At 43.5% G+C, this 104,191-nt stretch overlaps 8 protein-coding genes across 12 annotated transcripts in view; 5 read left to right on the forward strand and 3 right to left on the reverse strand.

Moving 5' to 3' along the window:
* Nucleotides 1-11,972: 11,972 nt before the first annotated feature.
* LOC124125095 (cytochrome P450 2J4-like) lies at nt 11,973-26,372 on the reverse strand. Its single transcript, XM_046488422.2, has 8 exons — nt 25,780-26,372; nt 21,303-21,528; nt 20,370-20,496; nt 20,089-20,245; nt 19,174-19,310; nt 15,795-15,891; nt 15,172-15,375; nt 11,973-13,503 (listed from the first exon to the last, which is right to left on the reverse strand). The coding sequence occupies exons 1-8, from the start codon at nt 26,120-26,122 to the stop codon at nt 13,328-13,330; spliced, it is 1,467 nt and encodes a 488-aa protein (XP_046344378.1). The 5' UTR covers nt 26,123-26,372; the 3' UTR covers nt 11,973-13,327.
* Nucleotides 26,272-28,140, forward strand: LOC125374374 (octapeptide-repeat protein T2-like). Its single transcript, XM_048385224.1, has 3 exons — nt 26,272-26,366; nt 27,258-27,672; nt 27,709-28,140. Exons 1-3 carry the CDS (start codon nt 26,272-26,274, stop codon nt 28,138-28,140), a joined length of 942 nt encoding a protein of 313 aa, XP_048241181.1.
* Nucleotides 28,141-28,278: 138 nt separating this feature from the next.
* LOC125374375 (protein Ycf2-like) lies at nt 28,279-35,347 on the reverse strand (the record flags this gene model as incomplete). Its single annotated transcript, XM_048385225.1, has 2 exons — nt 28,279-28,372; nt 35,256-35,347. Coding segments are annotated over 2 exons (186 nt in total), but the record flags the coding sequence as incomplete, so codon positions are not given.
* LOC124125097 (N-acetyllactosaminide beta-1,6-N-acetylglucosaminyl-transferase-like) lies at nt 31,088-35,415 on the forward strand. Its single transcript, XM_046488423.2, has 2 exons — nt 31,088-31,214; nt 33,797-35,415. The coding sequence occupies exon 2, from the start codon at nt 33,805-33,807 to the stop codon at nt 35,113-35,115; it is 1,311 nt and encodes a 436-aa protein (XP_046344379.2). The 5' UTR covers nt 31,088-31,214; nt 33,797-33,804; the 3' UTR covers nt 35,116-35,415.
* A 6,771-nt stretch (nt 35,416-42,186) lies between these two features.
* LOC124125094 (protein PML-like) lies at nt 42,187-64,734 on the forward strand. 3 transcript variants are annotated; one of them, XM_046488420.2, is made up of 5 exons: nt 42,187-42,323; nt 50,782-51,953; nt 53,553-53,624; nt 61,912-61,980; nt 63,586-64,734. In XM_046488420.2, exons 2-5 carry the CDS (start codon nt 50,789-50,791, stop codon nt 64,224-64,226), a joined length of 1,947 nt encoding a protein of 648 aa, XP_046344376.2. In that variant the 5' UTR covers nt 42,187-42,323; nt 50,782-50,788; the 3' UTR covers nt 64,227-64,734. The 3 variants fall into 3 exon arrangements, with proteins under 3 accessions (XP_046344376.2, XP_046344375.2, XP_046344377.2); XM_046488419.2 differs by having other exon boundaries at nt 42,217-42,554; XM_046488421.2 differs by lacking the exon at nt 42,187-42,323 and adding an exon at nt 45,734-45,810.
* Nucleotides 64,735-78,203: 13,469 nt separating this feature from the next.
* LOC124125083 (collagen alpha-3(IX) chain-like) lies at nt 78,204-84,371 on the forward strand. Of its 3 annotated transcripts, XM_046488408.2 has the most exons (7): nt 78,207-78,416; nt 79,120-79,207; nt 79,854-79,895; nt 81,002-81,430; nt 81,593-82,093; nt 82,450-82,558; nt 83,823-84,371. In XM_046488408.2, exons 2-7 carry the CDS (start codon nt 79,120-79,122, stop codon nt 84,052-84,054), a joined length of 1,401 nt encoding a protein of 466 aa, XP_046344364.2. In that variant the 5' UTR covers nt 78,207-78,416; the 3' UTR covers nt 84,055-84,371. The 3 variants fall into 3 exon arrangements, with proteins under 3 accessions (XP_046344363.2, XP_046344364.2, XP_046344362.2); XM_046488407.2 differs by lacking the exon at nt 83,823-84,371 and adding an exon at nt 83,613-83,814 and having other exon boundaries at nt 78,204-78,416; nt 81,002-82,093; XM_046488406.2 differs by having other exon boundaries at nt 78,208-78,416; nt 81,002-82,093.
* A 2,053-nt stretch (nt 84,372-86,424) lies between these two features.
* LOC124125089 (beta-1,3-galactosyl-O-glycosyl-glycoprotein beta-1,6-N-acetylglucosaminyltransferase-like) lies at nt 86,425-87,681 on the reverse strand. Its single transcript, XM_046488413.2, has one exon. The coding sequence runs from the start codon at nt 87,679-87,681 to the stop codon at nt 86,425-86,427; it is 1,257 nt and encodes a 418-aa protein (XP_046344369.2).
* A 9,255-nt stretch (nt 87,682-96,936) lies between these two features.
* The window catches only part of LOC124125092 (elastase-1-like), a 25,858-nt gene continuing 18,603 nt past the window's right edge, over nt 96,937-104,191 (forward strand). Inside the window, exons 1-2 of the mRNA XM_046488417.2 lie at nt 96,937-97,102; nt 98,063-98,240. Of these exons, the coding sequence (XP_046344373.2) occupies nt 96,937-97,102; nt 98,063-98,240 (344 nt within the window). The remainder of the gene's footprint in view (nt 97,103-98,062; nt 98,241-104,191) is intronic.

The following is a 104,191-nucleotide window of genomic DNA, read 5'->3' on the forward strand; positions in this document are numbered from 1 at the left end:
GCCATTGAATATTGTACTTCCACTCTATTGTGTACTGCCATTGAATATTGTACTACCACTCTATTGTGTACTGCCGTTGAATATTGTACTTCCACTCTATTGTGTACTGCCATTGAATATTGTACTTCCACTCTATTGTGTACTGCCATTGAATATTGTACTTCCACTCTATTGTGTACTGCCATTGAATAGTGTACTTCCACTCTATTGTGTACTGCCATTGAATATTGTACTTCCACTCTATTGTGTGCTGCCATTGAATATAGTACTTCCACTCTATTGTGTACTGCCATTGAATATTGTACTTCCACTTTATTGTGTACTGCCATTGAATATTGTACTTCCACTGTATTGTGTACTGCCATTGAATATTGTACTTCCACTCTATTGTGTACTGCCGTTGAATATTGTACCACCACTCTATTGTGTGCTGCCATTGAATATTGTACTACCACTCTATTGTGTGCTGCCATTGAATATTGTACTACCACTCTATTGGGTACTGCCATTGAATATTGTACTACCACTCTATTGGGTACTGCCATTGAATATTGTACTACCACTCTATTGGGTACTGCCATTGAATATTGTACTACCACTCTATTGTGTACTGCCATTGAATATTGTACTTCCACTCTATTGTGTACTGCTATTGAATATTGTACTACCACTCTATTGTGTACTGCCGTTGAATATTGTACTTCCACTCTATTGTGTACTGCCATTGAATATTGTACTTCCACTCTATTGTGTACTGCCATTGAATATTGTACTACCACTCTATTGTGTACTGCCATTGAATATTGTACTTGCACTCTATTGTGTGCTGCCATTGAATATTGTACTTCCACTCTACTGTGTGCTGCCATTGAATATTGTACTTCCACTCTATTGTGTACTGCCATTGAATATTGTACTACCACTCTATTGTGTACTGCCGTTGAATATTGTACTTCCACTCTATTGTGTACTGCCATTGAATATTGTACTTCCACTCTATTGTGTACTGCCATTGAATATTGTACTTCCACTCTATTGTGTACTGCCATTGAATAGTGTACTTCCACTCTATTGTGTACTGCCATTGAATATTGTACTTCCACTCTATTGTGTGCTGCCAATGAATATTGTACTTCCACTCTATTGTGTACTGCCATTGAATATTGTACTTCCACTCTATTGTGTACTGCCATTGAATATTGTACTTCCACTGTATTGTGTACTGCCATTGAATATTGTACTTCCACTCTATTGTGTACTGCCGTTGAATATTGTACTACCACTCTATTGTGTACTGCCATTGAATATTGTACTACAACTCTATTGTGTACTGCCATTGAATATTGTACTACCACTCTATTGTGTACTGCCATTGAATATTGTACTACCACTCTATTGGGTACTGCCATTGAATATTGTACTTCCACTCTATTGTGTGCTGTCATTGAATATTGTACTTCCACTCTACTGTGTGCTGCCATTGAATATTGTACTTCCACTCTATTGTGTACTGCCATTGAATATTGTACTACCACTCTATTGTGTACTGCCGTTGAATATTGTACTTCCACTCTATTGTGTACTGCCATTGAATATTGTACTTCCACTCTATTGTGTACTGCCATTGAATATTGTACTTCCACTCTATTGTGTACTGCCATTGAATAGTGTACTTCCACTCTATTGTGTACTGCCATTGAATATTGTACTTCCACTCTATTGTGTGCTGCCAATGAATATTGTACTTCCACTCTATTGTGTACTGCCATTGAATATTGTACTTCCACTCTATTGTGTACTGCCATTGAATATTGTATTCCACTGTATTGTGTACTGCCATTGAATATTGTACTTCCACTCTATTGTGTACTGCCGTTGAATATTGTACTACCACTCTATTGTGTACTGCCATTGAATATTGTACTACCACTCTATTGTGTACTGCCATTGAATATTGTACTACCACTCTATTGTGTGCTGTCATTGAATATTGTACTTCCACTCTACTGTGTGCTGCCATTGAATATTGTACTTCCACTCTATTGTGTACTGCCATTGAATATTGTACTACCACTCTATTGTGTACTGCCATTGAATATTGTACTTCCACTCTATTGTGTACTGCCATTGAATATTGTACTTCCACTCTATTGTGTACTGCCATTGAATATTGTACTTCCACTCTATTGTGTACTGCCATTGAATGGTGTACTTCCACTCTATTGTGTACTGCCATTGAATATTGTACTTCCACTCTATTGTGTGCTGCCATTGAATATTGTACTTCCACTCTATTGTGTACTGCCATTGAATATTGTACTTCCACTCTATTGTGTACTGCCATTGAATATTGTACTTCCACTCTATTGTGTACTGCCATTGAATATTGTACTACCACTCTATTGTGTACTGCCATTGAATATTGTACTTCCACTCTATTGTGTACTGCCATTGAATATTGTACTTCCACTCTATTGTGTACTGCCATTGAATATTGTACTACCACTCTATTGTGTACTGCCATTGAATATTGTACTTCCACTCTATTGTGTACTGCCGTTGAATATTGTACTACCACTCTATTGTGTACTGCCATTGAATATTGTACTATCACTCTATTGTGTACTGCCATTGAATATTGTACTTCCACTCTATTGTGTACTGCCGTTGAATATTGTACTTCCACTCTATTGTGTACTGCCGTTGAATATTGTACTACCACTCTATTGTGTACTGCCATTGAATATTGTACTACCACTCTATTGTGTACTGCCATTGAATATTGTACTTCCACTGTATTGTGTACTGCCATTGAATATTGTACTTCCACTCTATTGTGTACTGCCGTTGAATATTGTACTACCACTCTATTGTGTACTGCCATTGAATATTGTACTACCACTCTATTGTGTACTGCCGTTGAATATTGTACTACCACTCTATTGTGTACTGCCATTGAATATTGTACTACCACTCTATTGTGTGCTGCCGTTGAATATTGTACTACCACTCTATTGTGTACTGCCATTGAATATTGTACTACCACTCTATTGTGTGCTGCCGTTGAATATTGTACTACCACTCTATTGGGTACTGCCATTGAATATTGTACTACCACTCTATTGTGTACTGCCATTGAATATTGTACTTCCACTGTATTGTGTACTGCCATCGAATATTGTACTTCCACTCTATTGTGTACTGCCGTTGAATATTGTACTACCACTCTATTGTGTACTGCCATTGAATATTGTACTACCACTCTATTGTGTACTGCCGTTGAATATTGTACTATCACTCTATTGTGTACTGCCATTGAATATTGTACTACCACTCTATTGGGTACTGCCATTGAATATTGTACTTCCACTCTATTGTGTACTGCCATTGAATATTGTACTTCCACTCTAATGGGTGCTGCCATTGTAATTGCTGTGAGGTGATTTGTGTTGATTTGGAAACCTAGTTAATTTTTGCAATACAATTGTTAATTGTTTGTTTGTTTCACGTTAAATTCTTCCATATAGAGATTTCTGGGTTAACATATTGTTTTAATTTGGGTATACCGGACCGGAAGTTTACACACCACACTAGAATCTAAATATAGTACTTAATAGTGCATTTGTCGACAAATTACAGTCACATGTGTAAAATCCACGGACCGGAAGCACCTTGACCAATGTCCAGCCCTCCCCGGCCAAATGCACACCGCCCAGGAGGGGCCCACACAGCGGAGACATCGTCAAGTTGAATGTACAGTAAACTACGGTTATAACGAACACGCTTATAACAAACTAACGGATATAACGAACTAACTTTTTAGTCCCGACTATATGCTGTAGTTATGCTGTATATATGCTTATAACGAATTACGGTTATAACGAACTATAATTAGTAGTCCCTTTGAGTTCGTTATAACCGTAGTTTACTGTATGTGAAATGTATGAAGTGTATTTGTATGTATCAAATAAGTAATAAAGACATGCTCACAACACACTGAACATTCTTTATACATTAACTTACAGAGGTGAGGTGAATTGGGGTTTATGCGCGTACGTGTGTGTGTGTGTGTGTGCTTGTACTAGTCCGGACTCATGCCGATTTTATAGTGCTAGCCCATTGAGATACCATGCCGCAGTTTAACTTGAATATCCCACTCAGACACAGTATACTGACTCAGATTTGAATGATGTTGACACAGCATATTCACCGGAGAGTAAACACGTGATTACAAGATATTGTTATAGTGCAAATCATTTCAATAATTTTATTTAAAATTGTGCAAGCCATTTCAATACTTTTATGTAACATTTCATTTATCTAAATACCTAACTGGTTCAATATGTTTCCAAGTGTACCGAAATTCTATGCCCTTTGTTTGTGTAATATATTCAGCAAACATTCGGCGTATCCCCCCTTATCATTAGCCCCTCCAGGTAGGACCCTTAATCTCCAGCGCTATCTGTAAATTTCAATTAACACCTCCTAACGTCGCCGGATCTTACGTCTATACATACACGTGGGACAATGACCTTGCCACACGTTACGTAATACCTCGCTCTACAAAACCCGACTGACATGGTCAGTCAGGGAGACAGCCGAGAGAGACAGCCAGAAGGTAAGTGACAGAACGGTTCTCCCACCCGGGAACATTGGCCACTCGGTCCCGGTGTGCGTTCTGTCACGTTAGTATCAACATGTACCTTTTCGACTTATTCCAAACCATCAACAATTAATAAACATGGCTGCTGTCGTCTTAAACTTCACCCCTGAGTTTTGTCTTCCGTCATCACCCTGAGCTACCATCCGAGGGCCGAAACGTACGCCCTTGGACAGAGCCCTTGTCAATGGCACCAAACACTATCACATCAAATGGTTAGGTAACCCCCAAACCACTTGGGAACCATCCTGCAATCTCAGTCAGGACCTAATCCAACACTTCCATAGATCTTGAACCATGTCCGGTAAAAGGCGCAAAAATGGGCGAAAATACTTTAAATAATACACCAAGATTTGATCAGCTCCCACCTATCTTTGAGAAGTTTGCAACTGTTGCCTTAGATGTTGAATGACCACCCCTTCTTACAGTTTCGTCGTTTCTGTGTCTCATAGTGCTAGGCTGTTCAGGTGTTGCTGGCCAGAACATCATGCTCAACCAGGTCATCTCATCTAATGGTCCCATGTTCTCTTTCGTTTCTCTAAGGTTCATCATGGAGTCTGATTATCCTGTGGCTACTCTCATTTAGCGCCCCTTCTGTCCTCGCTTCCGGTCCAGTTCAACGTCTTAACTATGGGGTTGTGTTTCAACCGTCATCTCAAATCAATTATGCCACAGATTACTGGATATACACATACGAAGTGAAGCTTCCAGATGTACCAGGCATCCCAACCATGAGTGGATGTCTTCACAGTAACAGAACCTGTGTCCTACTTCACCAAATTCAAATGCATCTAAATGTAATTAAAACTAGATGCGTTGCCCAGCTAAATGAAACTAGACAACAACTTATTAAGCCAATTCCAGCATCAAAAATACCTTCATCATCTAGATCTAAACGCGCTATTCTTAGTTTTGTCGGGTCTCTCTCTAAAACATTGTTTGGTACTGCTACTACCAGTGATGTAAACCTTCTCGCCAAACATATTAATGCTCTCACAAGACATGATATCAACCTTGCAAACACCATCCAACAACACTCTGCCCATCTCTCCTCGTTTATGAAGCTTGTCGACTCTAGATTTAAGAATGCACTTACAGGTGTCAAAGCTAATCGTGATGCAATTACATTTACAACTATTGCTATGGAAACAATGTCAAAACAATCCAGTCTTCATTTACTGCTCTTACAGGCCTTTTGATTGATCAAATCCAACATGCTTCCATTATAGAACACCAGTTGGAAGAATTAAAGTTAGGAATCTTAGACTTAGCCAAAATAAGTGATCACCATTGCTGGTAGCACCTGAAATTTTAGAACAAACAATTCATCACCTGTCCGCAGTTTTATCTGATACATATCCAAATTTTCAACTATTGCACACCACCCCTACAATTTATTATTCCCATGCTAAATTTATCTTTGCCCGTACTAAGTCCGATATCTATATCTCAGTATAATTTCCACTCTCTTCATTGGCTAAACCTCTTCAAATGTATACAGTTAAAGTTATCTCTTTACCTTTGCCAATCAATAGCACTTCACCACATTCTACCCAATTGTTAGACACTCCCACTTACTTTGCATTGTCTGCTGATTCCCAACACCATATCATAAGCTATGTCCTGTTAGGCTTTCTCTTAATTCAATTACTAAATCTTCTTGTCTTTTGGCACTCTTTCAAAACAGCAAGTTAAGGCACTTTGTAACTTCCGCCATGTAACCAGACCTCAGCCGCCTACACTCATCTCTGTTGGTTCTTCAAATGTTCTTGTCTACAGAGTTTCATTCCTGACCCTTACTTGTCTTGGCACTCACCGTATGATTCCTGGTTGTCAATTTTGTCTTATTGTAACTCCCTGCTATTGCTCTCTCTCAACTGAAGATATATTTTACCCAGCCTCCTTCAGTTCTTGTCGTAATTCCACCTCTCACATCACCCATCTCCATCCTGTCAATCTAGTCTTATTACAACATTTCTTGATGACTCTGCCCTCTCCAGTATAGCTGGGGATACCAAGTTTAGGAAATCAATTAATTTCACAATTCCAAAATTTAATATATTTTCCCATGCCATTTCCAATGTTTTGGCTAACGACAATCAAGCCCACCTCAGTTTAAAACGTTTTGCAGAGAGTGCTAAAAAGGATCAAACAATCTTTCAAACAATTTCTGAGCCACTGCTTGATGGTCAGATCAGTCTTCCTCCAAGTTCCTGGCTTGATACGAATGCTATTCTAGCCTTAAGCGCCTCAATTGCATCAGCTCTGTCCATATTTTTGGTTGTTTGGATGTTTTTCAAAATTCGAACTCTATCTGCAGCACTCATGTTAGTCACTCGCGTTGTCCCCACCAAAGCAGTGCAACCACCAGCTCTTAATTATAATGATCATGCCACTGCTAGTACTCCACCCACGGACTTTGTCATCACAGATCTTGCTGACTACCATGTCTCAATCCTTCTCGGTTTTATCACACTTTTAATTGCCTCCATCTTGCTTATACTAGTCTTTCAGCGCCATTCAGGACTTCAAAATGGCCTTGTTTTAGAACTTACTACAGGTCCTGAATATGTCACTGTCCCTATTTTGTCTTTGACTCTATGCCCTGCCTACTGGGACATATCAGGCCCCATATACAGTAGAAAACCTTTGTGATACATTTTTCCCACTCTGTCAGTTGATTGGACAGGCTTTATGGTAACAAATAAACTTACTAGCACATCCCTTACCGTTCCCTCAACCATTCAGATATCATTCTTTACAGCTCAAAAGCTGCAGCGACTCTTTAAACAGCCATTCACTGCCTATGTCCTTCTAGTTCATAATGGATATTATAAGGTAGTGGACCCGACATCGCTTGTACCTCAATTTTAGTTGTTGCAATGTGTATTTCTATAGTTATTGAATGTACATATCAGATTTGGGCATTCTGAACAGTACGTATCATTGTTGTCATGTTCTTTGATGTGATCATATCTTATGTTTATACACTTAGACGTTAATTACCATTATTTTACCTGATGTTACTTCAAGCTTTTGAGGTCAAAAGCTCTACGATGCCCAGGGATATTGTACAGACTAGATTATCTGCACAAAATGTTTCTGGCCAATGTTTGACCCCCGACACTTGACATAGCCCATCAACATTAGGCGATCTCGCTATAACACTTGAAACAATACAAATACGGATTACCGCCCTTAATGACAAGATGGACCTATTCACAAAGGACAATGATGACAAACTTCGTGACCTTCAAGAGGGAAACACAAGTTTGAAACAGAAACTTGATGCCCTGGAATCAAGAAATGACAGCATTGAAGCACAGTCTCGAAGATCGGTTCGATCATAGTTGTTTCACCATATGATGAGAACCAGACAAGAGAACAAAGTTGCCTTTTTGAGCAACGATAAACTTGTAGTTGATGGATCAGTTTTTGTTCAGGGAGACGACGACACACAAATCAGACAAATTGGACAGCGTAGGAACTGGACAAGATCATCACCCAATCCTGCTGAGACATCATCGCCGTCTGCACCTGCTGCTGGGTCGTCATCAACAACGTCTACATCAGCTTATAGTTATGGCAAATATGATGGTGGTCGTGGCCTCAATGACACTCATGAAAATAAGACCGATTCAACACTTAACATATTGAATATGTGTTCCTGGAACATCCAAGGACTAAAATCCAAGATTGAATTTGGTGACTTTATTTCATTCTGCCAGGATCTTGACATATTCAGTTTTGTTGAAACAATGTGTACAAATGTTAGTGATGTAATAACGAACGTATTCAGTAACTATGATAATGGGATAATGTTATCTTTTTCAGGATTATGAATGCTAAAAAGTCCAATACACGTGTTCATTGCTTTTGTCTATATTCACCCTGAATCATCTCGGTTCTACAATACGTGTGAAGAAAATGGCGCAGATAGATTGGAAAATCAGTTGGTACATATCAAACACGATAATGATGAGTGTTGTAAACTCATCTTATGTGGTGATTTTAATGCAAGGATGGGGTGAGACCGGGATATCCTTGATGATGATGTGAAGTATTTACCAATTGATCCACATTATGTTGGAGATAATTTTCCAGTTACAAGAGGTGTTCGTGACTATAAAACAAATAAGTATGGTAGAGCTTTACTGGACATACATATTGTAAATGGCAGAGCCCCATTGCATATCCCGAGTAGCTTTTGTGTCACATACAGGATGCCGTACTGTGGAGTAGTTCCTAGTTTCCAGTGATGTTTCTCCAAATGTCAATGATATGTCAGTTATCCATTGTACAGATTCAGATCATATGCACGTCAAATGTTTGATGAAGACTGTGTTCAATTCAAATCAGAGAAATTTAGACTACTATACAAATTCAGATAATATTACTGTGCGCTAAATTTACAAAAATACATTGATGCAAAGGCAGATTTTAATATTTGCTGTGAAAGAAAGAACATCTATAATATGAAAATGAGTGATGAAATAAATACTGCAGCAAAGGATAATGACTGCAAGAGATTCTGGGATACACTTAAATGTGCCCAACAATACAAGAACTCTAGTAATACAATATCACCTGACCTTTGGGCATCCTAATTCACAAACTTAATGAACACTGGAACTGCAGAAGATTGTTCTGAAATTTGATCATTCGGTTTCCCAATTCCCTGATAACCATTCTTGTGAAAATTGTATTATATATTTTAGTAACGATTTATCAGACGAAATCACTGCATACGAGGTAGAAGAAGCCATTTCCAAGCTAAAACTCGGCAAAGCACCTGGAGAGGACGGACTACCTTCAGACTTTTTTAAGTGTGCGGGACCGTTTCTCATTCCCTTTTTGAAATTACTATTTAACAAAGTATTAGATACAGGTACTTTCCCCTCTTCGTGGAACCTAGGTTTGATTATCCCGTCACGCAAATCTGAAAAAAAGTCGGACCCAAATGATTACAGTGGTATTTCTCTTTTAAATGTTCTTGGCAAGTTATTCACTTTTGTGTTAGGAAAAAGGTTGAGAACATGGATGGAAATTAATGATTATAAACTGACGTCCAAAAGAAACTTTACCAACTGAAAATATAAATTTGAGACAAAGAATACATTTCTTTTCGATGAAGTCTGTCTAAAACACATAACCTAAATACAACAATAGTGTATGCAGAAAATGTTAATCGTCTGTTACATGTTTGCTAGATAACACGCGAAAAACTGAAAAACACGTGCACCACGGACAACTGCAAATGCACGTGCGGGTAAGGGTATAAAACGATTGCAACGGCAAGTCAGACATCCACAGTGATAAAAAAACACAAAAGAAATGCCACGACTCACAGTCGAACAACGTGAACGAGCCTTGGGTATGGTACAGATGGGAGCCACCCACGCACATATTGCACGAACCTTCTGTTGCTCCCGTGTTGCCGTTACCAACTTGATGCAACGTTACAGACAGACAGGGCGGACCGCTGACAGGCCAAAAACAGTCAGACCCAGGGTGACCACGCCCCATGATGACCGATACCTGCGTACCTTGCACCCCCGAAATCGCTTCCTGACAGTGACGTCATCGGCGAAAAATGTCTTAGGTCACAAGGTTAGTCGACAGACAGTGGCCAGGAGGCTCAGGGCTCATGGAATCAGGGCTTTTAGACCATACAGAGGACAGCTATTGACAGCGCAACATCGTCGTCTGCGATTGAGATGGGCCCGGACTGTACGACGTTGGCAACGTTGTGACTGGCAGAGGGTTGTCTTCACTGACGAAAGTCGATTCTGTATGTTTAGGGCTGATTGAAGACAACGTGTTTACCGCCGGAGGGGCGAACGAACGGCGGCGTGTTGCGTGCAGGAGGTCGTACCATATGGTGGAGGGAGTGTCATGGTGTGGGGAGGGATCTGTGGGCAGGAGAGGACACCGCTGGTCATCGTTGACGGAAACTTGACAGCTCAGCGTTATATAACATTCTTCGTCCAGTTGTCCTACCATTTCTCCTACAGCAGCCACGTGGTGTCATTTATCAGCATGACAACTCTAGAGCCCATACAGCCAGAATTGTCACTAACTTCCTCGCAGCCGACAACGTCAACGCCCTGCCGTGGCCTGCACGCTCACCCGACATGTCCCCAATAGAACATCTCTGGAACTTGATGGATCGTCGTGTTCGACAACGACCACACTCTCCAGCCAACGGCCAAGAACTGATCTTGGCCCTCCAAGAAGAATGGCGTCAAACCCCACGTGACCTCATCAGACGACTGTATTGAGACATTTGGTGGTCACACACGCTACTAATGACTTGTTATTGAACGTGAGCGATTGTTTATGTACTCTGCTTATTGTCCATGATTCTGAAAGCTCGAGTTTTGTACAACACCCAACTTTGGGGGGGCTCTGACGTCATTCTCGGTAGCGGTATGATTGTCATTTTCAGTTTTGATTATGTTGCAATATTGATCTTCTCAATACACTTTACTTCATGCATGTATGTTTTGTTGTTTTTGAGCAAGAGTGATTTCAAACTCTGGTAAAGTTTCTTTTGGACGTCAGTTTTATATCGGAATCTCAAGCTGGTTTTCGCTCTAACTATTCTACCATAGATAATATGTACATTTTACAGTCATTGTGCTCGAAATATATTTGCAAACCGAAGGGACATTTTTACTGTGCTTTCGTTAATTTTAAGAAAGCCTTCGATTTTGTGGATAGGCAAAGGTTACTGTATCTACTTGTAATGAAGGGTTGTCATGGGAAAATATTTAATGTTCTGCAAAGTATGTATTCATCAGTAAAAGCATGTATAATGACTAACAAGGGAAAAACAGATTGATTTTCAACGTCCCGAGGTGTGAGACAGGGGTGTATTTTGAGTCCTGTTTTGTTCATTTTCTTTATCAATGAACTTGTTATTGAAATTCATAAACAATGTAATTATGGTATATACGCGTATGTCCATGAAGATATTGATGATATTATGATGCTATTGTTTGCTGGTGATATATTGCTGACTATTTTCATTTGCAGTAAGCAGTTTACAAAAACAGTTAAATGTATTGCAATCACTTTGAATGAAATGGGGACTGGAGGTAAATGTAAATAAAACAAACATATGGTCTTTAGAAATGGTGGTATTCTTGCCAATAGGGAAAAGTGGACTTATGGAAATACTTTGGTCAAGGTTGAAACTTACTATACATATTTGGGTATCATGTTTTCTTCTACATTAAGGTGGTCAGTAGCATGTAAACAACTTGCTATGCCTGTGTATAAATTGTTTAAACAAAATAGGTATATATCATTTTCAACAGCATGCAATATGTTTTATTGTCAAATTGCACCAATATTACTATATGGTTCGGAAATATGGGGAACAAAATATTATGCTGCAATCGAAAAAGTACATACCTCACACTTCAAACGTTTTTGGGTATTTGTAAATATTCCTCAAATAAAGTAATTCTTGGTGAAACTGAACGCTGCAATATGTTTGCGCATAGCCAAGTAAGAGTAGTTAAATACTGGATAAAGTTACTAAGAATGGAAGAATGTAGATATCCTCTTCAATGTTATAAATTGTTAAAGCAGTTGGATGATAAAGGTAAACAAAACTGAGTATATGAAGTAAACAATCTATTATTTACATGTGGTTTTTCTTTTGTGTGGTTTGCACAGATGTTGGAAACATTCAAGTGTTAATGGGAATATTTAAGCAGGGAGTGAAAGATATATTTGCGCAAACTGGAACGATACTGTTTCATCTTCGCATTATCTTAGCAATAATAGTAGACTAAAGACACATCTTCATCAGGGAATGTATTTATCTATTAAGTCATTAATAAGATCGTGTTGTAAATTTAAATTCTCATTACATAATTTTAATGTAATTATGTGTCGTAAATCGAAAGATATTGATGCTGTTAACAGTGTTTGTACCAATTGTGACAGAAGTGAAATTGAAGATGAATTCCATGTCTTATTTAAGTGGAACAAGTATTCCAAGTTAAGATCTACATATCTCCCCTTCTTGAGTAATGACTATACATCTGAAATGTTAATGATACTTATCATCAACTCACAAAATAAAAATGTTATCTTTTGAGTGGCTAGTTATATAAAGCATGTTTTTTTCTATCAGATTCAAGAAGATGTAATTTCTGTATATGCACGTGACATCATATTATGAGGTAGTATCAATTGTACTTTAGGCCATATGGCCATAATACTGAACAAACCTGTCTGTCTGTCTGACTCTGAGCCGATCAGTCCTTGTTTTAGCCCGATAATGCCGAGCGCCAGACAGGGCGACACAAATAACATATTTTAACGTTTTGGTATGACGCGTCCGGGGATAGAACCCCAAACCTGCCGCTCTACAACTAGACCACGGAGGCGGTCTAACTTACAGAGAGCACGTATACAAGCTGAACACATTCTTCACCAAATTGAATTATCGACAAATAACATTTGCCATCCAAATATTTCTATATATGCCGACTGTTTAGTGCATTAGAAGAACTCCGTCCGCGACATGAGAAGGAATGAGTAACTATGTTGTAATACGTATGCGTTAAGACTGTTTCATGTGGTCTGGATTGTAGAATGTCAGTCCCGGGGAATCTGTCGGCGTATTGACCACCAGTCTGCTGGGGAACACTAGCGTTTGGTCACCACTACTTCAAACGGCCTGGGAGATCGAGTTAATCCAGTGACCCCTTCCAGGTTCAAAGTCGCCCCATCTACTTTCTTAAATGTGAACCATTGTAGGAGGTTGGCGAAGTAGAGGAACAGTTCCATCTTGGCCAGAGTCTCGCCAGCACACACCCGGGGACCTGGCATGAACAGAATACAATGTATCATCCACTGAATACATCATCCATAGAATATAGCATCCACTGAATATAGCATCCACTGAATATATCATCCGTTGAATATATCATCCACTGAATATATCATCCACTGAATATATCATCCAAAGAATATATCATCCACTGAATATATCATCCATAGAATATATCATCCATAGAATATATTATCCATTGAATGTATCATCCATTGAATGTATCATCCGTTTAATATATTATCCATTGCATATATCACCCATTGAATATAGCATCCACTGAATATATCATCCATAGAATATATCATCCATTGAATATATCATCCATAGAATATATCATCCGTTTAATACATTATCCATTGCATAAACCACCCATTGAATATATCATCCACTGAATATATCATCCATAGAATATATCATCCGTTGAATATATCATCCATTGCATATATCACCCATTGAATATATCATCCACTGAATATATCAACCATAGAATATATCATCCGTTGAATATATCATCCATTGAGTGTATCATCCATTGAATGTATCATCCACTGAATGTATCATCCGTTTAATATATTATCCATTGCATATATCACCCATTGAATATAGCACCCACTGAATATATCATCCATAGAATATATCATCCATTGAATATATCATCCATAGAATATATCATCCGTTTAATATATTATCCATTGCATATATCACCCATTGAATATATCATCCACTGAATATATCATCCATAGAATATATCATCCGTTGAATATATCATCCATTGCATATATCACCCATTGAATATATCATCCACTGAGTATATCAACCATAGAAAATATCATCCGTTGAATATATCATCCATTGAGTGTATCATCCATTGAATGTATCATCCACTGAATATATCATCCACTGAATATATTATCCATTGAATATATTATCCATTGAATTATCGACCTCACAAAGGACATATCGCAAAAAAATCCTTGGAAATCAGGAAACGAACTACAGATGAATACGACGTTCCATTACATGTGTGATCAACTTAATTGATAAGATGTCATAAGATAACAGACATAAAGCTACATGTTTACCGACAGAGAGAGGCGTAAACAACGTTATATGTTTACCAGCAGAGAAGGGCGTGAATGTAGGATAAACAATGTTACAAGTTCTATATAATATGTTACCAGCAGAGAAGGGCGTGAATGTATGATAAACAGTGTTACAAGTTCTATATAATAAGTTACCAGCAATGAAAGGCGTGAATGTAGGATAAACAATGTTACAAGTTCTATATAATAAGTTACCAGCAGAGAAGGGCGTGAATGTAGGATAAACAATGTTACAAGTTCAATTTAATAAGTTACCAGCAGAGAAGGGCGTGAATGTAGGATAAACAATGTTACAAGTTCTATATAATAAGTTACCAGCAGAGTAGGGCGTGAATGTAGGATAAACAATGTTACAAGTTCAATTTAATAAGTTACTAGCAGCGAAGGGCGTGAATGTAGGATAAACAATGTTACAAGTTCTATATAATAAGTTACCAGCAGTGAAGGGTGTGAATGTAGGATAAACAATGTTACAAGTTCTATATAATAAGTACCAGCAGAGAAGGGCATGAATGTATGATAAACAATGTTACAAGTTCTATAAAATAAGTTACCAGCAGAGAAGGGCATGAAATATTCTCCTCTGTGGACCTTCCCGTCCTTGAGGAATCTGTCCGGGTTGAAGGTCCCGGGGTCCGGCCAGAGGGCGGGGTCCATGTGCACCGACAGGAGGTTGACGAGGACGATGGACTCCCGGGGGATGGCGAAGCCCCCCAGGGTGGTTGCCTGGAGCGTGGCGTGGGGCACGGACAGGGGGGCTGTGGGTGGAGACACAGATGTGACGGGATACATGATGGCCATGGGTGCTTGACAACAACAACAACAACAACAACAACAACAACAACAACAACAACAACAACAGCATGGAAACTAGGGGGAACAACTCTGACAAAAACTTGCCTTAGGCTAATTCGTACTGTTACACAGATATGGGACACACACTTAAGCCCCACTTAACTTTGGTGGATATTGTCCGTATCTTAGTGTAGATTTAACATAAGTCACTCTTACCTATGGTGGATATTCTCTGTATCTCACACAGTGTAGATTCAACATAAGTCACTCTTACCTATGGTGGATATTGTCCGTATCTTAGTGTAGATTCAACATAAGTCACTCTTACCTATGGTGGATATTGTCCGTATCTTAGTGTAGATTTAACATAAGTCACTCTTACCTATGGTGGATATTCTCTGTATCTCACACAGTGTAGATTCAACATAGGGCAACTTGAGTCTGTCCGAGAACTGCACCATTCTGCCGGGACCAATGACCTTAAGTCAAAGCACATGCTATAAGCACATATAAACTCATTGGCAAAAGAAAGTATACACTTTTAAAATGAATTGTCCCCCCAAAACTATCAAAATGAGCAAAATGGAATAAGGCGTAAAACAGTTGCCCTAGAACTGCAAAATCAATCTCAAAAACGCAACGCGTTGGGCGCAGTGGCAAAAAGTCACGCATCAGCTTTTCCAGGTGTTCGTAAAATTGCACGTGCTGAATTTGTATAAAAGGGCGATAACCGTTGCTAAATCATCACACGTAATAAAAGATATGCCACGGTTAAGTGACGAACAAAGAGAGAGAGAGAGAGAAAGAGAGAGAGAGAGAGAGAGAGAGAGAGAGAGAGAGAGAGAGAGACAGAGACACAGAGAGACAGAGAGAGACAGAGAGAGACAGACATAGATATGGAGCAGATTGGAGCCAACCAAATCCAGATTGCTAGAAACATAAACTGTATACAGACAACGGTCGTCAGACTGTTTCAATGCTTCAGACAGACTAGCACCAGACTGTACCATCTGCGCAACAGGTTCGTCACGGCGACGGAAACGGCAGCAACGGCGTTAGGACACCGTATCAGTCGACGCACATTACTTCGACGTCTACGTGACGCAGATATAAGAGCTCGCCTTCCATTCCGTGGAATGACATTGACCCGAGAACATTGACCTAAAAATCTGCTATGGGCAAGGACAGTACGACGTTGCCATGACCGTGTTTGGCAGAGAGTGCTTTTCTCTGACGAAAGCAGGTTTCAGCTGTTTCACAATGATGGTCTAGCTCGAGTATACCGTCGCAGGGGGAAGTTCCCTATGGTGGTGGTGCTGTGATGGTTTGGGGTGGAATTTGTGGTAACCAACGGACGAGACTTGTCATCATTCGATACAGAGATGATGTTCTTCAACCCGTGGTGCTTCCACTCCTTCTCCAACAGCAACAGGGAACACTCCTGCATTATGACAACGCTAGACCACACACTGCAAGGCTCGTCCAGGACTTCTTGAATACGAACGTCAACGTTCTTCCGTGGCCAGCACTCTCATCTCACTTGAACCCAATTGAATACTTATGGGATCACCTGAAGCGTCAGGTCCGGAGACGTCCACACCCACCACCAAACCAGCAACAGATTGCTGACGCTGTAAGAATTGATTCCCGATGACGTCCACACCCACCACCAAACCAGCAACAGCTTGCTGACGCTGTAAGAATTGATTCCCGATGACGTCCACACCCACCACCAAACCAGCAACAGATTGCTGACGCTGTAAGAATTGATTCCCGATGACGTCCACACCCACCACCAAACCAGCAACAGATTGCTGACGCTGTAAGAATTGATTCCCGATGACGTCCACACCCACCACCAAACCAGCAACAGATTGCTGACGCTGTAAGAATTGATTCCCGATGACGTCCACACCCACCACCAAACCAGCAACAGATTGCTGACGCTGTAAGAATTGATTCCCGATGACGTCCACACCCACCACCAAACCAGCAACAGATTGCTGACGCTGTAAGAATTGATTCCCGATGACGTCCACACCCACCACCAAACCAGCAACAGATTGCTGACGCTGTAAGAATTGATTCCCGATGACGTCCACACCCACCACCAAACCAGCAACAGATTGCTGACGCTGTAAGAATTGATTCCCGATGACGTCATCAGGCGGCTGACGACATCAATGAGGCGGCGAGTCTAGACGTGCGGCGGTGCTCACGGTGGTCATACCCGTTACTGAGTGTACCAGGTATCCGTTAAAGACCACAAACTTATCAAGACAGTACCTAGTTCACTCTGATCATTCCTGTGAACTGTGATCTGCCTGCCCCCATGTTCACGTAAACGTCATGTACACGTCACCTGTTTTGAGTGTCGCACTGTAATTGTGCATGGAGTATCGCGGGTGACCCTTTTAGCGAATACACCATCATTGAATAACATTCTCTTGTTTGTTTTCATTTTATTGACAACCCAACATGGGTGTATGCTTTAGTTTGTCCACTGGTTTAGTCAAGTTAAGTGTTTGTTTCCTATGGAGGCCGCTGGCCCATTTGCATGATATATGAGATAATTAACAAACACAACATGGTAAATCTACGTTTATGATTTGTGTCTCTTGACGTCATGGCTTTGCGACACGAATTAAATCTACACAGGTTATTTTCGCAATTTTTCCCAAATCCAGATAATAACATTTGAAACTTATTCTGGGTTGAATATTGACAGTCCATTTTCGATAAATAATATTTTCTAAAGTTACCATAATAGTAAATACAGTACATACACGATGTGTTCGTAGTGACGACTTTGTTCCCAACGATCAACCTTCATTTACCTTCAGTACTAACAATCCGACTCTAAGTCGAATAATTATGTGACGATACTCCTTGTCTGAGATGACAGATATTTACTTTTCAAGTCTAATAAAGTTTTGAACTATTGTTCAAAGTGCTATTCCACAACTGAAAATGCATTTATGAGAACATATTGATATACTTTTAGAAAAAAGTACTTTTTCATCCACTGATTAACACAAAATCCAAACCCAAATCCGTGTGAAAATAGAAAGATGGACTTTATGCCACATGGTTGTTATATCCAGAGTAAACATGATATACAAGCGTAATCTGGGTCTTTGTCGGTATCCTGCCATTATACATTCTATTAATTTCAACCTATATACAACCCTACAAAACATGAACACCGTTTACGTAAAGGGTAAAGATCACATTCAGCATTGGTAAAGACATTTGGTGTCTGGCATTTAGAAATGTCTTTGATTATGTGAACATATTCTATCTTTTCATACCTTTGTAAACCCTAATCTTCAGAACTACATAACATAATTGATTGAATTTTGTGTATCAAATATTTTTAAAAAGTCAAGTCTGCTTAAATTAACAGTTACTTCCATCAACGCTCGTTTTCCTAATAACTTTTGTTCCCCTTTATAAAACCACACGTCTATTCTCCATGACGCAAATCAGCACAGTAGGCACCGGTACTCGGCTTCTGACATTCTAAGTGAGTGAATTAGTGAGTGAGTGAGTATGGTTTCACGCCACCTTTAGCAATATTCCAGCAATATCACGGCGGGGGACACCAGAAATGGGCTTCACACATTGTACCCATGTCGGGAATCGAACCCGGGTCTTCGGCGTAACGAGCGAACGCTTTAACCACTAGGCTACCCGACCGCCCCGACATTCTAAGTTGTCAACAAGGCTCGCATGGTGCTGGGTGCGTCAGCGGTGCCTACCTCCTCCATCTCGACCTGGCAGCGCGCCTGGATGTCGGGGTAGGCGATCATGTACAGCAGGGCCCAGTTCAACGTTGTCGAGGACGTCTCCGTGCCCGCCATGAACAGGTCGACAATCACCCGTAGGAAGTTTCGGACTGGAAGAAGACAGAAGGCATTTCAAGGACAATTCCCAGGGTCCATCTCGACATATCTTATCCATATCTGCGCCATATCTCGACACCATATTTCGACACCATATCTCCACACCATATCTCCACACCATATCTCCACACCATATCTGGGCCATATCTCGACACCATATCTCCACACCATATCTCCACACCATATGCCGACACCATATCTCGACACCATATCTCGACACCATATGTCGGCACCATATCTCGGCACCATATCTCGGCACCATATCTCGACACCATATCTCGACATCATATCTCGGCACCATATCTCCACACCATATCTCCACACCATATCTCGACACCATATCTCGACACCATATCTCAGCACCATATCTCGAACCCATATCTCGACACCATATCTCGACATCATATCTCGGCACCATATGTCGGCACCATATCTCGACACCATATCTCGGCCCTCGGGATAATCCATATTGGTACTGGTTAGCATCGATATAAAGAACATAAAGATTCTATCAACCAAAGGATTTTTTTTGGTTTTAAATCGGTTAGAATTTGAGACGAACTATATGTGGGTGGGTCAGTAGGTGTACGGTTTACAATCACGCTACACTAGCGTAAGCGCAGCATACCCAGGGAACCAGGCTGCCAAATGGTCTAGGAAACAAAGGACACGCCACGTGTATTTCAAGTGTACTGCGACAATGCACATCAGATATGTAGCCGATGTACAGATATGCTAGAACATGTCACCATGGAAACAGATCAGACGTACGTGTGTAGGACGCGTCCTTGTCCTCATCACGGAACTTGATGAACATGTCGATGAAGTCTCGAATGTTGTCTGGGTCGTATGTCGATTCATGATCCGTGACGATGTCGCTGACAAACTGCGCCAGGCGGTCGAATGCTTCAATGTTGTCAACTAATCCCTGTACAAGGTAAACAGACAATCAGTCTCACGCACTCACGCACTCACTCACGCACGCACGCACGAACGAACGAACGAACGAACGAACGAACGAACGAACGAACGAACAACGGTTAATCACTCACCTTTTTGAAATGAGGAACAAATCTTAAGATGGGAAATGCATTGCATATTTGGAACAAGCCGGGCCTCTGAAAGACGTCGTTCAACAGCCGCACCATCTTCTGGAACTGCTCGTCCTCGTACTCAAACCTGCAGACAGCAAAGTATTAACAGAGACCATCTACCCGGGATGACACTCGACAACCTAGCTAAATGACAGGAAGGTATCAGTGTGCACCAGCACCCGTACACCTGGCTCCAGGGTAGGAAGGACTCAATCGACACCAGCATGTACAGGAAGTGCCACGATAGGCAGGGCATCAGCAGCTATGCTCGTTGTAAGAAGCGACTAAGCGATCGAGTGACAAACAATCGGACGATCAGGCTCGCTGACTTGGTTGATGCACGTCATCGTAACCAAGTTGCGTGGATCGATGCTCATGATGTCAATCACTGGATTGTCAGGTCCAGACTCGATTAGTAACAGACCGCCGTCATATAGCTGGAATACAATGTCAAAAAAAACGACCAAATGTAGGTATGAGTCTACGGCAAACATGAACCGAGGTTTTGCTCTTTATTTAAGGAGAAATTTGCCTGTTTCTTAAGAAGAAGTATTTATCTGTATTAAAGATAGATATTTATTTATAGATAATTATTATTGTATTTAGAAATTACGTAAAACATCCACATACCACCATCGTACTGATTATATATGAAAAGAGATTGTACTCTTAGCCATGAGGTCTTCAATACTGAATAATCTCTCTCTCTCTCTCTCTCCCCCCATCTCTCTCTCTCTTTCTCTTTCTCTCTCTTCCCCCCCTCTCTCTCTCTTTCTCTTTCTCTCTCTCTCTCTCTCTCTCTCTCTCTCTCTCTCTCTCTCTCTCTCTCTCTCTCTCTCTCTCTCTCTCTCTCTAGTCACCTCCGATACAAGTATCGGGGTCCATTCTCACCTTGATCCAAAGATGATGTTGCAGATGATGTTAGACGTGGCCAGGGCCAGGTATTTGTGCACCTGTATCGGTTTGTTCTCATTGTCAGACAGGATCCCCATGATGACCTTCACCTCATCTTGCACCTTCTCTTCTGTAGTCGATTTCCCCATACCGAAGTCTCTCATCGCGTGGAGGCTCATTCGCCGGAGATCTTTCCATTGCTGTCCGTTGCTTAAGATGACCCCTGAAACAGCGTACCGGGCAAAGATGATCATCTTCCTGGGGCAAGGGAGTTAACTGACTTTAAAAGTCCAGTTTCCACCCTTACCTAACTAGGCTGCAATTATGGAGTTACATTTTTGCTGGACTAACTAGTCTTTTCATAGTCCAATCAAAACGAACTAGACACCCGGTTCGTAAACAACATGGAGTTCAACGTCGGTCGAAGGCATGTGTGCCGACAACTGGCGCCGACAGATCTTTTACAAATTCTTTAATGCGTTTAATCACGGTGCACACGCGATTTGATGCACTTCGCATGGCAAGACCTAGTTTAAATACAATATAGATCTCGATTATCGAGCAGATCGTCTTGACTGGGGTCCGTCATTTTGTTTGAAGCAAATGCAAGTAATATGAGAGATGGAATCTGATTGGTCAATAGGAGAAACTTAGAAGGGACATGACTCGTAATAGCCACTGGTGGCGCTTTGATCGAGCTTGGAAATTCCAGCCCAGTTCGGCATGGGTGGAAACTGGACTTCTTTTGACAGTCAACGCCCTTGTCTCGGGAACATGACAGATGATATGCCCGCTTTACATTAAACAATTTTTATATTTAGTGTATGTTATAAACCTTCATGATCATCCTGACAATGAACGTCAGAGAGTGTTGAGAGGCAGATATGTACAGTGTATATAGTTCGTGGGTAACTAGCCAGTCTTTCACTCACTCACTCATCAGGAGTTTTAACTCCACTGACACAGGAGCTGTGGCCAGTCTTTATCTGGTTGGAAGTAAGACTGACAAACAATCCTCCGGATGGCGTCACTGTGATGCAGTCTCCACTCTGTTAGTTAACGTTTAGACCTCTGAAGATCCGGGGTAGAATAGGTCTTCAACAATCACTGCTTGCTGTACAAGGCGACAATGCTTGTTGATAGAGGCGACCACAGGGATCGGGTGGTCAGGCTCTCTGTCTTGGTTGATGCATGTCCGTATTCCAATTGCGTAGATCGATGCTCATGATGTCAATCACAGGATTGTCTTGCCCAGACTCGATTATTTACAGACCGCCGTCATACAGCTGGAATATTGCGGAGTGCGGCGTTAAACAAGAAACGAACAAAACAAAAGTGAACGTTTATGATTCGTTGTCAGATTGATGACCACTTGGCGACGACCTTGAGTCCTGCAGCTGTGAAGCGACGGCCCATCCCCTACACTCAGCCTCAGTCCCACTGTACCGACTGTCTGCGCACATTCATAACCTTGAAATCCCACTGTTTTGATGACGTCACCAGCAACCAATCACGGCCATCTCTTACCCTTTTTGCGCCACTGGCACGCAGCATCTCGTCACGACCCTGCCTTTACAGCACAGCGCTTTCCCATCATAATAAGTACTCCGTTATACGGCGAGGCTGACCAACTCATGCTGATATTCTCACTATGTACACATTCCACGACCATGTTGTGCCTCCACCTCATTTGCCCCACACCCTCATGAAAGTACATTTACACCTGATGGCAAATCACTTAAGTGATGTTCAACCTCTATTGTCTCACCTTTGATTACATCATAACTAGTGCAGTAGTTACAGATACAAAGCCAATCTTTAAAAGTGAGCGAGTGAGTACTTTTTTACGCCGTTTTTAGCAATATTCGAGCGATATCACGGCGGGGAACACCAGAAATAGGTAATTTTAAAAAGAGTTATGAGAGATGATATTAGAATATAAAACCAATAACAAGTATACACAAATAAACACGTATTGAAGAGTAATGGGTTATCCATATAACCTATGTCTACGTCTGTGTAACATTCGGTAGCAGGTTTGGCACTTAAATAACTTACACCACAATTATGCAGAACAAAACACAACTTATCATCATTGCTGAAAGTACTACAATCTGTATCATATACTGACAGTTTTCTGAAAGGAGGTTCCTCAGATCGTAGAGGGGGCAAAATAAAAGAACATGATTCATTTTCTATTTCTGTAATTAAAACACTCCATTTTTTTCTGAAATATTTTCAAAACTCCCAGTTTCTATTTTTATCGGCGCTACACCACATCTAAACTTGGCTAAAGCTGAACGGAATGTGTTAGGCAAATATACCATTCATGTCACAATCAAATGTCGTACCATTCATGTCACAAACAAATGTCGTAGTAGATTATTTTCAATTCCATATTCTGTCTCAGTTTATGTTTTCCTTGCCTTCCATTTTCCTTCTGTATAATTTCAGAACACACCGTCCCACCTCATTACACATGTACACAGACTTCTTGACACTATGGCCTGCGTTCTGTAGGCTTGCCTCTGATAGTTTATTATCCACCACTCACTCTCTCTCTGTCTACAGCATGACGATCTGCCCACTCACGTGTGGTTCTGTTAGGCCTGGGGGAACGGGTGGCTGTTCGCTGTGCAGAGTTGCGTCCCTTGGGCACGCCAGACACCTATGAATCCCGGTTCGCCCCGATTAATGTTCTAGGTATGTCAGCATCATACCCGTGCTCGTGGGTTTCACCGAAGTGGTAAACGTCTGAAACCTGCATCACTTTGGGCTTTCCTCCCACATTAACCTGTCACGTCGCAATATAACTGTAATACCGTTTAAAGCGGCGTTAAACCCAACTCACTCACTCACTCTGTTAGCCTATGTGGCATCATCTTGAATCTACACCATTGTGTTGTAATGCTCTTCAACTGTCGAACTATAGTAGGTACCCATCCTGTCAGGTAAATGCCGTGTGTTGTTTTAACTAATTGTAGGGGAACTGGGTTGTAGGGGAAATGGGATGTAGGGGTTTTGGGAGATAACCCTCCAGTCACTGCTGCGCTAGCTGCATACTTTTCTAATCCCTGAAAGTACCTGATCGCTCGACTCTGTACCACGTACAAGATGTATCTGATGTTCCCCATAAGGCCGCCCCGTAGTTTAGGGTTGACCATACCATGCTGTCATAATGGTTTGTAAAGATGTTAAAAGGGATACCACCCAATGCTTTTGTTTTTGCTATTAATAGTCTGAGGGATTTACAAGCAGTATTCCCGGCCATGGCATTGAGATCCAAAGTTTGTGTAACTACTCGGCCCAGACAGTTATACTACTGACTGGCAGTCTCTATCTTCACGCTGTTGGTGTAACTACTCGGCCCAGACAGTTATACTACTGAGTGGCAGTCTCTATCTCCACGCTGTTGGTGTACAACGGGTGTTGCGTTCTCTGAACTGACGGGTTTCTGAAGTGTACAACCTTCTCTTCTGCTTATTCTGATCACGCAGTGATTAGTAGTATATGTGTAGGCATGCGTGGTGATTGGCTGTCGTTCAGCCAGGCTCTTTGAGTCAATATTTCAATCCACGCTCTACATTAAAATCTTTATGAAAAGCGCTCTGTCATCCACGTTCATGACCCAAATTCTAGTTACACCTACTCCCCGTGAAATCACACCTACTCATCAGTGACACCACCTCACCCTGACATCAGTTACACCTCACCCTGACATCAGTCACACCTACTCCCCGTGAAATCAGTCACACATCACCCTGACATCAGTTACACCACCTCACCCTGACATCAGTCACACCTCACCCTGACATCAGTCACGTCTCACCCTGACATCAATCACACCTACTCACCCTGACATCAGTCACACCTCACCCTGACATCAGTCACACCTACTCACCCTGACATCAGTCACACCACCTCACCCTGCTGTAAGTCACACCTACTCACCTTGCAATCAGTCACACCTCACCCTGCAATCAGTCACACCTCAACTTGCAATCAGTCACACCTACTCACCTTGCAATCAGTCACACCTCACCCTGCAATCAGTCACACCTACTCACCCTGCAATCAGTCACACCTACTCACCTTGCAATCAGTCACACCTACTCACCTTGCAATCAGTCACACCTACTCACCCTGAAATCAGTCACACCTACTCACCCTGACATCAGTCACACCTCACCCTGACATCAGTCACACCTCACCCTGAAATCAGTAACATCAACTCACCCTGACATCCGTCACACCAACTCACCCTGACATCAGTCACACCAACTCACCCTGACATCAGTCACATCAACTCACCCTGTCATCAGTCACACCTCACCCTGACATCAGTCACACCTCACCCTGAAATCAGTTACATCAACTCACCCTGACATCCGTCACACCTCACCCTGACATCAGTCACACCTCACCCTGACATCAGTCACACCAACTCACCCTGACATCAGTCACATCAACTCACCCGTTCCTATTTTCTGGGTGAGAAGCAGGAAGTCGGGTCGGTCGCTGAACACATCCGCTCGCTTCATGAGCACCTCCTGTATCCGGGCATAGCCGCTCACCACCACGATGTGGAGCCTGCCGAACGTCAGACTGAAGACGTCGCCCAACTCCACCGCCTGCTTCATGAAGGCCTCTGGAAGCCTGCCTCTGTTGGCACTCAGCTGCAACATGTTCCCCACCACCGGCAGCCCACGTGGTGACGGGGGTGGGTTCTCGGCACGAGTCAGGACATTGTAGATTATTACAAAGGCCACAAGAAACACCAGCACAGTCGGCAGGTCGAGGTATTCCAACAAGCCCATGACTGCTGACCTGGCTCAGCGCACTGCATGACTGTCGCCGCGTCACGTGATGAAACACAAGGAGGCAGATAACAATACCCTGGTTCAGTATGTAGGTTGTCGCGGCTGTCGTGGCTGTGACCAGATAGACGCTGAATGAAGCCGGAGCGATGGCTGAGTTGGAGCAGTCGGGCGAGGGACTCTGGGTGGAGAGGGAAAATACTGGGGTGAAGAATGTGGTGGGGAGAGGGGTGGACCCAGCCTGGTTCTGCACAATGTCCGCCTCCACTGGACAAACAAACATGGCGGGCACGACATGTATTTACTATAGAAAAACGCTAGAACGGGTGGTTAAAATTTTATCTTCGCATTTTCACGAATCCTCTTGCAATATGCAATAACATCCATTGTTACTTTGAGTGAAGGAAAACACCCCCCATCTTCCACAGTGATATGTGCGTCAATTTGTCGTGTCAGCTCACTCTTGTCACGAATCTTATACACAATACATAGAATTACACGAACACGACAATGAAATACCGTTAGCATCTTTACTTTAGCAAATCTGATTACCCAAATGTCGCCGATTTTGCCCCGTTTTCTCCCATTGTAAAATGGCGGGTCAGGCGGAGTTATTGAAAGCCCAGTTGATGCGGTCGTTTAATTCCATGTAGTATGTATACTATTTCGTGACAACAGTGAGCTGACACGAAATATTAACGAAAATATCACTGTCGAAAATTGGGGTGTGTGTCATTGTTTACATTTCACCGATGTAACGACCACTTTCGAGTCTCGAAACAACTTAAATAATGTTTTCCTTCATTAAAAGTAACAATGGGCGTTATTCTCGTGACGTATACATTGCAAGAGGATTCATGCAAATGCTAAGAAAAAAAAATAACCACCCGTTCTAGCGTTTTTCTATAGTAAATACATGTCGTGCCCGCCATGTTTGGTTGTCTAGTGGAGGCGGACATTGTGCAGTCATTGCCTGGGTCAGTGTAGCGCCAGTGCAGTCATTGCCTGGGTCAGTGTAGCGCCCGCGCAGTCATTGCCTGGGTCAGTGTAGCGCCCGCGCAGTCATTGCCTGGGTCAGTGTAGCGCCCGCGCAGTCATTGCCTGGGTCAGTGTAGCGCCCGCGCAGCATACCCAGGGAACCAGGCTGGGTGGAGAGAGAGGCGGAGAGGGAGTTGGAGAGAGAGTTGGAGAGAGAGGTGGAGAGAGAGTTGGAGAGAGAGGTGGAGAGACTGGAGGAGAGAGAGGTGGAGAGAGAGCTGGAGAGAGAGGTGGAGAGAGAGGTGGAGAGAGAGTTGAAGAGAGAGTTGGAGAGAGAGGTGGAGAGAGAGGTGGAGAGAGAGTTGGAGAGGGAGGTTGAGAGAGAGTTGGAGAGAGAGGTGGAGAGAGGTGGAGAGAGGTGGAGAGAGAGTTGGAGAGAGGTGAAGAGAGAGGTGGAGAGACTGGAGGAGAGAGAGGTGGAGAGAGAGGTGAAGAGAGAGGTGGAGAGAGAGGTGGAGAGACTGGAGGAGAGAGAGGTGGAGAGAGAGTTGGAGAGAGAGGTGGAGAGAGAGGTGGAGAGACTGGAGGAGAGAGAGGTGGAGTGAGAGATGGAGAGAGAGGTGGAGAGAGAGTTGGAGAGAGAGGTGGAGAGAGAGGTGGAGAGAGTGGAGACAGAGGTGGAGAGAGAGGTGGAGAGAGAGTTGGAGAGAGAGGTGGAGAGAGAGGTGGAGAGACTGGAGGAGAGAGAGTTGGAGAGAGAGGTGGAGAGAGAGGTGGAGAGAGAGTTGGAGAGAGAGGTGGAGACAGAGGTGGAGAGAGAGGTGGAGAGAGAGGTGGAGAGACTGGAGGAGAAAGAGTTGGAGAGAGAGGTGGAGAGAGAGGTGGAGAGACTGAAGGAGAGAGAGTTGGAGAGAGAGGTGGAGAGAGAGGTGGAGAGACTGGAGGAGAGAGAGTTGGAGAGAGAGGTGGAGAGAGAGGTGGAGAGAGAGTTGGAGAGAGAGGTGGAGAGAGTTGGAGAGAGAGGTGGAGAGAGAGTTTGAGAGAGAGGTGGAGAGAGAGTTGGAGAGAGAGTTGGAGAGAGAGGTGGAGAGACTGGAGGAGAGAGAGGTGGAGAGAGAGTTGGAGAGAGAGGTGGAGAGAGAGGTGGAGAGAGAGTTGGAGAGAGAGGTGGAGAGAGAGGTGGAGAAACTGGAGGAGAGAGAGTTAGAGAGAGAGTTGGAGAGAGAGGTGGAGAGACTGGAGGAGAGAGAGTTGGAGAGAGAGGTGGAGAGACTGGAGGAGAGAGAGTTGGAGAGAGAGGTGGAGAGACTGGAGGAGAGAGAGTTGGAGAGAGAGGTGGAGAGAGAGTTGGAGAGAGAGGTGGAGAGAGAGGTGGAGAGAGAGATGGAGAGAGAGTTGGAGAGAGAGGTGGAGAGAGAGTTGGAGAGAGAGGTGGAGAGAGAGGTGGAGAGGCTGGAGGAGAGAGAGGTGGAGAGACTGGAGGAGAGAGAGGTGGAGAGACTGGAGGAGAGAGAGGTGGAGAGACTGGAGGAGAGAGAGTTGGAGAGAGAGTTGGAGAGAGAGGTGGAGAGAGAGTTGGAGAGAGAGGTGGAGAGAGTGGTGGTGACTCTTGGTCTGCCGGGGCTGACTGAGCTCCATGGTGGAATTGTTTGTGTGTTGTTTTTGTTTGTTGTTTAACGCCGCACGGCGGTCTGTAAATCTGGACCAAACAATCCAGTGATTGATACCGTGAGCATCGACCCACCAATTGGGATACGGCATGCATCAACCAAGACAGCGAACCTGACGAACCGATCCCGTTAGTCGCCTCTTACTGAAGTCGAATTTGAATGCAGGGCATATCTTCGCGGGTTCCATGGTTGGATTAACCGACGTCACACTGCCTAGGACAGCACCGGAATGTTCAGGTTAAATGGGAGATGTCCTGGCAATTAAACCATTCAATGTCAAAATTAATTCCCATGGTTAAGAAGAGTATTTTGGTTGGCATCGTTAAACCAATTGTATTTCTATATGTATTAGATCTTTATATCAGTATCTCTTGGTAAGAGTCTAGAGTCCATAAATATATTATGGATACCAAGGTAAAATGTGTATTTCATAAAAAAATCACAGACTTTGTTTTTTATGAAATGTGGAATATTAGATTACTTACAATGTTGAAACAATGTCAGATATCAACGTTTTCTTTTTCAAATCTGGAAAGGCCAATGTTGACACTTTCAACGCAGCTACATCAGATCATTCAAATGTCAACATGGAAACAATGCCTGGTGCCCGCAGAGTCGGGAGTTCGTAAAAACTGATTGGAAACTTTCAACAAATTTAAACAAGGGGCAAATGAAAGTATACCAAGCTTGTTTTTTAGGTCATTTGAAATTAAGAGAACTGTTCTTGAATATGAATATGTCTATTTCACCATCTTTCATTTGGTGCAGTTGGTAGACAGTAATCGGGGGCTGGGTAATGCATGGTAATGCTGGGTAATGCTGGGTAATGCTGGGTAATAATAATTGGTTCAATGAAGACTGGGGTTAGAAACGAAGAAATCACATGCCCCCCGCCATGTTTGAAATGTTGTATATTTGTGCCGAAAAGTCAAACGTTTTTATTTACAAAGACAGGATTCTACCACACCCACCAGTAGTAACTATTGTGTATCATGCTTTTGTTTTTTTCATTTTTAAAAGTTAGTTATCAAATTATATTTAAAAAACCCCATAAAACCATGTAGACGTATTGTTTAAATGCTGACTTAGCGCCAGTACAACATCGCCAACAGTTCATTGTGTGAATACAACATCGCCAACAGTTCATTGTTTGAATACACCATCGCCAACAGTTCATTGTTTGAATACAACATCGCCAACAGTTCATTGTTTGAATACAGCATCGCCAACAGTTCATTGTTTGAATACAGCATCGCCAACAGTTCATTGTTTGAATACACCATCGCCAACAGTTCATTGTTTGAATACACCATCGCCAACAGTTCATTGTTTGAATACACCATCGCCAACAGTTCATTGTTTGAACACAACATCGCCAACAGTTCATTGTTTGAACACAACATAGCCAACAGTTCATTGTTTGAATACAACATCGCCAACAGTTCATTGTTTGAATACAACATCGCCAACAGTTCATTGTTTGAATACAACATCGCCAACTGTTCATTGTTTGAATACAACATCGCCAACAGTTCATTGTTTGAATACAACATCGCCAACAGTTCATTGTTTGAATACAACATCGCCAACAGTTCATTGTTTGAATACAACATCGCCAACAGTTCATTGTTTGAATACAACATCGCCAACAGTTCATTGTTTGAATACAACATCGACAACTTCAACTGAGCACCAGGCATAAGATAACATCAACGAAGCGGGATAGTTCCATTCGACCTCTTCAGTTTATTTAATGTTTCATAATTATTAGTGAAAGAATTTGAAACTTACCAAAATACATTGCTTCAGTGTGACACTTTTTATTTTTTATTTGTAAGACTATTTCTTGCTCATTCAAGTCCTAGCCTGGAGTTGATAACTGTCAATGGATATTGAAGAAGATACAATTTTATATCATTCAGAGGTATCTACTCGTGACTACCACATGGGTTGGTAAAACCGACATATGCTGGATTCGGAAGCTTTCACAGTTTCCAGGGATAATTAACAAAGACAGCGACGCAATTCAGGGACTTAGAAAACGTACGACGCCATGATAACAAGTTTACACAGAAACTAGCCAGGTGTTGTCATCACCGTTATCAAGCTGGAGTTGTTATCCATGTGCGAATCAAGTAGTTAATTCGGGGATTGTCGAGCCTGTACTCTGGTACGCTAAGCTCTACATGGCGATTGTTATAATGATTATTGACGCGTGTTCACCAAGCTGTCAGACACCGTACTGTGGTGACGCGTGTCCATACAGCGCACTGGGGTGACGAATCAATGCGTGTATTATGTGTACAATACAATGTCAGCGTACACCAGTAGAGCCTTTTGCCTGGATCGGTAGAGACACCGCCGACACAACGCTGCTACTTGCACCATCCTCAACATCATGTATGCGTGTACAACGTCATCATATACCGAGCACTGCGCTTAAGGTGAGAACGATTGTCCCACAAAGATGAGGAATGGAGTGTGGTTTAACATCATCAGCATTGTGTCACCCTAACGACTGAATTTGCGAGGACAGCTTCACGTACGACGTGGACGTCTACGACTTCAGCGGTTTGGGTAGATCAAATGAACATCTAACCCACGCTGTCGCTTGGAACTAACTGTAAACTGCGCATGTCCATGTATGTGTTCTATAACCTGACTGCTGCACCAGGGTGTCCCAGTCAATGACTGATACTGGTAGACCGCCTCCTGGTGAAGCGATAATGAATAGGGCGTCTGCTCGGAGAGCGGAAGGTCGATGGTTCGATCGTCGTTGTTACTTGTTGTTACCCTGCCTGGAGCTCGTCATTAACGGCTGGTCGGCTCGGAGTCAGTTTACTGTGCCTTAGTTGGGTATTCATATATGGGGTATATAAACTAGTGTCCAAAAGAAACGATACCAACTTATTTTCAAAATTGTTTTTTACTAAGTGAATTGTCAAGTATGAAAACATGCCAATTCGTATTGCACATCCCAAACACAGCATAGTCGATAAAAAATACCGGGAACACGTGATCACTTCCGGGAAAAAACGTAAATTTCGTGAAAGTGACATTTCCCTCTCTAGCATGTTCTGCACGTGCAGAAAAACTGTATAAAACGGCTGATCAGACACGTTGATATCACAGCAACAAAAAGAACACAAGATATGCCACGTTTGACAGCCATCGAGAGAGAGAGAGCCGTTGGAATGGTCCAACAAGGAGCGTCACACGTCGACGTCGCCAGAAGGTTGGGCTGCGCACGCATCACTATCACCAGGTTGATGCAGCGGTTACGTCAGACAGGTCAGACGTCAGACAGGCCCAGGAGTGGAAGACCACGAGTAACCACGCCCCGTGAAGATCGTTACATCCGGGTATTACACCCGAGGAACCGCACCGTAACAGCGACGTCCACGGCGGCTACAGCACTGGGACACAGGATCAGTCGACAGACCGTCTACAGGAGACTACGGCAGTATGGTATCCGGCCACGTCATCCCTACCGCGGACCGCTCCTGACGCCTCGACACCGGAACAACAGACTGATCTGGGCCAGGCGAGTTCGACGTTGGCAACGGCGGGACTGGGCACGTGTTATGTTCTCTGATGAGAGCAGATTCCTCATCTTCAGAAACGATGGACGGCAGCTTGTATACCGACGATTTGGTGAACGTTTGGCGCCTAACTGTATCCAACAGGTCCGGCCGTTTGGAGGTGGAGGGTTAATGGTTTGGGGTGGCATATGTGGGGACGTCAAAACGATGCTTGTCGTAATTCGTGGAAACCTGAATGCACAGCGTTATCTTGATGACATCCTACGGCCTGTTGTGGTGCCCTTTATTCAGCAACAGACTCGTGGACTCCTTTTCCAACATGACAATGCAAGGCCACACACAGCAAGATTGACACAGAACTTCCTTGCCAACGCCAACGTACAGGTTTTGCCATGGCCCGCATGTTCAACGGACATGAATCCCATCGAGCACTTATGGGACCACCTCGATCGGCAAATCCGACGTCGCCGTGTGCCTCCAGTCAACGTCCAGGACTTGGAACGATGTCTCCTCGAGGAATGGCAACGCATCACTCCCAACGTCATCAGACGTTTGACGTCATCAGTCCGTAGGCGTGTTCTGGCATGTATTGATGCTCACGGTGGACATACCCGCTACTGACTTGACTTTGAGACGTGTGGTGTGACATTTCCCGTTGTTCTGTGATCAGTGCTCTAACGCAATGTTCATTTTTCGACCCCACCCATCTTTAAAGGCTTGTCATATTGGTTGTACAGATTTTATTGAAATGAATTTTTTGTACAGATGTTGTGAAAGGATTTCTCAAAAGCATAACACCAATCCTAAACTTCTGCATTGTTTAGTTTTTCTTTTATGTCGTTGCAAACAGGTGGTATCGTTTCTTTTGGACACTAGTTTATATTCATTAATACATATAATATATTTTTGTATTTTGAAAATACGTAATACATCCACATACCACTATCGAACTCATATGAAAAGAAATTGTACTCTTGGCCAGGTGGTCTTCAATACTGATTCTCTCTCCCCTCTCTCCTTTCGACCGCCTCCGTGGTCTAGTAGTAGAGCGTCCGCCCGGAATGCGGAAGGTCCGGGGTTCGATCCCCGGCCGTGTCATACCAAAAGACGTTAAAAGATGGTACTTGTTGTTACCCTGTCTGGCGCTCGGCATTAAGGGGCTAAAACAAGGACTGGTCGGCTCGGAGTCAGTATACTGTGTCTCAGTCGGCTAGCACTATAAATCGGCATCAGTCCGGACTAGTACAAGCAGCCACACACACACGTGCCTGCACGTCGCTATATAAGTGCAATAATCTTGGACGCGACGTTAAATCCAATTTTCACCTCACCTCACCTCTCTCCTTTCTATCTCTCTCTTTCTCCTCTCTCACTCCTCTGCTCTCGCTCTCTCCTCTCTGTCACACTCTCTCATCTCCCCTTTGCTCTCTCGTCATACATAACTTACATAAGAGCTCTTCAGAGAACCGTGATGTGTATTTCAGTGACCACCATGATCAGGAGGAAGCTGTATGCCCTGTTTGCCCTGCTGATTCTGTGTTTCTCCTACAAGCTGTATGTAGAACTTACCATCCTCCTGGTACACGAGGACACACCCCCAGGGAGTAGAAGACACGTGGCTGATGACGTCAGACAACCTAAACAACACCCTTGCTTCTCCGACATCCGTGGCAAGAAGAAGTTCCAGTGTCAAGAACTAGTCCGCGGCAGGGGATTCCACGCGTTCGCCAACCAGAGCCTCTCCAACAAACGACTCCACCAAGAGCAAGACTGTGATTTCCTAGTAGCTTTACAAGACTGTGAGTCACTAAGAGAACAACACGGTTACCTGGATAAACCGGTGGCGCTGAAGGAGAAGCACTTCGCCATTGCATACACTATAAAGGTGCATAAATCCCCGCGCCAGGTTGAACAACTACTGCGGAACATCTATCGACCACACAACGTCTACTGTGTTCACGTCGACGGGTCGTCGCGGCGGATGTTTCAAGTCATGAAACAGCTGTCGGAATGTTTTCATAACGTAATCGTTATTCAAAAGATAAATGTGGTGTATTTTTCCATAGGCCTGTTACAGACGGACCTTGTGTGTATGGAGGAACTGCTCAAGTCCAACATACGGTGGAAGTATTATATCAATTTGGCAGGGCAGGAATTCCCTCTGAAAACAAATTTGGAAATAGTAGAAATTTTACAAGCCTTGAATGGAACTAACGATATTGAGGCGTATCCCTTTCCCGACTTCATCAAGTCTCGGTACTTGACCCATAAGTACATAGAAAATGGCGTCTTGAAAAGGTCCCACATTCCTAAAGAGCCGTTTAAGCACAACATAACATTTTACAAAGGAAGCATGTACGGTATGTTTTCTAGAAAGTTTGTTGAGTTTGTGATGACAGGTGAGATCGCAAGGGACTTTGTTCTCTGGCTCAACGACACCTTCGCCCCGGAGGAGATGATGTGGGGCACGCTGAACGCTCTGCCCGACGCCCCAGGGGGGTACAGCGTGGTGGTGGACCACAAGAAAGGGGGGTTCCTGTCGAGGGCGATGGTGTGGAAGGATGACGACGACGTCTGTGAGGGCGAGTACGTCCACGGTGTGTGTGTGTTCAGCTTCAGGGACCTGCCCTGGTTGAGTCGCAGACCGGAAGTGGTGGCTAACAAGGTGGACGTTCAGAAGGACCAGGTTGTCATCGACTGTCTGGAGGAGGCGCTGCAGGCCAGGGCGTACACGGGGAACACCTCCACCCTCGACTGGACGTTCTATAACGCAGCTCCACATATGCACATACACAGAAACTAGGCAGGTGTTTTCATTACTTATTTATGAGTCCTTAGTAAAACTTTCAAGAGCAGACGTGAGGAGGACGTCTTCAAATTTGACGCATCACTGACAAAAATAATGCAATTCTCATTTGTTACAAGAGCACAATTAACACTTGCCTTTGCATGTGTTTGTGACGGAGGCCACTGTTGAGTCCGGGTCCGCTTACCTTTTCGTGAACATCTGATATCCTGATATCGTTACTATTTGATAGTGATTTATTTTATTTTATTGTTAAATTATTGTTTAACGCCGCACTCAGCAATATTCCAGCTATATGACGGCGACCAGTAAATAATCGAGTCTGGACCAGACAATCCAATGATTACCGTCATGAGCATCGATCCACGCAATTGGGATCGATGACATGCATCAACCAAGTCATAGAGTCTGACCACCCGAACCCGTAAGTCGCCTCTTACGACAAGCATAGTGGCCTTTTACGGCAAGTATGGGTTGCTGAAGACCTATTCCACCCCTGATCTTCCTGGGGCGATAGTAATTCATAAACGCAAGCTGATGGTATACCGGAATCATCGTACAATGTACAATGGTTTCTTGTGATTGTGGTAAAGGATTTGTCGCTTTTACTTCTTTAGATAAAAACCGCGGTTGTGCAGTCGTGATATATCTGAAGGTATGGGTGGAGTGAAGGGCGTGGCACGAGGACACCCCCGTGCATTGTGAGACAGGCTGGTGACGGTGACGGTGACGGTGACGGTGTGCAGCACGCGCTAGACTCACCTGGAGGGGAAGTCGCGGCAAACTCACTCACTCACTCTCCACACACTTGGAGACTTTGAACCAGTATCATATGTAGAGGAAATATAGAAATACAGCTTGTAGCAATTAAGAACTCTTCATATGTATCCATTTCATTACAAATAAACACTTCAATGATTTGCACAGGCCAGCAGTGTTGTAGTCAAGGGCAGGTTGAAGATAGCATGGACGGAAACAAAGATTCTGCTTATTTTGTTTTCTATTTATTCAGCATTTGTAACATCAATAATAAAAAAATTCAAATGTTTATATCATATTTTAATATTAATAATTAATAATTAAGGAAGAGAATTTATAAAAGAACGTTTTGGAGTATATGCTTACTCCTTCATCACCTGATGAAGGAGTGTAAGTGTATACTCCGAAACGTTGTATTCCTCATAATAAGTTGACATCCATAAAAGCTGTTCCTTATTTGTATCACTACTAAATGCCTTTCAAAGACTTGATATTAACCATTATTTGTATCAGATCGGTATATATAACGACGTTAAATAATTGTTTATTCTGATATAAAATAGATATCAGTTGATTCGGACCTTCTACAACGTGCTGATTACCTGTGGTAGTGATACGAGCTGATGGAACTCATATCAATGCGTACTAGATTCGTATGGTCTCATAACCATCTGTGTTGATAACGATACGAGATAATAACCACATTACATTTGCTACTGGTCTAATAGAATATAGCATTCCCTGTGACAAGAATCAGAGTTATCACTTAACTGTCAATGTCCCAAATAGTACAATACAATCGTGACTAGACTCGTCGCTACGTTTTCATTTAACTCCAACACAAGTCAGGGATTCTAGAGTGAAGACGTTCTCACCCCAAACACAGCCCGCTGAGAATCACCAACACTGCAGTAATTACACACGAGATCACACTACGTCGAGATCTTTATACAAGAGTTGAGACCTCAGTTTCACGGCTTCCACAGGACGGTATAGTCTGCACGACTATAATCCCTATGTTTTCATGGAAGCTCTACTGTGACCAGGTGATAGTGTTACGATGTGCTTTCCAAATATCAACCCAGGCATCGGAGTGAGTGAGTATTGTTTTACGCCGTTTTTAGCAATATTCCAGCAATATGACGGCGGGGGACACCAGAAATGGGCTTCACACATTGTACCCATGTCGGGAATCGAACCCGGGTCTCCGGCGTGATGAGCGAACGACTTAACCGCTAGGCTATTCCCCCCAGACATGGGGACGTCCAGGACTAAATGGGGGAATGATTAAATGACCTCACACGATGACTGAGTGGTGAGTACATACATCTGCTAGCACCGCTAGGTAAGCAACAATAAACCATCTTGAGGACGACAACTGCTTTCAACTGTTTTAATTTGTCCCAGTTTTACAATAAAAATAAACGCCATGGAAGGGGTGAAATGTGTGACAGCTATTATAAGTAACAGGCCCTATAATATAAGTTCCTGCACTCGCGAATGACCAGAATCTGGTCACTTTTAATTGTGAATCGGGAAGAGTGTTGCCTGCGTTTGGCAAGTAGATCAGATGCCTCGTGTGGACCTCGCCTCACGCTTGTACAGACACAGCCACCTGCCACATCGCGGGACTTACCGTAGTTCTGTGTTTGTCAACAACCAAGGGAGGCAACTCCATATCTGTCGCAACAGCTCTTGGTATTGTACGAGCGTTTCAATCTGTCAACAATCTGTACTGCCACACTCACATCAATTTCTACTACCACACAAACAGGAACTTTTACTACCACATACACAACAATCTCTATTGCCAAACACACAACAATCTCTATTGCCACATACACAACAATCTCTATTGCCACATACACAACAATCTCTATTGTCACATACACAACAATCTCTATTGCCACATAGACAACAATCTCTATTGCCACATAGACAACAATCTCTATTGCCAGACACACAACAATCTCTATTGCCAGACACACAACAATCTCTATTGCCAGACACACAACAATCTCTATTGCCAGACACACAACAATCTCTATTGCCAGACACACAACAATCTCTATTGCCACATATACAACAATCTCTATTGCCACATACACAACAATCTCTATTGCCACATACACACCAATCTCTATTGCCACATACACAACAATCTCTATTGCCAGACACACAACAATCTCTATTGCCAGACACACAACAATCTCTATTGCCACATACACAACAATCTCTATTGCCACATACACAACAATCTCTATTGCCACATACACAACAATCTCTATTGCCACATACACAACAATCTCTATTGCCACATACACAACAATCTCTATTGCCACATACACAACAATCTCTATTGCCACATACACAACAATCTCTATTGCCACATACACAACAATCTCTATTGCCACATACACAACAATCTCTATTGCCACATACACAACAATTTCTATTGCCACATACACAACAATCTCTATTGTCACATACACAACAATCTCTATTGCCACATAGACAACAATCTCTATTGCCACATAGACAACAATCTCTATTGCCACATAGACAACAATCTCTATTGCCAGACACACAACAATCTCTATTGCCACATAGACAACAATCTCTATTGCCACATAGACAACAATCTCTATTGCCACATAGACAACAATCTCTATTGCCAGACACACAACAATCTCTATTGCCAGACACACAACAATCTCTATTGCCAGACACACAACAATCTCTATTGCCAGACACACAACAATCTCTATTGCCAGACACACAACAATCTCTATTGCCACATATACAACAACCTCTATTGCCACATACACAACAATCTCTATTGCCACATACACAACAATCTCTATTGTCACATACACAAAAATCTCTTTTGTCACACACACAACAATCTCTATTGCCACATACACAACAATCTCTATTGCCAGACACACAACAATCTCTATTGCCACATACACAACAATCTCTATTGCCACATACACAACAATCTCTATTGTCACACACACAACATTCTCTATTGCCAGACACACAACAATCTCTATTGCCACATACACAACAATCTCTATTGCAAGACACACAGCAATCTCTATTGCCAGACACACAGCAATCTCTGTTGCCAGACACACAACAATCTCTATTGCCACATACACAACAATCTCTATTGTCACACACACAACAATCTCTATTGCCAGACACACAACAATCTCTATTGCCAGACACACAACAATCTCTATTGCCAGACACACAACAATCTCTATTGCCACATACACAACAATCTCTATTGCCACATACACAACAATCTCTATTGCCACATACACAACAATCTCTATTGCCACATACACAACAATCTCTATTGCCAGACACACAACAATCTCTATTGCCAGACACACAACAATCTCTATTGCCACATAGACAACAATCTGTATTGCCACATACACAACAATCTCTATTGCCACATACACAACAATCTCTATTGCCACATACACAACAATCTCTATTGCCACATACACAACAATCTCTATTGCCACATACACAACAATCTCTATTGCCACATACATAACAATCTCTATTGCCACATACACAACAATCTCTATTGTCACATACACAACAATCTCTATTGCCACATAGACAACAATCTCTATTGCCACATAGACAACAATCTCTATTGCCAGACACACAGCAATCTCTATTGCCAGACACACAACAATCTCTTTTGCCAGACACACAACAATCTCTATTGCCAGACACACAACAATCTCTATTGCCAGACACACAACAATCTCTATTGCCACATCTACAACAACCTCTATTGCCACATACACAACAACCTCTATTGCCACATACACAACAATCTCTATTGTCACATACACAAAAATCTCTTTTGTCACACACACAACAATCTCTATTGCCAGACACACAACAATCTCTATTGCCACATACACAACAATCTCTATTGCCACATACACAACAATCTCTATTGCCACATACACAACAATCTCTATTGTCACACACACAACATTCTCTATTGCCAGACACACAACAATCTCTATTGCCACATACACAACAATCTCTATTGCCAGACACACAGCAATCTCTATTGCCAGACACACAACAATCTCTATTGCCAGACACACAACAATCTCTATTGCCAGACACACAACAATCTCTATTGCCAGACACACAACAATCTCTATTGCCAGACACACAACAATCTCTATTGCCACATACACAACAATCTCTATTGTCACACACACAACAATCTCTATTGCCAGACACACAACAATCTCTATTGCCAGACACACAACAATCTCTATTGCCAGACACACAACAATCTCTATTGCCACATACACAACAATCTCTATTGCCACATACACAACAATCTCTATTGCCACATACACAACAATCTCTATTGCCAGACACACAACAATCTCTATTGCCAGACACACAACAATCTCTATTGCCAGACACACAACAATCTCTATTGCCACATACACAACAATCTCTATTGCCACATACACAACAATCTCTATTGCCACATACACACCAATCTCTATTGCCACATACACAACAATCTCTATTGCCAGACACACAACAATCTCTATTGCCAGACACACAACAATCTCTATTGCCACATAGACAACAATCTCTATTGCCACATACACAACAATCTCTATTGCCACATACACAACAATCTCTATTGTCACACACACAACAATCTCTATTGCCAGACACACAACAATCTCTATTGCCAGACACACAACAATCTCTATTGCCAGACACACAACAATCTCTATTGCCACATACACAACAATCTCTATTGCCACATACACAACAATCTCTATTGCCACATACACAACAATCTCTATTGCCAGACACACAACAATCTCTATTGCCAGACACACAACAATCTCTATTGCCACATACACAACAATCTCTTTTGCCACATACACAACAATCTCTATTGTCACACACACAACAATCTCTATTGTCACACACACAACAATCTCTATTGTCACACACACAACAACCTCTAATGTCACACACACAACAATATCTATTGTCACACACACAACAATCTCTATTGCCAGACACACAAAAATCTCTATTGCCACATAGACAACAATCTCTATTGTCACATAGACAACAATCTCTATTGTCACACACACAACAATCTCTATTGTCACACACACAACAATCTCTATTGTCACACACACAACAATCTCTATTGTCACGCACACAACAATCATTACCAGCGCAAACACTAGAACGTGCTATTGTCTCGTAACATAATCGCCTCATGGCTCTGACGTCATGTATGTTTTGTCTGGCGGAAATAAGACCACAGCTACTGACTTCATGACGCTGAATTATTTTAAAGGTCAGACATTTAGAAGGGGAGATAAACATACTAGCATTCCATGTTTCCACTCGAGTTACTCGTCCTCTCTGATGGTAAATACAACCTATTAACATGACATACATCACGCGCACATTAACTACAAATACACATTCATTAGTCGCATATTTCCTGTAATCCAACGTTTACATCTCACGAAGGCAGACGGTGATATATGGCGTAGAGCAGATAGGTTATAAACTGACGATGGTATCCATGTTGGATATACATCGATCACTTGTCTGTTTCAGAAGTGCAGACACCATGAAGCCACACCGCACCACGAGTGAGTGAGTGAGAATGTTTTTATGCCGCTTTTAGCAATATTCCAGCTATATCACGGCAGGGGACACCAGAAATGGGCTTCACACATTGTACCTATGTCGGGAATCGAACCCGCGAACGCTTTAAACACTAGGCTAGCCGACCGCCCCTTAACACAGAAACTACTGGCTGGTATTGTGGACATTGTCAGGTCTGCACTGCACACAGACTGGAATACTTGATTTGTTGTCACAGCCAAGTACAATTTTCGCTTTCAAGAATCCCACGAAATCTGTTTGATAGGCACGGCTTAGAAGCTGACGGATGACAAAGTAGACACACTTTATGGAAAACAACTTCTTAATTTACGGTAAAGGAGACGTTTCGTAATGATCCTTATACCGTTGTCAAACCTATACCGAAACGCCGCCTGTACAGTACATCAAGCAGTTGTTTTCCATAAACTGTGTCTAATTTGCCATGAAAAGGGTGATTGTTTGGACAGTTTGACTCTCAGCGCCTTTACATGCTTCATATACCTACAGGGTCGTGATTGCTACTAGAACCCGCAACAATAAGCTCATACCTAATTGAAAAAAGTCATTCGTGACCCGGGATATATTTAGCCGGTATCGGCCGGGTGTATCCAGGCGTCATGTTGTGACTTATACCCGCAATCCCTCGACAGACTTAGGCGGATACACAACTGTGTGTGACGTCTCACCTAATCAGCAGATTTCTCCCTCCACCAGTTCCCCAATCACAAGTCAAGGTAAGAGTCAAGTTGTTGTGACTTGGCACGCACACGGGTAGAACACCCCACCTGTCAGTACCCGCCTCATGTACCCGGTCATGAAGCAGTCTGTCACTTGGCCATGGGTGGTAGACACAGTCGCACTACACGCCAGCACCCTGGGAGTCTAATACGGTCCCTCAGCGTCCAAACCCCACCCGACATACCCGTGAAGGGGGTGACGAGATCGAACTCTCAGAGTAGTTCAAGGTCAGTCTGTTGAAATGTGCCTTTATTGTTGAAACCCTCCGTCTACCCTCTCTTTGTATACAACATGACACAATATCTATATTAAGACGCCTCTTTGTTGTAAGTATTACCAGTTGTGTGGACCACACGCGCCATAACCTGGGCTTTCTGTGTCCCGGTCACTCTGGACTCAGTTCAGATTAGAAAGTATTGCCCAGCGAGAACATCAGCGTGGCCTGAGGTCACCAAAGCGGAAACAATTGCAGTGGCTGTTTGCGCGGCATATCGACATGAAGCTTGATGACCTTGTCAGCTGATCGGGGAAGGTCAGGCCGATACTCTACATTCTCCGCAACGATTCATTCCCTTGGCGGTGCAGTAGGTTTACTGATGTGTAGCAGCCGCATCACGTCTAGGGAATGACGACGAATACTTGGAGGGGGTTCAGGGGATTTACTGTGTCTGTTCAGTCTGGGATATGTAGATCCCAACACAATGTGGTGTAATGTGTATAAGGCTGATAATACCCTATACAAAATAAGGTGGAATTAGATTACAAGAATCTATAAGTATACAGACGTATTATTACATTTACTATATACCGTGAGCGTCAATGTACGCATATGTTACACAATACAATAAGAACAACCATCAGTATATTATTACACCACAAATCCCATTTATATGACACAATACACATCAAAATATAACAATATGTACATATAACTATTAGCACACAAATACCAACCTCGTCCTTGGGACACAGGCACATCACGGCGAAGACAACAGTCACGCTCTATATGAACCTCTTATGCCCAATAATAAAATGACATAATTGTGTAAGATGTATATTATACGCACACGGACATGCTTTCTCTCTGCCTCCATCTCACACTCACAGAGTCGTAGATGCACTACATCAGTACATATTTACCAGTACTATTCATTTAACTGTGTACATAATAACCAGTAAGTACAGTTAAAGGACTGAAAAACAATAAATCTCCGGGACCTGATGGGCTCACAAACGAACATATTAAGTATGCGGGAAGATCTTTATTAAAGCATATTATGGTATTATTCAATGCTATTATTAAACATGAATATATACCCAAAATGTATCATATTGGCGAAATCTTACCAGTACATAAGGGACGAGGAAAAAGTAAAAGTGATCCATCTAACTACAGGGGCATAACACTAACTTCAGTCCTAAGTAAGCTTTTCGAAAGAATGCTTCTCAACAGAATCGAAAAATGGATAAGCGACGATGTAACCTTCCCTCACCCACTACAGTTTGGATTTAGAAAAAATGCTGGTGCTGAAACGGCGGCTCTCACTCTTCTAGAAAGTATTTCATACTTTAACGAAAGAAACTCACCAGTTTATTGTGCCTTCCTCGATAACGAGAAAGCCTTCGATCGTGTTTGGCTTGACGGTCTCTTCTACAAATTACATAAATTTGGTATCAATGGTAAAGTATGGAGAATTCTACGTTTGTCTTACAATTCTATGTACTCATGTGTTAGCTTTGCTGGCTTCAAATCTGATGTTTTCCCTGTTAAACAGGGTGTAGGTCAGGGTCGTGTCATATCAGCATGGCTCTTTACTCTTTATATAAACGATTTGCTTCATGAACTAAGCAATTCCGGTTGTGGACTATGTCTCCCATGGGGACGATGCCCAGGAATACTGTTAGCAGACGACACGACCTTGATCAGCTGTAACACAACAGGTCTTCAAATGCTCCTAAACGTTGCAGAAAATTATGGTAACAAGTGGCAGTTAAAATACAATGTGTTCAAAAGTGCTGTCCTAACTTTTGGATGTAGTAAAAAAATAGTGTCGCCTGAACATCTTTACATTGGTAAGATAAAATTACCTGTTCAAAAGGCAATTGTCTATGCGGGAGTGTACATAAGTACTGCTAAAACTTCGGTAGAAAGAACGAGGTTAGCATGTGAAAAACTGAGAAAATTGATAAATGTAAACCATGATTCTGGCCTGTACTTTGGTGGACTTAATCCTATAGCCGCCGTGCGCATCTGGCAACGAGTGATATTACCCTGTGGCTTATATGGATGTAATGTGTGGGGAAAACTATCATTAAAGGAATATGAAATGCTAGAAATCACTCAACGCTATTTCTGTAAGAAAATCCAGGGTTTTAATAAGCGTATGCCTAAAGAAATAGAGAGGGACACAATTGGTGTTATATCAGTACAAGGATACATTGATCAACAAAAGCTTTTGCTCCTTGGTAAGCTATGTAATTCAAACCTAATGTATATTTTCAAACAAATGTTTCTAGCCCGACTTGGACAGTTTAGATATAAAACAACACTAGTTAATAAGAACAAGTGGGACACGAAATCACCCATCTTTAGCATGCTACATCTTGTCTCCAAATATAATTTATCTGACGAGGTTAATGATTATATAATGTGTTCAAATTTCATCAAGAAACGATTATGGTCAAAACTGGTGAAAGAAAAGATTCACCTACACGAAAAACAATTACTAAACAATGCGTTTCTGAGCAGATTATCTCTGTCAAGATATCTAACAATACGATCTGGACGAGAACATAGATTATGGAAACTTGCTCTCGATAGACCAGAATATTTTACTTCCTTAGCTAGACTAGTTCGCTTAGGTTCAATGCCAATAGAATCAAAGGAATGTATTTGTGGAACAGTTGCGAATGATATAGTGAAACACGTTTTCATGTCATGTCAAAAGAATTTAGAAGAAAGAAATATCATATTTGATAAAATCATTGATTTGCTTGATGTTAAAATATTTGTGAGAATCTGGGCAGACGATGACACCTTTCTGACTTTTTGGCTTGGCGGTTTACCTGAACAACTTGAAGTAGAATTAGACTACAATGTATGGGCAGAGAGCATGATAAATATTGGTGGTGCAGTAAAAAAGTGGGATGAAGTCATCCGAAGCTGCTTATACTAAACAATGTATGTATTGTAAACAAGTGTACATTTGTAAATAACACATGCTTATTGTCCATCTAATAACACAAATAATCAATACGATACATATGTATAATATTTTTTATGAACTACTTCTGACATATATGTAATATATATATGTATGTGTGTGTGCACATTTATACTATAGATGTTGTCCTTTCACTGTATACCTTGTACTCTTCATGAAATGGAGGAAATAAAGAAGATCTATCTATCTATCTATCTGTGTGACGTCTCACCTAATCAGCAGATTTCTCCCTCCACCAGTTCCCCAATCACAAGTCAAGGTAAGAGTCAAGTTGTTGTGACTTGGCACGCACACGGGTAGAACACCCCACCTGTCAGTACCCGCCTCATGTACCCGGTCATGAAGCAGTCTGTCACTTGGCCTAGTCTGTCATATGCCCAATAATAAAATGACATAATTGTGTAAGATGTATATTATACGCACACGGACATGCTTTCTCTCTGCCTCCATCTCACACTCACAGAGTCGTAGATGCACTACATCAGTACATATTTACCAGTACTATTCATTTAACTGTGTACATAATAACCAGCTAACTCACACAAGACTTGCTGCACTCAAATACTACTGTACAATATATTACTGACATCTGTAGCTGTATGCTATAAATTATTGCTGAAAATAAACGTATTTCTAACAGCTACAGCTACAGTTACAGCTACAGCTACAAGCTATAAACAATACACATTACTGAAGGCACCTCATAACAATATAGTAGTTCAACAGTCTAATTATATTATGTTCCAAATGGTTACTTAAGTCATTGCTAATCACAATGTATACTAATGTATCATGAAGAATAAATAATATATTTACAACTTTGCGTAGATTGTTGATATAACAGATATGCAATTAAAATGATAAAAGTATATTAACAAGACTAAAATACTAGATCCTAACCTCCTTATGATAAATATAAATACTACATAAGCATAATTAACTTTTCATGCAGAGTTGAAAGGCAGCAGTGACCAGAGGAGAGAAATATTGAAGTGTATAAAGCTAAAAACCTGGTCACATGCTACAGAAACACTAGAATAGGCAATCACTGGCCAAGCTGTGGCTGGACCATATCACAAAAGGCCTCACATAACTACTTTACCTAAGGATGAGTAGAGAGTGCTCGGGGCAGTTTAATACTAATGCTGATACGTCGTAAAACAATATTCATTCATTCAGGTCAGTTTAAGGTTCTACAGCTGTATTCAAATAAATTATTTACCCAAGTTGAATCGTATGACATGTTCCCCTAGTGATTCACCTGTGTGATGTATTCCCCTAGTGATGAAGTTGTATGACTTACTCCCCTAGTGATGAAGTTGTATGACTAATTCCCCTAGTGATGAAGTTGTATGACGTATTCCCCTAGTGATGAAGTTGTATGACTTATTCCCCTAGTGATGAAGTTGTATGACTTATTCCCCTAGTGATTCAGTTGTATGACGTATTCCCCTAGTGATGAAGTTGTATGACTTATTCCCCGAGTGATGCAGCTGTGTAACGTATTCCCCGAGTGATGAAGTTGTATGACTTATTCCCCTAGTGATGAAGTTGTATGACTTATTCCCCGAGTGATGCAGCTGTGTAACGTATTCCCCGAGTGATGCAGCTGTGTAACGTATTCCCCGAGTGATGCAGACTGTGTAACGTATTCCCCAAGTGATGCGCCTGTGTAACGTATTCCCCGAGTGATGCAGCCTGTGTAACGTATTCCCCCAGTGATGCGCCTGTGTAACGTATTCCCCGAGTGATGCAGCCTGTGTAACGTATTCCCCTAGTGATGCAGCCTGTGTAACGTATTCCCCCAGTGATGCAGCCTGTGTAACGTATTCCCCGAGTGATGCAGCCTGTGTAACGTATTCCCCCAGTGATGCAGCCTGTGTAACGTATTCCCCTAGTGATGCAGCCTGTGTAACGTATTCCCCGAGTGATGCAGCCTGTGTAACGTATTCCCCCAGTGATGCAGCCTGTGTAACGTATTCCCCTAGTGATGCAGCCTGTGTAACGTATTCCCCGAGTGATGCAGCCTGTGTAACGTATTCCCCCAGTGATGCAGCCTGTGTAACGTATTCCCCTAGTGATGCAGCCTGTGTAACGTATTCCCCGAGTGATGCAGCCTGTGTAACGTATTCCCCCAGTGATGCAGCTGTGTAACGTATTCCCCCAGTGATGCGCCTGTGTAACGTATTCCCCGAGTGATGCGCCTGTGTAACGTATTCCCCCAGTGATGCAGCCTGTGTAACGTATTCCCCGAGTGATGCAGCCTGTTCGACTGTTTGCCCTGTTGTATGACGCGATCCGGACCTCCATATTCAAGGTGATCCTAACGCTTCATTAATCGTAGTCTAGTTTAAAGTTGAGGAGGTATAGCAGTCCTATGCTCACGGTGTGGAACGAGGCCCTGTCGTTTAATGTGCAGGTGGATGGTCCGGGGTGTTGTTTACGGCAGGTTGTATTTACCCATAAAGAAATCCAATGTGTTCTCTCGTTGAGACCTATATCACTTCACCTTCCCATGCTGAGTATGTAGGGCGCTGAATATATTCGACGTAGTCTTGTATCAATAGCAGTGTGTGGATGGCCTCGATGGATGGATGGATGCATGGACGGCTGAGGGGGTCGTTGACGGCAATGGTGGGGTAGTTAGGTGTATGCTGGGTAGAATGGTCGGTGGATGAGGGAGATAATGGACAGGTGGCTGGATGGAAGATGGTGGATGAGGAAAGAAAAGGATGGGTGGTGGATGGTTTGAGATAGGTGGTGGGTGGTTTGATATGAGAGGTGGGTGGTTTGATATGAGAGGTGGGTGGTTTGAGATGGGTGGTGGGTGGTTTGAGATAGGTGGCGGGTGGTTGACAATGCAAGGATGATTGATGGACGAAGGCCTGATGGGTGGTTTGAGATGGGTGATGGGTGATTTGAGATGGGTGATGGGTGGTTGACAATGCATGGATGATTGATGGACGATGGCCTGGTGGGTGGTTTGATATGAGAGGTGGGTGGTTTGAGATGGGTGATGGGTGGTTGACAATGCAAGGATGATTGATGGACGATGGCCTGGTGGGTGGTTTGAGATGGGTGATGGGTGATTTGAGATGGGTGATGGGTGGTTGACAATGCAAGGATGATTGATGGACGATGGCCTGGTGGGTGGTTTGGGATGGTCGGTGGGTGGTGGGTGATTGACAATGCAAGGATTATTGATCCACAGAAATGCGGCTGAACGAGGTGTAGCTAGTCCCTTGACTGGTTTTACTACCCATAATTCTGTGCTTTGGAGATTGAGTACACACGTCACAACACATTCACTTGATAGGCTTAACGTTATCGCTTTGGTGTGAAATGAACAACATCTCAACATTCATTAGTCTATTGAAAGGTAGATCTGTTCCAGATCTGTTAACTGAAACGATAAAAAAAAGTCTCAAACGTAACCACACGTCTGTTGCCATGTCAACACGAGATGTATGTCAACAATCTACAACTTGTGTATGCAGACGTATTTATCAAAGGAAAATAATAAAAACACTTTTCAGCGAATCCAATATTTGTGTATAAGTGTAACATCACTAAAACTGATCACCTAAACTCAGCTGTCATACAATGATCAACAATTCTGTCCTGGCGAGTGTTAACCCCGTACTCCTGGGCAATCTGATTGTCAAGTTAAGCTCTCGTCCATCAATGAATAATCAATCAATTATACTGAAACACACAGTTTGCTATCAAGAAGGCAATTCAATGGGTCAAATAGTTGTCGGTAGCAGCAATAAGTAACAGGGCCTGGAGTTTATGTGCATTCACGAATGTTAGGGTTAGGGTTAGGGTTAGGGTTAGGGTTAGGGTTAGGGTTAGGGTTAGGGTTAGGGTTAGGGTTACAGTTGTTTGTAGCAGCAATAAGTAACAAGGCCTTGAGTTAGGGTTAGGGTTAGGTTAGGGTTAGGGTGAGGGTTGGGTTAGGGTTAGGGTTAGGGTTAGGGTTAGGGTTAGGGTTAGGGTAACAGTTGTTGGTAGCAGCAATAAGTAACAGGGCCTTGAGTTAGGGTTAGGGTTAGGTTAGGGTTAGGGTGAGGGTTGGGTTAGGGTTAGGGTTAGGGTTAGGGTTAGGGTTAGGGTTAGGGTTGGGTTAGGGTTAGGGTTAGGGTTAGGGTTAGGGTTAGGGTTAGGGTAACAGTTGTTGGTAGCAGCAATAAGTAACAGGGCCTTGAGTTAGGGTTAGGGTTAGGGTTAGGTTAGGGTTAGGGTGAGGGTTGGGCTAGGGTTAGGGTTAGGGTTAGGGTTAGGGTTAGGGTTAGGGTAACAGTTGTTGGTAGCAGCAATAAGTAACAGAGCCTTGAGTTAGGGTTAGGGTTAGGGTTAGGGTGAGGGTTGGGTTAGGGTTAGGGTTAGGGTTAGGGTTAGGTTAGGTTAGGTTAGTCAGGGTTAGGGTTAGGTTAGGTTAGGGTTAGGTTAGGGTTAGGGTTAGGGTGAGGGTTGGGTTAGGGTTAGGGTTAGGGTTAGGTTAGGTTAGGTTAGGTTAGGGTTAGGTTAGGGTTAGGGTTAGGGTGAGGGTTGGGTTAGGGTTAGGGTTAGGGTTAGGGTTAGGGTTAGGGTGAGGGTTGGGTTAGGGTTAGGGTTAGGGTTAGGGTTAGGTTAGGTTAGGTTAGTCAGGGTTAGGGTTAGGTTAGGTTAGGGTTAGGTTAGGGTTAGGGTTAGGGTGAGGGTTGGGTTAGGGTTAGGGTTAGGGTTAGGTTAGGTTAGGTTAGGTTAGGGTTAGGTTAGGGTTAGGGTTAGGGTGAGGGTTGGGTTAGGGTTAGGGTTAGGGTTAGGGTTAGGGTTAGGGTGAGGGTTGGGTTAGGGTTAGGGTTAGGGTTAGGGTTAGGGTTAGGGTTTGGGTTTGGGTTAGGGTTAGGGTTAGGGTAACAGTTGTTGGTAGCAGCAATAAGTAACAGGGCCTGGAGTTAATGTACAGAATATTGTCATTGTTGATTGTGATGAAGAAGGAATATCCCCGTGCTTAAATCTAGAAAACCGTTGGAAGCTGGCACCATGTCGGTATCTGGACAAGTATCCGAACTCGAAAGTAGATTAGAAACACGTCAGGTTTAATTTGAGCCGACCGCTTCTAGAAATGGTTACATCTATCATATTCAAAGGGCAGATAACTCCATCACTCACTTTGTCACTCTGTTCTATCAAGCACTTCATATGGCACTGCCACTCACTCACTCACTCACTCTCACTGTTTCAGACCGGTCATGGCGGAGTATCTGAAGGTGGGTGACATGCAGGAGGCGGTCATGGAGTGTCCCGTCTGCTCCTACGTGTTCGACAGCGACGATCGTACTCCGAGACTGATGTCGTGCTGTGTCTCCTCCATCTGCTCAAGCTGCATCAACGACATCCTCTCCCGTGGAGGCAGCAACTGCATCGACTGCCCCCTGTGCAGGACCAGCCATACCATAACGGAAGGGGTAGCGAGCTTCCCCTTGGAACGAGTCATGTTGAAGATGGTGGAGTATGTCAAGGTGCAGAAAGGCCACAAGTTCCCTTGCACTGGTTGCCCTGACGACAATCAAGCTGTGGCGCGCTGCAAGGACTGTGGTTTGTTCATGTGTGAGGATTGTCTGAATGCCCATAAAAGGAATGGGGTGACACGTGACCACACAACCGTCAGCTTTCACGAACTAAGGAACCAGTCAATCCTGAGTTTTGGAACCAGCCACCACTGTGGGCAACACAAACTCAATCCCCTGCAGTTCTACTGCCGGAAGTGTGACAGGGCCATCTGCGTGTCGTGCACGGTGGTGGAGCATAAAGAGGTCAACGGACACACCATCGTGTCCCTGGACGACATCTGCGACGAGAGGGCGTCCCAGGCAGACGCCGTGCTGACCTCCCTGGACGTGAGAATCAGGTCGCTAGGAGCTGACATCGAGACAATGAACAAAAAGAAAAAGATTCTTAACACTTCTAAGACGTCAGCGAAGAGACAGGTTGAGTCCACATTTGATGCTCTTATTGAGAATCTGAAGCAGAGGAAGGCAATGTTGCTGACAGAGGTGGACACGAGATACGAGGTCCACAGTTCCGCCATCGACCAACGTCTGGACGAGACAAAGTCACTGACATCACGTGTTGCTTCAGCCTCGGAGTACATCAGGCACGTGCGCTCGAAGGCAGACGAGATTGAGTCGCTTCAGTTGTTTTCCCAGGTGAAGCAAGTTCTGGATGGGATAGTCCACGAGAAGCGGGAAGGAGACGACTGGGAACGAAAGGGACTGGGATTTGACCCCACCTTTGCACGTGACGTGGACGAGCTCATTCAGCACACGGGGGCAATCAAGACTGTGACCTTCATGAAAGACCAGACCACCTCAGGTGCCCAGACTCTGTATATTCAGCCCTCTGTTCCAGAAGAAGGTAAATGAGAAACGTATAAGTAGAACTATGTATCCATGATTCAGGTGATAATCCTACTTATCTGAGGACGTCATACATAACAACAAAACGTGTTCACATTTGGAAACGTGACATTTATAGTTTCTATGAGGATTTCAACATTAGTGCATTTTTTTAACGTTGTGGGTAATTTCCTGTGGCTCTGTATCTGTTGCTGAGGTGGAAACAAGATGCTGTAAGTGTGCCAGGGCTCCGTTCCACAAAGTGATCTTGGCACTGAGACGATCGTAACTCCCATACTTAAACATAGACTTACGAGAGTCGTAGCGCTAAGATCGCTTTGTGGACCGGGGCTCTGGAGTAATAATGTTATCTGCTCTCAGGACATGGCGTCAGTGACGGCGGTCTGTACTCTAACACAACAATGATACAGACGATACCATGCGGAGGCCTGCTCTCTACTACTTGGGTAATGCTTGCCGTCCGGGGCGACTTGCTGCATCGGTGGTCAGGCTCCATGACTTGGTTGATTTCACATCATCGCACCCCGACAGACTGGGATATTGCTCATAATATCCGTAAGAGGCGACTATGCTTGTCGTAAGAGGCGACTATGCTTGTCGTAAGAGGCGACTATGCTTGTCGTAAGAGGCGACTATGCTTGTCGTAAGAGGCGACTATGCTTGTCGCAAGAGGCGACTAACGGGATCGGGTGGTCGACCAGGGTCGTTTACTTGGTTGATACATGACATCGTATCGCAATTGCGTGGATCGATGCTCGTGATATCAATCACTGAATTGTCTGGTCAAGACTTGATTAATTACAGACCCCAGTCATATAGCTGGACTATTGCTGACTGCGGCGTTAAACAACAACAAACAAACCAACAAACTAACATGATGCCGTAATACAGCTAATGTGCTGCTCACTGAGGCAACAAACAACATGTCTACGTGGCGATAACCTTTATTGCAACATGGACAATAAGTTCAAATAATTTACTAACAAATTCCAAACATTCAGGCTGCTGTACACGCCTACAATTGCTGTACAAGTATGTGAATGTCATGTACATTTTCATATATCCGGTGTATACTAACCGAATATGGTCGACAGGCCCGTGGTAAGTTATGTGTTGCCCTACTGTAGACAACATATTCAAAAAGATGATATTACCGAGCGTTAAGCATCTTCCCAAAGCAAGAGTATCCACTAGCCTATATGAAAGCCTTGTTTCTTTGAAAAAACTAAACAGGATTAGTGGACACGCTTGCCTCGGGAAGACATACGCGTGCAGAATGTGAATCACGACCTTAAAGTCGAGGAGATGTCTTCATGAATATAGATTTGATTATCATTATTATTATTAGTAGTAGTATTATCATTATTATTATTATTATTATTTAATATTTAATATTTTTTACTTTCAGAATATATTAATGTATTATGAGTTTTATATCAAGCACAGTTACTTTTTTCCCGCTAGTACATATGAGTAACCCTGGGACTACTTTGAAGAACACTTACAGACGAGCGTGTATCAGTGTACGTAGAGGGAAACAGGATGTTGTAGAGTCGCCATGTTCCCAGATATAAGTGCCATTCGCTTTCTCTTCCAGCCAAGAATCTGCAGAGTCACGTGACTGTGTGCGGCCACATGACGGATGAGCGACAACCTTTCCATATGACCAGTAAGTTGTTTAATTACTTGACACAACTTAGACGTGACTCTTTGCACGTCATACGCATGGCTGGCTGTCTCTGTTCCACGCTGCATGCCTTACATCCGCCACGTGGGGCGGTCGGGTAGCCTAGCTAGTGGTTAAAGTGTTCGCTCGTCACGCCGAAGACTCGGTCCGGGGTTGGGATAAGTCCGCTTGGGATAAGTGGGTGGTCTGGCTCTGAGACTTGGCGGATTGCTTCGCATCCTGTTCCGATGGCGTGGCTCATGCTTTCCCTCACTGGTTGACCAGATTCAAACTCGATTATAGAAAGGAGGATATAGCTGTATATTGTTGATTGCGGCGTGTAGCAGATGTACTTACTGTGATTTGAAATTTGAGCTGGTCTAACTGTAGATTTGACACCATCTTATTTGTTATTAGCTACAGTTGAACCAACTCAGATTTCCAACACAATCAATTTACCCTCATTCTACCATGACGACAAGAGCGATTTACAAACAGCGTGCTTTCACAGGGCGAAATAAGTCAGCTATGTCAGAACGCGCAGACAATGACTCACAAATAGTGACAAACATAAACAGATTACTTGAGTTCAAAATTAATAATCATCAACCAACACCTTGCAGCAAATCATACTGTAAGCATAGGGTGGGGGGGGGGGGGGGGGGGGTGAGGTGGGGCTGGAGGTAACTTAATGAGGACACAAGCAGAGGGTAGTGGGGATCTTGTCTACCAAGGTAACAATGAGGACACAAGCAGAGGGTAACGGGGATCTGGTCTACCACGGTAACTTAATGAGGACACAAGCAGAGGGTAGCGGGGATCTTGTCTACCACGGTAACTTAATGATGACACAAAGAGAGGATAGTGGGGATCTTGTCTACCACGGTAACTTAATGAGGACACAAGCAGAGGGTAGCGGGGATCTTGTCTACCACGGTAACTTAATGATGACACAAGGAGAGGATAGTGGGGATCTTGTTTACCACGGTAACTTAATGAGGACACAAGCAGAGGGTAGCGGGGATATTTTCTACCACGGTAACAATGAGGACACAAGCAGAGGGTAGCGGGGATCTTGTCTACCACAGTAACATAATGATGACACAAGGAGAGGATAGTGGGGATCTTGTCTACCACGGTAACTTAATGAGGACACAAGCAGAGGGTAGTGGGGATCTTGTCTACCAAGGTAACAATGAGGACACAAGGAGAGGGTAATGGGGATCTTGTCTACCACGGTAACTTAATGAGGACACAAGGAGAGGGTAGTGGGGATCTTGTCTACCACGGTAACTTAATGAGGACACAAGCAGAGGTTAGTGGGGATCTTGTCTACCACGGTAACTAAATGATGACGCAAGGAGAGGATAGTTGGGATCTTGTCTACCACGGTAATAAATGAGGACACAAGCAGAGGGGAATGGGGATCTTTTCTACCGAGGTAACTTAATGAGGACAGAAGGAGTGGTTAGTGGGGATCTGGTCTACCATGGTAACTTAATGAGGACACCAGGAGAGGTTAGTGGGGATCTTGTCTACCTCGGTAACTTAATGAGGACACAAGCAGAGGGTAGCGGGGATCTGGTATACCAAGGTAACTTAATGACACAAGCAGAGGGTAGTGGGGATCTGGTCTACCACGGTAACTTAATGAGGACACAAGGAGAGGGTAGTGGGGATCTGGTCTACCATGGTAACAGTGAGGACACTAGCAGAGGGTAGTGGGGATCTGGTCTACCACGGTAACAATGATGACACAAGGAGAGGGTAGTGGGGATCTGGTCTACCACGGTAACAATGAGGACACAAGCAGAGGGTAGTGGGGATCTGACCTACCATGGTAACAATGAGGACACAGGGAGAGGATAGTGGGGATCTGGTCTACCATGGTAACTTAATGAGGACAGAAGGAGAGGGTAGTGGGGATCTGGTCTACCATGGTAACTTAATGAGGACAGAAGGAGAGGGTAGTGGGGATCTGGTCTACCATGGTAACTTAATGAGGACAGAAGGAGAGGGTAGTGGGGATCTGGTCTACCACGGTCACTTAATGAGGACGTAACTTAATGAGGACAGAAGGAGAGGGTAATGGGGATCTGGTCTACCATGGTGACCTAATGAGGACACAAGGAGAGGTCAGTGGGGATCTGGTCTACCATGGTGACCTAATGAGGACACAAGGAGAGGACAGTGGGGATCTGGTCTACCATGGTGACCTAATGAGGGCACAAGGAGATGTCAGTGGGGATCTGGTCTACCACGGTAACTTAATGGTGACACAAGGAGAGGATAGTGGGGATCTGGTCTACCATGGTAACTTAATGAGGACACAAGGAGAGGGTAGCGGGGATATTTTCTACCACGGTAACTTAATGAGGACACAAGGACAGGACAGTGGGGATCTGGTCTACCATGGTAACTTAATGAGGACACAAGGAGAGGGTAGCGGGGATCTGGTCTACCATGGTAACTTAATGGTGACACAAGGAGAGGATAGTGGGGATCTTGTCTACCACGGTAACATAATGAGGACACAAGGAGAGGATAGTGGGGATTTTGTCTACCACGGTAACTTAATGACAGAAGGAGAGGGTAGTGGGGATCTTGTCTACCACGGTAACTTAATGAGGACACAAGCAGAGGGTAGTGGGGATCTTGTCTACCACAGTAAGATAATGATGACACAAAGAGAGGATAGTGGGGATCTTGTCTACCACGGTAACTGAATGAGGACACAAGCATAGGGTAATGGGGATCTTGTCTACCATGGTAACTTAATGATGACGCAAGGAGAGGATAGTTGGGATCTTGTCTACCACGGTAACTTAATGATGACACAAGGAGAGGATAGTGGGGATGTTGTCTACCACGGTAACTTAATGAGGACACAAGCAGAGGGTAGCGGGGATATTTTCTACCACGGTAACTATGAGGACACAAGCAGAGGGTAGCGGGGATCTTGTCTACCACAGTAACATAATGATGACACAAGGAGAGGATAGTGGGGATCTTGTCTACCACGGTAACTTAATGAGGACACAAGGAGAGGGTAATGGGGATCTTTTCTACCGAGGTAACTTAATGAGGACAGAAGGAGTGGTTAGTGGGGATCTGGTCTACCTCGGTAACTTAATGAGGACGCAAGCAGAGGGTAGCGGGGATCTGGTATACCAAAGTAACTTAATGACACAAGCAGAGGGTAGTGGGGATCTGGTCTACCACGGTAACAATGAGGACACAAGGAGAGGGTAGTGGGGATCTGGTCTACCACGGTAACAATGAGGACACAAGGAGAGGATAGTGGGGATCTGGTCTACCATGGTTACTTAATGAGGACAGAAGGAGAGGATAGTGGGGATCTGGTCTACCACGGTAACAATGAGGACACAAGGAGGGGGTAGTGGGGATCTGACCTACCATGGTAACAATGAGGACACAGGGAGAGGGTAGTGGGGATCTGGTCTACCATGGTAACTTAATGAGGACAGAAGGAGAGGGTAGTGGGGATCTGGTCTACCACGGTCACTTAATGAGGACACAAGGACAGGATAGTGGGGATCTGGTCTACCATGGTAACTTAATGAGGACACAAGGAGAGGGTAGCGGGGATATTTTCTACCACGGTAACAATGAGGACACAAGCAGAGGGTAGCGGGGATCTTGTCTACCACAGTAACATAATGATGACACAAGGAGAGGATAGTGGGGATCTTGTCTACCACGGTAACTTAATGACACAAGGAGAGGGTAGTGGGATCTTGTCTACCACGGTAACTTAATGAGGACACAAGCAGAGGATAGTGGGGATTTTGTCTACCACAGTAACATAATGATGACACAAGGAGAGGATAGTGGGGATCTTGTCTACCACGGTAACTTAATGAGGACACAAGCAGAGGATAGTGGGGATCTTGTCTAACACGGTAACTGAATGAGGACAGAAGCATATGGTAGTGGGGATCTTGTCTACCACAGTAACATAATGATGACACAAGGAGAGGATAGTGGGGATCTTGTCTACCACGGTAACTTAATGAGGACACAAGGAGAGGATAGTGGGGATCTTGTCTACCACGGTAACTGAATGAGGACACAAGCAGAGGATAGTGGGGATTTTGTCTACTACAGTAACATAATGATGACACAAGGAGAGGATAGTGGGGATCTTGTCTACCACGGTAACTTAATGAGGACACAAGCAGAGGATAGTGGGGATCTTGTCTACCACGGTAACTGAATGAGGACACAAGCATAGGGTAGTGGGGATCTTGTCTACCACGGTAACTTAATGAGGACACAAGCAGAGGGTAGTGGGGATCTTGTCTACCACGGTAACTGAATGAGGACACAAGCAGAGGATAGTTGGGATCTTGTCTACCACGGTAACTTAATGAGGACACAAGGAGAGGGTAGTGGGGATCTTTTCAACCGAGGTAACTTAATGAGGACAGAAGGAGTGGTTAGTGGGGATCTTGTCTACCTCGGTAACAATGAGGACACAAGGAGAGGGTAGTGGGGATCTGGTCTACAATGGTAACTTAATGAGGACACAAGGAGAGGGTAGTGGGGATCTGGTCTACCATGGTAACTTAATGAGGACACAAGGAGAGGGTAGTGGGGATCTGGTCTACCATGGTAACTTTATGACACAAAGAGAGGATAGTGGGGATCTGCTCTACCATGGTAACTTTATGACAGAAGGAGAGGATAGTCATAGATATGACGTCATGTGCACCCAACAACGCAACAAGGTCCTCGGCAGTGTGAGATGCTGTCTGGACATTATGCCGTCGTTCATGCATCATTTAATTCTTTCGGTCACGTTGACACCACCTGACTCAGCTTTTCCCTGCACTCGATTACCGTTAGTGACACCAGACACCTTTCCATTTGCATTTCACACAATGTCGGCGTTGTCAAGCGCATCTTACGATCTGCAGGACACAATGTCGGCGTTGTCAAGCGCATCTTACGATCTGCAGGACACAATGTCGGCGTTGTCAAGCGCATCTTACGATCTGCAGGACACAATGTCGGCGTTGTCAAGCGCATCTTACGATCTGCAGGACACAATGTCGGCGTTGTCAAGCGCATCTTACGATCTGCAGGACACAATGTCGGCGTTGTCAAGCGCATCTTACGATCTGCAGGACACAATGGGAAATATCACACATTTTTAAAAAAAACATCACGTGAACGAGAGGTCACGTGACATGAGTCGGAGTTATATATTTTATAAAGTCAGTGCTTTAAACGACATGTAATTGCTGTCAGGGTGTGTCAGCGGTGTGAGTGAGTGAGTGAGTGAGTGAGTGAGTGAGTGAGTGAGTGAGTGATACGCCACGTTTAGTAATATTCCAGCAATCATAGGGCGGGGGAAATGGTCTTAACAGATGTCGTGATTCAAACCCTGGGTGTTGGTGTGACGAGCGAAGGCTTCACCACTCGCATACCCCGGGTGCAAAGCGGCAGAGGAAGATGTTGCCATGCTAGCTGGTTAGCGTGCTAGTGTGCGTTCGTGCTAGCGTGCGTGCGTGCGTGCGTGTGCTTGTACTCGTTTGGACTAATACCGGTTTGTAGTGCGAGATACAATGCCGCAGGTTAACATGAATACCCCATCCAGACACTGTATACTGCCTCCGAGCCGACCAGTCCTTGTATTGGTCCCTTAATGCTGGGAGTCAAACCAACAGACCTTCCTCACTTCCTCAGACCACACTTTGAAGGGCCATGCATACCAGGAGCCTTGACATCTGGGTGGGAGGGAGATGTGTCTGTGCTGATGAAGCTGATGACGGACACTGGTGCTTGTTCAGACTTCCACGTGACGTCGTGCTATGAAGCGCTCTGAAAATCTCTCAGCAGGTCGTTGAACCCGACAGTTGACCGTGGGATTACCGCAGGTTGTTGTAACGTTCGTCAACTTATGGCGACGGGTATCTTGAGATCTGTCGACCTCGACTACGGATATCTTGTGACGGGGCCATCTCGACAACGGGTATATCTTGTCACAAGGTACAGTGACAGGGAATGTGTGACATGAATATACTCTTATAAAAAAGGAAACGCAAAGACAGATTTGTGTGAGGTAGGAGTGAGTGAGTATGGCTTTACGCCGCTTTTAGCAATATTCCAGCAATATCACGGCGGGGGACACCAGAAATGGGCTTCACACATTGTACCCATGTCGGGAATCGAACCCGGGTGTTCGGCGTGACGAGCGAACGCTTTAACCACTAAGCTACCCGACCGCCCTTGTGTGTGTGAGGTAGGAATCTCAGTTATTCGGTACATAGGAAAAGTCCAAGGTGAAGGTCAGCTACCAAACATAACGCGTATGTCCCCCGTTGGAATCGATAGCGGCCATGGAAGAGAGGAGAATTCGAATCATATCCTGGAGAATGGTATCCCACTCGGCCTGCAATGCAAAAGCAAACGGCTGCAACGTCTCGGGCTGTGGTTGACGTCGGCGTAGCCGTCTATCCAATTCATCCCACAGGTTCCTCTATCGGGTTCAAATCCGGGGATCATGAGGGCCAGGGGAGAACATCAACGCTATTGTTGTGTAGACAGGCTCTTGTGATCCGTGCTGTTTGCGGTCGAGCGTTGTCCTGCTGGAATGCACCGTTGCCGTTGGCTGCAGTTGGGAGGACGTGTGGTAGGAGAATTTCGTTGATGTATCGTTGAGCCGTAAGATGGCCCTGGATATGGACCAAACCTGTCCTGCCGTGATGAGAGATATCCGCCCACATCATAACGCCACCCCCACCAAACCTGTCCAGTTCCTGTACGCAGTTTCCGGCGTAACGTTCTCCCCGACGTCTGTGGACCCGTGCTCTCCCACCCTCTCGACGGAGGAGATATCTTGATTCGTCGCTGAACCAGTCATCTCTCCATCGCAGTTGAGGCCATACCCTGTGTTGACGACACCAATGTCGCCGCTGTTGACGATGTTGTCGACTCAACATGACGCGTCGAACAGGACGTCTTGCTCGTAGACCTGCTGCTCTTAAACGGTTTCGTACGGTCTGGTCGGAGATTCTGCGCAGTCCGGGTATTTGGGATGCGATTGAAGTGGCTGTGGTCGTGCTTTCATGTAGGTGGCGCTGTCGGATGTAGCGATCTTAGGCGGGGGTGGTTACTCTTGTTCGTCCCGACCTTGGCTAATCACGTGTTGATCCATGCTGTTGAAATCGATTGTGATGGTGCTGGGCGCTATATTGAAAACCCTGGCTACAGCTGATCGGTATTCCCCTGCCTGCAAGCGGCCTATGGCGGTGTTTCTTTGCACTTCTGTTAATCTTGGAATGTTGTTGAACTGTCACTGTCCGATTGAAGCAGATGCCAGGCAATCAAAACCCCTGCCCTTTTATACCGTTCATAGTGCTGTTGCACGTGCAGTGCGTGCAGCTCCAAGGCCCTTTTGTTAATGCACTGGATGCGTTTTTCCGAATCGTATGTGTTTCCCGACTAATGGTTTGCATTTCCTTGTTGTGATCATTTTGAAATTTGCCACTGACACTAAAGCACATTGAACCTCTTCATTTGGCCCTTTTGGTCCGCTAATTTTGCTTTTATGACGAAAACTATCCTATTGCGTTTCTTCTTTTGAAGAGTATATGTTGAGTCATGTTTAAGTTACTCTAAACGCAATATTACTGGGATCCGTCTCATGTCTCGCGGTATTTCCATACTGACGTGAGAACATATAAGTTCCAGCATCCATGTGAATCCTGGCAAAGCGACACAAAGTATCCGAGGTTGGGTGAAGGTGGTTGCGCTATGTACAAGCAACAGTGGACCCGTGAAGATCCGGGGTAGAACAGGTCTTCAGCAACCCATGCTTGACGTAAAAGGCGACTATGCTTACTGTAAAAGGCGACTATGCTTGTCGTAAGAGGCGACTAACGGGTTCGGGTGGTCAGACTCGCTGACTTGGTTGACGCATGTCATCGTATCCCAATTGAGTGTATTGATGCTCATGTTGTAAATGACTGGATTGTCTGGTCCAGACTCGATTATTTACAGACCGCCGTCATATAGCTGGACTATTGCTGAGTGCGGCGTTAAACAACAAACAAACAAACAAACAAAACAAGCATTTGTGACGATATCTAGTTCATACAGATGTATGACACACACTGAACACCATGTAGGAATACACCTTGTCGCAGTTGTCAGACAAATCAGAGACGGGCTGTCCATTCCAGGATAGTCATGTATTTTACCAACATGTATTTTACCAACATGTATTTTACCAACATGTATTTTACCAACATGTATTTTGCAGGCCTCCTTGGCGATAGAGTTATCGTCCTTGATGACGTCACAGTCGACAACAGGCCCGCAGCGATACACTGTAAGTTGAACGCCAGATATATGTGACTACGAACGTATTTCATACGTATAACAGGCACATCCTTGTGCTGAGGTAAGACATGCCTTGATCCAAACAAGATCCGTGCGTGTCCTTGCATGGACAGATTTAATGTGCTTGCCGAAAGTGTCGGATGTATTTGCCAGGGATATGTGTTAGTTATATATGAGGGGTATATGTGTCGGCGGTGTGTTTTAGTTATATATGAGGGGTATATGTGTCGGCGGTATGTTTTAGTTGTATATGAGGGGTATATGTGTCGGCGGTATGTGTTAGTTGTATATGAGGGGTATATGTGTCTGCGATATGTGTTAGTTATATATGAGGGGTATATGTGTCTGCGGTATGTTTTAGTTATATATAAGGGGTATATGTGTCTGCGGTATGTGTTATTTATATATGAGGGGTATATGTGTCGGCGGTATGTGTTAGTTATATATGAGGGGTATATGTGTCGGTAGTATGCGTTAGTTATAGATGACGGGTATATGTGTTGGTGGTATGTGTTATTTATATATGAGGGGTATATGTGTCAGCGGTATGTGTTAGTTATATATGAGGGGTATATGTGTCGGCGGTATGTGTTATTTATATATGAGGGGTATATGTGTCGGCGGTATGTGTTATTTATATATGAGGGGTATACGTGTCGGCAGTATGTGTTAGTTATATATGAGGGGTATATGTGTCAGCGGTATGTGTTATTTATATATGAGGGGTATATGTGTCGGCAGTATGTGTTAGTTATATATGAGGGGTATATGTGTCGGCGGTATGTGTTATTTATATATGAGGGGTATATGTGTCGGCAGTATGTGTTAGTTATATATGAGGGGTATATGTGTCAGCGGTATGTGTTATTTATATATGAGGGGTATATGTGTCGGCGGTATGTGTTATTTATATATGAGGGGTATATGTGTCGGCAGTATGTGTTAGTTATATATGAGGGGTATATGTGTCAGCGGTATGTGTTATTTATATATGAGGGGTATATGTGTCGGCAGTATGTGTTAGTTATATATGAGGGGTATATGTGTCGGCGGTATGTGTTATTTATATATGAGGGGTATATGTGTCGGCAGTATGTGTTAGTTATATATGAGGGGTATATGTGTCAGCGGTATGTGTTATTTATATATGAGGGGTATATGTGTCGGCGGTATGTGTTATTTATATATGAGGGGTATATGTGTCGGCAGTATGTGTTAGTTATATATGAGGGGTATATGTGTCAGCGGTATGTGTTATTTATATATGTGGGGTATATGTGTCGGCAGTATGTGTTAGTTATATATGAGGGGTATATGTGTCGGCGGTATGTGTTATTTATATATGAGGGGTATATGTGTCGGCAGTATGTGTTAGTTATATATGAAGGGTATATGTGTCGGCGGTATGTGTTATTTATATATGAGGGGTATATGTGTCGGCAGTATGTGTTAGTTATATATGAGGGGTATATGTGTCAGCGGTATGTGTTATTTATATATGAGGGGTATATGTGTCGGCGGTATGTGTTATTTCACTCAGTGTGCCTGTCTATGTTGTCACAGTGTTGCAGTAAAATCATTATATCGGTTCCAGGTCCCCGACTTCGATTTGATGCAATTTGTTTATCACGCGATTGCTCTACGACCCCAGAGGGCGTTCTCGTCAACCGGAAGCTCCAAAAGCATCCCCCAGGGTCAGAGACCGGATGTAGGCTGAAGGTGGGCCGCCGGGCGTTAGTCAGCCCAACGTTGGGAGGAGACGGCCTTCAACTCTGGCAGACAACAGTGAGGGCAAAGATCAAAACAGCATCCGCTGACAACAGTATGATCTTTGAAGCTGCGGTCACACCGAGACTTGTCGATGCGGGTTTTGCTCAGCCCTCGGGTTTCAGCTTGAATCTTAGCGACTGTCATGTTCACAGTCAGCTTTGTCTCAAACTACGGAAGGACGGAGAGCTTAAAGCTGATGTTCCAATTGGCTTGAATCAACCGGAAGTGGAGCACATCCTTGACCTTGGCTTCCTCCTCGATGGTGTCAAGAAGCACCTGCACGTGTTTGACCTGTCCGCGAGGAAGACACTGGTCACTATCGACACCATGGACACCATGACCCCGCTGTGGCTGGTGTACTACGTGGACACGCCTGAAGAGTCAGACATTCAGGTCACTCTCGTGTCAGGGGTCAACATTCAGGTCACTGATTGGCTGGTGGACCTGCTGAAGGGCGTGTGCTGAAACAGCTGAAGATAACAGCCTGTGGTCAAGTAGAGAACCTCACCCGAGTGTCTTTTGATTTCAAATATATCAACATGAGTTGATATAAGCCTCGAAGTTTTCCACTTTTATCAATTCATGTTGATATATTTGATATCAAAAGACACACAGGTGAGATTTTATTCATCATCTAACATCATTCTTCAAACTTTTAAAGCAGTAAGCAGTGTCTCAAGTGTAAAAAGTGCTGCTAACAGCTTCAGTTGCAGTGCCATTAGCGATGTCACTTGATTGTGACGTCATGGTAACCAATGACGTCGCAATGGTCTACAAAGCATTGTTATGCAATTTCATTGCAGCAATATCTACAATGTAGCTTGATCTAATCCAAGCGATATCTCCCGTGGGAACCAGTTTTGGATTCTAAATGGTTTTGATATGATCAGGACAGTTGTTTACTTTAATGTTCTTTGTGTTGTTGTCTGTTTCACCATGTCTATCACATTACTTTCTGAATAAAGTGTATCCATCAAAGTAAAGGCTCGTATCCACGACAACGATGTTGAAAAGAAGTTATGATAATTTCATCAATACGATGTCATAGTGTACCTTGCCTGCAGTGAGTATAAGAGCTTGCTTGTGGGTGGGGTGGGTGGGTGGGTGGGTGAGTGAGTGAGTGAGTCGGAAACAAACCCATACAACACCCATGTTGCAGAAACATAACGTAACTGATGTGATGCTCGTTAAAAGTTTGGCAACCCCAGCGATCATTACCCTGCTCGTGTAATGCCCTCGACTTGTTTCATATCTGGTGTCTGGGAGCCGCCCGGGGCGGGCTGTGCGCGGCAGAAGGCCACGACACCATGTCGGTGTTACAGATAGGTGTCGCTGCGAAGGGGGTACGCTGCAGTGTTTCTGTTATTCCTCATCAACATTATCTGCCCGCGGCGTATGTGGCACTGGAGACGTCGATAGCGGGAGGTTGTATGACACACATATATAGTATACATGACACTGTCAGATGAATGCAAGGTGACCCAACTGTTCCCCTGCGTGATGCACACCTGTATCTTGATGATGAATGGTAGATACAGGTTCTTTCTAAACTGATATCCATATTAATCATAAACAAAGTTGGTAGTCGTCATATCGTGACCATGCTGGTAGTCGGCATATCGTCATCATGTTGGTAGTCAGCATATCGTGATCATGTTGGTAGTCGGCATATCACAACCATGTTGGTAGTCAGCATATCGTGATCATGTTGGTAGTCGGCATATCACAACCATGTTGGTAGTTGGCATATCACAACCATGTTGGTAGTCAGCATATCGTAATCATGTTGCTAGTCGGCATATCACAACCATGTTGGAAGTCGGCATATCACAACCATGTTGGAAGTCGGCATATCGTAATCATGTTGATAGTCGGCATATCACAACCATGTTGGTATTTGTCATATCACAACCATGTTGGTATTTGTCATATCACAACCATGTTTGTAGTCGGCATATCACAACCATGTTTGTAGTCGGCATATCACAACCATGTTGGAACTCGGCATATCGTGACCACGTTGCTAGTCGGCATATCACAACCATGTCGCTAGTCGGCATATCACAACCATGTTGCTAGTCGGCATATCACAACCTTGTTGGTAGTCGGCATATCACAACCATGTTGGTAGTCAGCATATCACAACCATGTTGATAGTCGGCATATCACAACCATGTTGGTAGTCGGCATATCTAAACCATGTTTGTAGTCTGCATATCGTGACCACGTTGCTAGTCGGCATATCATAACCATGTTGGTAGGCGGCATATCACAACCGTGTTGGTAGTCAGCATATCACAACCATGTTGCTAGTCGGCATATCACAACCATGTTGGTAGTCGGCATATCACAACCATGTTGCTAGTCGGCATATCACAACCATGTTGGTAGTCAACATATTGTGACCACGTTGCTAGTCGGCATATCACAACTATGTTGGTAGTCAGCATATCACAACCATGTTGGAAGTCGGCATATCACAACCATGTTGGAAGTCGGCATATCACAACCATGTTGGTAGTCAGCATATCGTAATCATGTTGGTAGTCGGCATATCACAACCATGTTGCTAGTCGGCATATCGTGACCACGTTACTAGTCGGCATATCGTTTAATGTTGGTAGTCGGCACATCACAACCATGTTGATAGTCAGCATATCGTGATCATGTTGGAAGTCGGCATATCGTGATCATGTTGGTAGTCGGCATATCACAACCATGTTGGTAGTCAGAATATCGTGATCATTTTGGAAGTCGGCATATCACAACCATGTTGGTAGTCAGCATATCGTGATCATGTTGGTAGTCGGCATATCGTGACCATGTTGCTAGTCGGCATATCACAACCATGTTGCTAGTCGGCATATCGTGATCATGTTGGAAGTCGGCATATCACAACCATGTTGCTAGTCGGCATATCGTGACCACGTTGCTAGTCGGCATATCACAACCATGTTGCTAGTCGGCATATCACAACAATGTTTGTAGTCGGAATATCACAACCATGTTGGAAGTCGTCATATCACAACCATGTTGGTAGTCGGCATATCGTGATCATGTTGGAAGTCGGCATATCACAACCATGTTGGAAGTCGGCATATCACAACCATGTTGGTAGTCAGCATATCGTAATCATGTTGGTAGTCGGCATATCACAACCATGTTGCTAGTCGGCATATCGTGACCACGTTACTAGTCGGCATATCGTGATCATGTTGGAAGTCGGCATATCGTGATCATGTTGGTAGTCGGCATATCACAACCATGTTGGTAGTCAGAATATCGTGATCATTTTGGAAGTCGGCATATCACAACCATGTTGGTAGTCAGCATATCGTGATCATGTTGGTAGTCGGCATATCGTGACCATGTTGCTAGTCGGCATATCACAACCATGTTGCTAGTCGGCATATCGTGATCATGTTGGAAGTCGGCATATCACAACCATGTTGCTAGTCAGCATATCGTAATCATGTTGGTAGTCAGCATATCACAACCATGTTGCTAGTCGGCATATCGTGACCACGTTGCTAGTCGGCATATCACAACCATGTTGCTAGTCGGCATATCACAACAATGTTTGTAGTCGGAATATCACAACCATGTTGGAAGTCGTCATATCACAACCATGTTGGTAGTCAGCATATCGTGATCATGTTGGTAGTCGGCATATCACAACAATGTTGGTAGTCGGCATATCGTGATCATGTTGGAAGTCGGCATATCACAACCATGTTGGTAGTCAGCATATCGTGATCATGTTGGAAGTCGGCATATCCCAACCATGTTGCTAGTTGGCATATCGTGACCATGTTGGTAGTCGGCATATCGTGACCACGTTGCTAGTCGGCATATCACAACCATGTTGGTAGTCAGCATATCGTAATCATGTTGGTAGTCAGCATATCACAACCATGTTGCTAGTCGGCATATCGTGACCATGTTGGTAGTCAGCATATCGTGACCACGTTGCTAGTCGGCATATCACAACCATGTTGCTAGTCGGCATATCACAACCATGTTTGTAGTCGGAATATCACAACCATGTTGGAAGTCGTCATATCACAACCATGTTGGTAGTCAGCATATCGTGATCATGTTGGTAGTCGGCATATCACAACCATGGTGGTAGTCAGCATATCGTGATCATGTTGGAAGTCGGCATATCACAACCATGTTGGTAGTCAGCATATCGTAATCATGTTGGTAGTCGGCATATCACAACCATGTTGCTAGTCGGCATATCGTGACCATGTTTGTAGTCGACATATCGTGACCACGTTGCTAGTCGGCATATCACAACCATGTTGCTAGTTGGCATATCACAACCATGTTTGTAGACGGCATATCACAACCATGTTGGAAGTCGGCATATCACAACCATGTTGGTAGTCCGCATATCGTAATCATGTTGGTAGTCGGCACATCACAACCATGTTGGAAGACGGCATATCACAACCATGTTTGTAGTCGACATGTCACAACCATGTTAGAAGTCGGCATATCACAACCATGTTGGTATTTGTCATATCACAACCTTGTTGGTAGTCGGCATATCACAACCATGTTGGTATTTGTCATATCACAACCATGTTGGTAGTCGGCATATCACAACCTTGTTGGTAGTCGGCATATCACAACCATGTTGGTAGTCGGCATATCGTGATCATGTTGGTATTTGTCATATCACAACCATGTTGGTAGTCGGCATATCACAACCATGTTGGTAGTCGGCATATCGTGACCACGTTGCTAGTCGGCATATCACAACCATGTTGGTAGTCGGCATATCACAACCATGTTGGTAGTCAGCATATCGTGACCATTTTGGTAGTCGGCATATCACAACCATGCTGGTAGTCGGCATATCACAACCATGTTGGTAGTCGGGATAACGTAATCACGTTTGTAGTCGGCATGATGTCATGTATGTGATGTTGTGTTTGTGATGTTATGTATCTGATGTTGTGCATGTGATGTTATGTATAAGATGTCATATATGTGATGTTGTGTATGTGATGTTGTGTATGTGATGTTATGTATGTGATGTTATGTATGTGATGGCATGTATATGATGTTATGTATATGATGTTGTGTATGTGATGTTATGTATATTGATGTTATGTATGTGATGTTATGTATGTGATGTCATGAATGTGATGTTATGCATGTGATGTTATGTATATTGGTGTTATGTATATGATGTTATGTATATGATGTTGTGTATGTCATCTTATGTACGATATGTTGTGTATGTGATGTTGTGTATGTGATGTTATGCATGTGATGTTATGTATGTGATGTTAAGTATGTGATGATATTTCTGTGATGTTAAGTATGTGATGTTGTGTTTGTGATGTTATTTCTGTGATGTTGTGTATGTGATTTTATGTATGTGATGTTATGTATGGGATGTTGTGTATATGATGTCATAACGGTGATGTTATGTATGTAATGTTATGAATGTGATGTTATGTATGTGATGTCATGTATGTGAGGATATATATGTGATGTCATGTATGTGATGTTGTGTATGTGATGTTATGTATGTGATCTGATGTATGTGATGTTATGTATATGATGTTATGTATGTGATGGCATGGATGTAATGTTATGCATGTGATGTTATGTATGTTCACGTTATGTAAATGAAGTTATGTATGTCATGGTATGTATGTGATGTCATGTATGTGATGATATATGTGATGTCATGTATGTGATGTTGTGTATGTGATCTGATGTACGTGATGTTATGTATATGATGTTATGTATGTGATGGCATGGGTGTGATGTTATTTATGTGATGTTGTGTATGTGATGTCATGGATGTGATGTTATGTATGTGATATTATGCATAGGATGCTGTGTATGTGATGTCATGAATGTGATGCTGTGTATGTGATGTTATGTATGTGATGTTGTGTATGTGATGTTTTTACGTGATGTTATGTATGTGATGTCATGAATGTAATGTTATGTATATGATGTCATGCAGGTGATGTTGTGTATATTGATGTTATGTATGTGATGTTATGCAGGTGATGTTGTGAATATGATGTTATGTAGGTGATGTTGTGTATGTGATGTTATGCAGGTGATTTTTTATATTGATCTTATGTATATGATGTTATGAAGGTGATGTTGTGTATGTGATGTTATGTATGTGATGTTATGCAGGTGATGTTGTGTATGTGATGTTGTGTATGTGATGTTATGTATGTGATGTCATGAATGTGATGTTGTGTATGTGATGTTCTGTATGTGATCTTCTGTATGTGATGTTGTGTATGTGATGCTGTGTATGTGATATTGTGTATGTGATGTCATGAATGTGATGTTGTGTATGTGATGTTATGCAGGTGATGTTATGTATATTGATGTTATGTATATGATGTTATGTATATGATGTCATGAATGTGATGTTATGTATGTGATGTTATGTATGTGATGTTATGTATTTGATGTCGTGTATGTGATGTTATGCAGGTGATGTTGTGTATATTGATGTTATGTATGTGATGTTATGTATGTGATGTTATGTATGTGATGTTATGCAGGTGATGTTGTGTATATTGATGTTATGTATGTGATGTAATGTATATGATGTTATGCAGGTGATGTTGTGTATATTGATGTAATGTATGTGATGTTATGTATGTGATGTCATGAATGTGATGTTATGTATGTGATGTTATGTATGTGATGTTACGTATTTGATGTCGTGTATGTGATGTTATGCAGGTGATGTTGTGTATATTGATGTTATGTATGTGATGTTATGTATGTGATGTTATGTATGTGATGTTATGCAGGTGATGTTGTGTATATTGATGTTATGTATGTGATGTAATGTATATGATGTTATGCAGGTGATGTTGTGTATATTGATGTAATGTATGTGATGTTATGGAGGTGATGTTGTGTATGTGATGTTATGTGTGTGATGTTATGCAGGTGATGTTGTGTATATTGATGTTATGTACATGATGTTATGTATATGATGTTGTGTATGTGATGTTGTGTATGTGATGTTATGTATGTGATGTTATGCAGGTGATGTATGTATGTGATGTTGTCTTTGTGATGTTATGTATGTGATGTCATGAATGTGATGTTGTGTATGTGATGTCATGTATGTGATGTTGTGTATGTGATGTTATGTATGTGTTGTTGTGTATGTGATGTTTTTACGTGATGTTATGTATGTGATGTCATGAATGTAATGTTATGTATATGATGTCATGCAGGTGATGTTGTGTATATTGATGTTATGCAGGTGATGTCATGAATGTGATGTTATGTATGTGATGTTATGTATGTGATGTTATGTATTTGATGTCGTGTATGTGATGTTATGCAGGTGATGTTGTGCATATTGATGTTATGTATGTGATGTTATGTATGTGATGTTATGTATGTGATGTTTTGTATGTGATGTCGTATATATGATGTTATGTGTGTGATGTTATTTATGTGATGTTATGTATGTGATGTTATGTATGTGATGTTATGTATGTGATGTCGTTTATGTGATGTTGTGTATGTGATGTCATGAATATGATGTTATGCAGGTGATGTTGTGTATATTGATGTTATGTATGTGATGTTATGTATGTGATGTTGTGTATGTGATGTTGTGCATGTGATGTCATGAATTTGATGTTGTGTATGTGATGTTATGTATGTGATGCTGTGTATGTGATGTTGTGTATGTGATGTCATGAATATGATGTTATGCAGGTGATGTTGTGTATATTGATGTTATGTATGTGATGTAATGTATATGATGTTATGCAGGTGATGTTGTGTATGTGATGTTATGTATGTGATGTTATGCAGGTGATGTTGTGTAAGTGATGTTGTCTTTGTGATGTTGTGTGTGTGATGTTATGCAGGTGATGTTGTTTATATTGATGTTATGTATATGATGTTATGTATATGATGTTGTGTATGTGATGTTGTGTATGTGATGTTATGTATGTGATGTTATGCAGGTGATGTTGTGTAAGTGATGTTGTCTTTGTGATGTTATGTATGTGATGTCATGAATGTGATGTTGTGTATGTGATGTCATGTATGTGATGTCATGAATGTGATGTTGTGTATGTGATGTCATGCAGGTGATGATGTGTATATTGATGTTATGTATATGATGTTATGTATGTGATGTCATGAATGTGATGTTATGCAGGTGATATTGTGTATATTGATGTTATGTATATGATGTTATGTATATGATGTCATGAATGTGATATTATGCAGGTGATGTTGTGTATATTGATGTTATGTATGTGATGTTATGTATGTGATGTTGTGTATGTGATGTCATGGATGTGATGTTATGTATGTGATGTTATGTATATGATGTTATGCAGGTGATGTTGTGTATATTGATGTTATGTATGTGATGTTGTATATGAGATGTCGTGTATTTGATGTTTTGTATGTGATGTTGTGTATGTGATGTTGTGTATGTGATGTTGTGTATGTGATGTTATGTATATGATGTTATGTACGTGATGTTATGCATGTGATGTTACGTATGTGATGTCGTGTATCTGAATTTATGTATGTGATGTCTTGTTTGTGATGTTATGTGTGTGATGTCATGTATGTGAAGTTATGTATATTATGTTATGTATGTGATGTTATGTATATGATGTTATGTATGTGATGTTATGTATGTGAGGGCGGCTTACATCATGTCGGTGTGCTGTGTGTTATCGAACACTTCCGAGTTCAGCTATTGACAGTCGGGGTTGGCCATCCTACTTGTACGTTCATCAAGGATTGGTTACTTCTGACCTCAGACATCAGCACCAGTTAATGAACTCTGCAGTCACGTGGCCTCAAGCAATGGCAACCAATGAGTCACAAATACTCATGTCAGCTTCTGTGTGTTTTATTTTAGAGCCATTCCAGCCACCAGGTTTAGAGTTGGAAAGACATGATGTTCACCATGGACTTGCCGACTTGATGAAATTGTCCTGTCATGATATATATTCAACTTGGAAAGTTTCTCAGGACTGCAATACATACCGCACATTTTCTCCTTCCAACTCACTCACTCACTCACTCACTCAGCACTACCCATTTCCTCTATTCACTCCTTCACTCACTCACCCGCCCGCCCACCTGCTCGCTCGATCACTCACTCAATCACTCACTCATAATAGTTATTAACCCCATTGCATACACATAAAATTGAAAGTCCGACAACTTTCTCAGTGAAGAAAGCTTCTGGTACTTTTTGGGGTTGAATATTATCCCATTTTTGTGGATGGGGGTAAACCCAAAAAGGTACCAGACTCTGTACGTTACTAAGAAAGTGTTATCCAAAATATAACATTTGTTACATTTGACCACTTTCTAAATGGCATTGTGTGTTCCATTGTTTGCACAAGCTTGATAGATTCCCCTCCAAACATTCGCGTGATAACCTCTATGTGTTAGTGATCAACTCCTCTGTTTTCACAAGCTTTGTAGATTCCCCTCAAAACACTCTAGTGATAACCTCTATGTGTTAGTGATCAACTCCGCTGTTTTCACAAGCTTGATAGATCCCCCTCCAAACACTCGCGTGATAACCTCTATGTGTTAGTGATCAACTCCTCTGTTTTCACAAGCTTGATAGATTCCCCTCCAAACACTCGCGTGATAACCTCTATGTGTTAGTAATCAACTCCTCTGTTTACACAAGCTTCATAGACCCCCTCCAAACACTCGCGTGATAACCTCTATGTGTTAGTGATCAACTCCGCTGTTTTCACAAGCTTAATAGATTCCCCTCCAAACACTCGCGTGATAACCTCTATGTGTAAGTGATCAACTCCTCTGTTTTAACAAGCTTTGTAGATTCTCCTCAAAACACTCGCGTGATAACCTCTATGTGTTAGTGATCAACTCCTCTGTTTACACAAGCTTGATAGATTCCCCTCCAAACACTCGCGTAATAACCTCTATGTGTTAGTAATCAACTCCGCTGTTTACACAAGCTTGATAGATTCCCATCAAAACACTCGCGTGATAACCTCTATGTGTTAGTGATCAACTCCTCTCTTTTCACAAGCTTGATAGATTCCCCTCAAAACACTCGCGTGATAACCTCTATGTGTCATTGATCAACTCTTCTGTTTTCACAAGCTTGATAGATCCCCCTCCAAAGACTCGCGTGATAACCTCTATGTGTTAGTGATCAACTCCGCTGTTTACACAAGCTTGATAGATTCCCCTCCAAACACTCGCGTGATAACCTCTATGTGTTAGTGATCAACTCTTCTGTTTACACAAGCTTTGTAGATTCCCCTTCAAACACTCGCGTGATAACCTCTATGTGTTAGTGATCAACTCCTCTCTTTACACAAGCTTTGTAGATTCCCCTCCAAACACTCGCGTGATAACCTCTATGTGTTAGTGATCAACTCCTCTGTTTTCACAAGCTTTGTAGATTCCCCTCAAAAGACTCGCGTGATAACCTCTATGTGTTAGTGATCAACTCCTCTGTTTTCACAAGCTTGATAGATTCCTCATCAAAACACTCGCGTGATAACCTCTATGTGTTAGTGATCAACTCCTCTGTTTTCACAAGTTTGACAGATTCCCCTCCAAACACTTGCGTGATAACCTCTATGTGCTAGTGATCAACTCCGCTGTTTACACAAGCTTTGTAGATTCCCCTCCAAACACTCGCGTGATAACCTCTATGTGTTAGTAATCAACTCCTCTCTTTTCACAAGCTTGATAGATTTCTCTCAAAACACTCGCGTGATAACCTCTATGTGTTAGTGACCAACTCCTCTGTTTACACAAGCTTGATAGATTCCCCTCCAAACACTCACGTGATAGCCTCTATGTGTTAGTGATCAACTCCGCTGTTTACACAAGCTTGATAGATCCCCCTCCAAACACTCGCGTGATAACCTCTATGTGTTAGTGATCAACTCCGCTGTTTACACAAGCTTGATAGATCCCCCTCCAAACACTCTCGTGATAATCTCTATGTGTTAGTGATCAACTCCGCTGTTTACACAAGCTTGATAGATCCCCCTCCAAACACTCGCGTGATAACCTCTATGTGTTAGTAATCAACTCCTCTGTTTTCACAAGCTTGATAGATCCCCCTCCAAAGACTCGCGTGATAACCTCTATGTGTTAGTGATCAACTCCGCTGTTTACACAAGGTTGATAGATTCTCCTCCAAATACTCACGTGATAACCTCTATGTGTTAGTGATCAACTCCTCTGTTTTCACAAGCTTGATAGATTCCCCTCCAAACACTCTCGTGATAACCTGTATGTGTTAGTGATCAACTCTTCTGTTTACACAAGCTTGATAGATTCCCCTCCAAACACTCGCGTGATAACCTCTATGTGTTAGTGATCAACTCCTCTGTTTACACAAGCTTTGTAGATTCCCCTCCAAACACTCGCGTGATAACCTCTATGTGTAAGTGATCAACTCCTCTGTTTTAACAAGCTTTGTAGATTCTCCTCAAAACACTCGCGTGATAACCTCTATGTGTTAGTGATCAACTCCGCTGTTTACACAAGCTTGATAGATTCCCCTCCAAACACTCGCGTAATAACCTCTATGTGTTAGTAATCAACTCCGCTGTTTACACAAGCTTGATAGATTCCCATCAAAACACTCGCGTGATAACCTCTATGTGTTAGTGATCAACTCCTCTCTTTTCACAAGCTTGATAGATTCCCCTCAAAACACTCGCGTGATAACCTCTATGTGTCATTGATCAACTCCGCTGTTTGCACAAGCTTGATAGATTCCCATCAAAACACTCGCGTGATAACCTCTATGTGTTAGTGATCAACTCCTCTGTTTTCACAAGCTTGATAGATCCCCCTCCAAAGACTCGCGTGATAACCTCTATGTGTTAGTGATCAACTCCGCTGTTTACACAAGCTTGATAGATTCCCCTCCAAACACTCGCGTGATAACCTCTATGTGTTAGTGATCAACTCTTCTGTTTACACAAGCTTTGTAGATTCCCCTTCAAACACTCGCGTGATAACCTCTATGTGTTAGTGATCAACTCCTCTCTTTACACAAGCTTTGTAGATTCCCCTCCAAACACTCGCGTGATAACCTCTATGTGTTAGTGATCAACTCCTCTGTTTTCACAAGCTTTGTAGATTCCCCTCAAAAGACTCGCGTGATAACCTCTATGTGTTAGTGATCAACTCCTCTGTTTTCACAAGCTTGATAGATTCCTCTCAAAACACTCGCGTGATAACCTCTATGTGTTAGTGATCAACTCCTCTGTTTTCACAAGTTTGACAGATTCCCCTCCAAACACTTGCGTGATAACCTCTATGTGCTAGTGATCAACTCCGCTGTTTACACAAGCTTTGTAGATTCCCCTCCAAACACTCGCGTGATAACCTCTATGTGTTAGTAATCAACTCCTCTCTTTTCACAAGCTTGATAGATTTCTCTCAAAACACTCTCGTGATAACCTCTATGTGTTAGTGATCAACTCCGCTGTTTACACAAGCTTGATAGATCCCCCTCCAAACACTCGCGTGATAACCTCTATGTGTTAGTAATCAACTCCTCTGTTTTCACAAGCTTGATAGATCCCCCTCCAAAGACTCACGTGATAACCTCTATGTGTTAGTGATCAACTCCGCTGTTCACACAAGGTTGATAGATTCTCCTCCAAATACTCACGTGATAACCTCTATGTGTTAGTGATCAACTCCTCTGTTTTCACAAGCTTGATAGATTCCCCTCCAAACACTCTCGTGATAACCTCTATGTGTTAGTGATCAACTCTTCTGTTTACACAAGCTTGATAGATTCCCCTCCAAACACTCGCGTGATAACCTCTATGTGTTAGTGATCAACTCCTCTGTTTACACAAGCTTTGTAGATTCCCCTCCAAACACTCGCGTAATAACCTCTATTTGTTAGTGATCAACTACTCTATTTACACAAGCTTGATAGATTCCCCTCAAAACACTCTCGTGATAACCTCTATGTGTTAGTGATCAACTCCGCTGTTTACACAAGCTTGATAGATCCCCCTCCAAACACTCGCGTGATAACCTCTATGTGTTAGTAATCAACTCCTCTCTTTTCACAAGCTTGATAGATCCCCCTCCAAACACTCTCGTGATAACCTCTATGTGTTAGTGATCAACTCCGCTGTTTACACAAGGTTGATAGATTCTCCTCCAAATACTAACGTGATAACCTCTATGTGTTAGTGATCAACTCCTCTCTTTTCACAAGCTTGATAGATTCCCATCAAAACACTCTCGTGATAACCTCTATGTGTTAGTGATCAACTCCGCGGTTTACACAAGCTTGATAGATTCCCCTCCAAACACTCGCGTGATTACCTCTATGTGTTAGTGATCAACTCTTCTGTTTTCACAAGCTTGATAGATTCCCCTCCAAACACTCGCATGATAACCTCTATGTTTTAATGACCAACTCCACTGTTTACACAAGCTTGATAGATTCCCCTCAAAACACTCGCGTGATAACCTCTATGTGTTAGTGATCAACTCCTCTGTTTTCACAAGCTTGATAGATTCCCATCCAAACGCTCGCGTGATAACCTCTATGTTTTAATGACCATCTCCACTGTTTACACAAGCTTGATAGATTTCCCTCAAAACACTCGCGTGATAACCTCTATGTGTTAGTGATCAACTCCTCTGTTTTCACAAGCTTGATAGATTCCCCTCCAAACACTCGCGTGATAACCTCTATGTTTTAATGACCAACTCCACAGTTTACACAAGCTTGATAGATTCCCCTCAAAACACTCGCGTGATAACCTCTATGTGTTAGTGATCAACTCCGCTGTTTTCACAAGCTTGATAGATCCCCCTCCAAAGACTCACGTGATAACCTCTATGTGTTACTGATGAACTCCTCTGTTTTCACAAGCTTGATATATTCCCCTCAAAACACTCGCGTGATAACCTCTATGTGTTAGTGATCAACTCCTCTCTTTTCAATAGCTTAATAGATTCCCCTCCAAACACTCGCGTGATAACCTCTCTGTGTTAGTGATCAACTCCTCTGTTTACACAAGGTTGATAGATTCCCCTTAAAACACTCACGTGATAACCTCTATGTGTTAGTGATAACTCCTCTGTTTTCACTAGCTTGATAGATTCCCCTACAAACACTCGCGTGATAACCTCTATGTGTTAGTGATCAACTCCACTGTTTACACAAGCTTGATAGATTACAACCACTGTACGGAATGATTCAGTGAATCCTCCTCAGTTCCAACCCCGTCAATCCAGACACTGTACTTTCAGGACGGATGCAGCGGACCAATTCTGAATCTAGTCGAAGAAACATTAGCCTTAATCTTTCACTGGAAACTTGTTCATCCTAATGCATCCACTATTACACAATCGCAACTCGCTACACACCCTACAGCATGGGAGCGTGCAGTGTTGTGGCGAGTTCAGGAAACAGGAAGTCTTGCTGCTGATTGATCGGGCGGGTGGGGTGTAATTAATTTAAGGGAAGTGATCACGAGACGTTACACCACCCCCGGGGCAGACATTAAGACATGAGTACCCCTCGGGGAAACTCGAGAGGGACATGAAATAAAATAAATCTCCGACAACTCCGGCAGGGATCTTCACTCTGGATACCCAACTCTCAAGGTAGGTGGTCCCAGCCACTGGTTGGCATGCACGTGTAGTCTGTTGATTATGTACGAAACGATTGCTTCGTGCTGTTAATGGACAAGTAAATGTTATCTCTATATTTTACACACGACACCAGATGTACAGATGTGACGCTTACCCAATAAGTTTAGAATACATGTGAGTTTCCCGTGAAGATGGGATGACAGGTAAGTGCACATGGATGCACATGTCCCGCAAAGTAAGTTGGGTTTGCACATGGTGTGCGTTGAAACATTTCACCAAATAAGTTAATTGCTGTGGTGCTATACCTAAACAGATATTTTGGAAAGACATTTAGAAGTGATACACATAAGGAAGAGAATTTATGGATGTCACACACTCGGCATTAGTTGCTTAAACCACTAGGCTACCCGACCTCCCCGCATGTCATCGTATCCCAATTGCGTGGATCGATGCTCATGATGTCAATCACTGGATTGTCTGGTCCAGACTCGATCATTTACAGACAGCCGTCATTTAGCTGGAATATTGCTGAGTGCAAAGTTACACACACAAAAAACAAAACAAAACAAAACAAAAAAACCCATTAAAATTAAATATGTTACCCCTTTAATCTGTCATCTAAACATTGAAGGCACCAACTCTGTTTAACAGAGTATCCATAGTGCGACATGACCAAATCCCTTGTACTCTCACAAAAACATCCTTCTATCAACAGATGAAACTAGTAACGGGATTAACTCTCTGCCTGCTGCTGGCGACGGCCGCCGCCAGACCGTCCCGGGAAAAGAGGCAGCTGGCCAAAGGTAACGCTCAAACACTCAACGTCGGGACGTCCTGTAAACCAGAGTCTTAAAGTCATCATCAAACGTTGCATATTTTCGAACAAAGTCCTTGTAGCAGCTATCTGTCGACAGCAACTTAACGCTAGTCGTATTGACGTTTCAGCGTAATGACGTTAACTATAACCGATGTCTTTGATGATGTTGTTACATCACTATTAGTTTTCAAATGTTTATTTCTTTACTAATAACATTGTAATACCGTAGACGATGACTTGTGGGTCTCTAGTCAGATGAGGAAGTGAGGTAAAGCGTGACCTGTCAATCAGATTTGAACTGTAATCAATTTCAAAGCGCCTCACCTTCGTGAGTCATGGGTTTGAGAGAAATCAATGTTTATTGCCACGTTGTATATGAAATATATATCCGCCTCCCGATATAGACAACATACACAATTCTCGTCCTCACTTCTGTGTCTATTTAGTCATTATGATGGAGATGAATAAATACATTGTAGTTTATTTCATACAAATAGTTATGATCGAGGGCGGGTTATTTCTGTGTGGTGTCCCGGATGTCTCAAGTGTGTGGGCCGATCCTAACTACCCATGTCAAAGGTGACAGCCCTGGTTTAACATGTTGAATGTACGTTAAGTGTTTCTGTTTACAGAGAGCCCGTTTGTTGCCAGGAACCACAATGCTGAGACAACAGGTAATCTCTCACAGTTCATATCACAAACATACTGGTTATGCCTCTACCCTCTGACTGTCACTGATTGTAATCCGTGCATGACGCAGAGTGAGTGAGTGAGTGAGTGAGTGAGTGAATGAAGTTTAACGTAGTTTTGAATGGTACTCCAGTTACATCACGGTGTTTCACCCTAATGGGGAGAGCCAGTACGTGCATGTCATTACCAGTGAAGATTATGTGAGGAAACACACGATACATCAGGAAGGGTAAGGGTGGGGCGAGCCAGTACGTGCATGTCATTACCAGTGAAGATTATGTGAGGAAACACACGATACAGCAGGAAGGGTAAGGTTTGGGAGAGCCAGTACGTGCATGTCATTACCAGTGAAGATTATGTGAGGAAACACACGATACAGCAGGAAGGGTAAGGTTTGGGCGAGCCAGTACGTGCATGTCATTACCAGTGAAGATTATGTGAGGAAACACACGATACAGCAGGAAGGGTAAGGTTTGGGCAAGCCAGTACGTGCATGTCATTACCAGTGAAGATTATGTGAGGAAACACACGATACAGCAGGAAGGGTAAGGGTGGGGAGAGCCAGTACGTGCATGTCATTACCGGTGAAGATTATGTGAGGAAACACACGATACAGCAGGAAGGGTAAGGTTTGGGAGAGCCAGTACGTGCATGTCATTACCAGTGAAGATTATGTGAGGAAACACACGATACAGCAGGAAGGGTAAGGTTTGGGAGAGCCAGTACGTTCATGTCATTACCAGTGAAGATTATGTGAGGAAACACACGATACAGCAGGAAGGGTAAGGTTTGGGCGAGCCAGTACGTGCATGTCATTACCAGTGAAGATTATGTGAGGAAACACACGATACAGCAGGAAGGGTAAGGTTTGGGCGAGCCAGTACGTTCATGTCATTACCAGTGAAGATTATGTGAGGAAACACACGATACATCAGGAAGGGTAAGGTTTGGGAGAGCCAGTACGTGCATGTCATTACCAGTGAAGATTGTGTGAGGAGACACACGATACAGCAGGAAGGGTAAGGTTGAGGGGGATAACTGTCACTTGCTGGTCCTATCATAGAGTGCTCACCAACACCTTACATTTCAGACGCCCCACAGACACCTGATTCATCCGCACCGAAGGTTCCTGCCAAGGAAGTTGTTCCTGGTCCGTTTGCCATGGGTGGTGCCCCAATGGGCTTTGGCATGGGGATGCCAGTGATGGGTGGTGCTCAGCGTCCCGGGATGCTGGAGGGAGGGTCCCCCATGGGGGAAGGTATGCCAGGACCACCCCAGGGAAATTTGTTTGGTGGGCCTCTGGGAATGTCAGGTGGGCCTCCGATGGGAGCAATGCCACCCCGGGGAACTGACCAGAACGGAACTGAGAATGGACTGCCGCCATCTTTGTTTGGAGAGCCAATTCAAATGCCACAAGGAATGCATATGATGCAAGGCCATGGTATGCCCCCTTCAATGATGGCCCAAGGAATGCAAGACATGCCTCCTTCGATGATGGTCCAAGGAATGCAAGGCCATGGTATGCCCCCTTCAATGATGGCCCAAGGAATGCAAGGCCATGGTATGCCCCGCTCTATGATGGCCCAAGGAATGCAAGGCCATGGTATGCCTCCTTCAATGATGGCCCAAGGAATGCAAGGCCATGGTATGCCCCCTTCAATGATGGCCCAAGGAATACAAGGTATGCCCCCTTCAATGATGGCCCAAGGAATGCAAGGCCATGGTATGCCCCCTTCAATGATGGCCCAAGGAATACAAGGTATGCCCCCTTCAATGATGGCCCAAGGAATGCAAGGCCATGGTATGCCCCCTTCAATGATGGCCCAAGGAATGCAAGGTATGCCCCCTTCAATGATGGCCCAAGGAATGCAAGGTATGTCCTCTCCTATGATGGCCCAAGGAATGCAAGCACAGGCCATGCCTACGAGAATGCCCGGACAACAACGTATGCCCGGTGTGCGAGGGGACATGTCTCCTATGATGTTGCGTGCGCTGGCCAGACAAAGAGCCAGTCGCATGATGGCATCTGGTATGCCTCCTATGATGCGTCCTGGTATGCCTCATGCTGCGTCAGCTGAAGACAAGGAAGGGAAGAAAGACCTGAAGACCCCACCCTCGGGGGTGCCACCCATGATGGCAATGCGTGGTCAGCCTAGGCCCCGGGCGATGCACCGGATGCAAGGTAAGCATGGCAACCAGAAATATGGTCTATCTGGACACGTGTGTAGTTGCAGATACAGAAGCAAAATTTGTTATGATAATATTATATGTGTCTGTAGGTTGACGTGTCTGTATGTTGACGTGTCTGTAGGTTGTCGTGTCTGTATGTTGACGTGTCTGTATGTTGACGTGTCTGTATGTTGACGTGTCTGTATGTTGACGTGCCTGTAGGTTGTCGTGTCTGTAGGTTGACGTGTCTGTAGGTTGACGTGTCTGTAGGTTAACGTGTCTGTAGGTTGACGTGTCTGTAGGTTGACGTGTCTGTAGGTTGACGTGTCTGTAGGTTGACGTGTCTGTAGGTTGACGTGTTCGTTTCAGGTCACGCCGACCCCCAGCTCACTGTGGAGAAATTGCTGGACTTCGAGAGTCAGATTGACGATATCAGAAAGGCCGTCCTCGGCAGCTTCTACACGGACCTGCTCCAGTTGTAAGTTCTTCATGCCGCAGATCCGTCGGCTCTCGAGTTATAGCAAACCCTACATTGGAGGGGACCCGTGAAGATCCGGGGTAGAATAGGTCTTCAGCAACCCACGCTTGCCGTAAATGGCGACTGACGGGATCAGATGATCAGGCTCGCTGACTTGGCTGATGCATGTCATCGTATCCCAATTGCGAAGATCGATGCTCATGATGTCAATCACTGGATTTTCTGGTCCAGACTCTATTGTTTACAGACAGCCGTCATATAGCTTGAATATTGCTGAGTGCGGAGTTAAACAACAAACAAACTGCAGTGGAGGAAACTTTAGTCATGAGAACTTGACACGGTGCACTTCCTCGAGCGTGGTGCACGGAGATTATAACAGTAATTCATGCAGTCGGAGACGATAGTTGTTTTGTCTGACAGGGATGTGGTAAAAGTCAGAAGCACATACTGCCCACTGAAATGATACTTGAATTGTGGCCGATGTTTTTAGTAAGCGTCCACATAGAAATAAGAGGTTGTCATTATATACTGGTAGCTGAAAAGGAGAACCATCCGTCAGTACATCTGTACCCACACTGACACGTTTAGTCTCATTATTGTACAATCCCTTTTAGAACATGGTCAACTACAACAAATGCTATATTTGGGATAACACTTTCTTTGTAAAATTCTATTAATTATTTTAGTTGAGTCCCATCCGGGATTCGAACCCACACTTTCAGGATGAGGCACCTAATCGCCAGCACACTTGGCCACCGAGGCTTCCGTAAACGAAACTTCCTTTTTTTGTGGATGGGACTCGACCCAATGAAGTACTGCAATTTGAACTACGAAAGTGTTGTCCCAAATACAACACTTGTCAGTCGTGTTTCTTCAGTCATTGGCACCATGGCTACCGTGGACCTCGCCACTGGTTACACACTATCAGCTTCTCTCCTGTAGAACATGCTGTCGTTACTATATCCGCAATGCCTCCTCTTTCAACCGTGCTATCTCCAAGGTATACCACCTGAAGATGCTGTCCTTACTATATCCACAATGCCTCCTCTTTCAGCCGTGCTATCTCCAAGGTATACCGCCGGAAGATGCTGTCCTTACTATATCCACAATGCCTCCTCTTTCAGGCGTGCTATCTCCAAGGTATACCGCCTGAAGATGCTGTCCTTACTATATCCGCAATGCCTCCTCTTTCAGCCGTGCTATCGCCAAGGTATACCGCCTGAAGATGCTGTCGTTACTATATCCACAATGCCTCCTCTTTCAGCCGTGCTATCTCCAAGGTATACCGCCTGAAGATGATGTCCAAGCTCGCCCTGGTCAAGGAGCTGGAGAGTAGGATCGCCATGCCCGTGAGGAACATCATGGCCGTGAAGAGTACCGAGGTCCACATGCCAGGGCAACCCCGTCACCAGCCACTGTTGCCATGGCAACCCCATACGATGGAAGGCATCACAGTGGAGGGCCCGGGGATGCCGCATGCCCAAAGACCTTTCTAGAAAACACTCAGCTATGGATTAACATGCTTCTAATCTCGAATCTTGTTGTTTCGAAATGAACGTTCGGTCCTGCTTAAATCTATGTTTGCTCTATGTGGAAAGGCTGGAATGGACTTCCTTGTATCACTGCGGGGCCGACCAGAGATGCTGCTACACCACAGCTGTTGTTACTGTCAAGCTTCTCCGACATTTTATTTAAAAAACGCGCACAAGTATCCAACTAATTATTTCTGAAACAGCATTTTTATATATTAAATATTGCCTCCTCTGTGTAAAGTATCATGTCATTTCGAGATATTAAAACAAGTGAACGTCCAGCTGTTGTGTTTCACTTCGTCATTGTCTAATTTATTCGCCTACAGTCGACTTCGGATATTACAAATTTGGATAAAACTAATAAAGGCACCAGCAGTGTCAACGAACGTTCTTGTTCGTGATGATAACTTTATTTGACGGTAACGCTTCACGGCATCACCAACTACTGACGCCCGAGGTCTGACATAACCTGACCAGGCCACGTGACGGAGCATGACGTAGCAGTGAGCGGACACATGGTTTACGCGGCTTGTTTCAACAACATGTCAACCTGGGCCTCACTTGTACCACCCCGTGAACATACGACATGTTTGTTGGTTTGTTTGTTGTTTGATGCCGCACTCAGCAATAGTCCAGCTATATGACGGCGGTCCGTGAACAAACGAATCCGGACCGGACAATCCAGTGATTGACATCATGAGCATCGATCCACGCAGTTGGGAAACGATGGATGACATGCATCAACCAAGTCAGCAAGCCTGTCCCCCCCGATCCCTGTAGTCGCCTCTTATGACAAGCGTGGGTCGTTGAAGATCAATTCTACCCCGGATCTTTACAGGTTGTGAACATACGGGTTGGTAGTGGACTTCAGTAGCCAACCAGGGTGTCAGTTCGCGGACTTGGACGATGCATGACATCGTATCCCGGCTTTTTACATCAATCACGGGATTATCGTGGAATGCGTTTTTAGAAAATTATACTGACACCTTCTCTGTTTTTGTGATAATGAAAAGAAAATTCCCATGCTGTATTGACGATGTATTGACTTCCTGGCTGTATTGGTGATATACAAAAGTGACAGCCTGGCTGTATTGACGATGTACTGGAGTGCCTCCCATGCTGTATTGACGATGTACTGGAGTGCCTCCCATGCTGTATTGACGGTGTACCGGAGTGCCTCCGATGCTGTATTGACGATGCACCGGAGCGCCTCCCTTGCTGTATTGACGATGTACCGGAGTGCCTCCCATGCTGTATTGACGATGTACTGGAGTGCCTCCCATGCTGTATTGACGGTGTACTGGAGTACCTCCCATGCTGTATTGACGATGTACCGGAGTGCCTCCGATGCTGTATTGACGATGTACTGGAGTGCCTCCCATGCTGTATTGACGATGTACTGGAGTGCCTCCCATGCTGTATTGACGATGTACTGGAGTGCCTCCCATGCTGTATTGACGATGTACCGGAGTGCCTCCCATGCTGTATTGACGATGTATTGACTTCCTGGCTGTATTGACGATATACTGGAGTGCCTCTGATGCTGTATTGACGTTGTACTGGAGTGCCTCCCATGCTGTATTGACGATGTACCGGAGTGCCTCCCATGCTGTATTGACGATGTATTGACTTCCTGGCTGTATTGACGATGTACTGGAGTGCCTCCCATGCTGTATTGACGATGTACCGGAGTGCCTCCCATGCTGTATTGACGATGTACTGGAGTGCCTCCCATGCTGTATTGACGATGTACTGGAGTGCCTCCCATGCTGTATTGACGATGTATTGACTTCCTGGCTGTATTAACGATATACTGGAGTGTCTCTGATGCTGTATTGACGATGTACCTAGCAATATTTCAAGCTCGGTTCCAGTGAGCTGTCCAATGTAGCTTGTCTTGTAGTTGGTCCTGAGCCGGGGCCTGGGCTGCTCTCGCCGTCTTTGCTCAGTATAACAACCAATGAGACGTACACTAAGACTCCTGGTCCCACTTGCACAAAGCGATCTTAGCGCTACAACTACCGTAAGCCTATGTTAAAGCATGGGAGTTACGATCATCTTAGCGCTAAGATCGCTCTGTGCAAGTGGGCCCTGTTCTCAGTGCCAGGCTTGCGCCTCGCGAAACGCATGACTGACCGTCGTCGTCCCCTGTCACTCATAAATGATACGTCGCCAGGAAACGTCGCCAGAAAACACCCAACATGTCCTCTATACGTCTCCAAAACGCAGCCCATGTTCTTCTTGATTACCACGGTGACTTACGAGGTTTTGTTTGTTGTTTTAACAGCTCAAAGCAGTAATTTCGACGGTGACAGGTTACGTCTGTAACACGCGCTACTTGCAGCTGCGCAGTCGGGACTGCGGGACGTTTCTATAGTGATACCAGTTCAAGTTAAATGTTTCGCCCAGCATCGCTTTACGATGTAACCAACCCTCGAGACAGTCAATAACCAACTGATCCAAGTTTGAATGGAATTTGTTAGCCACGACTTCCGGTCGACTGACCAACCAGGGGAGATCTCTATGGCTGAACACACACACGGACCGAACAAACTTGCCCTGACATCGCGCTCTGTCCCACTCCCAGATCACGGCTCGAGACAGAACCTGGTTCTGTGTGACATCATGCTTGACAGTGACGTCATATCCCCCAGGAGCCCCGGGCTGGGCATTCAACGTCGCCCACACCAATTCCTCCGGCGCATAGCTATCCGCTGCCCAGTCTATCAACTCTGCTGCAATGTCGCTCTCGAGAATATAAATAGCAAAAGCGCGGGAAAACATCCCATACATGCTTCCCTTGTAGAGAGTGATGTTCCGCTTGAAGGCTGGTTTGGTGTCATTAAGTCGAGTCTTTATGGTCCCATTGACGACCGAATACCGTGTTTCAAACCTCCATCGTAGATCCCTAGGGAACGGATATTGTTCAACATCATTTGTGCCATTCAGTATTTTCAATATTTGCACAATCTCCAGATTGGTCTTAAGAACGAACTCTTGTCCGGAGAGAAGAATGTAGTACTTCCACTCTATCGTGCTGTTTGCCAACATCTTCATGCACGCAACTGCCGACGTCACTAAGCCATTGCCACCGTAGACCACCCCCACTTCCTGCAGGACCACTACGTTGTGGAAACACGTGGCCCACTGAGCCAGGGGGACACTCACAGACCGGCTTGCCTTCCTGTCAACATGGATACAGTACACGTTGTGAGGTCGGTAGATTGTTCTCATCAGCTGGGCCACCTGATCAGGGGCGGTGTGGACGATGAGGGCAAACGCCAACGGGAACGCCGTCTCCTCTTCCAACACAGGACGACGGCGGTGATGGGGTTGTACCAAATCGCCACAGCCTCGCTCAACCCTTCTGGAAACACGTGTCGTATGCCAGGGTTGTGAGACTGTCGTGTTCACGTGATCTGGGTATCCTCTCATCAGTCGTCCACATCTTCCGTGACCTGTCTGGGGGTGTAGATCCAATGACCCTGTTGCCCTGTAATGCGGAGGGCGTGTCGTGTGTGTGGAGAGGTATCGGACCACGAAGACTATCCCAGCAGCTGTGAGGAGTCCGGCTAACCTGGACCTGGCCATGGCGGCTGCACGCTACAACAAGAATACGGATATGAGCGAGCGATTAACTTTGGTTTAACGACTGTTCTCACTGTATTTCAGGTGTGTCACGGTTTATCACTGTACGTGACGGTATGTCTCGGTTTATCACTGTAAGTGACGGTGTGTCTCGGTTTATCACTGTAAGTAACGGTATGTCTCGGTTTATCACGGTAAGTGACAGCATGTGACGAATGTCGCGGTTTATCTGTATGTGACGGTATGTCTCGGTATATCTCGGTATGTCACGGTTTATCACTGTAAGTAACGGTATGTCTCGGTTTATCACGGTAAGTGACAGTATGTGACGAATGTCGAGGTTTATCAGTATGTGACGGTATGTCTCGGTATATCTCGGTATGTCTCGGTATATCTCGGTATGTCTCGGTTTATCACTGTAAGTGACGGTATGTGACGAATGTCACGGTTTATCACGGTAAGTGACGGTATGTCTCGGTTTATCACTGTAAGTGACGGTATGTCTCGGTTTATCACTGTAAGTGACGGTATGTGACGAATGTCGTGGTTTATCACTGTAAGTGACGGTGTGTCTCGGTTTATCACGGTAAGTGACGGTATGTGACGAATGTCGCGGTTTATCAGTATGTGACGGTATGTCTCGGTATATCTCGGTATGTCTCGGTATATCTCGGTATGTCACGGTTTATCACTGTAAGTGACGGTATGTGACGAATGTCACGGTTTATCACTGTAAGTGACGGTATGTCTCGGTTTATCACAGTAAGTGACGGTATGTCTCGGTTTATCACGGTAAGTGACGGTGTGTCTCGGTTTATCACGGTAAGTGACGGTATGTGACGAATGTCGCGGTTTATCAGTATGTGACGGTATGTCTCGGTATATCTCGGTATGTCTCGTTATATCTCGGTATGTCACGGTTTATCACTGTAAGTGACGGTATGTGACGAATGTCGCGGTTTATCACTGTAAGTGACGGTATGTCTCGGTTTATCACTGTAGGTGACGGTATGTGACGAATGTCGCGGTTTATCAGTATGTGACGGTATGTCTCGGTATATCTCGGTATGTCTCGGTATATCTCGGTATGTCACGGTTTATCACTCTCAGTGACGGTATGTCTCGGTTTATCACTGTAAGTGACGGTATGTGACGAATGTCGCGGTTTATCAGTATGTGACGGTATGTCTCGGTATATCTCGGTATGTCTCGGTATATCTCGGTATGTCTCGGTTTATCACTGTAAGTGACGTTATGTGACGAATGTCACGGTTTATCACTGTAAGTGACGGTATGTCTCGGTTTATCACTGTAAGTGATGGTGTGTCTCGGTTTATCACGGTAAGTGACAGTATGTGACGAATGTCGCGGTTTATCAGTATGTGACGGTATGTCTCGGTATATCTCGGTATGTCTCGGTATATCTCGGTATGTGACGGTTTATCACTGTAAGTGACGGTATGTCTCGGTTTATCACGGTAAGTGACGGTATGTGACGAATGTCGAGGTTTATCAGTATGTGACGGTATGTCTCGGTATATCTCGGTATGTCTCGGTATATCTTGGTATGTCTCGGTTTATCACTGTAAGTGACGATATGTGACGAATGTCACGGTTTATCACTGTAAGTGACGGTATATGACGAATGTCGCGGTTTATCACGGTAAGTGACGGTATGTGACGAATGTCACGGTGAATGTCGCGTGTTATCAGTATGTGACGGTATGTCTCGGTATATCTCGGTATGTCTCGGTTTATCACTGTAAGTGACGGTATGTGACGAATGTAGCGGTTTATCAGTATGTGACGGTATGTCTCGGTATATCTCGGTATGTCTCGGTATATCTCGGTATGTCTCGGTTTATCACTGTAAGTGACGTTATGTGACGAATGTCACGGTTTATCACTGTAAGTGACGGTATGTCTCGGTTTATCACTGTAAGTGATGGTGTGTCTCGGTTTATCACGGTAAGTGACAGTATGTGACGAATGTCGCGGTTTATCAGTATGTGACGGTATGTCTCGGTATATCTCGGTATGTCTCGGTATATCTCGGTATGTGACGGTTTATCACTGTAAGTGACGGTATGTCTCGGTTTATCACGGTAAGTGACGGTATGTGACGAATGTCGAGGTTTATCAGTATGTGACGGTATGTCTCGGTATATCTCGGTATGTCTCGGTATATCTCGGTATGTCTCGGTTTATCACTGTAAGTGACGATATGTGACGAATGTCACGGTTTATCACTGTAAGTGACGGTATATGACGAATGTCGCGGTTTATCACTGTAAGTGACAGTATGTGACGAATGTCACGGTGAATGTCGCGTGTTATCAGTATGTGACGGTATGTCTCGGTATATCTCGGTATGTCTCGGTTTATCACTGTAAGTGACGGTATGTCTCGGTTTATCACTGTAAGTGACGGTATGTGACGAATGTCGCGGTTTATCAGTATGTGACGGTATGTCTCGGTATATCTCGGTATGTCTCGGTATATCTCGGTATGTCTCGGTTTATCACTGTAAGTGACGGTATGTGACGAATGTCACGGTTTATCACTGTAAGTGACGGTATGTGACGAATGTCGCGGATTATCACGGTAAGTGACGGTATGTGACGAATGTCACGGTTTATCACGGTAAGTGACGGTATGTGACGAATGTCGCGGTTTATCACTATAAGTGACGGTATATGACGAATGTCGCGGTTTATCACAGTAAGTGACGGTATGTGACGAATGTCGCGGTTTATCACGGTAAGTGACGGTATGTGACGAATGTCCCGGTTTATCAGTATGTGACGGTATGTCTCGGTATATCTCGGTATGTCTCGGTATATCTCGGTATGTCACGGTTTATCACTGTAAGTAACGGTATGTCTCGGTTTATCACGGTAAGTGACAGTATGTGACTAAAGTCGCGGTTTATCAGTATGTGACGGTATGTCTCGGTATATCTCGGTATGTCTCGGTATATCTCGGTATGTCACGGTTTATCACTGTAAGTGACGGTATGTCTCGGTTTATCACGGTAAGTGACGGTATATGACGAATGTCGCGGTTTATCACGGTAAGTGACAGTATGTGACGAATGTCACGGTGAATGTCGCGTGTTATCAGTATGTGACGGTATGTCTCGGTATATCTCGGTATGTCTCGGTTTATCACTGTAAGTGACGGTATGTGACGAATGTCGCGGTTTATCAGTATGTGACGGTATGTCTCGGTATATCTCGGTATGTCTCGGTATATCTCGGTATGTCACGGTTTATCACTGTAAGTGACGGTATGTGACGAATGTCACGGTTTATCACTGTAAGTGACGGTATGTGACGAATGTCGCGGATTATCACGGTAAGTGACGGTATGTGACGAATGTCACGGTTTATCACGGTAAGTGACGGTATATGACGAATGTCGCGGTTTATCACAGTAAGTGACGGTATGTGACGAATGTCGCGGTTTATCACGGTAAGTGACGGTATGTGACGAATGTCCCGGTTTATCAGTATGTGACGGTATGTCTCGGTATATCTCGGTATGTCTCGGTATATATCGGTATGTCACGGTTTATCACTGTAAGTAACCGTACGTCTCGGTTTATCACGGTACGTGACAGTATGTGACGAATGTCGCGGTTTATCAGTATGTGACGGTATGTCTCGGTATATCTCGTTATGTCTCGGTATATCTCGGTATGTCACGGTTTATCACTGTAAGTGACGGTATGTCTCGGTTTATCACGGTAAGTGACAGTATGTGACGAATGTCACGGTTTATCAGTATGTGACGGTATATCTCGGTATATCTCGGTATGTCTCGGTATATCTCGGTATGTCTCGGTTTATCACTGTAAGTGACGGTATGTCTCGGTTTATCACTGTAAGTGACGGTATGTCTCGGTTTATCACTGTAAGTTACGGTATGTGACGAATGTCACGGTTTATCACTGTAAGTGACGGTATGTCTCGGTTTATCACAGTAAGTGACGGTATGTCTCGGTTTATCACGGTAAGTGACGGTGTGTCTCGGTTTATCACGGTAAGTGACGGTATGTGACGAACGTCGCGGTTTATCAGAATGTGTCGGTATGTCTCGGTATATCTCGGTATGTCTCGTTATATCTCGGTATGTCACGGTTTATCACTGTAAGTGACGGTATGTGACGAATGTCACGGTTTATCACTGTAAGTGACGGTATGTCTCGGTTTATCACTGTAGGTGACGGTATGTGACGAATGTCGCGGTTTATCAGTATGTGACGGTATGTCTCGGTATATCTCAGTATGTCTCGGTATATCTCGGTATGTCACGGTTTATCACTGTAAGTGACGGTATGTCTCGGTTTATCACTGTAAGTGACGGTATGTGACGAATGTCGCGGTTTATCAGTATGTGACGGTATGTCTCGGTATATCTCGGTATGTCTCGGTTTATCACTGTAAGTGACGGTATGTCTCGGTTTATCACTGTAATTTACGGTATGTGACGAATGTCGCAGTTTATCAGTATGTGACGGTATGTCTCGGTATATCTCGGTATGTCTCGGTATATCTCGGTATGTCTCGGTTTATCACTGTAAGTGACGTTATGTGAAGAATGTCACGGTTTATCACTGTAAGTGACGGTATGTCTCGGTTTATCATTGTAAGTGATGGTGTGTCTCGGGTTTATCACGGTAAGTGACAGTATGTGACGAATGTCGCGGTTTATCAGTATGTGACGGTATGTCTCGGTATATCTCGGTAGGTCTCGGTATATCTCGGTATGTGACGGTTTATCACTGTAAGTGACGGTATGTCTCGGTTTATCACGGTAAGTGACGGTATGTGACGAATGTCGAGGTTTATCAGTATGTGACGGTATGTCTCGGTATATCTCGGTATGTCTCGGTATATCTCGGTATGTCTCGGTTTATCACTGTAAGTGACGGTATGTGACGAATGTCACGGTTTATCACTGTAAGTGACGGTATATGACGAATGTCGCGGTTTATCACGGTAAGTGACAGTATGTGACGAATGTCACGGTAAATGTCGCGTGTTATCAGTATGTGACGGTATGTCTCGGTATATCTCGGTATGTCTCGGTTTATCACTGTAAGTGACGGTATGTCTCGGTTTATCACTGTAAGTGACGGTATGTGACGAATGTCGCGGTTTATCAGTATGTGACGGTATGTCTCGGTATATCTCGGTATGTCTCGGTATATCTCGGTATGTCTCGGTTTATCACTGTAAGTGACGGTATGTGACGAATGTCACGGTTTATCACTGTAAGTGACGGTATGTGACGAATGTCGCGGATTATCACGGTAAGTGACAGTATGTGACGAATGTCACGGTTTATCACGGTAAGTGACGGTATGTGACGAATGTCGCGGTTTATCACTATAAGTGACGGTATATGACGAATGTCGCGGTTTATCAAAGTAAGTGACGGTATGTGACGAATGTCGCGGTTTATCACGGTAAGTGACGGTATGTGACGAATGTCCCGGTTTATCAGTATGTGACGGTATGTCTCGGTATATCTCGGTATGTCTCGGTATATCTCGGTATGTCACGGTTTATCACTGTAAGTGACGGTATGTCTCGGTTTATCACGGTAAGTGACAGTATGTGACGAATGTCACGGTTTATCAGTATGTGACGGTATGTCTCGGTATATCTCGGTATGTCTCGGTATATCTCGGTATGTCTCGGTTTATCACTGTAAGTGACGGTATGTCTCGGTTTATCACTGTAAGTGACGGTATGTCTCGGTTTATCACGGTAAGTGACGGTATGTGACGAATGTCGCGGTTTACCTTTATGTGACGGTATGTCTCGGTATATCTCGGTATGTCTCGGTATATCTCGGTATGTCTCGGTTTATCACTGTAAGTGACGGTATGTGACGAATGTCACGGTTTATCACTGTTAGTGACGGTATGTCTCGGTTTATCACTGTAAGTGACGGTATGTCTCGGTTTATCACTGTAAGTGACGGTGTGTCTCGGTTTATCACGGTAAGTGACGGTATGTGACGAATGTCGCGGTTTATCAGTATGTGACGGTATGTCTCGGTATATCACTGTAAGTGACGGTATGTGACGGTATATCACGGTATTTTACGGTATGTCATGGTATGTGACGGTATGTCTCGGTATGTCACGGTTTATCACAGTATGTGACGGTATGTCATGGTATGTCTCGGTATATCTCGGTATGTGACGGTTTATCACAGTATGTGGCGGTATGTCACGGTATGTGACGGTATATCTCGGTATGTCTCGGGATGTCACGGTATGTCTCGATATATCTCGGTATGTCTCGGTATGTCACGGTTTATCACAGTATGTGGCGGTATGTCACGGTATGTAACGGTATATCTCGGTATATCTCGATATGTCTTAGTCTGTCGCGTTTGTCGGTATCCCCTTTGATTAAATCCACGAATTGAAGAAACAAGAATCCTTATCAGGTCGAATCTAAAGTTATAATCCATGAGCATCGGGTCCTGGAACGACTAGGGGACACAACTCTGCTCACTATATGGCCACCCGTGCCTTCAGTTGATATGAAGTATCTCCTGTCTTAATTATTATGATAAGGAATGTATACAGGCCCTATATTCAGTAATCAAGGTCTCTAACGAGAATTTACCCCGTCAATTTACGCGCGCGACGCAATTATTGTCAATACAGACATTCAACTTTAGATAAAATAAATATGAATTAGTTTCACAACCCGGGCCGTTGTCCTCCTGTCGGGCGATCTACTCATCATGTCGATAATATGTGTACCACCATATTGGTTGAGGTCGTCCAACGCGGAATGAGCTGACATTAAGATGCCTTCTGTCTGACAGTAATCGGACACTTCACACAACCTCAACACAAGTTCAGACACTTCACACAATCTGAACACAAGTTCAGACACTTCACACAACCTCAACACAAGTCCAGACACTTCACACAACCTGAACACAAGTTCAGACACTTCACACAACCTGAACACAAGTTCAGACACTTCACACAACCTCAACACAAGTTCAGACACTTCACACAACCTCAACACGAGTTCAGACACTTCACACAACCTCAACATAAGTTCAGACACTTCACACAACCTCAACCAAGTTCAGACACTTCACACAATCTCAACACAAGTTCAGAGATTGTTCCGCCAAACCGCGCCTCAGTGATGACGAAATACGAAGGAGCAAGACTGGAATCCAGGGTGCCGTTTTACAAAACAACTTTAGCGCTACGACTGTCGTAAGTCTGTGTTAAGGTATGGGAGTTACGATCACCTTAACGCTAAGAACGCTTTGCACGAAGTCACCATGGTAACAACTGAGAACAACGAATGTTTTCAGAACGAAGTTCAAACCTACCTTCTTCCCTGCCTCGCCCGAATTTCTCTATGTGAACAACTCAGGCGAACCCAACGTCGACTGCCTCACGCGAAGATCGCAATTCTAAACCAGTGAATGTAGATGCAAACAGTTTTTGCTAATTACTCGTCTGCGTTAAAATCGTATCATTGTCACTCCTCTGTCGTTATGGTAACAACGTGTGACGTATCAGGTGTGGAAGAAATGTCAAACAACGCCGCAAGTACTGAAAAATAATATGATTTGTTTTAAAGTGATTAGCTTAAAGATGATGTTGGTGAACGTGCTGTCTTGTGGTGTTGGTGATAATGTTGTATCGTGTAGGTGTAACGTTGCTGTACAGTCTGTGTGACGTTCCTGTACTGTGTGGGTGATGTTGTTGTACAGTGTGTGTAACGTTGCTGTACAACGTGTGTGACGCTGTAGTGTGATGTGTGTGACACTGTAGTGTGATGTGTGTGGGATTCTGTAGTGTGGTGTGTGTGACGCTGTAGTGTGGTTCGTGTAACGTTGTTGTACAGTGTGTGTGACGCTGTAGTGTGGTGTGTGTGGGATGCTGTAGTGTGGTGTGTGTGACGCTGTAGTGTGGTGTGTGTGACGCTGTAGAGTGGTGTGTGTGACACTGTTGTGTGGTGTGTGTGTGATGCTGTAGTGTGGTGTTTGTGACGCTATAGTGTGGTGTGTGTGACGCTGTAGTGTGGTGTTTGTGACGCTGTAGTGTGGTGTGTGTGACACTGTAGTGTGGTGTTTGTGACGCTGTAGTGTGGTGTGTGTGACGCTGTAGTGTGGTGTGTGTGACGCTGTAGTGTGGTGTGTGTAACGTTGTTGTACTGTGTGTGTGACGCTGTAGTGTGGTGTGTGTGACGCTGTAGTGTGGTGTGTGTGACGCTGTAGTGTGGTGTTTGTGACGCTGTAGTGTGGTGTGTGTGACACTGTTGTGTGTGACACTGTAGTGTGATGTGTGTGGGATTCTGTAGTGTGGTGTGTGTGACGCTGTAGTGTGGTTCGTGTAACGTTGTTGTACAGTGTGTGTGACGCTGTAGTGTGGTGTGTGTGGGATGCTGTAGTTTGGTGTGTATGACGCTGTAGTGTGGTGTGTGTGACGCTGTAGAGTGGTGTGTGTGACACTGTTGTGTGGTGTGTGTGTGATGCTGTAGTGTGGTGTTTGTGACGCTATAGTGTGGTGTGTGTGACGCTGTAGTGTGGTGTTTGTGACGCTGTAGTGTGGTGTGTGTGACACTGTAGTGTGGTGTTTGTGACGCTGTAGTGTGGTGTGTGTGACGCTGTAGTGTGGTGTGTGTGACGCTGTAGTGTGGTGTGTGTAACGTTGTTGTACTGTGTGTGTGACGCTGTAGTGTGGTGTGTGTGACGCTGTAGTGTGGTGTGTGTGACGCTGTAGTGTGGTGTGTGTGACGCTGTAGTGTGGTGTTTGTGACGCTGTAGTGTGGTGTGTGTGACACTGTTGTGTGTGACACTGTAGTGTGGTGTGTGTAACGTTGTTGTACAGTGTGTGTGACGCTGTAGTGTGGTGTTTGTGACGCTGTAGTGTGGTGTTTATGCCGCCGTATGGATTATCGCCCACACTGAAACTAGAACAAAGCCAAGACTATAACACTGCTTACTATGAGATTGCCATCTTTCTGTTAGACTCGTGATACTACGACGACTTTTTAAAAAAAAAAAAGTATTTTGCAAAGTTAACATTATTTGTTTAATAACTGAACAAACAGGCGTCACCCACACTCGTGATACTGCTACATAATTTTATAAAAATAACATACTTGACAGCATTTAGATTAGTTATTTAAATATATAACAGTTGTAAACTTTGAAACCTCAAAACGTTTTATCTCCACGTTGGATGAGAAAGGAAAGATGTTTGAGTGTTCGAGGGGCCGGTCATGCTGCACATGCAGTGACGTGGCTCTGCGAATCATGCACCTGACTGCTTGGGCTGCTTATAAATCGCCGTTGCCGATGTTGTTGTCAAATATCAGAATGAAGACGTTGCTGATTTTCTGTCTCGGTGTTGCTGTTGTCGGTAAGTGTCAGACTGTATTGCGGACGTATGTCCCCCTTTGGGTGGTACATGTGAGCCTCCAATTGTTTAAAAAATAATATTTTATTATGTACAGATTAAAATAAAATATACAACAAAGAGGGTTTGGGTGATCCTGTCAGGCTGGTTAGGCTCATCATCAGCTCAGGGCCCCTTCCCCTCTACACGCAGCCTGCACAGCGAAAGGGACTTCTACCGGGAAGCGCTGCCTAGTCAAACCCGCCCAAAACGTTTCGGAGACTATGAAAGACTCCCCAACACTGCAGCCTTCTGCATTACCCAGATTGTCAGAAGGGCTGTATTCTTGATAGCAAACCCGGGTACTCTCCCAATGTCAATCAGCAGATTGGGAGGTACAAAACCTAAGGTACTGAGAACAATGGGGAGTCGGACAACTTGGTACTTAGGATGCAAGCGTGACATTTCGAAAGCGAGGTCTACATATTTGCCATGTTTGCCCCAATCTTGTTAATCACATTAGTGTCGAAAGGGGCAGAAAATTCAATGATATAAATGATTTCATTGGATTTATTAAAAAAAGAACAAGATCAGGTTTGTTGGCCTGGATAGGTCTGAGGCTGTAAACGGGCCTATTCCAAAGATTTTTGTATTTATCATTTTCCATGAAGCCCTGTACATAATCTGTCTCGTACCATGGATGGATCTCTGTGTCAAAACCACAAACATGGCGAAGACGGAATATAAGGATCGAGCCACTCATTCATGTTGCTTAAGATACTATGTTTGTGCCAAAGCTTGGCAATGTGTTGGACAGAATCTAGTAGGAAGTGATTGGTCCTGAGCAGCCTTCTGTTACCCTCTTAAGGTCAGCCAACTTCACACGAGGACTCTGTAGGATTGCTGCTCTGTACTTTGGCTGGAATATTGTAAAACAACTCATCCTAACATATATGACTTTAATATCTATCTTCGTTTCTTAAGGTGCTGACGTTGCCTCGCACATTGTCGGAGGCTCGGAGGCAGGGCCTAACACGTGGAAATGGCAGGGTTCGCTCAGGAAGCTCCGATCGTCAGGGGAGATAACTCACACCTGTGGCTGCTCTCTGCTGAACTCCCGGTGGGCGTTGACTGCCGCCCATTGCGTGGATGACTCCAGCTTGTAAGTACCCGTGTGAGCTTGTTTAAAAGATGGAACCGAAGAAATAATGATAGAATACTACCACACACACACACACACATCCACCTCACGATTCAAATAATATCCATCTCTCATATAAAACGATCAACACTAAAACGCCCACATTTATCACCATACATATTCAATTCACTCTAACATAACAGGATACATATTTTAATCGTTCCCATGTTTCATGATACGAAATCTTGTCGGTGCAATATAAATGTATGTTGTGTTAACGGGTATAAATAACGGGCAAGTATCGTGGTGCTTGCTGTGTTAAGGTCTATATATTACGGGACATATATCATTATACATGTTGTGTTAAAGTCTATAAATAACGGAACATAATATATCCTTATACATGCTGTGTTAAGGTCTATAAATAAAGGGACATATATCATGATACATGCTGTGTTAAGGTCTATATATAACGGGACATATATCATTATACATGTTGTGTTAAAATCTATAAATAACGGGACATATATCGTGATACATGTTGTATTAACGTCTATAAATAACGGGACATATATCATTATACATGCTGTGTTAAAGTCTATAAATAACGGAACATAATATATCCTTATAATGCTGTGTTAAGGTCTATAAATAACGGGACATATATCATTATACATGCTGTGTTAAAGTCTATAAATAACGGAACATATACATAATGGGACATATATCGTGATACATGTTGTATTAAGGTCTATAAATTAACGGGACATATATAATTATACATGCTGTGTTAAAGTCTATAAATAACGGAACATAATATGTCCTTATACATGCTGTGTTAAGGTCTATAAATAAAGGGACATATATCATTATACATGCTGTGTTAAGGTCTATAAATAACGGAACATAATATATCATGATACATGCTGTGTTAAGGTCTATAAATAAAGGGACATATATCCTTATACATGCTGTGTTAAGGTCTATAAATAAAGGGACATATATCATGATACATGCTGTGTTAAGGTCTATAAATAAAGGGACATATATCATGATACATGCTGTGTTAAAGTCTATAAATAACGGAACATAATATATCCTTATACATGCTGTGTTAAGGTCTATAAATAAAGGGACATATATCCTTATACATGCTGTGTTAAGGTCTATAAATAACGGAACATAATATATCCTTATACATGCTGTGTTAAGGTCTATAAATAAAGGGACATATATCATGATACATGCTGTGTTAAAGTCTATAAATAACGGAACATAATATATCCTTATACATGCTGTGTTAAGGTCTATAAATAAAGGGACATATATCATGATACATGCTGTGTTAAGGTCTATAAATAAAGGGACATATATCATGATACATGCTGTGTTAAAGTCTATAAATAACGGAACATAATATATCCTTATACATGCTGTGTTAAGGTCTATAAATAAAGGGACATATATCCTTATACATGCTGTGTTAAGGTCTATAAATAACGGGACATATATCATGATACATGCTGTGTTAAAGTCTATAAATAACGGAACATAATATATCCTTATACATGCTGTGTTAAGGTCTATAAATAAAGGGACATATATCCTTATACATGTTGCATTAACGTCTATAAATAAAGGGACATATATCATTATACATGCTGTGTTAAAGTCTATAAATAACGGAACATAACATATCCTTATACATGCTGTGTTAAGGTCTATAAATAAAGGGACATATATCATGATACATGCTGTGTTAAGGTCTATAAATAACGGGACATATATCGTGATACATGCTGTGTTAAGGTCTATAAATAACGGGACATATATCGTGATACATGTTGTATTAACGTCTATAAATAACGGGACATATATCATTATACATGCTGCGTTAAAGTCTATAAATAACGGGACATAATATATCCTTATACATGCTGTGTTAAGGTCTATAAATAACGGGACATATATCGTGATACATGTCGTATTAACGTCTATAAATAACGGGTATATATCTTGATATTTGTTTAAATGTCTATAAATAACGGGACATATATCGTGATACATGTATAAACGTCTATAAATAACGGAAACCAATATATATATATATATATATCAATATATATATATCATGATACATATACATATACATGTTGTATTAACGTCTATAAATAACGGGAATATGTCATCGGAAACAAAGCTGACAGCTCGTGGCAACAGTGCGGCACTTTAAGACTTCAACAACCGAGTATACATCGTTCATATATCCTACTTATATCGTGCATGTGTCGTGATTGGTGATATCTCCGGCCATGACAATACAGGCCATACAGGACAAATTATCCTATGTCTGCTCCACCGTAACAGGACAGGTTCAATGGGCCAGTGGTTCACGCGATATTTTATAATTCTGGACCAAGGTATCAAGAACAAAAAAATTGTAGACTTAGGAAAACTGCACTTATCACGGAATTTATGCAACAACATACAAAAGCAGAAACTATATTGTCACTTGTCAATTGGCTGCCGCCTCACTGTCGAACCACCCTTCATTACACATCGTGATAGTCGGGCAGGTAGAGGACAAGACATAGGTGAACCCAAGCATGCAACTCGACATCATTATGCATGTGGGCATGTATAGTTAGGGAACTGACATTACCGCCAAATGTCCTAGAATCATTACCTATGAGGAGATACTTGTTAATACTTCGAAACTTTTCCGATTGTTCATTGCATAGGTCATAGACTATGAAAGAAAAACAAAAGCATGTAGGTCCTTAATAAAAAAACACCCCGATGATTCTCATTAATAACAAATGTGTTCTTTATTTGATGGTACTTCTTAATAAATTAAGGCCCAAAAGAAGTTATACCAAGAGTGTGAAAGACTATGAAAGAAGAGCATGTAGAAAGTCAATACGTATTATATATATTCCATGAGAGTTGTGTTTTAACATATTATGTAAAACTGTTCCTGTTAACCAAACAAAACCTTTACGACTGACTGACACACAAAAACACATGTGGATAAAAAATGACAAGTTTCACAATATCACTGTCACAATACTTGTTCCTTATGACTTTAAAATCTCTGAAAGCACATTAAAAACCAACTTAATATCGTGTATGTCCACCGTGTGCATTAATGCACACCTAAACACGACGTCGCACGGATAACGTCAAAGGTCAGATGACGTTGGGGGTGATCTGATGCCATTCCTCAGGGAGACATTGTTCCAACTCTTGACGTCTGTCTGGTGCCGCTGGTTGTCTTCTGATCTGTCGGTCAAAGTGATCCCATAAATTAGTGTTCGATGGGGATCATATCAGTAGAACACCCGGCCAGGGTAATACGTGAATGTTCGCGTTGTTCAGACATTCTCTGTGAGCCTTGCCTTATGCGGTCTCTCATTGTCTTGCTGTAAAATGCAACGTAGCTGTTGCTGAATGAATGGTTGCACAACGGGTCTCACTACTTCTTCCCGACATCTCTGGCAGTCAGGTTTCCGGAATAATAACGACATCACCGTAGATACCTCCCCAGACCACGACGCCACCGCCTCTAAATGGCTGAACATAACTAATTGCCTACTCGTCTGTACACTCGTTGCAGACCATCATTTCTGTACAAGCAATATTTACTCTCATCGGAGAACATGACGCGTCCCCAGTCTCGCACTTGTCACCGTCGTACTCGCCTGGCCCATGTCAGCCTGCTTCGTCGGTGTTGGCGTGTTTACATCACTCCGCGGTCGGGTCGACGTGTTTACATCACTCCGCGGTCGGGTAGACGTGTTTACATCACTCCGCGGTCGGGTCGACGTGTTTACATCACTCCGCGGTCGGGTCGACGTGTTCACATCACTCCGCGGTCGGGTCGACGTGTTCACATCACTCCGCGGTCGGGTAGACGTGTTTACATCACTCCGCGGTCGGGTAGACGTGTTTACATCACTCCGCGGTCGGGTCGACGTGTTCACATCACTCCGCGGTCGGGTCGACGTGTTCACATCACTCCGCGGTCGGGTCGACGTGTTCACATCACTCAGCGGTCGGGTCGACGTGTTTACATCACTCCGCGGTCGGGTAGACGTGTTTACATCACTCCGCGGTCGGGTCGACGTGTTTACATCACTCCGCGGTCGGGTAGACGTGTTTACATCACTCCGCGGTCGGGTCGACGTGTTCACATCACTCCGCGGTCGGGTCGACGTGTTCACATCACTCCGCGGTCGGGTCGACGTGTTCACATCACTCCGCGGTCGGGTCGACGTGTTTACATCACTCCGCGGTCGGGTCGACGTGTTTACATCACTCCGCGGTCGGGTCGACGTGTTTACATCACTCCGCGGTCGGGTAGACGTGTTTACATCACTCCGCGGTCGGGTCGACGTGTTTACATCACTCCGCGGTCGGGTCGACGTGTTTACATCACTCCGCGGTCGGGTCGACGTGTTTACATCACTCCGCGGTCGGGTCGACGTGTTTACTCCGCGGTCGGGTCGACGTGTTTACATCACTCCGCGGTCGGGTCGACGTGTTTACATCACTCCGCGGTCGGGTCGACGTGTTTACTCCGCGGTCGGGTCGACGTGTTTACATCACTCCGCGGTCGGGTCGACGTGCTCTGACACCTCTCTCGGCCCTGCAGGCAGACTGAGGAGGGCCAAGTAGAGGTACTGTCTGTCTTAAAAGTCAATTTCAATAAACATTTCAAAGGTACGGATGTTAAAACAACGGGTCGGTCATCATTATTCACAGACGGATTTGGAATGTTTGGAACAGGGATAACATTAGATGTCCTCCAAAGTAACGGAATAACATTAGTATCGATAGAAGTTTTTTGTGTGAAAATATGACTAAGTTGATCACGATATTCCCACAACACCATAGATTATCAGGACCTGTAGCACACATTTAGTTAGAAAGAAGCTTGTAGCATCACAGGAAGTTACTTCTGGCGTTTCACAATCCGATAAAGCATTCTGAACGAGTCTCATTCTTTACTGAAGTCTGTAGTGCCAAAGGGTGCGTAGAACATTCTTAACTCATAGGCAAGTTTCAAGTTATCACAATCAGCAAACTGTGTTTTTAGTTTTTGACTTGTATTGAAATTTTACTTTTTTCCGTAGCACGTGATATTTCTTTGTGAACAGATTTAACCTTCAACTTGTCCCATGTACAAAAAGCTCTTTTCTTTTCATTTAGTATTGACTTAAGTTCTTTTGTTATCCACGGCTTATTGTTCGGAAAGATCTTGATAGTTTTTGAAGGCACAATACAGTCAACACAGAAGTTATGTAATGCGTGACAACATCAATCAGTTCCTCAAGAATTCTCGAACACGTCCCGAGCCGTACAATGAAGGCACCCTTTCAATTGATCAGGAAAATGTAGTGTCCACGATTTCCCCGATTTTAATGTTTGTCTGTCTTATTTTAACTTTTCCCTTCGAAAAGGGGCTAAATAGACTGAATTGTGATCAGATGTTTCAAGTGGAGCTTTGGCGTAAGATTTGAAAGCGACCTTGACATTGCCGTAACACAGGTCAATCTTCCTATGTTTCCGTGTCGGGCATGTAACGTAGTGACTGTAGTTAGGCAATGTTGTCTTGAGACTGCAGTTATCAAAATCCCCAAGAATGAATTTTGGTGCATTAACAGAGAGGTCATCAAATGTATCCACGTGTTTATGAATGACGTCAGCAGTCCTGTTATCGTCAGGGTCAGGAGGCACATACACAACACTGATAAATATGTGTTCGAAATCCTTTTAAATTCTGGTCAATCCTAAGAGGCGGATGGTCATGCTCGCAGACTTGATTGACTGTATACTATGTCATCATTACCCGACTATTCGATGTTCATGATGTCAATCACTGGAGTGTCTGGTCCAGACCCGATTATGTACTGACCGCCGTCATATAGCTGGAATATTGCTGAGGGCGGAGTTAAACAACAAAACAAAAC

This window comes from Haliotis rufescens, unplaced genomic scaffold (assembly GCF_023055435.1).
Source record: "Haliotis rufescens isolate VD_foot unplaced genomic scaffold, xgHalRufe1.0.p SCAF_56, whole genome shotgun sequence".
Classification (NCBI taxonomy): domain Eukaryota; kingdom Metazoa; phylum Mollusca; class Gastropoda; order Lepetellida; family Haliotidae; genus Haliotis; species Haliotis rufescens.

Coding starts and splice junctions, on each gene's coding strand:
- LOC124125095 (XM_046488422.2), bottom strand. CDS start 26,122: ATGGGCTTGTTGGAATACCTCGACCTGCCGACTGTGCTGGTGTTTCTT. Junction 20,246..20,369: donor TTGTTCCTCATTTCAAAAAG/GTGAGTGATTAA, acceptor TACCTTGTACAG/GGATTAGTTGACAACATTGA. Junction 15,376..15,794: donor ACAGAGAATATCCACCATAG/GTAAGAGTGACT, acceptor CTCCACCCACAG/CCCCCCTGTCCGTGCCCCAC.
- LOC125374374 (XM_048385224.1), top strand. CDS start 26,272: ATGGCTGAGTTGGAGCAGTCGGGCGAGGGACTCTGGGTGGAGAGGGAA. Junction 26,367..27,257: donor AGAGGGGTGGACCCAGCCTG/GTTCTGCACAAT, acceptor CAGCATACCCAG/GGAACCAGGCTGGGTGGAGA. Junction 27,673..27,708: donor AGAGAGAGGTGGAGAGAGAG/GTGGAGAGACTG, acceptor GTGGAGTGAGAG/ATGGAGAGAGAGGTGGAGAG.
- LOC124125097 (XM_046488423.2), top strand. CDS start 33,805: ATGATCAGGAGGAAGCTGTATGCCCTGTTTGCCCTGCTGATTCTGTGT.
- LOC124125094 (XM_046488419.2), top strand. CDS start 42,427: ATGGGTGGTAGACACAGTCGCACTACACGCCAGCACCCTGGGAGTCTA. Junction 42,555..50,781: donor AACTCTCAGAGTAGTTCAAG/GTCAGTCTGTTG, acceptor TCACTGTTTCAG/ACCGGTCATGGCGGAGTATC. Junction 61,981..63,585: donor CAGGCCCGCAGCGATACACT/GTAAGTTGAACG, acceptor TATCGGTTCCAG/GTCCCCGACTTCGATTTGAT.
- LOC124125083 (XM_046488406.2), top strand. CDS start 79,120: ATGAAACTAGTAACGGGATTAACTCTCTGCCTGCTGCTGGCGACGGCC. Junction 79,896..81,001: donor CCACAATGCTGAGACAACAG/GTAATCTCTCAC, acceptor CTTACATTTCAG/ACGCCCCACAGACACCTGAT. Junction 82,559..83,822: donor TACACGGACCTGCTCCAGTT/GTAAGTTCTTCA, acceptor CTCCTCTTTCAG/CCGTGCTATCTCCAAGGTAT.
- LOC124125089 (XM_046488413.2), bottom strand. CDS start 87,681: ATGGCCAGGTCCAGGTTAGCCGGACTCCTCACAGCTGCTGGGATAGTC.